The sequence below is a fragment of the Bos indicus genome, chromosome 18 (genome assembly GCF_029378745.1).
Source record: "Bos indicus isolate NIAB-ARS_2022 breed Sahiwal x Tharparkar chromosome 18, NIAB-ARS_B.indTharparkar_mat_pri_1.0, whole genome shotgun sequence".
In the NCBI taxonomy this organism is placed as follows: Eukaryota; Metazoa; Chordata; class Mammalia; order Artiodactyla; family Bovidae; genus Bos; species Bos indicus.
This window is the reverse complement of record NC_091777.1, coordinates 47,799,701-47,908,735: the sequence shown is the minus strand read 5'-3', so window position 1 is coordinate 47,908,735 and position 109,035 is coordinate 47,799,701. Positions and strand designations below refer to the sequence as shown.

The 109,035-nt window shown below is 41.5% G+C and overlaps 3 protein-coding genes and 2 non-coding genes across 17 annotated transcripts; 2 read left to right on the top strand and 3 right to left on the bottom strand.

The window, feature by feature from the left end:
• Positions 1-10,475: 10,475 nt before the first annotated feature.
• Positions 10,476-22,873, bottom strand: ZNF527 (zinc finger protein 527). 6 transcript variants are annotated; one of them, XM_070772044.1, is made up of 6 exons: positions 22,665-22,873; positions 20,701-20,821; positions 19,213-19,287; positions 17,267-17,393; positions 16,530-16,608; positions 10,476-12,663 (listed from the first exon to the last, which is right to left on the bottom strand). In XM_070772044.1, the coding sequence occupies exons 4-6, from the start codon at positions 17,303-17,305 to the stop codon at positions 11,090-11,092; spliced, it is 1,692 nt and encodes a 563-aa protein (XP_070628145.1). In that variant the 5' UTR covers positions 17,306-17,393; positions 19,213-19,287; positions 20,701-20,821; positions 22,665-22,873; the 3' UTR covers positions 10,476-11,089. The 6 variants fall into 6 exon arrangements, with proteins under 6 accessions (XP_070628145.1, XP_019834624.2, XP_070628143.1 ...); XM_019979065.2 differs by having other exon boundaries at positions 16,530-16,625; positions 17,277-17,393; XM_070772042.1 differs by having other exon boundaries at positions 17,277-17,393.
• A 1,045-nt stretch (positions 22,874-23,918) lies between these two features.
• On the bottom strand, positions 23,919-42,375 carry ZNF875 (zinc finger protein 875). The gene is given in 7 exon segments (XM_070772024.1): positions 23,919-29,633; positions 29,635-29,837; positions 29,840-31,237; positions 35,159-35,254; positions 35,736-35,862; positions 41,897-41,983; positions 42,159-42,375. Coding segments are annotated over 6 exon segments (1,959 nt in total). The 5' UTR covers positions 41,930-41,983; positions 42,159-42,375; the 3' UTR covers positions 23,919-29,531.
• Positions 42,376-52,374: 9,999 nt separating this feature from the next.
• LOC109572363 (zinc finger protein 383) lies at positions 52,375-95,803 on the bottom strand. Of its 8 annotated transcripts, XM_019979114.2 has the most exons (8): positions 72,393-72,570; positions 68,923-69,161; positions 68,596-68,654; positions 64,774-64,900; positions 63,214-63,309; positions 60,688-61,488; positions 52,764-52,896; positions 52,375-52,426 (listed from the first exon to the last, which is right to left on the bottom strand). In XM_019979114.2, the coding sequence occupies exons 2-7, from the start codon at positions 68,969-68,971 to the stop codon at positions 52,775-52,777; spliced, it is 1,254 nt and encodes a 417-aa protein (XP_019834673.2). In that variant the 5' UTR covers positions 68,972-69,161; positions 72,393-72,570; the 3' UTR covers positions 52,375-52,426; positions 52,764-52,774. The 8 variants fall into 8 exon arrangements, with proteins under 8 accessions (XP_019834673.2, XP_019834672.2, XP_019834674.2 ...); XM_019979113.2 differs by having other exon boundaries at positions 52,388-52,896; XM_019979115.2 differs by lacking the exons at positions 52,375-52,426; positions 52,764-52,896 and having other exon boundaries at positions 59,750-61,275; positions 72,393-72,571.
• Positions 70,953-71,025, top strand: TRNAE-UUC (transfer RNA glutamic acid (anticodon UUC)). The gene has a single exon. It is a non-coding gene; the product is annotated as a tRNA-Glu (tRNA).
• On the top strand, positions 76,316-76,387 carry TRNAE-UUC (transfer RNA glutamic acid (anticodon UUC)). The gene has a single exon. It is a non-coding gene; the product is annotated as a tRNA-Glu (tRNA).
• Positions 95,804-109,035: the final 13,232 nt, after the last annotated feature.

Genomic DNA, 109,035 nt, shown 5'->3' with positions numbered 1-109,035 from the left:
AGGGAAGTGCAAATTAAAACAAGATACCACTACACACCTATTCAGATCAGATCAGATCATTCAGTCATGTCCGACTCTCTGCAACCCCATGAATCGCAGCACGCCAGGCCTCCCTGTCCATCACCAACTCCTGGAGTTCACTGAGACTCACGTCCATTGAGCCGGTGATGCAATCCAGCCATCTCATCCTCTGTCGTCCCCTTCTCCTCTTGTCCCCAATCCCTCCCAGCATCAGAGTCTTTTCCAATGAGTCAACTCTTCGCATGAGGTGGCCAAAGTACTGGAGTTTCAGCTTTAGCATCATTCCTTCCAAAGAAATCCCAGGGATGATCTCCTTCAGAATGGACTGGTTGGATCTCCTTGCAGTCCAAGGGACTCTCAAGAGTCTTCTCCAACACCACAGTTCAAAAGCATCAATTCTTCAGCGCTCAGCCTTCTTCACAGTCCAACTCTCACATCCATACATGACCACAGGAAAAACCATAGCCTTGACTAGATGAACCTTTGTTGGCAAAGTAATGTCTCTGCTTTTGAATATGCTATCTAGGTTGGTCATAACTTTCCTTCCAAGGAGTAAGCGTCTTTTAATTTCATGGCTGCAGTCACCCTCTGCAGTGATTTTGGAGCCCAGAAAAATAAAGTCAGACACTGTTTCCACTGTTTCCCCATCTATTTCCCATGAAGTGATGGGACCGGATGCCATGATCTTTGTTTTCTGAATGTTGAGCTTTAAGCCAACTTTTTCACTCTCCACTTTCACTTTCATCAAGAGGCTTTTTAGTTCCTCTTCACTTTCTGCCATAAGGGTGGTGTCATCTGCATATCTGAGGTTATTGATATTTCTCCCGGCAATCTTGATTCCAGTTTGTGGTTCTTCCAGTCCAGCGTTTCTCATAATGTACTCTGCATATAAGTTAAACAAACAGGGTGACAATATACAGCCTTGACGTACTCCTTTTCCTATTTGGAACCAGTCTGTTGTTCCATGTCCAGTTCTAACTGTTGCTTCCTGACCTGCATACAAATTTCTCAAAAGGGAGATCAGGTGGTCTGGTATTCCCATCTCTTTCAGAATTTTTCACAGTTTATTGTGATCCACACAGTCAAAGGCTTTGGCATAGTCAAGAAAGCAGAAATAGATGTTTTTCTGGAACTCTCTTGCTTTTTCCATGATCCAGCGGATGTTGGCAATTTGATCTCTGGTGCCTCTGCCTTTTCTCAAACCAGCTTGCACATCAGGAAGTTCACGGTTCACATATTGCTGAAGCCTGGCTTGGAGAATTTTGAGCATTACTTTACTAGCGTGTGAGATGAGTGCAATTGTGCGGTAGTTTGAGCATTCTTTGGCATTGCCTTTCTTTGGGATTGGAATGAAAACTGACCTTTTCCAGTCCTGTGGCCACTGCTGAGTTTTCCAAATGTGCTGGCATATTGAGTGCAGCACTTTCACAGCATCATCTTTCAGGATTTGGAATAGCTCAACTGGAATTCTATCATCTCCACTAGCTTTGTTCGTAGTGATGCTTTCTAAGGCCCACTTGACTTCACATTCCAGGATGCCTGGCTCTAGGTCAGTGATCACACCATCGTGATTATCTGGGTCATGAAGATCTTTTTTGTATAGTTCTTCTGTGTATTCTTACCATCTCTTCTTAATATCTTCTGCTTCTGTTAGGTCCATACCATTTCTGTCCTTTATCGAGCCCATCTTTGCATGAAATGTTCCTTTGGGATCTCTGATTTTCTTCAAGAGATCTCTAGTCTTTCCCATTCTGTCGTTTTCCTCTATTTCTTTGCCTTGATTGCTGAAGAAGGCTTTCTTATCTCTTCTTGCTATTCTTTGGAACTCTGCATTCAGATGTTTATATCTTTCCTTTTCTCCTTTGCTTTTCGCTTCTCTTCTTTTCACAGCTATTTGTAAGGCCTCCCCAGACAGCCATTTTGCTTTTTTGCATTTCTTTTCCATGGGGATGGTCTTGATCCCTGTCTCCTGTACAAGTCACGAACCTCAGTCCATAGTTCATCAGGCACTCTATCTATCAGATCTGGGCCCTTAAATCTATTTCTCACTTCCAGTGTATAATCATAAGGGATTTGATTTAGGTCTAACCTGAATGGTCTAGTGGTTTTCCCTACTTTCTTCAATGTAAGTCTGAATTTGGCAATAAGGAGTTCATGGTCTGAGCCACAGTCAGCTCCTGGTCTTGTTTTTGCTGACTGTATAGAGCTTCTCCATCTTTGGCTGCAAAGAATATAATCAATCTGATTTCGGTGTTGACCATCTGGTGATGTCCATGTATAGAGTCTTCTCTTGTGTTGTTGGAAGAGGGTGTTTGTTATGACCAGTGCATTTTCTTGGCAAAACTCTTATTAGTCTTTGCCCTGCTTCATTGCATATTCCAAGGCCAAATGTGCCTGTTACTCCAGGTGTTTCTTGAGTTCCTACTTTTGCATTCCAGTCCCCTATAATGAAAAGGACATCTTTTTTGGGTGTTAGTTCTAAAAGGTCTTGTAGGTCTTCATAGAACCATTCAACTTCAGCTTCTTCAGCATTACTGGTTGGGGCACAGACTTGGATTACTGTGATATTGAATGGTTTGCCTTGGAAACGAACAGAGATCATTCTATCATTTTTGAGACTGCATCCAAGTACTGCATTTCAGACTGTTTTGTTGACCATGATGGCTACTCCATTTCTTCTGAGGGATTCCTGCCCGCAGTAGTAGATATAATGGTCATCTGAGTTAAACTCACCCGTTCCAGTCCATTTCAGTCCCTGATTCCTAGAATGTCGACGTTCACTCTTGCCATCTCTTGTTTGACCACTTCCAATTTGCCTTGATTCATGGACCTGACATTGCAGGTTCCTATGCAATATTGCTCTTTACAGCATCGGACCTTGCTTCTATCACCAGTCATATCCACAGCTGGGTATTCTTTTTGCTTTGGCTCCATCCCTTCATTCTTTCTGGAGTTATTTCTCCACTGATCTCCAGTAGCATATTGGGCACCTACTGACCTGGGGAGTTTCTCTTTCAGTATCCTATCATTTTGCCTTTTCATACTGTTCATGGGATTCTCAAGGCAAGAATACTGAAGTGGTTTGCCATTCCCTTCTCCAGTGGACCACACACCTATTAGCATAGCTAAAAATCTAGAACACTGACAAGGATAAGCAACACCATTCATTGCTGGTGGGAATGCAAAATGAAACAGGCTCTTCAAAAGCTAGTTCAACAATTTCTTACAAAACTAAACATACTCTGACCATTGATTCAGCAATCACTCCTTGGTATTTACCCAAATGAGCTGAAAACTATGTCCACACATGGATGTTAATAGCAGCTTTATTCACAACTGCCAAAATTTGGGAGCAACCAAGATGACCTTCATAAGGGAATAAACAAAACTGCGGTATATTCAGACAATGGAATACTATTCAGTGCTAAGAAGAAATGAGCTATTGTGCCATGAAAAAACAAGGAGGAAAATTTAAATGCAGGGAAGTGAAAGAAGCCAATCTAAAAAAGAAAAGCCATAAACTGTATGACTCCAATCATATGACATTCTGGAAAAGGAAAACTCTGAAGACACTAAAAAGATCAGCGGTTTCCAGGGATGAGGGATGGGGACGGGATGAATAGGTGGATCACAGAGAATTTTTAGGGTAGTGAAAATACTCTATGATTATACAACAATGGATAAATATATTGTACAACACAAAGAGTGAACCCTAATGTAAACTACTGACTTTGGGTGATTATAATGTGTCAATGTAAGTTTATCAATGGTGACAAATGTACCACTCTGGTGGGTAATGGTGGCAGTGGGGGAGGCTATGCATGTGTCGGGGGTAAGGGGTATATGACAAACCTCTGTACCTTCCTCTTAATTTGCCTGTAAACCTAAACCTTCTCTAAAAGTCTTTTAAAAAGAAAATTATCTACCTATGCCTTTAAAAAACGTTTTTATTATGAAAATTTTCAAATATACAAAGGAGAGCAATAAACAAGCACACACTCATCACCTATGTTTCATGATTGTTTACAGAGTGCCATATCTGATTTATGTATACTTTGCTAACTACTGTAAACTAGGTATGTGGACTTCCCTGGTGGTCCACTGGCTAAGACTCTGTGCTTCCAAAACAGCACCCCCACCCCCACCCCCACCGCATCCCTTGGGTCCTTGGTCAGGGAACTAGATCCCGTGTGCCACAACTAAGAGTTTGCATGCCAGCAGCTAAGACCAGGTGCAGCCAAATAAATACATAAAAATTAAAATTAGGAGAAAAAAAAAAGGAAAGGAATGAGCTCCGTTTAGAGAAGTGGGGAAGGTGAGAGGGAGAGGAGGAGGGGGTGAGACAGGAAGAAAGGGATCAGGCTCCAGAGGTGGGAGGGTCTTCCTAGGAGAGGAGGGCTCAGGTGATGCTCGTCCAAGGGGAACCAACAAGCCAAGGAGCTATCAGTTCACGTTAGTTTTGGTAGTGTATTGCATTATAAGGAGGCTCAGAGTTGAATGATCAACTTTGACAGGCTCATTTTCCCTGGTATCACTGTTTGTCTCAGGCCAAGCACAGCAGGAGAAAAAACTTGTCAGGGCTGCAGAACCAATGAGAATGTCTTCTTGGATGAGGTAGAGCTTATGTTCCAAATAGGAAGGAAACCCTGGAGGAAACACTATGCCAGGGCAACCTACGACCCAGTTATAGTCTTTCATGGGTGTTGGACGCCTGAGGGTGGTGGTGGAGGGAGACTTTCAGACCAGGTCTCACTAGTCTTTACCATAGATGCCACCCAAGGCAAGGCAATGGCTTCCTCTGGCCAATGCCCATTATACGCTCAACTTTTCTAGAACTAGGGGTATTCAGTATATATCTTGGGACCAGAATAAGCTAAATAACTGGATGGATGGGAAGGAAAGGATTTTTTTCCCCTTGATAACACAGAGGAGAAGGGGCTACCAAAAGAGACCAAGAAGAAGTGGTGCAGATCACGGTGCTTCCCAACCTTTACCAGGGCAAGAACAGAAAATGGTAATTATGGTACACTGGGCTTGTATAAGTTAGGGTGTAGATTAAGTTGATATAATAAAGACCCCAAGATATTATGATCTGAATATCATACATTTATTTCTCCCTCATATAAGAGTCTAGGGGTGAGCAGTCCAGGACTGGTGGGAAGATTCTGTCTTCCTGAACAAGTAGTTTTCATCTTTGGGGCAAAGGTGAATATTAAAATTCTAATTATCTCCCAGGTAATAGAGTAGAGGAAGGGCAGAGGAAACATAGAAATACTAATCATCCCTTTTGCTCGCATCTCATTGGTTGGGTAAAATGGACTTCATAAAAATAAAAACTTTTTAAAAACCCTTTTGTGTATCAAAGGCCATTATCAAGAAAGTGAGGGGCTTCGCTGGTGGTCCAGTGGTTAATACACCTTCCAATGCTGGGGGTGCAGGTTCCATGCTTGCTGGGGCAACTAAGATCCCATATGATGCGGGGCAATTAAGCCTGTGTGTCTCAACTAGAGAGTCCAGGCAATCCACATGAAACAATGAAGATACTGAATGTCTCAGCTAAGACCCAACTCAACCAAAATTTTTTTTAAAAGGCCTTCTTCAGTTGCACAGTATAAAATATCAACCTGGTCACCCAGCTCTTCATCTTTTTCTCCTTATAATTTACTCTCTTACATAGTATAAGACTTCCTTATTTTTTAAAATGTCTATCTTCTTCACTAGAAATTAGCTCCATGAAGGCAAGGATTTCTGTTTAATTCTGTTAAACACACAAAACTGTTATCTCTAAACCCTGGATTAGAACAAAGGCTGGCACACAGTAGGCACTTTATACAAAAAATTTAAATAACACACACACATAAACACAAATATAAACCTTCTGCTTAATCAAGAGTAAATAAAGAAAATCATATACATGACCAGCAAAAATTTCATCAACTGTAACAGAGCAGTAAGATATTTTCAGCACAATAACCAGATTAAAAAAGAAATCAAAAAGTTCATTGCCATTGATCACACTCAACCAAGTGGAAAAGGTTTAATCAGTGTGCCCTAAATGAATTAGTTCATGTCCTAAAGAGAATTAACAGCCAGACTCAAACTCTCATCTTGTTAGGATGGGAAATCGCTAGATGGTCCTAACATCTACAAACTACTAGTAAGGCATGAGTTTTTAATAATGCTATAAGATCAAGCCAATATATCACAATAAGACAATGGGTTGTATAGCTGCAGATGAACAAAATTTAGTACCTCATTATGAGGAAAAACATCAGAGTATAAAGTAAAAACACCTGTGCTACAGGCATGGGTGTAAAAGATTTTATCAACATTGCAAGTGAAGTTTAAACCGGACTTCCCTGGTGGTCCAGTGGCTAAGATGATACACTCGCAATGCAGGGCACCAGGTTTGATCCCTGGGCAGGGAACTAGATCCCACAAGCTGCAACTAAGGATTTGTATGCCACGACGAAAACTGAAGATTCTGCATGCTGCAACTAAGACCCAGCTCAGCCATAGAAATATTAAAAACAACAATAAGTGAAGTTTAAGTTTAAAAACAGAATAACTGGCTTGGATTGATATCAGCTTGGAGTAAGAAATTAGGTACCATACTTAGATCAAAAATCAGTGAATTCATCACTGGTCTGAGTAATTTGTTTTTCTTTAGGCCTAAGTAAGTTTAGAGTAACCCCAGGGAATTTTCTGGAATACGTTATAACTTAATCCTTAGAAAGTATTAAGTATTCCTACCGCAGCCATGAAATTAAAAGATGCTTACTCCTTGGAAGAAAAGTTATGACCAACCTAGATAGCATATTGAAAAGCAGAGACATTACTTTGCCAACAAAGGTCCGTCTAGTCAAGGCTATGGTTTTTCCTGTGGTCATTTATGGATGTGAGAGTTGGACTGTGAAGAAAGCTGAGCGCCGAAGAATAGATGCTTTTGAACTGTGGTGTTGGAGAAGACTCTTGAGAGTCCCTTGGACTGCAAGGAGATCCAACCAATCCATTCTGAAGGAGATCATCCCTGGGATTTCTTTGGAAGGGATGATGCTAAAGCTGAAACTCCAGTACTTTGGCCACCTCATGCGAAGAGTTGACTCATTGGAAAAGACTCTGATGCTGGGAGCAGTTGGGGGCAGGAGGAGAAGGGGACGACACAGGATGAGATGGCTGGGTGGTATCACTGACTCGATGGACGTGAGTCTCAGTGAACTCCGGGAGTTGGTGATGGACAGGGAGGCCTGGCGTGCTGCGATTCATAGGGTCGCAAAGAGTCGGACACGACTGAGCGACTGAACTGAACACCTCCAGAAAATGAGAATCAAGGAATGATGATGTGAATTTGGCTTACGATATTAATATATTTTAGATTAGATATAATGCAAGTTTGAGTGTTTTAAAACCATTACATTTGTTTGTGTTCAAGGTTTGAAGTATTCAACTATACTTAAATTTCTTAAGTAGTTCAGAGGGAATTTGTCTTGCTTAGACGGTAAAGAGTCTGCCTGCAATGTGGGAGACCTGAGTTCGATTCCTGGGTCAGGAAGATCCCCTGGAGAAGTAAATGGCAACCCACTCCAGTACTCTTGCCTGGAAAATCCCATGGATGGAGGAGCCTGGTGGGCTACAGTCCATAGGGTCGCAAAGAGTTGGACATTACTGAGTGACTTCACATTCACTTTAATAAAAATAATTTTCAAATTTTTATTAGATATAAATATTATCTTATATATAATTATATATATAATATATAATCTATTTCTGCTTTATTGACTATGCCAAAGCCTTTGACTGTGTGGATCACAAAAAACTGGAAAATTCTGAAAGAGATGGGAATACCAGACCACCTGACCTGCCTCTTGAGAAACCTGTATGCAGGTCAGGAAGCAACAGTTAGAACTGGACATGGAACAACAGAAAGTGAAAAGAAAGTGAAGTCTCAGTCATGTCTGACTCTTTGTGACCCCGTGGACTGTAGCCTACCAGTCTCCTCTGTCCATGGAATTTTCCAGGCAAGAGTACTGGAGTGGGTTGCCATTTCCTTCTCCAGAGGATCTTCCCAACCCAGGGATCAAACCTGGGTCTCCCACACTGCAGGCAGACGCTTTACCATCTGAGCCACTGGTTCCAAATAGGAAAAGGAGTATGTCAAGGCTATATATTGTCACCCAGCTTATGTAACTTACATGCAGAGTACATCATGAGAAATGCTGGGCTGGTGGAAGCACAAGCTGGAATCAAGATTGCTGGAAGAAATATCAATAACCTCAGATATGCAGATGACACCACCCTTATGGCAGAAAGTGAAGAGGAACTAAAGAGCCTCTTGATGAAAGTGAAAGAGGGGAGTGAAAAAGTTGGCTTAAAGCTCAACATTCAGAAAACTAAGATCATGGCATCCGGTCCCATCACTTCATGGCAAGTAGATGGGGAAACAGCGGAAACAGTGGCTGACTTTATTTTTCTGGGCTCCAAAATCACTGCAGATGGTGACTGCAGCCATGAAATTAAAAGATACTTACTCCTTGGAAGGAAAGTTATGACCAACCTAGATAGCATATTCAAAAGCAGAGACATTACTTTGCCAACAAAGGTCCATCTAGTCAAGGCTATGGTTTTTCCAGTAGTCATGTATGGATGTGAGAGTTGGACAGTGAAGAAAGCTGAGCACCAAAGAATTGATGCTTTTGAACTGTGGTGTTGGAGAAGACTCTTGCGAGTCCCTTGGACTGCAAGGAGATCCAACCAGTTCATCCTAAAGGAGATTAGTCCTGGGTGCTCATTGGAGGGACTGATGCTGAAGCTGAAACTCCAATACTTTGGCCACCTTATGCAGAGAGCTGACTCATTGGAAAAGACCCTGATGCTGGGAAAGTTTGAGAGCAGGAGAAGGGGACGACAGAGGATGAGATGGTTGGATGGCATCACCGACACAATGGACATGGGTTTGGGTGGACTCTGGGAGTTGGTGTGCTGCAGTTCATGGGGTCACAAAGAGTCGGACACAACTGAGCGACTGAACTGAACCGAACTGATCATATAATTTGACTATTAAATTGTAGCATTAATAGTTGTTTCATTCCATGCATATACATACACATGTGAATCTATCACTTTTTCATAATTCATTTTCCTGATCTACTTTTATAGATCTCCAGAAAATGCCCAAGATTCTAACTGGTTCTAACTGTTCAGAGTGGCAAGGTCTCCATATCAAAGTTTACCTTCATATATCCACTCAGATAAAACAGGAATATATTCCCCACACCTTTCTGTTCCTCATTACTCTGAATAGAAATGATTCACACTCTAAAAATTTTAGGCTCCAAATGCTTTAACCATTAGTTGAAAGTGGCTCATTCTTTCTGCCAGCAATGTCTTACCTAATATCTCCAGTTTCAAAGAAGTTACCCATAAGCTTCTTAAACCAAGTTTACAACCCACCCACTAAAGACTTCATTTACAATTCTATCATATTATATTCTATCATATAATGTTTAAATCCATGCTGAAAGTAGAAAACTAAATAATCCCTGTAAGATGAAGAGACATTCACTAAACTGAAAGATCCATTATTCTCTTAGCTGACCAATCTTTATTTTTATAAAGTATTTCATTTGAGTTCCTTGCTGGTGCAGTGGATAAAAATTCTCCTGCCTGAAAACAATGACAACAATGAATCCACCTGCCAATGCAGGGGACATGGGTTCCATCCCTGCCCCAGGAAGATTCCACACGCCTCAAAGCGATTAAGCCCCTGTGCCACAACTACTGAAGCCCACACACCTAGAGCCCGTGCTTGGCAATAAGTGAGGCCATTGCAATAAGCCCAAGCACCTCGACAAAGAGTAGCCACTTGCTGCAACTAGAGAAAGCCCTCACACAGCAATGAAGACCCAGTGTAGCCAAAAATAAATTAAAAAAAAATTTTTTTATTGTGACATGTGGGATCTTTCATTGTGGTGCACAGGCTCCAGAGGCATGGGTTTCATAGTCACAGCATGCAGGCTCTCCAGTTGAGGTATGCTGACTTAGCTGTCTCATGGCATGTGGGATCGTAGTTCCTCAACTAGGGATCAAACATGCATTCTCTGCATTAGAAAGTGGACTCTCAACCACTGGACAACCAGGGAAGCCCCCAATATTTCTTTAAAGGTCTATAGCCAGTCCCTGCCACAAAAGATTTTAATTCCCTAGGAGAAAGCCTGGTAATAAGTTTTATTATGTGAATTTTAAAAAACTCTTATTGTGAAACAAACAAATATTAGTTTTTTATCAACAAATAAAACATAACAATTCTTTCAGCTTTATGAAGAGTGTGTATTTAACTTTCATATACTTGTTATGAGGTTTCTCCTCAGGATAAATAATTATGCCATATAAAAGATTTAAGGCTTTTTCACATGTGTAGCAAACATGGGATATACACACCAGGACTCCAAATCAAATTAACTGAAGCAAAAAAAGAGAAAATTTATTAGATCACAAAAATGAAAATGTCAAAGATGGTGTAGGCTTCAGACATGACTGGATCCAGATCAAACAACATCCTCATATTTCTCTCTATTATCTCCAATTTCTTTGTATTGGATTTATCTTGGGAAGGCTTTATGTGGTAACAGAAAGGCTACTGGTGAGTTTTTATCAAATCCTTGACATCTGCAATTCCAGTGGGGGGCGGGGGGGGCGAGGAAAGAAAAGATCTTTTCTCATTAGCCATAACCGTACCTTCCTAGGGCTCTACTGGTCTAGACAGGGCCGTCTGAAAACCCCTCATTTCTAGTTAGGTTGAGGAAAATAATTGATCACTACTCTCCCTGATTAAATAATTGCATCAGAATGGTAGGTACTGAGGATGGGTTCAGTCTCAAATGCAGCATACGACAGATCCAAAAGTAATAGACGGCTACTACTCAGGTTATTTAAAATAAGGGATGCTTGTGAACTGGAGACTTTTCCATATTTACTACATTCATATTAGTAGAATTACTAACTGAAGAATTCATTGATATTTATTTAATAAGGACCAAGTGGTGACTACATGTTTTCTTATTACACATAATCAGAGAATTTTTCTATTATGAATTTTCTGATGTCGTCTAAGGGTTGAAGCACGGCTAAAATTGTTCCCACATTCATTACAGTTATAGGGTTTTTCTCCGGCATGAATTCTCTGGTGTAGCCTAAGGGACAAGACCTGATGGAAAGCCTTTCCACACTCATTACATTCGTAGGGTTTCTCTCCAGTATGAATTCTCTGATGTTGATTAAGGTATGAGCCACAACTGAAGGCCTTCCCACATTTGTTACATTCATAGGGTTTCTCTCCTGCATGACTTCTTTTATGATGAATTAGAACTAAAGCATCACTGAACGCTTTCCCACATTTATTGCATTCAAAAGGCCTCTCTCCAGTATGAATTCTATGATGTCGATTAAGTTGTGAGTCAGTCCTAAAAAACTTCCCACATTTGATGCACTCATAGGGCTTTTCACCGGTGTGAATTCTTTGATGTTGATTAAGGTGTGAGCGATAGCCAAAGGTCTTCCCACATTCGTTACATTTAAAGGGTTTCTCTCCTGTATGAATTCTCTGATGCAGAGTAAGGGCTATGCGTCTACTGAAGGCTTTTCCACATTGATTACATTCATAGGGTTTCTCTCCAGTGTGAATTCTCTGATGTTGATTAAGGTGTGCGCTCTGTCTGAAGGCTTTGTTACATTCCTTACATTCATATGGTTTCTCTCCTGTGTGAATTCTCTGATGTTCAACAAGGAAGGCATAACGGCTAAAGGCCTTCCCACATTCATTGCATGCAAAGGGTTTCTCTCCAGTGTGGATTCTCTGATGTTGAGCAAGGTGTGCACTCTGTCGGAAAGCTTTGTTACATTCCTTACATTCATATGGTTTCTCCCCAATATGAGTTCTCTGATGCTCACTGAGAAAAAAGTCATGGCTGAAGCCCTTGCCACAGTCATTGCATGCATATGGTTTCTCTCTATTATGAATTCTCTGAGGTTGACTAAAATACGAGTAACAGCTAAAGGCATTGCCATACTCATCATATCCATGGGGTGATTTTCCAAAATGAGTTGCTTGATGTTGAGTAAGTAATGAATGGAAACTTAAGAGGTTTGAAAAATCATTACTTTCATAAGATTTCTCCCCAGGAGAAATTTCTACATCTTTACTAAGGTATGTGCTCTGGTTGAATTCTTCACATTCATTACCTATCAAAGATTCCTTCTCGGCATGCAGTCTTTTATGTTCAATTAGAACTGAATTTGGGGGGAACATTTTGTTAAAAATACCAAATTTATGTACTTGCTCTACAGGAGGAACTCTCTGTTGTGTTAAAAGTACTGACTTCAAGAGAATGTTTCTCTCAGAATTATTATATTCACTGTCTTTCTTCACAGCAGAGATTTCCTTAAGAGTTGCCACTTGCCTGAAATGCCTCTCCTGATTTCCTTGATGCCGCTCAAATTCAGCCTCATATTTCCAGGCTTCTCTGAAACTGGAGAATTCAAGGCTATAACTTGTAAGTCTTTTTGTTATCACCCCCTGCGATATTTCCTCTTCATCAGTGTACCACTTTGGAGATAACGCCTTGATCTCATACCAAGACTCCCAGTCTGAAAAATATCAAGAAAGCAAATGTCTCCTTTTTACCTTTACAAGGAGAAAGAAAATCATTATAGAAGGAATTAAAGAATTTACTTGAGGGAAAGAGGGGAGAAAGTAGTGCTTCTGACTTTTTTTTTATCAATTTACATTCCTGTCAGCAACATGAAATACATGTCTTCAAACTGATTCACACTGGCTAACATCATTCTAAAAACCTTTGCCCCTACAAGTAAAGAGTACCTCATTATTATGTTACTTTGCAAGTCTCTGAAAATTGAGCATTTTCATATACATTTTTGTACCTCTTATATATTTTTGCATACATTTTAATTATACTGACATCTTCTTTTAAGTGGTTTATAGAAGTCATTATAAATAAGGTGGTATAGCTTTATAAGTATTTTTCTCCCTCAAATCATCACTTTTTATTGTCACATGTCATCTTCATTTATAATGCTTCTGATAAAGTTTGAACTCAAATCTCCCAGTCTTTTCATTATAGAGTCTGGCTTTGCAGTCATTTTAAGAAAGATTTTTCCAAAATCCAATATTATGCAAATATTATCCATAACTTTTACAAAAATCTTTTTGTACCACTAATGTGAAAGGCTATTTTTATCAAATACCAAATTCTCACATATACATGGGTGTATTTTTGAAATTTCTTTATTGTTCTACTGACCTATTTCACTGTTCTTGTATCAGACCAGTCTCACAGATAAAAGGCAAGATTCTTAAATATCAAAACTTAAATCAGGTAGTATATTAAATGAATAATACACCAAGTAACCAAGTAAGCAACTGAGAAATACATAAATTGCTCATCAGTAGGAATCCCTTTGGAGAAGGCAATGGCACCCCACTCCAGTACTCTTGCCTGGAAAATCCCATGGACAGAGGAGCCTGGTAGGCTGCAGTCCATGGGGTCGCTAAGAGTCGGACACGACTGAACGACTTCACTTTCACTTTTCACTTTCATGCATTGGAGAAGGAAATGGCAACCCACTCCAGTGTTCTTGCCTGGAGAATCCCAGGGACGGGGGAGCCTGGTGGGCTGCTGTCTATGGGGTTGCACAGAGTTGGACACGACTGAAGTGACTTAGCAGCAGCAGCAGCAGGAAACCCTTTACTATATTATTATATTATTCTCTATACTTTCATGTTTTTTAATTCATCAATAAAAATAAAAAAATATTTCCTGAAATAAAAACTCAAATCTCCATCCTGAAAGAGAACATATCTACTAGGAAAAAGTGACCCAAAATGGTCAAGACTGAAACATGCCCCACTAAAATGACTTTAAAATAAAAGAACCTTTTAAGAGATCAGAACAAAATATAAAGGTACTTACACAGAAGAGAAAATATCAAGATGGCATCAGGATTCTTTGTAACAACATTCAATACCAATACACTATAAGAAACTTAAGAAAAGAATGGCCAACTATGAACAAGGTAGAGCTTAGGGGACATCATTTGCATGAACACTTTTTGAGGAAATTGCTAAAGAACAGATTTCAGTCAATCAAGAGATGTCCAGAGAAACTTCAACAAAAGAAACTAGTGGAAAACACTAAATATATTTAGCTACAGAAATAAAACAAAAGAAAAAGTTAGGATAAATTTGACAAAAAAATAAGTGAAAGAAAGTCAAAGTGTTAGTTGCTCAGTCGTCTTTGACTCTTTGAGACCCCATGGACTGTAATCTGCCAGGCACCTCTGCCCATGGAATTCTCCAGGCAAGAATACTGGAGTGGTTTGCCATTTCCTTCTTCAGGGGTTCTTCCTGACCCAGGGATTGAACCTGGATCTTTTGCACTGCCAGCAGATTCTTTACCATCTGAGCCGCCAGACCATGTAAATATAATATGCCTGGACAATGTAAAAACCATACAACTAACAAAATTTGGGAAGAGAAGGTGAGGAATATAATAAGGCTACTTTTTGACGCATCTGTAAAGTGAAAGTCGTTCAGTCATGTTCAACTCTTTGCGACCCCATGGGCTATACAGTCCAGGGAATTCTCCAGGCCAGAATACTGGAGTGGGTAGCCTTTCCCTTCTCCAGGGCATCTTCCCAACCCAGGGATCAAGCCAGGGTCTCCCGCATTGCAGGCAGATTCTTTACCAGCTGAGCCACAAGGGAACCCCAAGAACACTAGAGTGGGTAGCCTATTCCCTTCTCCAGTGGATCTTCCCAACCCAGGAATTGAACCAGGGTCTCCTGCATTGCAGCCAGATTCTTTACCAATTGAGCCATCAAGGAAGCCTTTTAGGAAGGAAGGATAGCTTACCTTTTTCATCTGTAAAAGGCAAAAAAAAAAAAAAAATCAAAGGCTAATTTTTAAAGCTGATCAATCAAGTAATAGAAGGAATAAACACTGTTTAAAGAAACATGAAGGTCTCTTTCTGTTTTTCTTTAAACACTGTTGAAACACCAGATCAAAAGAAAAATCTAATTATTATAAAAACTACAGTATTACATGACCAAAAAAAGGCTAGGAAAACAGACAAGTGAAAGTCTTTTTTAAAAACTGTAAAAATCAGAAAATATACAACAATACACAGAATTAAACCTAAACATATAAAAAAATGTGGGTGGACTTTCACTTATTAAATTGAAATGAGATCCAGACTGATATACTGCCTGTAAACCCCACATTTAAATCAAAGTGATTTTACACAGTTGAAAATAAAAAGATGGGTAAAGGCCCTAAAGAAAGTATAAAAAAAGCAAGAAACAGATTCTCCCCTAGGGCCTTCAGAAGGAAAGCAGGCTTCTAATGTTTTTAGCCCTGCAAGATCCATTTTCAACTTCTGACCTCCAGAGACATAAGATAATAAATCTGTTTTTTTTTTCAGCCACCAAATTTATGGTAATTTGTTACAGCAGCCATAAGAAATACAGAAAGCAGACTGGTACAACTTTTTTGGGAAGGAATTTGGCAATTCCTAATACTACATATCCACTTACTTAGTGATCTTACATCTAGGAAATGACCCTGAAAATAACACTTCAACAACAGGAAAATATGTATGTACAAGGTTAGTTATTGCAGCATTGTTTGTAATTGTAAACTACTGCAAACATCCTAAATGTCCACATACTGAATAAATTACCATAATATCCACATGATGGGGTATTCTGCAGCCATTAGAAAAATGAAGAAGCTCTCTAGGAGCTAATATGGAGTGATTTCCTGTACAGCTGACCCATGAACAATGCAGGGGCTAGGGGCATAATTTTACAGTCAGCCCTCCAAATCTGCAGTTCGGCATCCATGGATTCAACCAATCTTAAATTGTATAGTATTTATTGAAAAAAATCTGCATGTAATTGGATACTTAGATGTGAATTCTTGTCTCTTCAACTAATGTGCATATATAACTTTGATAAAAACTCTATAAAGAAATCTTGAAGTGAAAAAAAAAAAGAAATTTAGAAATGAATATAATTCTGTCCATAAAGGGGAAAGAAGTGTAAAGGAAGAAGATTCAAGGTTTAGGTAGAGGTAGGGTGTCCCCAGTGGCGCAGTGGTAAAGAATCCACCTGAAATGCAAGAGACGTGGGTTTGATTCCTGGGCCGGGAAGATCCACTGGAGGAGGGCATGTCAACCCACTCCAGAAGTCTTGCTTGGAGAATCCCATGGACAGAGGAGCCTGGCAGGCTACAGTCCACAGGATCACAAAGAGCCGGACATGACTGAAGTGACTTAGCACACATGCGCACATCCTTGAGAGTATAATTTGATAGAAATAGGGCAGGAACAATCCCTTGATGCCCAGGGCAGCCACCTCAAGTTCAAGGCAGTCTTTTCATGACCACATTGGCTGCCACCTTACAACAGCCCTCCCTGCCCAGTCCTGTCACTCACCTGCATGTTGACCATCCGACATCTCTCTCTCCACCATCCAAGGTTCCTTCCCTTGTTCCAATAAGGAGATCATGTTGGGCTTAGAAATGGAGAGTCCTGTTATTGGGGAAGAAAAATGAGAACAAGCAAGAGACAGACAGACAGATAAACAAATCCACTTGCTATTGCTGTTCCAGTGACAGCAATCCCTTGGTCAATCCCTTGGTCACTAGGTAAGAAAGGATATTAGAGAAAGGGCCAGAGAATAAAAAGAAGCTTCTAAGGAGGATGAGAAAGACAAAGCTTCTGTCATAGCAGCAATTCTCAAAGTACTAGAGCAGAAAAGAACCATTGTCTTGGAACCAAACAGAAATGCAAATTCTCAGGCTGCCCCAACCCAGACCCTACCGAATCAGAAATCACAATGGTTCTCAAATATTAATGAGCATCAGAACCATTTGGAGGGCTCATTAAAACCAGACTATTGGGGCTATTCCCAGATACTGTAGGTCTATAATGGGACCTCATGATTTGCAATTTTAAAAATTCCCATGACATACTCATGCTGCTATCCCAAACCATCATTCAGTGGCAAAAGGAATACTACATTTATAACTCTGTGAAAATATTTTGAATAATTTCCTGGGAACAAGAAGTAGAAATCCAGCTAAGCATTTCAGATGCCCTAGATGTTCCCAATGGAGGAAACTAATATACTTCATAGGGAAGATTTGAATTATGGGGGTATACATCCTTACCAAGCCATACCAAGTTCCTGTAGTTCTCCAACATGACATCTCTGTACAAATCCTTCTGAGATGAGTCCAGCCATTCCCATTCCTCTTGGGAAAAATTCAGAGCTACATCCCTGAAGGTCACCAATCCCTGAAATTAAAAAAAAAATTCTTGAGAATTTCCAATGTTTCCAATGCAGGGGGTGTGAGTTTAATCTCTGGTCAAGGAACTAAGATCCCACATACTACATGTTATAGACAAAAAAAGAGAAAAAGAAAAAATTTTTTGTTTACCAAGTACTCCCAGACAGTCCAAGCATCTTCCTCCATCTCTATCAGAAGAATTTAACTCAGTTGATCATCTCCTCCTTGAAATGCCTTCTCCTCTTGACTCCCAGGACCCACACACTCTTTTGGATTTCCTTCTGCATCAGTCCTTCTCAGTCTCTTTTGCTGGTTCCTCCTCTTCCTGTCAGCCTTTTGTCAGCCTTTGAATGCCCTAAGCTCACTCCCTAGACCCCTTTCCTACCTATATTCACGACAACCTACCCTCAAGATAATCTTAACCTGTCCCATGGCTTTAACTACACTGCGTTCAGTCATTTCAGTCATGTCCAACTCTGTGACCCCATGGACTGTAGCCCACCAGGCTCCTCTGTTCATGGGATTTTCTCAGCAACAACACTGGAATTGGTTGCCATGCCCTCCTCCAAGGGATCTTCTCCATCCAGGGATTGAACCCAAGTCTCCTGTATCTCTGCATTGCAGGCAGATTCTTATACCACTGAGCCACTGGCAAAGCCCTTAAATACATTAACAACTCTCAAATTCACATCTCCAGTCCTAAACTCCAGATATATAACCAATACTCCACTTGGATATTCAACAGGTCTCTCTAATTTATCTGGAACTCAAATCTTGATTTTTATCTCATCCCAGCCCATCTTCCCATCTCAGTAAACAGCATGACCATATACACAATTGCCCAGGTCAAAATCTTTGTAGTTATTCATGATTTCTTTCTCTCTCTCACACTCCATAACCAAACCCTGATCAAATGCCATATTTCCTATCTCCAATAGATACCCAGAATCTCACAAGCTCCAATGCCACCACCGTAATCCAGGTAGCTATCACCTTCCACCTGGATTACGAAGCATCGCTTCCACTCTTACTTCCTTGCTTTTGATTTCCCTTCCTTTTAAAATATAAATCAGATCACATCACCAACACTCTAGTGGTTCTCCTTCACCCTTAGAACAAAAAATCAAAGCTCTGGTCATGACTTTCAAGGGCCTGTTTAATTTGGTCCCCAGCTATTCCCCTAATCTCACAGTGCATATTTTCCTCTGATGATACTAGCTTATTGCTATCCCTGAAATACATCAAACATGCTCCCACCACAGTAACTTTGCACTTGCTATTTCTTCCACCATTTTTTGTCTTTTTTTAATCGGAATTTAATTGCTTTACCACACTGTTTTAGTTTCTGCTGTACAACGAAGTGAATCAGCTATTTGTATACATATATCTCCTCCCTCTTGGATTTTCCTCCTGCCCCACCCCATCACACCTTCTACTTTTAAAGCTCTTTCCCAGATCTCAACAAAACTTCCTCCCTATGTTCACTGAGGTTTCTCTTTGCTTAAATGTCACTTCCAAAAACAAACAAACAAAAATTCCTCGACCTCCCTAGTTAAAAGGGCACTTGATAATCACACTCCATCCTTTCATTCTAATACAACAAATCACAATCCATCTAAAGATGAAACGTTCTGTTCCATTATACATTTCAGCACAACACTGAGTTTAAAAAAAAAAAAAGATACTAAATGTTTTGTAGAAGGATTATCTGAACAAACAGTGGAGAGGGAGAAGTGAAGAGAGTGCTCACCGGACCACCTGGGACTCTCCAAAGTCCTAAAAAATGACATGGAATTTCTGAAAACAAATTGAAAACATCAACTTACCTGGGACATGGCTTTACACAGTCCAACAGCCATTCTTCCTTCCTTCTTCAATTTTCTCTTTTGGAGAAAAAAGTCCTAAAAAGGGGGTGTTATATGAACAACAACAAAATGGAACAGCAGTCCTATGCTGCTGATCTGAGACTCACAGAGAGGTTTCCTGCCCCTTTATGGTCCCTAGTTTCCTTATATGAACCAGTCTGTGCATCACATTGGAGGGAACTCCTTATTTTACCTAAAGAGAATCTCCTTCCCAGTTACTATTTTTCTTTATCTTGATTTCTTTTTCTTCTTAGCATTTAACATCACTGGACATGTTACTTTCTTTTTTTTCTGTTGTCTTCCTAAGTAATAGTACAAGATTTAAGAGAGCCAGGATTTACTGGGTTCACTGTGTATCTCTGTGCTGTGCTTAACTGCTCAGTTGCTTAGTTGCTCAGTTCTTTGCAACCCCATGGACTGTAGCCTGCCAGGCACCTCTGTCCATGGGGATTCTCCAGGCAAGAATGCTGGGGTGGGTTGCCATGCCCTCCTCCAGGGGATCTTCCCAACCCAGAGATAGAACCCAGGTCTCCCGCATTGCAGGCAGATTCTTTACTGTCTGAGCCACCAGGGAAGTCCCTGTGTATCTCCAGGGCTATAATAATGCCAGAACCACTGCAAGTGCTCAAAACAGATTTGATAGACAAATAAATAAATCTCAATGTGGCTCCTGTAATATAAATAGCAATGTTACACATATTGTATATGTCATTATCTTAGTTAATCTTCACAAAACTGCAAAGGTAGGTATTATTATACCTATTTTATATCAAGTGAAACTGAGGTTCAGAAAGCTTAGACAGCTTACTCAAATTCGTAAGAGTCAAACTGCAGGGTGACTCAAAAACTGGTTCTCCAGACTTCCCTGATGGTCAAGTGGCTAAGACTCTGACTCCCAATGTAGGGGGCCTGGGTTCGATCTCTGTCTGGGAACTAGATCCCACATGCCACAACTACGACCTGGCCCAGCCAAATCAATAAACAAAATAAATATTAAGACTCTGAGAGTCCCTTGGATTGCAAGGAAATCAACCCTGAATACTCATTGAAAGGACTGATGCTGAAGCTGAAGCTCCAATACTTTGGCCACCTGATGTGAACAGCCAACTCACTGGAAAAGACACTGATGCTAGGAAAGATTGACAGCAGGAGAAAGGGGCAACAGAGGATGAGGTGGTGGGATGGCATCACCAAATCAATAGACATGAGTTTGAGCAAACTTCAGGAGTTAGTCAAAGACACAGGGAAGGCTGGTGTGCTGCAGCTCACGGGGTCGCAAGTAGTCAGACACTACTTAGTGACTGAACAATAGCAACAATAAATATTAGGGGAAAAAAAATGTTCTCTTTCAAGAGACCACAGTGTTTGCATGGGAAATAATCAACATAACCTGAGAAATCAGTGCTATATGTTTTATAGAGAAGCATTTTTGGAGGTGGAAGATGTTACCTTAATTTCTCCACAGAAATTCAGCCTGAGGTAAACATGCCAAATTTCAACACCAAACCAATAAGAAACTATACAGCCTGAAACAAGTTCCTTGTTTTCTCAGAGCCAACATTTCTTCACTCTGAAAACAAAGACAGTTGTGTTTGACTCAGCATTTAAGATATACAACCCACTAATTCTGGGCTACTCTGCACTAGTCAACTCAACCTCCAAGAAAATTATTTCCTTAGTGCAATGCAGCCTGAAATTGTCCACAAAGGCCTTTGCAACCTGAGAAGAAAATCAACGAAGTCTTTTCAGAATCGGGGAGCTCCAAGTAGCATCTGCATAAAATAAATATCTTTTAAATTTGTTTCAAATAGCTGTGCATCATGAATATTTTTCAAGTCTGAAAGAACCGTCAGTCTCTGAAAGAAGGTGATGGAAAAGATTTGGGCTTTATATAGTCCCCAGGCACACATTGACTCTCCAGTCCTTTCCTCACTGGCTAGGTGACCTTGGGCAAATCAATCCAACTGCCAGAACCTTTCCTCATTGTTAAAATGCCTGAGCCAACTCCTGGCACAGAGAAGTGCCACCCTTGTTGCCATTTAGATTTTACACACACGTTTGAAAAGGAAATGAGAACATCTTTCCTTATTAAAAAGTCAGAACCAAAAATCTTAGTTCACTTGCTGCTGCTGCTAAGTCACTTCAGTCGTGTCCGACTCTGTGCGACCCCATAGACGGCAGCCCACCAGGCCCCGCCGTCCCTGGGATTCTCCAGGCAAGAACACTGGAGTGGGTTGCCATTTCCTCCTCCAATGCATGAAAGTGAAAAGTGAAAGTGAAGTCGCTCAGTCGTGTCAGACTCTTAGCAACCCCATGGACTGCAGCCTACCAGGCTCCTCCGTCCATTGGATTTTCCTTAGTATGTAAGAAAAAGAGCCATGGATTAGCCTCTCTCAGCACTAAACATGGAAGAGTTTTGACACAGACAAACCTAAAATCTCAAAATCAATGGCCTAAGGACAGGAAAGCTGGGCTTTCCTCCAGAAAGGCAGCCAATGTGAGGATGGTCTCACTACAATGTCTTTGGACTGGGTTCTGTGACTCACAAGGGGACGGAAGGAAGAGATCCAAATTAATTTCCATGTCCAGAAGGTCCTGGGCCAAGACCACAGACAATCCTCTGCAACACCCTCAGAACCCAGGGCCCCCATTTTTCACTCTCACAATGTGGAAAAGATCAAGAGTTGAAAAATTAAAAGCAAAGGCTCTGGAGCTAAATAGCCTGGGCTAAAGTCCCAGTTCTGTCACTTAGTAACCGTGTGAAGGTGGGTGAGCAATTTTAATCTTTCTGTGTCTCATAATCACATACTAGGTCTGACCTACACATACAAATTCTCTCCCAATCATATGCATACAAACATGGCCACACAATTGCAAACATAATGTAGCATACACACACACTGGCATTAATGCAAAGAGAGATGATACACAATTACTCCAACAGAGAGACAGTCACACACAACCTCATACACAGTGACATACCACACAAGGTCACACATCCTGCCACAATTACTCATACAAAATTATGCCTGCAGACTGATGATCATGGGTACATAATCACAACTTTACACGCAGTTACATCCACAGGGACAAGCGGTCAAACAGTCACACACACACAATGTTACACCTGTAGTCTCTCACAAACCCATACACAAATAACACAATTACACCTGCGGAGACCGTCACACAGAAACAGACTCACTTTTATGGCAGAGACAGATGGTCAGAGTCGCGTTCAACCATACAGTGACACGTAAGTTCACACTGTCACACACACACACTGTCACACAGCCATACACGGTGACACACAGTCTCCCCAGAGGCGCCCGCCTGGTCCCCATCCCGATCCCTGCCGGGCCACCCCCAAGCCCGGCCCTGATCTCTGGCTCTCGCGCCAGCCAGGCCCAACTCACCTCCCGGTGTCCCTGGCTCTGGAAACCCGCCCAGCGACCCGAGACCCGCGACGTCGCCTCCCAGAATCCCCTGCGGGGCACAGCGGGATGCGGACTGACGCTCACCGGACCCCGGGTTCGGCTGGGGAAACATCTAGCTGCAAGGAACTAGACTAGCGACTCAGCTTTTCATTCCGACCCTGAGGACCACAAGTCCCAGACGCTTTGCGCCTCGGCCTCCTTGCTGAATGAACTACATTTCCCAGAGGGCCGCGAAGCACGCCCCAACAACACGGCTGCACGACAGGAGGCCACGGCCACAAGTCCGAGTACCCACAGAACTGTGTGATAACCTGGGATATCGTGAATGGGCATTTAAGTGACCCTGGGCAACTGTATGTGAGGCAATGCTGAAGCTGCGCGTGTCCGTGACTGTTACTGAGTGCTCAGGGGTGGCGATTTGGGTGTGACTGTCGCTGCACACTTTTGTGCTTGCGCACCACGGGGCGACGTGTTCTGTCAGTGTAGTCAGCTTGTGTATTTTAAATCATGCCCCGTGATTGTGGGTCATTGTGTGAGATTGTGGATCTGCCAAGAATGGGAAAGTGATTGTGGATGTGTAAGGGACTGTGGCTGACTTTGGGCATGACGTTTCTGTAACTGTGTTCTTAGCCCAGAGATCCGCGGAGGTTTTCTCATAATTGGCGGTGGAGCTTTGTTTCTGGGCTTTAGAGTTGAGTCTGTGGGAGAGTTGTCTGTGTGTCCTGTGTATGTGTGTCTGTCTGTCTGTCTCCAGGTCCAACTGTTCTGTCTTCCCTGCCCAACCTCTCACCCCAGCCAGGGCGGGGTCAGTATTATCCTTATTTTTATATTGTGTGTGTGTGTGTGTGAGTGTGTGTGTGTGTGTGTGTGTGTGTGTACGCGCGCCCGTACACGCGCACCCGTTCAGTCACTCAGTCGTGTCAGACTCTTTGCGACCACATGGACTGACTGTACCCCACCAGTCTCCTCTGTCCATGGCATTTTCCAGGCAAGAATACTGGATTGGGCTGCCATTTCCTACTCCAGGGAATCTCCCCAAGCCAGGGATGGAAGCTGAGACGCTGGCGTCTTCTGCATTGGCAGGCAAATTCTTTACCACTGTGCCACCTGGGAAGCCCATATCCCTTCTCTACTTGCCGCTAATGTGATGGCAGGCACAGAGAGTAATTATATTTCAGTTGTAAGAAGATGCTCACTTGTATCAAAGCCATTTATATTATTGTAGCCAGCATCTCTGAGGTTTTTTTTATTACTGTTCCTAACTTTTCACTTTACAACTTTAATCTGTTGTTGTTTTGGTGTTGTTCAGTCACTAAATCATGTCCAACTCTTTGTGACCTCATGGACTACAGCATGCCAGGCTTCCCTGTCCTTCACCATCTCCCACTATTTGCTCAAATTCATGTACATTAAGTTGGTGATGCTGTCTAACCATCTCATCCTCTGCTGCCCTCTTCTCCTTTTGCCTTCAGTCTTTCCCAGCATCAGGGTCTTTTCTAATGAGTTGGCTCTTTGCATCACATGGCTAAAGTAGTCGAGCTTCAGCTTCAGCATCAGTCCTTCCCATGAATATTCAGGGTTGATTTCCTTTAGGATTGAATAATTTGATCTCCTTGCAGTCCAAGAGATTCTCAAGAGTCTTCCTCAGCACAATTTGAAAGCATCAATTCTTTGGCACTCAGCCTTCTTTATAGTCCAACTCACATCCAAACATGACTACTGGAAAAACCACAGCTTTGATTATACAGACCTTTGTTGGCAAAGTGATGTCTCTGCTTTTTAATATGCTGTCTAGGTTTGTCAAAGCTCCAGTATCACTGTGGACAGTAACTGAAGCCATGAAATTAAAAGACTCTTGCTCTTTGGAAGGAAAGCTATGACAAACCTTGACAACTTTATTTAGGGCCCAGCTTTAAGAAAACTATCCACAGTCAAGAGGCCAAGAATGTGAACCTGTGAGTGATGTTAAAGAAAATAAGAACTGAGTGATACTTGAAGGGGCCTGTTTTTTTTTTTTTTTTTTTTAATTCAGGAACTATTGCCATAGGAGAAAAGACTTCAGTACAGAACTGGCTCAATTCCAAATACAGCAAGAGAGGATTTATAGACAAGGAGCAAGTTAGGGTTGGGGGGTGGTCAGTTTATGGAAAATTATAAAAAGGAGACATAAAGGGGTAGGAAGGAATTCTCTCTAGGCTGACTAATAGGATTCTTGCTGAGGGAAGGCCAGAGTGATGAGTGATCAGATATCAAGAACATGAGCTAAACTGACTTGACAGAATTCTTGCTAAAACTGGGTGATGCAAAGACAAACACTGAAGCCCAAAGGTTGAAGCCTAGTTGAGAAGAGGGTTCTGAGGAGTCTGATTAAAGTTTGGTCAAGGAGAGTCTTTGTCAGTGAAAGTTAAAAAAAAAAAACAAACAAACCTGGAAGGTGCACCCAAGTCAAGATCTTGGTATATGTGGAAGTAAAGAGAAGTTCTTGAAATAAAAACACATCTCTGGAGATCCTCTCCAATCCCCTCCCCAGAAAGAGTCCTCTAATAGCTGAAGCCCCAGTGAAAGAGTTCAAAGTGTTCGTCGCTCAGTTGTGTTTGACTCTTTGTGCCCCCATGGACTGTAGCCCATCAGGCTCCTCTGTCCATGGGATTCTCCAGGCAAGAATACTGCTTGGGTACTGGAGTGGATTGCCATGCCCTTCTCCACGGGATTTTCCCAACCCAGGGATCAAACCCGTGTCTCTTACATCTCCTACACTAGTAGGCAGGTTCTTTACCACTAGCACCGCCTGGGAAGTCCCTCAAACATATAATATGAATTAATAAATAAAAATAAAAACAGATCATTAATACAAGACAAAAGGAGAATAAAATAACTATATAGAAAATATAAAATTTTACAAGTCTGTGTTAATCTTGGCATATTATTAAAATAGATATATATACATTCACATTAAATACTTTAAGATTCAAGCTTAATCACATTCAAAACTACACTTTATGAACTAAAATGGAAGAAATCACAAAATACATTGATTACAATTCTATAAGATAAAAAGCTGAATACTAGGATATTGTAAAAATGAGTATGTCCATCTAGCCACTTGTAAGTACTCTGAAATAGTAATTCTTATATAAAAGAAAATAAAAAATGAAAACTATATGCCACTTAGAAATGAACTGACTTTCAGGACAGTAAAAAGGCAATAAATAAACCAGATTATGATTAAATAAGATTGAAAATGCAATACAATAAAAAAGAAAGCTTGAGATTAGTAAATATTAACAGAAATTAACAAATATAAAAAAGACACATTGAAGAAATCATTAAAAGCATAAAGCTGCTTCTTTGATTAAAAAAACAGAAAAAAATGATTGCCAAGAATAGTTAAACAGACATAGCCACAAGCCTAGCCATTAAGTAATCATATCATTTAGTTCTAGAAATGAATATGCCCCACATTTCAGTGTTCTGTCTAGACAGAGCAGCATATCTCAAATTGTAGGTTTACATCTGTCAGTGGATGGTAAGCATTTTTCTGCATTTGTTTCTCCTATGCCTATTTTAAATTATATAAAGCACAGATGTTAATAAAATGTTTGGTATTATAACACATAACTTTTTTCTGGTGTGTGTACAGTATTTTCAGTATGGGTTATAGACCACAAATATCTAGAAACAACACACTTAAAGGTGAAGAATAAAGTGTTTGACTTTCACTTGGGTTTGAACAGTTTCCATCATAAAAAAAAAGGGTGACTTTTTTTATGTGTTTGCAAATCTTTAATATTCAATTTAATAGAATATACTTGGTATTTTATATGTGTTCCTGCATTTAATGTGTTGACATAAATAAAATCTGGCCTCATGTAGATACATAGTAAGAAAATGGGAGTGTTTTAATACTCTTTTCAGGTAATTATCACAACATTGTCCTTTGATACTTCAACAAAAATCATGGAATCCTGCTTTTATCTTGTTAAAATCCAGGTCTATCTTATACTTTAATATACCCACAGATGATTTTGCAGCATTATGTACTAATTGTTTGCAAAATACTGGTTCAATGAATTAGGCAGATCTTCCATCATCATATTTCATTATATGGTATTATAAAATCATGCTCATTAATATCATCACCAATCTTATCACAAAGGGCTAAGTACTGGGAAACTGTCAAGTTCGTGGTGGCAGGTAACTTGTTTTTCAATATTCTGATCCTTTGTTTGAAAGTCAAATTAACAGAAATTACCATCAGTTTTCTTCGCTGGCAGTTTTTTTTAAAAATCACTTCATTTTTGACAAAATGTCTACCAAACATCCAAATCTGAGTCACCTTATCCAAAACTTGTCAGCTGATCTTTCAAATAAAATTGGTGTCCATAAAAAGGTGGCTGATTCAGCTCACAAATTAGACAATCATACGAGTGCATCTCCTTGAAACAGCTTCATACTTCACCTTGAAGGACTTTACATGTATTTCTCTTTTCATCACACAAAATATTTAAAAGATGTATACATACCAGTTTTAGTATCATGGCTGTGATATGATAGTATAATTTTATAAGATATTACCATTAGAGTAAACTGAGTAAAGAATACATGAGATTTCCCGATATAATTTCTTGCAACTGTGCGTTAGTTATCTCAAAATTTAAATTATCATTTTAAACTGCTGTACTCAAAGGTCAAGATTTAACAAAATTCTACTATTTTATGGAGAACATTCTTAAGTGGAACTTGCATTTTTTACCACCAATAGGGGGTGGTTAAAAAATACAATAATGCTAGTAGTACCGTTTGCTGCAGTCCATGGGCTCACAGTTTGACACAACTGAGTGACTGAACAACAGTTTGGTGTCACTGCTTTGATTCATGCTAAGAGCCCAGCAGTTTTACCCACGATTGCTGACTGATTTTGCACCATCAGTACAAATTTCAGCAAAAAGCAAGTAATGTCTTAGTGTTATAATGAAATGTGTTTTGACCATGCAGATCACTTGAAAGGGTCCCCCCCCTCCACCCCACCAAATCCTCTGATCACTTAGGGAACCAATGATCCATAATAAGAAGTCAAAATTGAATTAAATGAAACAGTTCCATTAACATTTACTGCTACTCCTTTTGAAATGGAACATTTCCATGATGACTAAAACAGACTTACAGATTTGAAGCAATATTCATTGTTTCATACTGTTTATCATCTTTTCTTCACAATTTTCTGCAATGTAGTCTCCTACTTACCAGAAGGTTGGCAGGATGGGTAGTGGTTGCTCTGGGGCAATTTTTCTGTCTGTTTTAAACATCTGTTTTAAATCACCTCAGGTTATGAAATATGGGGCAGTAGTAAATAGCTAGTCCAGACACAGATTGAAAAAAAAAAAATGCAAAAACAAGACTGAGGATTCCCATATCTGAATACCATGTGGTGTTTTATCTCCTAATCAGTTTCCAGATTTGCACAGATTTTAATGCTAGGCCCAGGCAGACACCTCAGGTTACCTGTCTTAACTCTTGTCTCTTACGAGAGGTTCTAAGCCTCTTAGAGGCTTAGATCTTATGAGAGGCCTTCTCTGAAGGCCTCGGAGAAGGCAATGGCACCCCACTCCAGTACTTTGCCTGGAAAATCCCATGGACAGAGGAGCCTGGTGTGCTGCAGTCCATGGGGTCGCAAAGAGTTGGACACAAGTGAATGACTTAACAACAACAAAACTGAAAGCCAAGCACTGAGTACTGCACTTGAAATCCTGCTTCACCATTTTCTAACTACCCATATACTTTGTTTTTCTACGGCTTTCAGATCTATTCTAAATACCTGTACACAAATCAAGAAAATAAGTTGTAATACAATTTCTATATTTTCCTATCCTTAGAAAACATAATTCACAATCATTTAGTCAAGTTTCATGAAAAAAAAAAAACTGGGCCTTGGGACAAGATTCTAAGTAAATTTGTGGGACACTGCCATTTCCAAAAAGAGACTATTCGCAACCAAAAAAGTAGTGTATTTTACAATGGTTGGAAAAATTTAAACCAAATAATTACTACTGGGATACTGTAACTCAAAAAGAATAGAAAATAATTGCATTTTACATTTCTGTATATGTGTGCATATTTTCTTTATAACACTACATAATACATTTCCAGTCTACATAGACTCAGTCAACAAAAGTATCTACAGTATGGATTCAACCTGGAAACCAGAGAGTCCCAGGAAGCAAGCAAAGATATTGTATTTCCAAAAATGGACAACTCTTCCCAAACTTAGAGCTAGGATACTTACAATCTTTCTTACCTGTCAGCCCTTTGTATAATAAAACCCTCTACCCATGCATTATCTCTTATCCCCATGAGCTGACTATATTCCAAACTTTAACTGAAGCTGACTCTGCTGGGTCATGCTCTGTGGAACCAGCATTAAATCAGCCATGGTTTCTGTCTCTTGTTCTCAGGTCAAACAGACATCAAGAGATGGGCTCTAAAACTGCTGTTACAACATCCAGGATACTGTGGAAGAAGTGTTCAAGTATACTTGGGAAGTATATTGGAATCATATTAATTCTCTAATTTCAACCTACTTAAGTACTCTCTTCATCAAGTTACCTGAGAGACCTTCCAAAATCTACCATCCCCAGTAGGGAAAACCAGAGCCCCTGGAAACAGGCCAGCAACAATTCTTCTTCAGGTGGAATGGAGATACTGACCCTTATCATTAGTCTCATGAACACTCCCATCACACATAGATGTCTCTGTTTTAGTGTTAGCCAATGGCTGACTTATTACTGAAGCTACAGCCCTGGATGGGACTTCCATTGTCTCGTGCAGTGTGACTACTGGCTAAAGGTTTCACTGCTTGTACACACAAAGTTTCTCTCCTGAATGTGTCCTCTGATGTCTGATGAGGTTTGATTTCCAACTAAAGCTTCGCCCACACTTACTAAAAATGTTAAGGCTTCTCTCCTGAATGTATCCTATGATGTCTAATGAGGTGTGACTGCCGGCTAAAGCCTTGCCCACACTTCTTGCACACGTGAGGTTTCCCCCCTGAGTGTGTCCTCTGATGTGTAATGAAAGTTAGCTTATCATAAAACTCTTGTCCATACTCCCTGCACACAAAGGGGCTATCCCCTGAGTGTGCCCTCTTGTGCCTAACAGGTTTGGCTTCTGGCTAAACCTTCTACCACACTCCCTACATATGAAAGGCTTTTCCCCTGAATGTGTTCTCTGGTGTGAGACAAGAGTAGACTTATCATTAAAGTCTCGCCTGCGCTCCCTGCATACAAATGGCTTCTCCTCTGAATGTGTCCTCTGGTGTGTGATGAGGGTTGACTTCAGAGTAAAGGCTCTCCCACATTCCCTGCATACAAATGTCTTCTCCCCTGTGTGTGACCTCTGGTGTTTGTTGAGGTTTGACTTCAGACTAAAGCGCTGCCCACACTCCAGGCACATGTAAGGTTTAACCCCTGAGTGTGTCCTCTGGTGTGTCTTGAGGTTTGATTTCCAGCTAAAATGATGCCCACATTCTGTGCACACATAAGGTTTCTCTCCTGTGTGTGTCCTTAAGTGTCAAATGAGGTGCGACTTCTGGCTAAAGCCTTGCTCACACTCCCTGCAAACATAAGGCTTCTCTGCTGAGTGTGTCCTCTTATGTCTGTTGAGGTGTGAAAGCTGGTGAAAGCCATGCCCACACTCCTTGCAAATGTAAGGCCTCTACCCAGAGTGCGCCCTCTGGTATGTGACAAGATTTGACTTCAGGCTAAAGCTCTGGCCACACTCCTTGCACACATAAGGCTTGAGCCCTGAGTGTGTCCTCTGATGCGTGAAGAGGTTTGATTTCCAAGTAAAGCCTCGTCCACACTCCTTGCACATATATGGTTTCTCCCCAGAGTGTATCCTCTGGTGTGTGATGTGGTTTGACTTGCAGGTAAAGCCTCGTCCACATTCTGTGCATACATAAGGCTTTGGCCTAGAATGTGTCCTTTGGTTTTTGACGAGGACTGACGTACTGCTGAAGTTTTGTCCCCGTTCAGTGTACATGTAAGCGGTCTCTCTTGTGTGTGTCTTCTGGAGGCTGAGCTGGTTTGACTCCTTGATAAAGCTTAGCCCAAACTTTCCATATTTGATTGCTCCAAATCTTGAGATTTCTAAACCACGTAATATTTTGTCTGTTTCCTCGAGGTCTGTCCTCTGGGCCAGGTTGGGCCCTATATCCACCACTGTGTTGTCTTCCTTGGATGTCACTGGCTGTTCTTCTGGGGGGCTGGAGATTGCCTTTGAAGTGCTGCTTTTGCTTATTCTCCTGAACAAAAGCTTGGAATCTTCTTCTCTCTCTTGAATTTCTGCTTGGCGGCTCGAGCAGATTTGATCAAAGAGTTGCTCCTGCTGCTGTCTGTGATCTTCTGAACAGTGTTTCCCTGAATGGAGGTGATTTCCTACACCTAAGCTTGAGAATAACTGAGGGAGATGACTGAACCACACATGCTGGATGAGGGCTTGCTGGCAAGAGAATGCCAAAGGACAGGTGAGACAAGGCTAAATTTCTAGCTTTGATCCTGCTAAACAAAGAATGTTTTTAGTCATAGATAGGGCTACCTTGGCCATTCTGCTTTGCCCACTGGTCATTCATAATATGTTTACATCATAAGCTGTCTCCCACTCAGCCATCCTTCCCAAGATCTATTTTGCATTTCACTTTATGCATCACATTTTTACAGTAAACTTGATCAGTGGACCAAATCCAGCCTGCAATCTGTTTTTTGTATGGCTACAATATAATATCTATTATATCCAGTTTTCAAAGAAACAGGAAAGAGTGACATAGTTAAGAAAAAAAATTGCAGCCAATAGAAAACTGATTTAGGGAGAAAAAAAGTCTTCAAAGCTGATATTATTAATATATTCAAAGAACTAAAGAAAACAATATGTGAAAAATTAAAGATGAGTATTATAACTTAAAATGGAGAATGTCAATAAAGAATAAGAACATTTTTTTTTTTTTTGGCTTCATCATGCAGCAGACGAGATCTTAGTTCCCAGATCAGAGATCAAACCCAATGCTCCTTGCACTGGAAACATGCAGTCTTAACCACTGGACCACCAGGGAAGTCCCAAGAATAGAAACTATTAATAAGAAACAAAAGGAAATTCTGAAATTAAAAAGTAAAATAATTAAAATTACAAAGTTACCAGAGAGATACAACAGCATATTTGGCTTTGAAACAGAACCAGTGAACCCGAAGATAAATCAATAGAAATCACCTAAAAACTGAAGAGAAGAGTTAAAGAAAGGCTGAAGAAAAACAAAGATTTCCAGAAACCTGTAAGACACCATCAAGCAAACCAAACCTATGTGTAATGGTAACTCAAGAGGGTGAAGACAGAGAGAAAAGAGCAGAAAAAATATCTGAAGAAATTATAGCTTAAAAAGTTCCAAATTGAATGAGAAACATTCATCTACATATCTAAGAAGCTCAACAAACCCCAAAATAAACATAAAGACAGCCCTAGCTAGATACATCAGAGCCAAAATGTTGGCCATCAGAGAAAACAAGACAAAAGGAAAACCTTGAAAGCAGCAAAAGAAAAATGACCCAACATGTACAAGAGGAAAAACAATATGACTAGTGTTAACTTCTCATCTTTGGTTACCTGATGTGAAGAGCTGACTCACTGGAAAAGACCCTGATGCTGGGAAAGATTGAGGGCAAAAGGAGAAGAGGGCAACAGAAGATGAGATGGTTGGATGGCATCACTGACTCCAAGGACATGAGTTTGAGCAAACTCAGGGAGATAGTGAAGGACAGAGAAGCCTGGCATACTACAGCCCATGGGGTCACTAAGAGTTGGACATGATTTAGAGAGTGAACAACAACAACTTCTCATCAGAGACAATGGAGACCAGAAGGCAGTGGAATAACATATTTAAGGTGCTGAAATAAAAAATGAAAGACTGCTATCAATGAAGAACTCTCACAAACCTATCCTTGAAAAATGAAACTGATATAAGGATTAACAAGTACTCAGAATATCTGCTGCCAGCAGACATGCCTTATAAGAAATACTTAATAAATCCTTCAGGCTGAAAAGAAATTGACACCAGATATACTGATACTAAGTCAAATCCACAAGAAGAAATGAGGACCACTGAAACCATTAAATATCTCTGGGTAAATATAAAAGACAATGCATATATATTATTCTCTTAATTTCTCTAAAACACATAAGACTATTATAAAGGCAATAAATATAATACTATATTGTGGGCTTTAGAATATATATATAAATATTTTATTGGAACTAAATTAGTATTAATTACAAGTAGATTAGGATAAACTAATGTGTATATTTTATTTCCTAGAGCAGCATTAAGAAAATAACTCCAGAATGGCATTGAAACATGTATATTATCATATGTGAAACAGATCGGCAGTCCAGGTTCGATGCATAGGACAGGGTACTCAGGGCTAGTGCAGTGGGATGACCCAGAGGGATGGGATGGGGAGGGAGGTGGGAGAGGGGTTCAGGATGGGGAACACATGTACACCCATGGCTGATTAATGTCAATGTATGGCAAAACCACTACAATATTGTAAAGTAATTAGCCTCCAATTAAAATGAATAAATTTATAAAAAAATAAAAAAGAAAATAACTCCAAAACAAATTTAAAATCAAGAGTAGAATTAAAATAGTACACTTAAATTTAAAAAAAAATCATATGCCATAAAAGGGGGTATAAAAATAGACCTGAGACATATTTTTTAAAATAGCAAAATGGCAGATTTAGCCATATTAATCATTATATTAAATATGAGCAAATTGAACACTCCAAAGGAAAGGCAGAGATTATCCCACTAGATTAAAAAAGCAACATCAAACAATGTGTTATTAACATGGGACACATTTTGGATCCAAAAAACACAAGTAGGTTAAAAGTATAGGATGAAAAAAGATATACCATGCAAACAATAATCACCAGAGAACTGGAATGGCTACTATATTAATAATAGACAAAGTAGGTTTCAAGACAAGGATTATTGCTAGAGAAAAAGATGGACACTTCATAAAGACAAAAGGGCAATAAATCAGAATGATTTAACAATTATAAAGGTATACACAATTTAAAAGAGCCCCAAAATACATGAAAGAAAAACTTACAGAACTAAAAAAAAGAATTCGATAATTCAACAATAATATTAGAAATTTCAGTATTCTATTCTCAACAATAGAAACAATTAGACAGGGAATTCCCTGGTGGTCCAGTGGTTAGACTCTGAGCTCTCAGTGCTAACTAAAATATCACAAGCCACGCAGTATGACCAAAAAATAAAATCAACTAAAAGTGGATCACACGCTTAAGTGTAAAAGCCAAGAGTATAAAACTTCTAGAAGAAACCAAAGGGAAAAAAAAAAATGTATGTGTCCCTGAGTTAAGCAAACTTCTTAGTTATACCACCAAAAGCACAATTAATTTAAAAAATAGTTAAACTGAACATCATCAAAATTTAAAACTGAACATCATCATCATGAAGCATCAAGTTATGCTTGAAAGGACACCATTAACAGAATGAAAGGACAAGCCACAGACTTAAATCGATAACTATACCATGGTTATATGAAAATATCACCATTCTTAGAAAATCTTTTAACACACATCCACATGTGAACCTGCATACCCAAATATATATACATGAAGATATATATAAATATATACACATACATATGGTGGGGGGAGAAGGGAGAGCATGCTCACAAGAGACACATATGCCAATGATAAAGCAAATTGGGTGAAATAGTAAGTGATTTTATGATGCCATTTTGTAGTAATATATATGCCGTGTGTCTGTAAAGGATAATATGTAATATGTGTGTGTGTAGAGGATATAAAGGTGTTTTTTGTACTATTTTTGCAGAATTTTTGTAATTTCCTGATACAAATGAATTTACTTACAAAACAGAAAGAGACTCACAGACTTAGAAAATGAACTTATGGTTGCTGGTGGGAAGGGACAGTGAGTGAGTATGGGATGGTTGTGTACACACTGTTCTACTCAAAATGGATAACCAACAAGGACAGCACATGAAACTCTACTCAATGTTATGTGGCAGCCTAGAAAAAAATAACATAAACTACAGGTGAATATTTAAACTACAAAATAAATAGAGAAGATGAAAAAAGTAAATAGGATGAAGCCCTTTTCTGAAAATGGCAGCAAACTGAATTGGTCACAAGTGTCCCCTGCAGAAAACAAGCTGAGTGAGAGGAAGGCAGGCCTTCTGGTGGAGCAAAGAGACAAAGAAGCCAGAGAAGTCCCCCTCCCTTACCTGAAGATGATATTCTGGAAGGGAGGTCATGCCAGGCAGCCTTACCAGGGCCAAGAGGCCTAGAAAAGCTCTACCTCTCAGTACCTAAAAGTACCTCCTCCTTCCCTACCTGCCATGCTGTGGACGGTCCCAACTACCCAGTCTCACTCACCTGGACACAGGCCCAGTGAACGCTGCCTCTCCTTTATCCAGGGCTCTTCCCCTTGTTCCAGCTGACAAATGAGTTCCAGTTTGGAAAACAGAATGTCTGCTCATAAGGAAAGAAAACAAAGAGACTTCTGGTTACACATTTAAGGGGGCCAGTCTAGAACCCAGCCGAAATGGCAGGGGGGTGGGGGAGAACCAAGAGGGTGGGACAAAGGGCCCATGAATAGTAAACTCTCTGCAGTCGAAGGGTTGAGTACTAAAAGGAAACTCCAATCAGAGAAAGAGCCTATCAATACTTACTAGATGAAAAATCTGCTAGGTTTGGGGCAAGATAAAATTTAAAAAAAGAAAAAAAGCCCCTGACTTGGGAAAGAGACCTGAAAATGCAGAGTGGCATACATAATATGAATAAATCTCTGTTTTCAACTCTACTGAATCCAGATATACCATGAGGACAAAGGTAAATTATTGTTTTTAAGCTCAACCCTAAGACAAAGCTGCATTGTGAGTAGCCTTTCTTCATGATTATAGAAAATATTCTGAAGGCCAGATTTTAAGTGCTAAGGGAAAGCCATTCTTACCTAGTGAGACCAAGTGGCTGTAAGTCTCCAGCATCACCTCCGTGTGCAGGGTCCTCTCAGCAGGGCTCAACAATTTCCACTCCTCCTGGGTGAAGCCAACAGCCACATCTTGTAATGTCACGAATGCCTTTTAATACAAAACACACCCCTGTTCATCCAGGAGTCCACCCAGTCCACACTGCAGGATGAGGGAACAAAAGGCATCTCTGAGGAGGTGGAAAGATTTTTAGACTTCATTACATGCTGCGCTAAGTTGCTTCGGTCATGTCCAACTCTTTGTGACCCTATGGACAGTAGCCCATCAGGCCCCTCTGTCCATGGGATTTTACTATGGATGATGAATAAAGGGTAACAGAATACACCAGTCCCAGATATGCCACTTTGGCATAAAACAATTATTTTGAGCTGAAGGCAATTAATAAGCAGACAGAAGAAAAGCTCTCTGACCTTTCCCATCTGCCTAAAAGCACAACATTAATTTGTAAAGGTGTCCCTTTTCCCAATTTTACCAAGGACAGAAATTAATCATCAGAGACAACTCTAGACCCTTATCGGCCCACAGACCCCACCAGAGGAATCTACATAGCAAACATTTACTAACTGGCCCTTTTCTTCCATTAGTTCCCCCATATATTTATTATACCTTCCCACAATTGCTGCTCTAGAAATTCAAAGTCCTTTTCCTTTGTCTTGTCACATCTCTAAAAAGTTATCGTTGTTTTGTTAAGATGCTATATAAGCTCAAGTCCTAACCACCGCTTCTGAGTTACCCATTACTGAGTACTCCCATGTGTATGCATGATGCACATATTAATAAATTCCTGATTGTTTTTCTCACAAAAATGTCTTTTGTCTAATTTATACCCAATGAAAAAAAGACTTTTTCTCCTCCCCTACATGTCCTTGGTGCCAAGAATTCAGAGACCATTATTCTCCCATCTCCGTCCAGCCAGCATCGTTGTGCACCTATCACTGTCGGCATGCTAGGCTTGCTGCTACAGGGGATAAAGGCAAAACAAAAGTTCTTTCACACTGGGAGTTTTGAATGTAGGCAGGAAGAGGAGGAGGACATCACACACAAAGAATTAAAGTAAAATTATAATCTCCTTGCTGACTTTGAAGAATGTGAGAGACTATTTGGTCTATGCATTAATGTTCTACAGGAAGCAGCTCAGCCTCCAGGGCAAGGGTGAATGACCCAGCGCTATGCATACTTCACGGCAGGGCTCAGTCCTTCCCCTCCCTCACTCTGCCACTCACTCTCCCCAAGCCTGAGGAATGGAAGTACTGGGTTGGCCAAAAAGTTTGTTGAAGTTTTTTTGTAACATCTTACGGGAAGTTACGGTTTTTCCAGTAGTCATGTATAGATGTGAGAGATGGACCATAAAGAAGGCTGAGCGCCAAAGAATTGATGCTTTTGAATTGTGGTGCTGGAGAAGACTTTTTGTTGTTGTTGTTGTTAAATTTTTTTTAATTTATTTATTTATAGCTGCACTGGGTCTTCGTTGCTGCACACAGGGTTTCTCTACTTGCAGCGAGTGGGGGCTATTCTTTGCAGTACACAGGTTTTTCATTGAGGTGGCTTCTCTTGCTGCAGAGCACGGGCTCTAGACACTCAGACTTCTGTAGCTGTGGTGCTCAGGCATGTGGAATCTTCCCAGACTAGGGATCAAACCTATGTCCCCTGCGTTGGCAGGCAGATTCTTAATCACTGGACCACCAGGGAGGTCCTGGAAAAGATTCTTAAGAGTCCCTTGGACAGCAAGCAGATCAAACCAGTCAATCCTAAAGGAAATCAACCCTGAATATGCATTGGAATAACTGATGCTGAAGCTGAAGCACCAATACTTTGGCCTCTGATCCAAAGAGCTGACTCATTGCAAAAGATCCTGATGCCGGGAAAGATTGAGGGCAGGAGGAAAAAGGGACGACAGAGGATGAGATGGTTGGATGGCATCATCAACACAATGGACATGAGTTTAAGCAAACTCTGGGAGATAGTGAAGGACAGAGAAGCCTGGTGTGCTGCATACAGTCCACGGGGTTGCAAAGAGTCAGACACAACTGAGTGGCTGAACAACTGATTGTAATATCCAGTGCCCCAAGCATGGTCCCACTGCAAATCAATAAAATCAGACTCTTTAGGGATACGACTTTTATACTTTTAAGAGCTCCTAAGATCAGTCATGGTTGTGAATCACCATGTCAGAGGAATCTCAAGAGAAAGAGGTCACTGTAGGATAGAGAGATCAGAGACAATTTCATGAGAGGGCAATAAGATCTTAAAGGACAGGCAGGATTTCCTGGATCAAGGAGACAGATTTAGAGAGCAACAGATTTAGTCTTCCCATTTCTCACTCACTTTCAGGCATAAAGTCATTAGGTGATAAAGGATAGATTCACCTGAATGACTTAAAAGTTATTTTTCTCTCTTTTTCCAGCCAAGCGCCTAAAAAGTGAATTTATCTAAATTAAAGATGTATATGAATATTCCACTTTGGTGTCAATAAAACATGCTTTCAGAATGAATAATTAGAACATGATGTCAGAAACAGAATACATTTGAAGTGACGACTGCCCTGAATATCTAAGACACTGTTGTGACACACCAAAGGAAGTCTTCTGAACAGAAAACTGATATAACTTTAATGTTCAAGGCGAATGAGGATTACAGATGCAATGAGTAACAAAGGAACATATGAACACGGGGAAACAAATCGGGACATTATGGTGAACACTCACATGAGAGAAGAAAAAGATCTATACTAGCAGGTCTATCCTGGGAATGTAACACTGCACAGTGTAACAAAAACCAAAAAAGTGCAACATGTAAAGCAAAATGTGATGGGAAAAGGGAATCTCAAACAAAGAAGAGATAAATGATAAGATCAAATGTTTTGGAACAGGCAGGGTTAGAAAGCTCCAACTGCCATGAGTGGTCACTGCTTTAAAACATTTATTTCTCTTCACCTTGTCATATTTTTGAGGGTAAATACCAATCTATAAAAGAATTTCATGCACAAAGTTGGTCACAGAAGTATTATCTGCAATAGTTAAACACTGGGAACAAGTTAAATGTTCCCCTCAATTGGGAAACAGTCAATAGGATCATTCATTCAAAGCACTATTACAGAAATCACTTTCAGTGGGATAAATTCTGGCTGTTCCTTCACCTATTAGAAAATGGGTCTGTGGTTTTCCCTGGTGGTCCAGTGGTTAAGGATCTGCCTCCCAATCCAAGGGACACAGGTTCGATTCCTGCTCCGGGAAGATCCCACATGCCGAGTGGCAACTAAGCCCATGCACCACAACTCCAAAGCCTATGCACCCTAGAGCCTGTGCTCTGCAACAAGAGAAGCCACTGTAATGAGAAGCCCATCTATCGCAAGAAAGAACAGCCCCGCTCACTGCAAGCAGAGAAAGTTCTCGCAGTAATGAAGAACCAGTGCAGCCAAAAATAAATAAACCTTGAAAAAAGAAAGAAAGAAAGAAAATGGGTCTGAGTAGATACACGATCAGTAGCTTTAAAACAATAGGATCTTGTCATTAAGATTTGTCAAAATGTATATATGAAGGGATGTGTGTGTGCATGTATGCTCGGTCACTCAGTCCCATCCAACTCTTTGCAATTCCATGGACTATATCTTGCCAGGCTCTCCTGTCCATGGAATTTTCCAGGCAAGAATACTGGAGTGAGCTGCCATTTCCTTCTCCAGGAGATCTTCCCAACCCAGGAAATAAATCCATGTCTCCTGTCTTCTGCGTTGGCAGGTGGATTCTTTTATCACTGTGCCACCTGGGAAGCCCCATGGGTGTGATGTGTAAAATTAAACCAAATCCCAACATAAAAAAACTAAAAATAAAATGAAAGACTCATAGGAGTGCATGCTGTATTTTATCCGTCACTGAATGTAGTCTATCTAGTTTCTGTAAACAGTATACATTCAGCAAATTTGTTCAACAGAATCAACTGAGAAAATGCTAAGAATTAGTAACATCATGTGCCTATCAATCCAACTCATTTGTTACAAAGGCTAATTTATCCTCTCAGGTGGTGATAATTAACATCCTACTGTGGATTTTCTTAAGTTGTTTTGTGGAATTCAGATGTCATGCGTGTTAGAATACCTGGAATTCCTCCCAACCCCCCTGAAATGTGGTTAATGATATGTCCCAAATAACATATGAAAAAAACAACAGAAACTCCCTTGTGACTTAGTTTCTTCAAATTAATTTATTTAAGGTCATGCACCAAACATATCATGTGTGCCAGGTACTCCTTTAGGAACACAGGTTTCATCCTAAACCACTTATCCATTCAAATGCTTGTCCACTTTGATCAAGTCTTCATAATGCCTTTTTTTTTTTTTTTTTTTTAAGTCTTAAGGGCAGGAAAAGGAAAAAGTCAGCTCATACAAATTTCTGGCTTTTTCCAGAAAAACCAGAATGCTTCCCTATTAACACTATGAGTGGTGAAGAAAGTACACATAAAAGATTCAATGTTACCTTTGGAAATGCCCCCAGATTTTTTATGCATTCTTGGTACTGACACTTTTCAAATGAATAAACTATTTTAAAAATGAGAAACACAGAACTCTCAAAGTTGTTCTGAGAATGCCCAGGAAATTGTAAATCTTTACTACGGAGACCAAGATTAAGAATAAATCAAGACAGTGAAGGCAGATCTGAAAAAACCAAGTTAGTGCATATCAAAAATGACAGTAAAGCAGTCTGGCAACTGTGTTGGTGCTCAATAAGTGTTAGTCACATTCAATTAAGTCTAAGTCATCACAGTCACTATTCTCTGGGGTTAGACAGTTTCCCCTTCAGTTCCTATATGCCTATATCTCTGATTTCCTACATCAAATTCCTTCTCAACATCCTTCAAAACCCATCTACTCAAAGTCTACACTCCTCAGCAGGGCACTCAACCTGGCCACCCAGACCCAAAGGTGGAAAATGAAAATCCTTCAGGGGCCAAGTAGGTAATGAATATGAGAGAGACAGGCAAATGTTTGCTGTCAATAGTTTCAACTTAAGTATGGAAGATACTAGGGAAAGTACAGACTCTGCAGGACCTGTTCAAATGATGCAGACACCATTCAGCTCAAATTCCCCTACACCAGAATACAGTGCAGTTTATTCTCAGAGAGGCAAGCAATCCAGAATTTTTGGTGAAATCTCCCTACTGCCAGATGCTGAAAATGCTCGCAAACGTTAAATTCAGGTCAGACCATAGCAAACTCCTCTCTGTTCCAAGTATGGGTGGCTAGTCTGTATTTTCATCAGTACATATTTTAAAATCAACCTAAAATACAATCTTCCCACACTGTGTTAAGGGCAGTGTGCTTAGTGGCCCAGCCTTAGACTAACCATGATGCCTGCCCTTCCCACTGGTATGTCTTCACCAACTCTTCAATTTAACAGATTCTCAGGGGTTGTTCAGACAGCCCTACTCCTAGAAGTCCTCCTTAGCCACTTCAGGCCACAGACTACTATGTTGTCCCTGCCTTTCATCCTTCGGTTCAGTTCAGTTCAGTCACTCAGTCGTGTCCGACTCTTTGCGACCCCATGAATCGCGGCACACAAGGCCTCCCTGTCCATCACCAACTCCCAGAGTTCACTCAAACTCATGTCCATCGAATCGGTGATGCCATCCAGCCATCTCATCCTCTGTCGTCCCCTTTTCCTCCTGCCCCCAATCCCTCCCAGCATCAGAGTCTTTTCCAATGAGTCAACTCTTCACATGAGGTGGCCAAAGTACTGGAGTTTCAGCTTTAGCATCATTCCTTCCAAAGAACACCCAGGGCTGATCTCCTTTAGAATGGACTGGTTGGATCTCCTTGCAGTCCAAGGGATTCTCAAGAGTCTTCTCCAACACCACAGTTCAAAAGCATCCTTATCACTGCACAATTAAGCCTGGACGTCCCTGTATTTGTATTTATGCCCCATGTGAGCTGTTCACAATTAACTTAATTAGAAAATGACTGAAGCATGCATGGGGCAGAAAATGTTGAGGGACTCCTCGTATTAATAAGCCACTCCTCCAGGACCAGGAAAGTGAGCTTTGCCCAACTACCAATAAAGCAGCCTCCAACGCAAGAAAATGGAATGTATTCATTCTCTCGGCAGCCAAGATGCAATTTTACACATATTCTCACCTCTTTTTTGGCTTTCAGGAGCTCCGTGGTCATTTTCCTGATCTCCTGAGTGCTCTCCCTAAGAAGGGCAAATCTCAGAAGGCAAATCTGAGGATGTGAAAAGAAATGAGAGCATGTCTAGTTGGAAAACCCTTCCCAGACAGTGAAACCCATGTCCCCCAGCAGCAGAGTAAGGGTTTGTCTCTATCCCCGTGAGTTGGAATGAAAGGAAAATGGATGGTCTTGAGGTGCCTACATGAGAGCTCCCGAGTTCAGACGCTACCTGTGCCCTCGTGAGTAAAACAGTGAGAAGCAGAGAAACGTCCTGAATGGACGAGGCCGTGACTGTACGGAACTCACGGAACTCGGAGTGCACGCTGCCAATCCTGAGGATGAAGCTCGGGAACCAAGAGCAGAAGTGTAGGAAATACCTGAATGGCAAGGTCCAGTCGCCACCAACAAACCTAATGGGCGGAATCCACCAACCGGAAATGTTCCTGCTACGTCAATTCCACACGCTAAGGGGCGAGCGGAAGGGACGGCGGAAGTGGCCGCTGAGGGTTCTCGGGAGTGTAGTCTTGGGATAGAGAAGAGGGAGGCGTAAGTTTCTCCCAAGTAAGGTGCCACGGCCGTTTGCACCTCTTCATACACAGCCAACGTTAGGAGCCCATTGTTAAGGTGCCCGGACTGCGGGGTTCACAAGTTCCTCCGCTGAGGGTCAATGAGATCTACACACGGGCTTGGACACGCCCGAGGATTCTAGCAAAGACGATCCTGCAGCCGGGTGGCCAGACTGTGCGCGCTTCAGCGGTGGGATCTAAGTTCCCCCACTCAAGCTTCTGCCGGTGTCCGCTTCCTGGAGCTGAAACCAGGGTAGTCACGGGCTGGGCCTGAGCCGAGTGGGTGTGGGAGCGGCTCGGAGTAAAGTACTTGGGGGATAGGGCTGCGGGGTGATACTCTATTGGGACTCTCAGATAGGAGCTACACCGGCTTTGCGGCCCCGGCGGTGGGAGGGTGCGCCGCTATAGACAGGGCTGTTTTTGGAGAGAGCAGGATTGGTTTGGGCCAGCTCACAGAATGGCAGTGGGAGTGGCTCTGGTCTAGTGTGCCCGAGATTTTGAGAAGTGAAGAGTCTGAATTTGGGCAAAGAGCTCGATCCAGAAATCCCTGGGACAGATACCTCCGAGCTGGTGGTGGTGGTAGTGATGGTGAGGGGGAGAGGGGTGAAGAGGAGGCATAGTTTGACAGTTTTGTTCATCATAGTTGGAGGGGAGGGGCGGGTGGATTTTCTTCATCATCATTTTTAAGATAACACAGTAAAATATTTGTCTTGTTTACTGACTGGTTTTGGTGCTTCCTTTAATTCTGTACTCAAAATTCCCACATTAAGGAAAGGCATAAATAGAGCTGACGCTCAGTGAACTTCATTAGCACCTACTGGCCTATAGTTTTGAGCAGAGGTGAGGGCTTGACTTCTGGGCATTAAGTAGCCAGTCCTTTAGGACACACTCCAGAACAGTGAGTCTTAGGAATTTAGGGTCACTCTGCTCTACCCTTCTTACCCTAAATTGTTTCTTTCCTGACTTCCTTAACATCCACAATTTCCTAATAACCATTCCACTCAAAGTACCACCCTAAAGGGACTTTCTAGACCATCATGGTGCAAATATTCAAAGATTACTCTTAAATCTTAACACTCTACTTCAGAATCTTCTTCAGTATCCCTTTGTCTGAAGAAGTAAAAAAACAAGGCTTGCATGTTAATATCAGCCTCCCCCAGTGCATAGGAATTCAGAATGGAGGATCAGCCCAGCACCCTATTCCAGTTCTTGACAGCCCTCCCCAAGGATTTCATGTCGATAAATGTAGAATGCTTGTAAAAGAACTCCAGGGGCCTCAAAGTTAGGCGTGGCACAGAGAGGAGCACAAATGAAATGGAGGGACTGAAAAATGTCAGAGAAGGGCTAGAAGGGGAAGGGGAGCTGTGGAGATGGGATCCTGAGATAATCCAGATCCTTATAAGGGCTTCCCTGGTGGCTCAGATGGTAAAGCATCTGCCCGCAATGCGGGAAACCTGGGTTCAATCCCTGGGTTGGGAAGACCCACTGGAGAAGGAAATGGCAACCCACGCCAGTATTCTTGCCTGGGAAATCCCATGGACAGAGGTGCCAGGCAGGCTACAGTCCATGAGTCTCAAGAGAATCAGACATGACTTAGTGACTAAACAATAACAACAAAATCTGCAAACGATGGGGTTTCCAGTTGGTAGAGATTCAGGAGAAGCACGTGTTCCGAGAACATGAAAGCTCTGCACCCCTTCCCCATACCTTGGCCTATGCATCTCTTCCATCTGGCTGTTACTGAGTTGTAATCTTTTATGATAAACTGGTTCTCTAGTAAGTAAAATGACATTCTCTTTGCCATTCCAACAAATTAAACAAGGAGGGGGCCTTCGGGGCCTCCAATCTATAGCCTGTTGGTTAGAAGCCCAGGTGAAAACCTGGACTTATGACTGGTATCTTGGGTGGAGGGAGTGGGGAACAGTCTTGTAGGACTGAGCCCATAACCTGTGGAATCTGATGCTATCTCTGGGTAGACAGTGTCAGAATTGAGTTGACTTGTAGGATATTTATCTGGTGTCTCAGAATGGCTTGGATATGTGGAGGGAAAAAAATCCCCACACATTGGAATTGGGGGTACAAAACCCTTTAACTCTGGACCTGAGTTTACTTAATAAATCTCAGAGCTTTGAGATTTAATCTCTATGCTTTGAGGAATTCTATTTCCCACAGTCCTCTCTGGGTTCTGAGGCTCAGACATATGAAAATCCCTTTAAATTATAAACAATGGGAAAAAATTCTAGTTATGCCTATTTAGGGAACATAACAGGTTAAAATTAACATCAGATAAAAGTCAGTTAAAAAGGGAAAAAGTGAAAAAATATTCTTTGAAACGAAAAGCTATACAAACTACCCTGTTACTGATGAGTCAAATGAGAAACTGACCTGCAATCTACAAAATCATTGGAAGAAACAATAGTGAAATACTTCAGATTGAAACCTGTGGAATGAGGTTACCTCAGTGCCAATTAAAAAAGGCAAAAACTTAAGTTCTACTTTCAGTAAGGTCAAAAGTTTGGATAAAAATGATCACAAAAGGGAAGAACAAAACTCCAGAACTGGGGAGGAAGGGCTAGTCTAAATCACTGATGAAGGACTTCCCTGGTTGTCCCCTGGCTAAGAATCCACCTTGTAATGCCAGTTTGATCCCTGGTCAGGGAACTAAGATCGCACATGGCATGGAGCAACTAAGCCAGAGTGCTGAAACTATTGAGCCCGAGTGGAACAACCAGAGTCCTAGCACTGCAATGAAAGATCCATCATGCCGCAACTAAGATCTGATGCAGCCAAATAAATAAATACTAAAAAAAATCACTGATGAGTCAAATTATTACAAATTTAATTTCCAATGAATGATGATGACTGAAACAGTGGTTAGAGGTAAACTTTTTAGCCCGAAAGTAATCTATGACTTAGAAATTAAGGCAGAAAACCAAGACGCTAGCGGTCAACTTTCAGATCAGAAAACCAACAAAATAGGATATGAGAGAGGGAAGAAGCAAATAGATGAGGGCAGGGGGAGGTGCTTATGGGGATGCAGAAGACAGGAAGAATGTGGAGTTCGTGCACAAAATCACTTTAAAGAAATAGTCCTTGGAGAGGTGGATACACGAAGATCATGCTAGTTGTGGAAGGAAGACAACATATACCCCTGGAGGGTATATTCAGGAGTTAACATTGGATGAAAAACCAGAGTCAAGTGTGGAGCCTTTCCCATCCTATACATAGACAGAAGGCAGTATGGATAACATTAGCAAGTGAGGGCACATATGAAGATTCAATAAACACAGGAAACAGCTCCGCAAGAGGAGATGAAGAAAATGAGCAGCATCCTCTCCTCAGAAAAACAGTGCTTAAATCCACACATGTGGGAACTCAAGTCCAGAGGCAAGAATAGGAATCAGACAGCCGCCCACACCTCTGTTGTATCACCTGCAGCCACAGGGTGGCAGGCAACACCCTCCGTTCCATCAGGTACCACACAGACTGGATGTCTCAACCCAAATATAGCTAGGTCTGGAGAAGCACTTATCCCGTGGGGTAACATCAGGAGGTGACACACATGTATCTGGGTGTGCATTTGAATGAGGGATAAAATTCTCATGCCCAGAGCTCCTCTGTCCCTCACTGGTATTGCAATCTGTGGCCTCTTGTCTTTTGGGGCGAGAGAAGGGGGAAGGGAGAAGGTAATCCACATTCTAGCAATTACATGGAGAAAGAGACACTTTGGAACTTTTGCCTTGATTTCTTTTATGCATTTACTTATTTTTGGCTGCGCTGTGTCTTCCTTGTGGTGCTTGGCTTCTCCTTGTGGTGGCTTCTCTTGTTATGCAGTATTAGCTCTAGGCAAGAGGGCTCAGTAGTTGTGGCTCATGAGCTTTGCTGCTCCAAGGAATGTGGAATCTTCCCAGATTGGGGATAGAACCAGTGTCCCCTGCATTGGCAGGCAGATTCTTAACTACCTCTTTTGCCTTGATTTCGGAGGGTCTTTTCTCTTTCCCTTCTCTGTTATATTTACTTTCCTACTATCCAGTTTTGCTGCTCCAAACTTGGTTCAAGTCACTTCCCAGGGCTTTCTCAGGGTGAATGTTGAAAGCTTAGACTTACCTCTTTAACCTCTAGAAAGATGCATCCAAAATTCCGACCCAAAAGAATAAAAAACCAAGATTTGCTTGAAAAGGTTCAGCCTTGGCCTTCTGAGGGGAAAATTTAAGTAACAACTGTCCAGTCTCTGCCCTCTGTTCAACAGCAACTCATGAGCCTCCTTCAGGAGCAAAAGGCAAATTCTTACCAGGCCTACCTTCCTCCATGAAATATAGCACAGCACAGATACACAGAGAACAATAACCCAATATAATTTAATACAAATTCAGGAAGAGATGTCCACCATGAAATGTTTAAGCAATTAAGTTACTGTTGGTGGGCGGAGGTGGGTAGGAGACTCTACGGATCAACTTGGAAGTAGGTCTTGAGAAACTCCACTGGTAGAAGTCAGGGGTGGGCATCAGGCTTGGAAGAGACACATAAGCCAAAACTGAATCTGTGCAAACACACACAATTAAGATCACACCAGGGACTTTCCTGGTGGTCCAGTGGTTAAGAATCAGCTTTGCAATGCAGGGGACATGGGTTCAATCTCAGGTCAGGGAACTAAGATCCCACAGGCCGTGGAGCAACTAAGCCCGGAGCCCGTGTGCCACTACTGGAGAGTCTGTGCACTTCAGTGAAAGATCCCTCATGACGCAATGAAGATCGTGCATGCCACAGCTAGGATCCGACACAGTCAAATAAATAAATAGTAAAAAAAAAAAAAAAAAACTATTACACCAGGTTGAGTGAAGTGGTTTAGGAATGACAGAAAGCAGGGGAAAAAAACTGAAAATGTGAAGAAGCTTTTCTGTAAACTGTATGGAGAATAAAATGCCAGCCACATCTCCAGGAAGTGTTCATAACAGCATTCTTCAATGAACAGGATAAAGGTTGGAGCAGTAAAGGAACAGATGAAGGCCAGGCACTTCTCCTGGGTCGTTACTGTAAACCTGGCAGTCAGCAACCTCTGGATGCTACCGTTTCTCCCACGATGAATTAAAGCCACAGAGAGGTTCATTGATAGGTTCAAGGTCAGACAGGTAATAAAGACTGGATTTGGGATTTAAATGAGGCCATTGGCCTCCCAGGCCTGTGCCTAATGCTCAATAAGTGAAAATCAACATCATTTGGTGATAAGTGCAAAGAAAGTATTTCTCCACATCTCTCAAGTTATTCTTTTTGGTTGATGGTTGCTCTGTGAGCTAGACATGACAGAAGAAAAATAAGAAAGTGAAAACTCAAGAAACTAAATGTACTTTTAAAGTGGTGAATGGTCAAAGAAGAAACCATGTAACATAATATGAGGATGAAAATGCCATTTGACAAAACAAGAAAAATGAGTCCAAAGACTAGCTTAGAAGGAAGCTTGCCTTCAAATGTATCCAAGACAGAAGAACAGGGCTGGAAAAGAACCTCCTAATCTCTATTGAGGTGTGAAAAAAAAGAAGGAAATTAGACCAAAAAAAAAAAAAAAAAGATCACAGACCAATTTCTAAACACTGCTGGGTCCAAGGCAAATGAGTCCTGGGGACTTCCCTGGTGGTCCACTGGCTAAGACTCTGCACTCCCAATGGAGGGGACCAGGGTTCCATCCCTGGTTATATATCCCACATGCCACAACTAAGACCCAGCGTAGTCAAATAAATTTTTTTTTTTAAAGTCCTGCCCTGACCAACAAACCAGGGAAGAAACTGTGCACCCCAGGGAAGAAGTCTGAGCCCCTTCTATGTCTGAGCACTCCTTTTGACATCTGAGAAAGTCCTTGAATCCTTCTCAGAATAATGTTATAAAATGCATGACATGAAATTCGTAGGATTTCAAGCAACTACATAGAAATGCATCTATCACAATTTTTGGGGGGGATATATTAAAAGACTTATAACTTTAGCAGTGTTTCTTTTTAATGGCTGCACATTTCTTGACACTCCTTCCATTAAGAGATAGGGTCCACAACCTGTCTCTTTGATCCTGGGTGGATTTGTTGTTTGAAACTAACAGAGTACAGCAGTGATTCTATGTAACTTACAAGGCTTTCATAAAAGACCATGCAGCTTCCACCCTGATCAATCACTGCAACACTCACCTTTGAAACCCTATGCCATGTAATAAGTCTGACTACCCTGAGACTGCCAGGCTCTGGGGATGCCAAGGCCATAGGGAAAAGTCACACATAGGCACTCCAGTGGGACAGTCCCAGCTGAGCCCAGGCTTCCAAACACTCCAGCCCAGGCACCAGATATGAGGGAATGAATATCCAGATTGTTCCAGCTGCTAGCTGTTGAGTCTTCCTTGCTGAGAGGGCCACAAAAATTGTGGAACTGAGAAAAGTTGGCCACGCTTGTGTCTTGTCTTAATTCTTTATCCCTACAAAACCCATGAGCAAAATATTTTGCTTGTGGCACAAATTTGGGTGAAATTTCTTATGCAACATAGTCCCTGGACCAGCCACTTTAACATTTTAACACATGAGCAACAACACTGAGTGAAAAAGCTGACTTAAAACTCAACATTCAAAAAGCTAAGATCATGGCATCTGGTCCCATTACTTCACGGCAAATAGAAGGGGGAAAAGTGGAAACAGTGACAGATTTTCTTGGGCTCCAAAATCACTGCAGATGGTAACTGCAGCCATGAAATTAAGAGATGCTTGTTCCTTGAAAGGAAAGCTATGACAAACCTAGATAATGTATTAAAAAGCAGGGACATCACTTTGCCAACATCCATATAATCAAAGCTATGGTTTTTCCAGTAGTCATGTATGGATGTGAGAATTAGACCATAAAGAAGGCTGAGCACGAAAGAACTGATGCTTTTGAACTGTGGTGTTGGAGAAGACTCTTGAGAGTCCCTTGGACTGCAAGGAGATCCAACCAGTCAATCCTAAAGGAAATCAGTCCTGAATATTCATTGTAAGGACTGATGCTGAAGCTGAATGACTGAGCAACTAAACTGAACTGATGCTGAATCTAAAGCTCCAATGCTCTGGCCACCTGATGTGAAGAGCCAACTCATTGGAAAAGACCCTGATGCTGGGCAAGATTGAAGGCAAAAGGAGAAGGGAGCGATAGAGGGTGGTGGTTGGATGGCATCACCAACTCAATGGACATGAATTTGAGCAAACTCAGGGAGATAGTGGAGGGCAGGAAGACTGGCATGTTGCAGTCCATGGGGTCACAAAGAGTTGGACACAACTTAGCAACTGAACAACACTGAGTGGCAGGCTGTCATAGGGAACCATCATTGGGAAGCAGGGACAACCATCAAGCCTATGTGCAGATGTTGTACCATGACATGAAAACTGCTATTGATTCCACTGCTAACAAAGCCCCATACCCAGATGGCCTACATTCAGGATGGAAAGGACACTCCATTTCAGTTGTTGTTCAGTCGCTCAGTTGTGTCTGACTCTTTGCAACCCTATGGACTGCAGCATGCCAGGCTTCCCACCATCACCATCTCCTGGAGTTTGCTGAAACTCATGTCCATTTTCTCGATGATGCCATCCAACCATTTTATCCTCTGTCATCCCCTTCTCCGGTTGCCTTCAATCTTTCCCAGCATCAGGGTCTTTTCAAATGAGTTAGGTCTTCACATCAGGTGGCCAAAGTATTCAAGCTTCAGCTTCAGCATCAGTCTTTGCAATGAATACTCAAGATTGATTTCCTTTAGGATTGACTGGTTTGATCTCCTTACAGTCCAAGGGACTCTCAAGAGTCTTCTCCAACACCACAGTTCAAAAGCATCAATTCTTCTGCACTCAATCTTCTTTATGGTCCAACTCTCAGGTCCATACATGACTGCTCGAAAAACCATAGCTTTGGCTAGATGGACCTTTGTTAGCTAAGTAAAGTCTCTGCTTCTTAATACTCTGTCTAGGTTCGTCATAGATGAACATTAAGATGGGGTTTTCTCATGGTCCTCTAAAACTTGGTTCATGGAACTTGGGATAAGTAGGAATCCAGAGTTGGCTCATGGAACTGGGAATAAGGACTCCTGAGTTAGAGGGAGCCAAAGGCATCGAAAGGCTGGTCATAAAGGAGCTGAGGTCACTAACTCAAGTTTGGACAAGAGAAGAGAGAAAAAGAACAATAACTCAGCAAGGAGGTCAGAAGGCTGTCCAATTACGATTTCCAGAGATCCAGGAAAGGGACACCCATTTGAGTAATGGATTCAGTATGTGGAGAAATACCAGGGAGAGACAGTGGTTTAGTGCTAGATATTTCTACAACTCTCACATAACTAACAAAAACTCCATTTAATTTTAGGTACAGTGTCAGGAACCGAGGGATGCTGAGAATTAAGGACAAGGCCTGTAAAGAGGGTAAGGGCTACTTTATAAAGCCCCCCCCCAGAGGGATGGTATGGGGAGGGAGGAGGGAGGAGGGTTCGGGATGGGGAACACATGTATACCTGTGGCGGATTCATTTTGATATTTGGCAAAACTAATACAATTATGTAAAGTTTAAAAATAAAATAAAATTAGAGAAAAAAAAATAATAAAATAAAAAAAAAATTAAAAAAAAAAAAAAATATAAAGCCCCCAAATCTTTATACTTTATGAAGATAGGGACTTAAAACTCACATGAGGTCGCTCATCCAAGTGTATGAAATAAATCCCATGAAAATAAGGGATCTATCAAGTAATGTCTTAAAAGAGCTTTATTACCATTATTAAAAGAATCAAAACCAGGGATGCATTTTTTATTGCAGTATAGTTGATTTATAATGTTGTGTTGATTTCTGTTCTACAGCAAAGTGATTATGTTGTGTATATATATATACACACACACATACACACCAGCTTTCCTGGTGGCTCTGACAGTAAAAGAATCCTGCCTGCAATTTAGGAGACCTGAGTTCGATCCCTGGGTTAGGAAGATCCCCTGGAGAAGGGAATGGCTACCCACTCCAGTATTCTTGCCTAGAGAACACCATGGACTGAGGAGCCTGGCAGGCTACAGTGCAGGGGGTCACAAAGAGTCAGAAACGACTGAGCAACTAACACTAACACTGCAGAAAAACAAAAGGGTGCTTTACCCAAATGGGCTGCAAACTTCCTGTTTTTACTTTTAATACCAAGCCGCTGCAAGTTGGAAGCTAGGAGACCACGTGGACCTGTCCAAAGGGTTTGGGCACCCACCAAGTAAGTTTAGTTTGAAGCACGAGGGACCTAAACATATATATATATATATATATATATATATATATATATATACATATACACACATTCTTTATATTCTTCTCTACTATGGTTTATCTCAGGATATTGAATACAGTTCCCTGTGCTATACAGTAGGACCTTGTTTTTTACAGGATTACATTTTTTAAACAACAAAAAAAATCCTCAAATGTCCTTATCTGACTGTACCTTTCACAAAAGCCATTCTCTATACATCTGCCAAAAAAATAAAATTTTAAAGAAATTGGGTATCATTACTAATAATAAGATACCAAAATCAGAAATGTATTATCCTTTAAAAGAAAAAACATTCAAAGTAACTTGCTGTGACTTTCACAGCAACTTCTCAAAGTAAGCAAGGTTTTATGAAACCTAAGAACTTGTTAGGACAACCAAAACTAAAAATTTGTCTTATCAACAACAACATCATTCCAAATGATTATTAATTATTAGAAGATATCCCACTAAATAATATAACTAGCAAGAATAGGATTGTTTAAAGGTTGAGGAGCTACATACACAGAGTACTAACACACTCTTAATTAGGCATTTATTTTATTTAATAAACCTGAACCCGTCGGCTAACCCTCCCACTCCCCCACCCCACCCAAACCCCTGCCACCACCATCACCCCCTCCCAGGGCGTTCTGCCAGAGAAGACACCTGCGGAAAAACAAAAGCGTACTTTACTCAAGTGAGCTGAAAAACCTCCCGATTTTACTTTTAATCCCGAGTCCCGGCGAGTTGGAAGCGAGGAAACCACGTGGATCTGTCCAAAGGGCTTGGGCGCCCACCAAGTACAGTTTGAAACGGGAAGGGCTTGGAGATAGCTCGGAATTTACCACTACGTGGTAAATAGTGTTCCCAGCCAGAGTCCCCAGTTCCCCCGCGAGAGCCGACTTCCCAGAAGGACCCTGAGGACGCTCCCCCTGCCCGCCAAGCCTCCTTCCTCCCACGTTCCGTAGCCTCTAGCCAGGATTACCCACCGCTTCCAACTCACATTTAGCGCAGTCAGCCAGGATTGGCCCTGCTCTCGTCTGGCACCTTGTGAGGGAGGGCTTCAGGGAACGGTAGCCAATGGGAAACACGATCAACTGTTATTGCTCGGACACGGTTTCCAGGCAACACAAAGGCTGCAAGAAAGCAGATACCTTCAAGTATAGACATCGCTCTTAGTCAACCCAAGTGCAAGGGAGGGGAGGTTTCGCTGACACTGTTCGACTCCTTGCCACTCCATGGACGGCAGGCAGCCTTGCAGTACTCCTTTCCCAATTGTGAATCAGCCTGTTGTTCCATGCCCAGTTCTAACGGTTGCTTCTTGACCAGCTTACAGGTTTCTCAGGAGACAGATAAGGTGGTCTGGTATACCCATCTCTTTAAGAATTTTCCAGTTTGTTGTAATCCACACAGTCAAAGGCTTTAGCATAGTCAATGAAGCAGAAGTAGATGTTTTTCTGGAATTCCCTTGCTTTCTCTACGATCCAATGAATGTTGGCAATTTGGTCTCTGGGTCCTCTGCCTTTTTTAAACCCAGCTTGTACATCTGGAAGTTCTCAGTTCATGTACTGCTGAAGCCTAGCTTGGAGGACTTTGAGCATTACCTTGCTAGCATGTGAAATGAGCACACTTCTACCGTAGTTCGAACATTCTTTGGCATTGCCCTACTTTGGGACTGGAATGAAAACTGACCTTTTCCAGTCCTGTGGCCACTGCTGTTTTCCAAATTTGCTGACATGTTGAGTACAGAACTTTAACGGCAACAGCTTTTAGGATTTTAAATAGTTCAGCTGGAATTCCATCTAGCTTTGTTCATAGTAATACTTCCTAAGGCACACTTGACTTCACACTCCAGGATGTCTGGCTTAGGTGAGTGACCACACCATCATGGTGACCTGGGTCATTAAGACCATTTTTGTATAGTTCTTCTGTGTATCCCTGACACCTCTTCTTAATGTTTTCTGTTTCTGTTAGGTCCATACTGTTTCTGTCCTTTATTGTGCCCATCCTTGCATGAAATGTTCTCTTGGTATCTCCAATTTTCTTAAACAGACCTCTAGTCTTTCTCATTCTATTGTTTCCCTCTATTTCTTCGCATTGTTCACATAAGAAGGCTTTCTTATCTTTCCTCACTATTCTCTGGAACTCTACATTCAGTTGGATATGTCTTTCCCTTTCTCCTTTGCCTTTCACTTCTCTTCTTTTCTCAGCTATTTGAAAGGCCTCCTTAGACAGCCACTCTGCCTTCTTGCATTTCTTTTTTCTTTGGGACGGTATGTGCCTATAAACGTTAACAAAATCTGTGGATCTCTGCACCAGAATTCTTGTGCTGGGCACCCAAGTCTGATTTGACAGTCAACCCTTCACGCTGTTGGTTGCTCCTTCTCTGAAATTTACATTTGACGCTGGAGACCCTCCAGCATTTTCCAAGTGCTAAGACCCTGTTAACAATGAGACTCGATTTTGCATACAGCCGGTCTCATCAATGGGCTAATAAATCAGAAGTAATAAAATGAAGGAAAGGACAGTGGAGATATTAATGCAAGAGATCAAACAGATGCTTTCAGTGAAGGGCCCCTTTGCAAAACCGAACCCAGGGGCAGGTTGCACATTTTCAACCAGCAATTACTACAGAGTGGGCTGGCAGCAGACACTGCATTTAATTCAAGTGACAGCCATTTCAATGTTCCACAGTTCACCTCAGGTCTGAGCACAACGCTGCATTTTAGGCAACAACAACCGACAGGTTTCATTTCAGTAAACTCCTCTTTGTGTGGGTATTTAAAATTTTTCATTTCAAAGTGGACGTTGGCCTTCCTGCATTTTTTTTTTTGGCCTCCCCAGAGACCCATCGGGCCCCTTGATTTAATCCCTACCCACTGAGTCTAGAACCCCATTCTTCCACTAGGAGACTGTTCCCCAAATAATATTATTATAGTATAGTATTATGCAGAAAATAGGGGTAAAAACCTTGCCGTTCTTCAGTACAGAACCCCACACCAGAAGATGGGGAAAACAGGATTTTAACTAGAATATGCTTTTGTTCTATTTTAATCCATACATTTTTATCTCCTTTACAATTGTTGTGTAGAGTTTCAAAATCAATCAATAAACTTCCTTAGGTTTATCCTTATATACATCTTCCCTGGTGGCTCAGATGGTAAAGAATCCTCCTGCAATGCAGGAGACCCTGGTTCGATCTCTGGGTCAGGAAGATACCCTGGAAAAGGAAATGGCAACCCACTCCAGTATTCTTGCCTAGAGAATCCCATGGACAGAGGAGCCTGGCGGGCTACAGTCTACAGGGTCGAAAAGAGTCAAGACACCACCAAGTGACTAACACTTTCCCTTTGACTTCACAGTGCCCCTTCCACATATGTAAGATGAAATGCAGGCCACATCCCTCCTAGTGACAAGGACTGTGAGACCCACATTCCAGTTTATCCACCTCAGTGCCTTCCAAGGTGCTAAAACCAAACTGCTCACCCCAGAAAACAGATGCCTCAAGAAGTAACAGTGGCCCAGCAATTCCTCTTTTAGGTATATACTCAGGAGAAATAAAAACATATCCACAATTCATGTGCAAGATTTTGTGGGCATATGTTTTGTCTGGTCTGCAGCAGGGCCCAAGGGGAGGCCTGGTGGGAGGTACCAATGGACAGTAAATGACTGGGTAGGGCAGGGCCTCTCAACAACAAATGAAGGCAGGGCCTCTCAACAACAAATGAGCCAATTGGAAGCCTGGAGGCTAGACCTCTGCTGTGAGTGACCCGCGCTAGCGGTAAAGAATCCACCTGCCAATGCAGGAGAGGGGGGTTTGATTCTTGAGGGTTTGATCCTTGAGTTGGGAAGATTCCCCTGGAGAAGGAAATGGCAACCTACTCCAGTATTCTTGCATGAAGAATCCCATGGTCAGTAGAGCCTGGTGATCTACAGTCCGTAGCATCACAAAGAATCGGACATGACTGAAGTGACTGAGCACAGGTAGAGGTGTAACTATTTTTTTCCCACATGGATAAACAATTGTCCAAACACCATTTACTAGAGTCACCTTTTCCCTTTCCCATGTTTGTTAATGTTCCAATACCACTGTGAAGTTCTGCAGACAATCTGACTTCTGGTAGGGCAAGTCCTTCCATTATATAATTATCTTCCAAAATTTTTCTGGCTCTGCAAGCCCATTTTGTCTTCCAAATGAGTATCGGAATGAGCTAGTCAAATTCCACTGAAGTAATGATGCTGGGATTCTGATTGAAATGGCCTAGAATTTATAGATTATTTTAGAAAGAACAGACACTTTTAACATTAAATTCACCTATCAGGAACTATGGTATTTGTTTCCTTTCATTCAGACCTTTTATGTCTTTCAGTAAAATCTTAAACTTTTATTCAAATAGATCTTCCATAATTTTTTTTTAAGACCTATTCTGAGGCTGTATTTTAAGACCTAATCTCAGACCTATTCTAAGTTTTTACTTAGCTTTATAATGACTTATACTGTGATTATTTATTACATTTTCTAAGTAATTGTTACTTGTGTGTACATTTTTTAGTGTTGGTCTTATTTTTGTTTTTTTTAATGAAGCATATTTGATTTTCCCATGGACAGAGGAGCCTGATGGGCTACAGTCCATGGGGTTGCAAAAGAGTCGGACAAGACTGAGCAACTGAGCCTGCACACATAGTTGATTTACAATGTCATATTTCAAGTGTACAGCACAGTGACTCAGTTATAAATATATATTTGCATTATATGTATTCTTTCTCAGATTCTTTTCCCTTATAGGTGATTACAAAAGAGTATATTCTCTGTTATACAGTAGGTCCTTCTTGGCTATCTATTTTATAAATAATAGTGTGTATATGCTAATACAACAGACTGGTTCCAAATCAGGAAAGGAGTACATCATGGCTGTATATTGTCACCCTGCTTATTTAACTTATATGCAGAGTACATCATGTGAAATGTCAGGCTGGATGAAGCACAAGCTGGAATCAAGACTGCTGGAAGAAAGATCAATAACCTCAGATATGCAGATGACACCACACAGCAGAAAGCAAAGAAGAACTAAGCAGCCCCTTGATGAAAGTGAAAGAGAGTGAAAAAGTAGGCTTAAAACTCAACATTCAGAAAACTAAGATCATGGCATCTGGTTCTATCACTTCATGGCAAATAGATGGGGAAACAATGGGAACAGTGACAGACTTTATTTTGGGGGGCTCCAAAATCACTGCAGATGGTGACTGCAGCCATGAAATTAAAAGACACTTGCTCCTTGGAAGAAAAGCTATAACCAATCTAGATGGCATATTAAAAAGCAGAGACATTACTTTACCAATAAAGGTCTGTCTAGTTAAAGCTATGGTTTTTCCAGTAGTCATGTATGGACGTGAGACTTGGACTATAAAGAAAGATGAGCCCCGAAGAATTGATGCTTTTGAACTGTGGTGTTGGAGAAGGCTCTTGAGAGTCCCTTGGACTGCAAGGAGATCCAACCAGCCCATCCTAAAGGAAATCAATCCTGAATATTCATTGGAAGGACAGATGCTGAAGCTGAAACTCCAATACTTTGGCCACCTGATGAGAACTGACTCATTGGAAAAGACCCTGATGCTGGGCAAGATTGAAGGCAGGAGAAGGGGATGACAGAGAATGAGATGGTTGGATGGCATTACTGATGCAATGAACATGAGTTTGAGTAGGCTGTCTCTGGGAGTTGGTGATAGACAAGGAAGCCTGGCATGCTGAAGTCCATGGGGTCACAAAGAGTTGGACATGACTAACCAACTGAACTGAAATGTTAATAATCTTACTTAATAGTATACAACATTTATAGAATAGGTAGTTTAATTTTATGTACATAAATTATATATACTGTTTTATACCTAGTTTGATTAGTTAACATTATCTCTTGGGAATTTTCCCATCTTGATACACAAAAATATTACAGATATTTCTGGTTTTGTTTTAAGCCTCATACTGTTTCATAGTAAAAATGAGCCATTATCTATCCACTCCTGTACTGGTGGATATTTAAATTATTTTCAATGCTTTGTTTTCATTGCAACGCTGTACTGAGCATTTAAAAAATGTTTACCTTTGTTCATTTATGTGATGTGTGACTAAGTTCTAGGTTGGAAATACTCACCAAAGAGCCTGTGAGTTTCAACTTTTAATGGGCACTGAGACTGTCTGTAAACATCCTATCCCAGAAGCCACCGATGAAGGTGTCTATTTCTACCACAGCTGCCAACACATGACACTCAGGACTGTTTGTGGCCCCTTGGACCATTTGTCTGCAATGCAAAAAACAGACTATGTTTTCCTCCCCTTCTTGTTGGCTGTTCTTTTCTTCTAGAACTTCTGTGAGATGAGAATACAGTAGATCTTCGGATTCCTCCGTGACCTTCAGCTGTTGTTTCATACTTGCCATTTCCACTGTATCCAGCAAATTCCTCAGATCTATCTTCTTGTTCAACAAGTTCAACTTAAACTGTTCACTGTTCCATCCAGCCCACTTACTATACTGTTTTTATTTCAGTGATATCATTTTTTATTTCCAAGTTATTTTGCTGACTGCTTTTAAAGAAGTAATAACCTCTCACATCTCTGTGTAATTAGGCTCATTCTAATAGTCTGCCCTATTTGCTTTACTACCTCTACCCCTTGGTTCTATAAGTAACCAATTTAAAAAAATTTTTATAGAACCTTTATTTATTTTTTGGCTGTGCTGGGTCTTTGATGCTGCATGCAGGCTGTCTCTAGTTGCAGCAACCAGGACCTACCCCCTGGTTGTGGGGTACGGGCTTCTCATTGTGGTAGCTTCTCTTGTTGCAGAGCACAGGCTCTAGCGTGAGGGCTCTATAGCTGTGGCACAGTCTTAGTTGTCCCACAGCCTGTGGAATCTTCCCAGACCAGGAAGTGAACCCATGTCCCCTGCATTGGCAGGTGGATTCTTAACCACTGGTCCATCAGGGAAGTCCAGTATTCAAGCTTTTACTACAAGGTACCCTGGATGTTGCAAAAATAGTACAGAGAGTTTCTGTGTGTTGGCATCTTTCCCTAAATGTTAGCATCAGAAATAACCATAGTACAATTATCAAAAACAAAAAATGAACATTATACAACACGAAGTGGTTTTCTCCTAAAGATACTGCATGCCACAACTAAAGATCCCACATGCTACAAGGAAGACTGAAGATCCTGAGTACCACAACTGAGACCCAGTGCAGTCAAGTAAAACAAAAAAAAAGAATAGATCTTAAAATATTGTATATTCATACAATGAAATATTGTTTTGCCATAAAAAGGAATGAAGGAGTAATATATGTTGCAATATAAATGAACCTTGAAAACATTATTCTAATAAAATGAAAGAAGCCAAGACATAAAAGGGCACATATTGTCTGATTCCTTTTATATGAAATGCCCAAAACAGGCAAATCTATAGAAACAGAAAGTAGATTAGTGGTTGCCAGATGCGGGGGGAAGGGGAGCATGAAGAATGACTGCTTAATAGTAACCGGGTTTCTTTTTGGCCTGATGAAAATATTCTGGAATCAGATAGTGGTGATGGTTATACAACCCTGTGAATGTATTAAAAATTATTGAATAATATACTTTGAAATGGTTAAAATGGTGACTTTTTTCTTGTTTGAATTTTACCTTAATTTAAAAAAAGTTTTACATAGAGTGAGTCTTTGGAAAAAAATTTAAACAAGTATTTATTTTTTGAAGATATAAAGATGACAAAATATCCTGGAATAGGATTTGCTTGTAAACTACTTCAGGGTGGAAGAGAGGAAACAAAATTCATCAGGACTTGATTACTGAAGCTAGATGATGGGGACATGAGTATTTGTTACTGTTCTACTTCTGTATTTGTTTGAAATTTTCTAAGCCCAGTCTTTTAAAAGTTTTAAAATACCCATCAATTCTATTCCTAAGTATATACCCAGGAGGAATTAAAGTTTATGTCCACACAATGATATGTACCCAAATGCTCACAGCAGCTTTATTCATAACAGTCAAAACCTGGAAAACCTAGAAATAGTCCAAATGTAAATGTCCATCAACAGGTGAATAGACAAACCATGGTTCATTCATATAATGGAATACTACTCGGTAATAATATAGATGAACTTCTAAATACATGCAACAACAGGGATGCAAACACTGAGTGAATCAAGTCCTATATGAAAGATTACATATTGTGTACTTCCAATTATATGATATTCTAGAACTTGCAAAATCAATCTATAGTTTTAGAAGTCAGGATAGTGATTCCCTTTGTGGGGCAGTGAGTGGAAAGGAACACACAGAGATCTTCTGGGAGGGCTGGAGGTGTTCTTTCAATATTTCTCCATCTATCTAAGTGCTGTTGATGTGTCCTCTTTTATATATGAGAGCATGCTCAGTCACTCAGTCGTGTCCAACTTTAGCGAGTCATAGCCCGCCAGGCTCCTCTGTCCATAGGATTGTCTAGGCAAGAATACTAGAGTGGGTTGCCATTGCCTACTCCAGGGGATCTTCCCAACCCAGGGAACGAACCCGAGTCTTCCGTGTCTCCTGCACTGGCAGGCAGATTCTTTACCACTGAGCCACCTGGGAAGCCCCTTCTTTTCAGTATAAATACTAACAAATGCCATACATCATTAAGCCTGCTCCATGCTGTGCACCTCAGCACTTACGCCCTGGCATTGGCCCTGCCCATGGAAGACACCTGCGTGTGCAGAGCCCAATCCTGGAAGCCTCTCCCGTCAGTGCACCTTCTGATGCATCTGCAGGTGGACTCTCTGACTGAAGCCCTTCCCACATATAGCACACGGGTAGGGCTTCTCCCCTGTGTGCACCCTCTGGTGCCTCTTGAGGGCTGAGTGATGCCTGAAGTCCCTGCCACAAGCCGCACATCTGTAGGGCCGCTCACCCGTGTGGACTCTCCGGTGGATACCCAGGTCCTTGCTCCAGCTGAAGCACTTCCCACAGGCCTCGCACCGGAACGGCCTCTCTCCCGTGTGAACACGCTGGTGCAGGTAGAGGTTGGCTCTCTGGCTGAAGCCCCGGCCGCAGGTGTCGCACAGATAGGCCTTGTCTCCTGCATGGCCCTGCTGGTGTCGAGCCAGCGCAGAGCGCGAGGTGAACCGCCTGTCACATACCTCACAAGCGTGGGGCTTCCTTCCTGTGTGGACACTCTGGTGGATCTGCAGGGCTGCCCTGCGGCTGAAGTCCTTTCCACACTCGTGGCAGCTGAAGGGTTTCTCACCTGTGTGGATGCGCTGGTGGATGGAGAGGTTGGAGCTGCGGCTGAAGTCCTTTCCGCATACACTGCATCTATAGGGCTTCTCACCTGTGTGCACTCGCCGATGGATGGACAAATTGGAGCTCCGGCTGAAGTCCTTCCCACATTCCTCACACGTATGAGGTTTCTTTCCCATGTGCTCCTTCTTGTGCCTTCTCAGAGCAGATCCTGAGTGGAAGACTCCAGAATACTCCATACATCGGTAGGGCTCATCTCCTGGGAGCAGCACAGGAAGGTTAAGGTCTGCTGTCCTTTCACTGAAGGCTTTTCCACACATGGCATATGGAGAAGGCTTCTCTCCAATATGGGTTTGCTGGTGAATTAGGTTTCTGAGCTGGCTGAAGTCTTGGCCATGCTGGGGACAGTTATAGAGTTTTTCTCCTGGAGATACTGGCCAAGACAGGATCCCATCATTCTCATCCCTGACTCCTGGGACAAAGGAAATTAGATGATGAAAGTGAGCATGGGGGGGCTTCCCTGGTGGTCCAGTGGTTAAGAATTCACCCTGCAGTGTAGGGAACATGGGTTTGATCCCTGGTCTGGGAAGATCCCACGTGCTGCAGAGCAACTACGCCCTTGCACCACAACTACTGAGCCCATACTCTAGAGCTGGCAAGCTGCAACTACTGACCTGCATGCCTAGAGCCTGGGCTCTGCAACAAGAGAAGCAACTGCAGTGAGAAGCTTGTACACCACTACTGCAGAGTAGCCCTCACCTGCCACAACTAGAGAAAGCCGGTGTATAGCAACAAAGATCCCACACAGCCAATAAATAGATAACAAATAAAATATATATATTAAGGAAAAAAAAAAGAAAGTGAGCGGTGGTTTTGTCTAAGGCTGCACGGTGCTCCTGAACACTCTCAGACAGTAGTGGTCAGGCAGAGAAACTTCACTGAATAAAGAAGTGCTGCTGCTGATCTCTGTCTTTCTTACTTTACACCTTCCATTTCTGCTTCAAAGGTATGGGGAAGATCATTGAGAACCTTTTCCTTAGTAGTTGCTCTTCAGTCACTAAGTTGGGTCCAGCTCTTTGTGACCCCATGACTGGCAATATGCCAGGCTTCCCTGGCCTTCACCATCTCCCACAGTTTGCTCAAACTCATGTACATTGAGCCATCCAACCATTTCATCCTCTATCACCCCCTTCTCCTCTTGCCCTCAATCTTCTCCAGCCTCAGGGTCTTTTCTAATGAGTCAGCTCTTCACATCAGGTGGCCAAAGTATTGGAGCTTCAGCTTCACCATCAACCTTCCCATGAATATTCAGGGTTGATTTCCTTTAGAACTGATTGATCTCCTTGCTGTCCAAGGGACTTTCAAGAGTCTTCTCCAGCACAATTCGAAAGCATCAATTCTTCAGCACTCAGCCTTCTTAATGGTCCAACTCTCACATCTACATATGATTACTGGAAAAACCATAGCTTTGACTATAGGCACCTTTGTCAGCAAAGTGATATCTTTGCTTTTTAATACACTGTCTAGGTTTGTCAGAGCTTTTCCTTAGTTAAAGAAATTAAATGTTACTAGAAACACCAAGTCAAATTCCATGAGCTACAAAGGGGTTAATGCTGTCAAAGCATAGTTATCAAAAAGTTAAAAATAGAACTTTCATACAAATATGGAGTGAACATCTGTCAAAAGTATTTTTTGTTAATATATTTATTTATTTGCAACAGGCCTTAGTTATGGCATGTGAACTCCTAGTTGCGGCATGTGGGATCCAGTTCCCCAACCAGGGACTAGACCTGGCCCCCACCCCTGCACTGAGAGCACAAAGTCTTAGCCACTGGACCACCAGGGAAGTCTCTGTCAAAAGTTATAATGAGGAACCAACAAGATGGTAAGTTTGGTTCCAAAGGCATTTTGGAGTTTAGGCATTTAATGCTTAAAGTATATATATTTTTTAATAAATAAATATATATATATTTATGTATTTATTTATTTTTACCTCCACTTTATTTATTATTACCACTTTAATAAATAAATAAATTTATTTATTTATTTTTACCTCCAATCAAGTAAATATTTAATATTTTCAATTAAATTATTGGCATAAAAAGTCAAATAATACATGTTTTTAAAGTTGCTACCCACCCCTTCGTGGATTCATAGGATTATTAATGGCATTTTCTCCTGGCTGACTGGTACTCACCTGAATAAGAGCTTCTTGGTATTGTTTCTTCCATCCACACATCATCTTCTTGTTCAAAATGGAAAATCATTTCTGGTTCAGACAGCAGATGCCCTGCTTGAGAGAAAAGACATGTTGATTAGGGCAATGTGGTATGGACAAGGACCCTCCCACAAGTCAAATCTTATCTTCTGGTATTCGTAAAAGGTGAATACAACATTGGGAAAGGTGAATAAAACTGTTAGGCATCAAAACTACATTTTATATTTATGTATATTATATATATATATATATATATATATATACACATGTATACATATATATATATACACACACATATACATATATATATATATACACACACACACACACACACACAGGCATGCAAACTCAGTGGCTCAGACATGGCCAACTCTTTGTGACCTCATGGACTGTATCCCACTAGGCTCCTCTCTCCACTGAATTTTCCCAGGGAGAATATTAGAGCTGGGTGCCATGCCCTTCTCCGGGGTTCTTCCTGACCCAGGGATCGAACCTGAGTCTCTTGTGGCTCCTGCACTGGCTGGCAGATTCTTTATCACTGAGCCACCTGGAAATCCCATATGTATATATACATACACACACACACATATATAAATATATATACACAAAAACCAGAGAAGGCAATGGCACCCCACTCCAGTACTCTTGCCTGGAAAATCCCATGGATGGAGGAGCCTGGAAGGCTGCAGTCCATGGGGTCGCTGAGGGTCGGACACAACTGAGCGACATCACTTTCACTTTTCACTTTCATGCATTGGAGAAGGAAATGGCAACCCACTCCAGTGTTCTTGCCTGGAGAATCCCAGGGACAGGGGAGCCTGGTGGGCTGCCGTCTATGGGGTCACACAGAGTCGGACATGACTGAAGTGACTTAGCAGCAGCATACACAGAAACACACAAATAAACAAATAAATATATATTTTGCTTCTCAAAATAAAAAAATTGTTCTAGGAGTTCCAGGGAACTTCAGCGAAAAGGCCTATTTGCAATTTGTGTGTGTGCTAACTTGCTTCAGTTGTGTCCAACTCTTTGCAACCCTATGGAACCATAGCCCGTCAAGCTCCTCTGTCCATGGGATTATGCCCTCCTCCAGGAGATCTTCCCGACCCAGCAATCGAAACTGCATCTCTTACATCTCCTGCATTGGCAGGTAGGTTCTTTACCACTAGCGCCATGTGGGAAGCCCTATTTGCAATATACAACAGTAATAATTCTCAAGGGGTTGAACAGGCAGTAATGATTCTGTGCCCAAATTCAATATCCAGGTATCAAACCCAGGTCTCCTGCACTGCAGGCAGATTCTTTACCATCTCAGCCACCAGGGAAGTGCTGTCTTATCTCTTTAGTCTCCTTTAATTTGGATAGGAACTGGCATCTCTCACCTTCATCCCAGGTATCTTTATGCTTTCTCAAATCTGATACCCACCACCATAAGGGATCAGGAATATGTGGACCACTAAATGCAAATCCCCTCAGAATTTATTCCATACAACTGAACCAGCAGGAGATCAGGTGGGTTCTAGAAGATGTGATTCTCACCCAAGGAGATGAGATTCCCAAAGTTCTCCAACATCACTTCTCGGTACAGGTGCCTCTGAGAAGGGTCCAGATGCTGCCACTCCTCCTCGGTAAAGTCGACAGCCACATCCTTGAATGTCACTAGCTCCTAAAAGAACAAACATGGTTATCCTCAGGTTTACCTATTCTCACAGAGGAATGCAGCTGATGAGCACCAATGAATTCTGACATCTATATGTGGTCCTGGCAGTCTCCAGGGTCCTGAATCAGGCTCACTTAGGTACACAACTATGCATCTGTTTGTATTATGTAGAATAGGGGGCCCCAACCTCTAGGATCTAATGCCTGATTATCTGAGGTGGAGCTGATGTAGTAATTATAGAAATAAAGTACAATAAATGTAATGTTGCTTGAACCATCTTAAAATCATCCCCCACCCCTACACTGCACCGGTCCATGGAAAAACTGTCTTCCATGAAACAGGTCTCTGGTGCCAAAAAGATTGGGGACTGCTTATATAGAACACGGAAAAGATACAAGAGGCAGATTTAACAAAAAGAAAAAACAAAACTCTTCAGCCCTTAAAGTTTCTCTGGTAAAAGAGTCAATTTCAACCAGAGCACATGAAAGGCTATATAATTCCAGAGGTGCTATCCACACAACAAATCTCAGTTTTGAGATTTACTCAGGGAAGGGTCTGGAGAAAGAATCTAGGGTAGACTGGGGCCATGAGGGCAGGTACCCTGGAGAAAGCCAGGTACTAGCCTTGTGGGATGGTTAAAATGTGAACAGAGGAAAGTAGGGAGTTCCAGCTGGCAAGAAAAAGGAGTGGACAGTCGTGTGGGAAGGAGCAAGTCAGAGATCTAAAATAAGGACTCTGGTTAATGAGACATGTTATCTAGGAAACCTCCCTCTGATGATTATATACTAACAACGTTTATTTTGGACTCCGAATCCCCACTCACACATCCACAGTAGAAAGATATACAAACTCTTGGTACAGTCGCATGAAGGATTAATATTCAGTAGCAGTTCCCAAAGTGTGGTTCAGGGACCCATGAGGATCGCCGAGCTCTTGTCAGTGGTGTCTGTACAGTTAATATTATTTTCAATAATAATTCTAAGATATTATTAGGCTTATCCACTATCATTCTCTTACAGTTAAAGAGACGAAGTTTTCAGAGGCTACATGATGTGCAATCTTGCAACAAAGAAACTGAGGAAGCAGATACAAGATTACAGCTGTTTTCTATTAAGGCAGACATTAAAGATGTTAGCAAAAATACAAAACATTTCCATTCTTTCAATTTTTTTTGGTCTGGAAAATAAGGTTTTTAAAAAAAATGTGATATTAACTATAATGGATTAATTTTTGAATGGATTAATAAATACTTTAAAGTTTTGTTAGTTTGAACTTCTGATCTGATAATATTGATAACCCACATAACAAAAGCCACTTTCAAAACTGTAAAGGAGTCCTGATACCAAAAAGCTTTGGAAATTACTGCTCTACAAGAAACGAAAATAAACTATATATGCATGAAATAACACAGATCAATCTCACAACAAACATTGAGAAAAGACAGGCACAGAAGAGTACTGTATGTATCCAGCTTCTATTTTAAAAGTTCAAAATCATACTAATCTACAGTATGAAAAGTCAGAATAGTGGCTATCATTATGGGGAAACACGGGTTCTTTCCTAGGGAGGGGTTTGTTCAGAGCATAAAGAGAAGACACAGAATGGCTATGAGGGGAAATCAAGGATGGTGCAAGGATCAGACAACAGAAGAGTGTCACACCGCAGCAGCCTGGTCTCTGGTCCATTTTTGGCCTAAATGTTAAGCCTGCCAAATAAAGAATAAGGAAAAGAGGATTTGCAAAGGGCTATTAACTCATGAGGTGGGGATGATGGGAGCACACAGGGGCAAGCATAGTGTCAAGCCAGACTACACAGTCCTTCGCGCAAAGCTAAAGCACTAAAAAACAGGTGATTCTGGGTAAAAAACCCAGAAATCCTTCTTTGAACTGCCTTCTTCTTCTCTGAAATAGTTATCTCCTGTATTCCATACAGATTTTTTTTTTTTTTTTGAGAGGTGAGTTGTTTGTTGTTTCTGTTCACAAATTATTTCTCATTTAGGTTAAATACCCAGTGAACCAACATGAACCCTAAGTATACCAGCTGATGAGTTTTGACAAAAGAATACCCCTGTGTAACTCACATACCAATCATGACATAGATCATTTCCATCACTCCAGAAAGTTCCCTTGTGTTGTTTCCTCCTAGTTGATTCCCTGTCCTGACTCCTTGCTCTCAACAACCAATGATCTGCTGTCACTGTAGATTAATCTAGCCTGTTCTAGAATTTCGTATAAATGGAACTGATACCGACCAGGATTCTTGGCCTTTCCCAATCAACAGAAAATGACAAGAGGTTAGATAAGAAGTTCAAGCAAGGCCTTATTGGGTTTCCTGCAGCAGCAGAGAATAAAAGCAAGTAAAGCCTTCCCTTGCTCGCTCACTGCCTCCCTCCCCAGAGCTGGTTCCTTATACAGGATGAGAGTAGGGGTGTGTCCAGTGGTTGGGCAGGAGGAATGGCTTAGGTGTTCTGTCTACCCCTTTGTTGATGCTGTGTGCAAGGGGCATGTGTAAGACCTGCTTTTGCTCCCAACACCTTGGTTTTGCTCCGAGCTCTTCAGAGGTGGCAGTTGGGGTTTTTTGCCCTTTATGTATCTTTTGTCCAGAATTTGCCCCAACTGTGTATGCACAGTTATTGCAGTTATTTTAGTCTCTTATATTTTTTTTGGATTTTGTTGCTCAAGGAGACATTGTCCAGGTGTAAGCCCTGCATCACTGGAGCAAAGGGCCCCAGGTCCCACCCTGTCTGAGAAGTACACAGCACATATCTGCCTTATCTTTTACCTTATATTTTATCTGGCATATCTTTCATATCTGGCTTATCTTTCTCAGCCTAATGCTTTTGATATTTATTCAAGTTGTTACATGAATCAGCAGTTTGTTCTTTTTTTTTTTTTTTCAACTGAGTAGTTCTTAATTATATGGAGTAAGACATTTTGTTTATCTACTTATCAGTTGATGGTCATTTCTGGTTTGGGGCTATTATAAACAAAGTTGCTAATAGTCACATACAGTTTTTTTTTTAATATAATTTTATTTATTTTTTTATTTATTTATTTTTTTATTTTATTTTATTTTTATTTTTTATTTTTATTTTATTTATTTATTTTATTTATTTATTTTGTGTCTTCGTTGCTGCACGTAGGCTCTTGTCTAGTTGCAGTGCGCAGACTGCTCACTGTAGAGGCTTCTCTTGTTGCAGAGCACAGGCTCTAGGGCTCATGGGCTTTAGTAGGTGCAATAGTTGCAGTTCCCAGGCTCTACAGCACAAGCTCAATAGTTGTGGTGCACAGCCTCGGTTGCTCCGCGGCACGTAGGATCTTCCCAGACGAGGGGTCGAAGCTGTGTCTCCTGCATTGGCAGGCGGATTCTTTACCACTGTGCCACCCGGGAAGCCCCTAGTCACATACAGATTTTTGTGTGGACATATATTTTCATTTCCTCTGGGTAAATACCATGGGATTTCTGGGTCAATGGTAAGTGTGTGCTTAATTATATAAGAAACTCTAAAACTGTTTTTCAAAGTATATTATACTATTTTACACTCCTACCAGCAATGCTCAGACATTTGGAGAAACTGGAGTAACATAAGTCTAGCCCAGAGCCAGCACAATATACGTGTTGTATTGCTTTCCTCTCCCAACACCCTCAAAATGAGGTATGTGGGTGATATTTTCAGGGAGAGAAGGCAGACTCTAATTTACCTGTAATCTGGGCATTTCCTCCTCTTCCTGAAGAAGGACAGAGTCTTCAGAAGGCAGTGCTGGGTAAAAAGAAAGAAGCTGTGAAAAATGAACTTGGCTCACTGAAATAGACCAGTATCTTAGTTACCAAGAAGGGAGAAGGGGGCATGTTACATTCAGTTGGTGACATTGGTTCTCGTTTACCATTACCTGACACACCTTCCCCTAGAAAGATTTTTCCTCTTTATACTTTCACAGATAGCCTTTCGACCCCGATACTTTGTCCCCAGCCCCCCCAAACACTCACTGAATACCTACTATGTGCTTCAGCAGTGATTTAACTCTCACCTTTTTCCTTAGCCTCTGAGGTCATTCCAGCTTCAATGTGGCCCCACATCCTGCCCGCCCTGTTAGGAAGGGAATCCCCGTAGCCCAGTGGCTCTGCTGGGGGAATCTCTCTTCAGCCTCTCCAAGCTCCACCTGGAACATCCAGAGGGAGTTTCAGGAGGTGTTGTCTCCACGAAAGACGGAACTCCTGCATGTGGGGGGCCTCCTGCGGCCTTCATGCTCAGGTAGCTGTTTTGTTCCTGTAGGCAGGAGAGGAGATGTCCCAGCAGCCCAGACTTCAGGTTAGGGCCTGGACTCTCTATTTAAGTGAGGACGCTGTTAATGAACTGAAGTATAGTTAAGGTGATAAACATTTACTAAGCATCCACTGTGTACAAGGCATGCCCCTACTTCCCAGGGGTACCCGGCTCTGACTTTTTCAAGACTGTAGGTTCACAGGTTGATCCAGTCACATGGCAGCAAATGCTGCCACCTCCGTGAAGATTTCCTGAAAACTTCCCACTGTGGGATGCATGCGTGCATGCTCAGTCATTCAGTCATGTCCAACTCTTTGTGACACTATGGACTGTAGCCCACCAGACTCTTCTGTCCATGGAATTCTCCAGGCAATAATACTGGAGTGGGTGGCCATTTTCTCCCTCAGGGGATCTTTCTGACCCAAGGATCAAACCAGTGTCTCCTGCATCTCTTGCATTGGCAGGCGGGTTCTTTACCGCTACACCACCTGGGAAGCCCCACTTTGGGATGTTAGTTGCTCAGTTGTGTCTGACTTCTCAAAACCCCATGGACTGTAGTCCGCCAGGCTCCTCTGTCCATGGGATTTCCCAGATAAAAGTACTGGAGTGGGTTGCCCTTTCCTTCTCAGAGGATCTTCCTGACCCAGGGTTTCCTGCATTGCAGGCAGATTCTTTACCATGTGAGCCACCCGAGAAGCCCTTTGGGATACAGATCTATAATTCTCAAAAGGCAAACTTGTGAAATTCTGGAATTTCTCTTTTTCTTTTTTTTTGCTATCAGATCAATAAATGTTTCAAAATCCGAAAAGCTTCTCGTTAGAGAGGCTGTGGGAAAATGATCAGTCTTTTATGCTTTTAGAATGTAAGTAGGTACAGTCTTCTGGAGGACAGCAATTTGATAGTGTCCATCAAATGGAAGGGGCAGGTAGGGTCAGGAAGCATGGTTATGAAAGTGAACAAGGAAACTTTAGGAGGTGATAAGATATATTGGTCATCTTGACTGAGATGATGGGTTTCATGAGTATATTGAAATGTCAAAATATATAAAATTGAACACTTTAAATACATGTAGTTTATCATGTGTCTGCACTCAGAAGGGCTTTGCAGAGACACAGCCAGGCCAGTGACTTACATGTCATGTGTGATACCCAACTCCCAACTGGGATACCTCCACCTTTTACACCTGGAACTGTAATTTCCACTGAGACAAGAAAGGACTTACAACTCCCCTTCGGTCCTCACTGGTCAAGAGTGTGGAGAATTCTCTTCTGCAGATAACTGGGGAGGTGATTGAGGGCTTCCCCAATGACTCAGTGGGTAAAGAATCTGCCTGCAATGCAGGAGATACAGGAGATGCAGGTTTGATCCTTGGGTTGAGATGATCTGCTGGAGGAGAGCATGACCAGAGCATTTCCAGTAGTTTTGCCTGAAGAATCCTCTGGACTGAGGAGCCTGGTGGGCTACAGTCCATAGGTCCACAAAGAGTCGGACACGACTGATTGACTAAGCACGCATACACATGGCAGTGACCATAGGTGTGACCTTCCTGGCTTCGCTACCCCAGAGGCAAGTACCCAGGGGAAGGTCATTCAACTCCAAAGCATCAGGGAGCTTAGCGAAGCTGCTGACCACTTTGAGCTCAGGAGTTTCTCAGATGCAAAGTGGCAGCAAGCCTTTGGCAATCCATAGAGGGCCTGGCTGGAGAAGAGCCCATCCTGGTGTCCAAGACAATCTGCCCATCCCTCTAATAACACATCCCTAGGCTCACTTATAGAAAAAGCCCACTGAGGGACTTCCCTGGTGGTCCAGTGGCTAAGACTCTGTGCTTTCAACGCAGGGGGCTCAGGTTCGATCCCTGGTCAGGGAACTAGATCCCATATGCCTCAACAAGAGCTCTGATGACGCAACTAAAGATCTCGCATGACACAAGGAAGATCTAAGATCATGTGTGTAGCAACTAAGACCCAACACAGCCAAATTAAAATAATTTTTTTTTAAAGAAGTGTTAAAAAAATAAAAGCCCACTGAGTCAGAGATGAAGGTGGTTTCACAGGAGCACCTACAACAAAAGTGAGGATACGAGATTTTGGCCCCGCCTCCTCAAAGTCCAAGTTATCTCCAAAATAAGAGACACCAGAATATATTGTCACCATAAACACCAAACCTCACGACGTCCCTGTTGGCTTAGATAGTAAGAATCTGCCAGGAATGCAGGAGACCCAGGTTCGATCCCTGGGTCAGGAAGATCCCCTGGAGAATGGAATGGCTATCCAGTCCAGTATTCTTACCTGGAGAATTCCATGGACAGAGGAACCTAGTGGACTACAGTCCATGGGGTGGCACAAGTCGAACACGACGAGCGACTAACACTTTCTTGACCCCTACTACATCTCAAACCAAGGGGCACTTCCTAACTCCTCTCTACAGCTCCACACATCTAGCTGCCCTCATAAACACCTAAGAATTTACAGCCCCATAAGCTGCCCCTCTGGACTAAGAATGCTGCCTGCCATATAAGTAAACAAAGGATGTTGTGGCCAGCTAGTCAGCAGCCACTGCAGCCAGCCCCGACTGTGCACCCTGACCGGTATCAAGCCGGAGACAGGCATATTTACCCTAGATAGTTAAGGTGCGTATCAAAGGAATGACTTCAGGAAGCCCAGACTCCTGCACTTCCTCATACAAAGAAAATCGCTTAGTTCATTAACTTTAGCTGTCCGTTTTTTTCTAATTAACAGTAATCGTTTCTTGTTCTAACTACCTGGGCTTTCTCACAAAACCCCTATAATCCTGGCTCCTCCTTAGCTCTTCAGAGCAGTCCCTGAGAGCCATGTGAGAAAGGCCACCAGATAAAACATAAACTTTTAGGTTGTGCGTATTTTTTCCCAGTCAACACTCCCAAAGCCCTGGACCCTGTTTCACTGTCCCTTCCCCATCAACCTGGGGTTGCAAAGCCCCAGCTGCCTCGCCAACCAAAATGCCCGGCATAGGCTGTCTCCCAAATACAAGGAACCCTGCCCTCCAGTCCCTCAACCCATGGATGCCTGCAGGCCACCAATCTCGGGACCATTGTCGTAGAGATTCACCCCTATTTCAATAAAACCAAGATGCTCCCTGCGTCCCCCATCAGACCCCGCGACTCCCGGACCTTCGGTTTTCGCCTTCCCCTTTCGCACGATCCGGGGACCTTCGGCTATTCTCGCTGCCTTCAGCCAGTAAAACTGGGGGACTCACCTCTCTAGGCCTGGAGATCTTGGGCATGGAGGCCGCCACAGGGCCTTCACCAGCCTTCGTTCCACGCAATGAGCCCGATACACCCGCACCGCCGACCCAGAAGGCCCAGCCGAAGGGGTCTGGGCGCAAGCGGGCGCGGAGGCCTGGCGGCTGGACCACATCTCCCAGAAGCCCCTGCGCAGGCAGGGAAGCTCTCCAAGCCCCGCCCCAAGGCGCGATCCGGTTGTGGCGAGGCCAGAGCAGGTGAGCTCCGGGTCTCACGTGGAAACAGCTAGCTTGCGAGGGCTGGGCGTACAACACAAAACCAGACAAGCGCCTCGTCCTATTGTCTACAACCAGAAATAACAAAACACCTGTAATTTCTCGATTCAGGCATAACTGTGTTTAAGCTTACATGCGTGCAGTGCTGTGTCACTTCAGTCGTGCAGGACTCTTTGCGACCCTATGGACTGTGTAGCTTGCCAGGTTCCTCTGTCCACGGAATTCTCCAGGCGAGAATACTGGAGTGGGTTGCCATGCCCTCCTCCAGGGGATCTTCCCGATCCAGAAATCGAACCCACCTCTCTTGCCTCTCCTGCGTTGGCAGGAGTGTTCTTTACCACTAGGACCAGCCAGGAGGCTCTTAAGCTTATATCCTTTCATATAAATATTTGTCCTCTTTGTTGTCGCTAAGTCCCAACTGACTCTCTGAGACCGCATGAACTGCAGCATGCCAGGCTTCCCTGTCCTTCACTATTTGTCTTCTTAACCTGCTTTTAAAATCATATATATTGAACATTGTGTTCTTCCACAATGTTTTGTAAATTCTACAGGCCATCTATGTAATTAATGTATTTTTGTAAATTCTACAGGCCATCTATGTAATTAATGTATTATCTCATTTTTGTTAGGTTGCTTCAAATTACTAGTATTGCAGCCACCACTGCTTATGTTTGTCATTGACTCAAAAGCAGGGAACTGGCAGGGAACAGGCAAAGCTTTATACTGAAAAAAAAAAAGGGAAGGCTTCAGGTGTATTTTGATCGGAGGTCATTGTCCAAGAGAAGCTAGAGGTGAGCCAACTACAAAAAGTGCAACTTTTGTGGTTGGTTTGGAGGTGGTGATTTGGTTTTCTCCGGTTGGTTCTGAGTTGGGAGCAGAGGCGAAAGATAGGGAAGCTAGCAGTTATTGACCAAGTCCTGAGAGTTCTGCACTGGTTGCTGCCAAGTTTGTAGTTTGGTTTTCTGGTTTCTGCAGATTTTGTGGGTCAGAGTTCTATTATAATATACAATCTGGCATTGTCTGTTTGTATATCTGTTCTTTCAACTTTAGTGGTTTCAAACAACAGCAATCATTTATTATCTTTCATGGTTTTTCTGGGTCAGGAATTCAGAAACAGCCTAGCTGGACAGTTCTGGCTCAGACTTTTCTTGATGGCTAAACCTGGAACAGTGTGAAATTCCAGGAGCAACTGGAAGCTGGCTGGACATCTATTTCGTGTAATCTCAAGGGTTTGTCCGTCTGGTTTTTCTGTGTGGGCTAGTTTGAGCTTCTTAACAGCATGGTGTTAGTGTCAGTCGGTCAGTCGTGCCCGACTCTTTGTGACCCTGTGGACTGCAGTCCACCAGGCTCCTCTGTCCATGAGATTTTCCAGGCAAGGATACTAGAGTGGGTTGCCATTTCCTTCTCCAAGGGATCTTCCCAATCCAGGGATCGAACCCGGGTCTTCTACATTGCAGGCAGATTCTTTACCGACTGAGCTACACAGACATCTTAAACTGTAGCTCAAAATCCTGAGAAAGATTCAGATGGAAGATGAATCACCTCTTATGGCTAGTCTCAGAATCACAGAGCATCATTTCCCCTGTACTTACAGTTTTAAAAGCCCATCCAGATTCAAAGGGAAAGAACATGCACTCCACTTCCTGATGGGAAAATAACAAGGTTCTGGAAGACCATGTGGAAACAAAAATATAGTTATGGCAATTTTTGGAAAATATAATTTGCCATGAACTGCAAACAGATCAAAGCAGAGAAAGCAGTTTTAATTTCACTCTGCTATGAAGACTGGATATTTATATTGTTGTTCAGTCTCTAAGGCCTGACTCTTTGCGACCCCCATGGACTACAGCACGCCAGGCTTCCGTGTCCTTCACTATCTCCCAGAATTTGCTCAGACTCATGTCCATTGTGTTGATGATGCCATCCAACCATCTCATCCTCTGTTGCCTCCTTCTCCTCCTGCCCTCAATCTTTCCCAGCATCAGCGTCTTTTCCAATGAGTTGGCTCTTCTCATCAGGTGGCCAAAGTATTGGCTCTTCAACATCAGCATCAGTCCTTCCAATGAATATTCAGAGTTGATTTCCTTTAGGATTGACTGGTTTAATCTCCTTGCTGTCCAAGGGATTCTCAAGAGTCTTCTCTAGCACCATAATTGGAAAGCATCAATTCTTCGGTGCCCAGCCTTCTTTATGTCCAACTCTCACATCTGTACATGACTACTGGAAAAACCATAGCTTTGACTATTCAGACCTTTGTCGGCAAAGTGATGTCTCACCTTTTTAATATGCTATCTAGGTTTATCAATGGAGCAGGAAATGGCAACCCACACTAGTATTCTTGCCTGGGGAATTCCATGGACAGAGGAGCCTGGCAGGCTACAGTTCATGGGGTCGCAGACTCAGACACGACTGAGCAACTAACACAAAACACAGGTTTATCATAGCTTTTCTTCCAAAGAGCAAGCTTCTTTTAATTTCATGGCTGCAGTCACTGTCCAGTGATTTTGGAGCCCAAGAAAATAAAATCTGCCACTGTTTCCATTTTGTCCCCATCCATTTGCCATGAAGTGATAGGACCAGATGCCATGATTTTAGTTTTTTGAACATTGAGTTTTAAGCCATATTTTTCACTCTCCTCTTACACCTTCATCAAGAAGATATTTATATTAGTGAGCTGAAATTATCTGTATTAAGTAGGAGTGATCAAAAAAATCATGATCTTTAATTAAAGTTTAAGAGGATCAGAGAAGACCTAGCTCCACTGAGCATGTTTAAGGTGATAATGAGAGTGAATTTCCTGGTGGTCCAGTGGTTAGGATGCCACACTCACTGTCAAGAGCTCAGGTTCAGTCCTTCGTAGGGGAACTAATATCCTGCAAGCTGTGTGGTATGGCCAAAACAAACAAACAAAAAATGACAATGTAAGACAAAAATGAAGCTGTCTTCCTTTACCCTCCTTGAGTATTAGGTTCAAAGTGATAATAATTGATCAAGATTATTCTGCACAATTAGAGTATTAGGGCTAACTGAGACTAACTCAGACTGAGAATTTGTCTCAGTGAAAAGAGCAGGACTAACTTAGAGACTTTCTACAGGATCCAATATTACAGACATGGAAAACTCCTAACCCCAAATACTTTAACTACCTACAATAATCTCCTAAAGTTAACTTCTTACTCATGTATTTTAGTTAAGTAAACATTTTCCAGATGTGTTCATTTCTCACAAACATTAATGACAAGTAGGAGGGAAAAGGTTTCATGGTCAAATTACTTTGTGACATGCTAGAATATACAGGATGAGCTCTGGGGTCTGTTGTGGTGAATTTCTGTACTTTTTATTCTACTCCACTGACCTATTTGTCTATCCTTAGACAAATACCACAGTCTTCATTGGTTTATCATAGCTCTATAGCAAGTCTTGAAATCAGAAGTTCTCCAATTTGTTCTTTTTCAATACTGATTTTGGTTGTTCTAGATCTTTGGATTTCTCTATAAATTTTAGAATGCTTTTATCAACTTAAAATTTAAAAAAACATTCTGGTACTTTGGCTAGGAGAGTATTGAATCTATAGGTAAATTTGGGGAAATTTTAGTAAAGACATTGAATTTTCCAATCCATAGCCATGGTATTGCCATCTGTTTAGATCTTTTCTAGGGAATTCTCTGGCGGTCCAGTGGTTAGGACTTTGCACTTTCATTGCCAGGGCCCAGGTTCAATCCCTGGTTGGGGAACTGGGATCTCACAAGTTATGCAGCAGGGCCAAAAAAAAAACCACATATCTTGACTAATTTCCCTTGGCAATGTTTTGCAGTTTTCCATATAAAGATCTTTCATATCTTTTACTAAACTTATTCCTAAGTATGATTTTATCTTGCCCTGGTTTTCTTACTATCATGGGAATGAACACCTTTCATACCATACATTCAAACTGCAGTGAGAGTTGAAATTCTGTGATTGTTTTAACAGCCTCTTTCCCACCTCCCACTACATCCTCGTACTAAATGCATGTCAATGACTGGATTCATTAGCTGTTTTAAAGACTCTTCAAACGAGAAGTAGACAGGGTATAAATGAATGAACACAGTGATATTCCAGCAGGTCAGATAACTCTTGTTTATTTATAAAATATATCCCATTCTGTCAAGTACTGATAAGAAAGGTGCAACTAGAAGACATTGAGGATTGATAATATATTTTCACTTATAATATTTTAGTTATTTAAATTCTAGAAATTCCATGTGAATTGTCTTCTGTTGTATTCCAAGAACCCCTTGCTATCCAAGTCTATTTGGTTTCCAAGTTCAAATACTAAGGAACACTGTATTAACTAAATTGATTTGATTTCCAAATTTCAAAAAGTGAGTAACAAATTTAAATAAAGATTTTTTAGAAATGTTTTGTTCCAAAATTCAGATTGTGACAAGTATTTATTTCCTTTCAATAGATTACTAGATTTAGCTTGCTAATTTTTAACATTGCATATTTTCATAACTGATTCTGGGCATATTATTTTTTTGTGTCCTTCCAGCAAGTTTTATCATTAGGGTTATGACAGATTCATAAAATCAGATAACTTGCCACCTCAGTCTGTGTCCTGGAAGAGTTCCTAACACATTTCATAGTTTCATCTATAAATATATATATATATGTTTTTAGTGTAGCTGACATTTATTTGTTTAATTTTTTACTTCACCTCATGGTTCGCAGGATCTTAGTTCCCTCATCAGGGATCAAAACTGGACTCCCAGCAATGGGAGCATGGAGTCCTAACCACTGGATTGCCATGGAATTCCCCTGACATTTATGTTTTTGGTTTAAAAAATGTTCCTTCTGGAGAGAATCTATTAAAGATTTTATACTTCTCTAGTCAATTCTGATATCAAGTCAATCCAATTTCTTTCTAAAAATCATACACTTTGTCCAGATTTTTGGATATATTCTAAAAAACATCTATAGTACTTTTAAGTTTGAGATAAAAATCATACACTGTATGTATTTACCCTTTTAAAGTATAGAGTGGTTTTTAGTATATACACTGCCAATCCCAGAATATTTTAATCACCCAAAAAGATAATGTCCTTTTATATTTAAATAGGTAGTAAGTATGAAAATATTAGTCACTCAGTTGTGTCCAACTCTTTTGCGAACCCATGGACTGTAGCCTGCCACGCTCCTCTGTCCATGGGATTCTTCAGGCAAGAATACTGGAGTGAGTTGCCATTCCCTTCTCCAGGGGATCTTCCCAACCCAGGGATCGAACCTGGGTCTCCCGCAATGTAGACAGATTCTTTACTGAAAGTCATTTCAGTTTCTCATTCATGGTACTGTTCAGCTGTCATCTGTACTCCCCAACCTGAATCAGTGGTTTGTCTACTTTCAATCAGATATATTTTCTATTTTAAATTGTTTACTTTTGTCATTTATTTCTGCATTTGAGAACTAACAATGACTTTCTCTGTCCATATTTTAGATATATTTTTGCTTGTTTTAGCTCTTTGGGTTCTGTATTCATTTTAATGATCTTTCTAGTACTTTAATGTATGCATGCATACTGAGTATTAAAACTTCCAATACAATTTTGCCTGCCACTCACAGGTTTTTCAATTGTGTTCTCATACTCAATCACATTTAAATAATGCATTCTAAGGATTTAGTTCCTTAAGCCACGTTAATCAAGAGGAGTACTAAATTAATATTCAGATATTTGTTGGCTATTGTTTTGTTACTGTCGTTCATTCTGGTCAAATAATGTGCCCTGTATATTTTCTACTTTTGAGGAATAATTAGGAAAAATATTCTTATCTCTTCCTACTTATTTGACAGTTATGCTTTCACCAACCCATCATTATATCCATAGGATTTCAAATGGGTATTAATCTTTGTGCAGCATAAAAATGAAGTCTGAATGTAGACTACCCACAAAAACTTTTTTTCCCTTTTAAAATCTCAAGCCAAATAATGGGGATAGGAAAAACCTTCCTATGTTCATTACACTCATTTCTCTCTCTCTTTTTAAAAAATAGAAGTGAGAAAGTGAAGTCTCTCAGTCGTGTCCTACTCTTTGCAACCCCATGGACTGTAGCCTACCAGGCTCCTCCCTCCAAAAATATCTGTTTATTTATTTGGCTGCACCAGGTCTTCATTGCAGCCTGTGAAATCTTTAGTTGCAGCGTGGGAACTCTTAGATGCAGCATGTGGGATCTAGTTCCCCAACCAGGGATCAAACCCAGGCCTCCTTCATCGGGAGCACGGAGTCTTATCTACTAGACAATCAGGGAAGTCTCTCATTTGTCTTTTTTCATTATGAATTTTTTGACTTAGATAAAGGTAAGCAACATGGTTAAAATCCTTTCCACAAATAATTGTTGCTTAAGTCACTCAGTTTTGTCCAACTCTTTGTGACCCCATGGACTGTAGCCTGCCAGGCTCCTCTGAGATTCCAAAGAATCCATGGGATTCTCCAGGCAAGAATACTGGAGTAGGTTGCCATTTCCTTCTCCAGGGGATCTTCCTGACCCATGGATTGAACCCGAGTCTCCTGCATTGGCAGGGGGATTCTTTACCCTGAGCCACCAGGAAAGCCCTCCACAAATAATAATGGCAATTATGAAAATGAGCGTATCAATGATAATAATGAACAACTTTTACTAGATATTTGCCACATGATAGGAAAAGTTCTGAATATTTATTAATTCATTGAATCATACAACAAACCAACACATACACCATGATTATATTTACTAATACATAAAAAAGAAAATGTCACTAACATATATAAGTAAAAAGTTAAAAAAAATCTGGAAAGATAAATAATATTGATAATGGTGGTTAATTACCTTTCTCATATGAGATTGGGGTTAGGCTTGGTGAAAGGAATAAGACAGTTTACAAGGACAAAATATAGATAATTTCACCAACTAAAGCAGATGTTTTAAAAGGAAAAGGCCAAAACATCCAAAGATAAACTTTGGGTCATATTAATCAAGGAAGATTTTATAACCAAAAATAATTAGATGCAACCATAACATGAATAATAAGGTCATTTAAAATGTCATTAAATATATCAATAAAAATAATAAAAATCTCTATATACTGAAATACCAATCATATTTTTGACTATATTATAAAATCAGGTAAAGGTACAACATGTGTACCATGACTACATTTTCTTTAAAAACAAAGTCTGGTAGGATTTACTCTACCAATTGAAAGTCATTATCTATAGATGGCATGATTACAATTAATCCTGGCTTTTTTAGTTTCTAGTTTTCTGATATTCTGTTCTCTAGTAAGAAAATATAAATGTGTGAAATGAAACAAAAGGACTAAAACTTACTTCAAAAACAAGATCATAATTAATTCTACAAAGAATTAAAAAATACAAAGTCACACAGTTTAAACAGTGTGATACTGGTGTAAGCACAAACATATAGATCAGAGAAGAATAGCCTTGAGACTCAAGCAAATATAAACAAGAATATAATATATCACCAACAAGGTAGAACAAAACAGTAGGAAAGGATAAAACTGTTGATGTGACATTAGTACAAGATGGGGTGGGGGAGTAGAGGGGTGGAGACAAACAAATATCAATTTAGAATCCAAATTCCTTAGAGTAAAATATATTTGGATTAAATATATTTTAAGAAATATATTTTTAAAATATATATATATATTTATAAAATAAACAAAAAATAGTGAGAGAGGCTAACTATCAAACCTGAATTTTTTGTTTGTTTAAAAGATCAGGAAGGTGAAAAGAGCTTTAACTTTTATTATTCATCAGTATGAACTCCCTGATGACGAATGAGATCTGAGCCACTACTAAATGCCTTTCCACATTCCTTACAGTTATAGGGCTTTTCACCAGTATGAATTCTGAGATGTCGAGTAAGGTTTGAGCATTTATTAAAGGCCTTTCCACATTCATTACATTCATATGGTTTTTCATCTGTATGAATTCTTTGATGTTGAAAAAGCTGTGAGTTCTGAGTAAAGGCCTTCCCACATTCAAGACATTCAAAAGGTTTCTCACCAGCATGAATTCTCTGATGTTGACGAAGTTGTGAGCTCTGAGTAAAAGCCTTCCCACATTCCTTACAATCATAGGGTTTCTCTCCCGTGTGAATTCTCTGATGATTAGTAAGTGCGGAGCCACTACTAAAGGCCTTGCCACATTCTTTGCACTCATACGGTTTCTCACCTGTATGAATTCTCTGATGCTGTACAAGCTTTGAGCTCTGAGTGAAAGCTTTGCCACATTCCTTGCATTCATAGGGTTTCTCACCTGTATGAATTCTCACATGTTGAAAAAGTTGTGAGCTCTTAGTAAAGGCTTTTCCACATACTTTACATTCGTACGGTTTTTCACCAGTGTGAATTCTCTGATGGTCAATAAGATTTGAGCAATAACTAAAGGCCTTCCCACATTCCTTACATTCATAGGGTTTCTTACCCGTATGAATTCTCTGATGCTGAGAAAGGTATGAGCTACAGCTGAAGGCCTTTCCACATTCTTTACATTCAAAGGGTTTTTCACCTGTATGAATTTTCAGATGTCGAGTAACATGTGAGCCACAGCTAAAGAATTTCCCACACTCTTTACATTCATAAGATTTTTCGCCAATATGAATTCTCTGATGTTGAAGAAATTGTGAATTCTGACTAAAGACCTTTCCACATTTCTTACACTCATACGGTTTCTCTTCATTGTTAATTTGATGTAAAGTAAAGAATGTCTGTTGAACAAATGTGGGCATGTACTCATGAGTGAGTATTTCTTGGCTGAAATGCCCATTTTGATATCCCAGTTGTTTTTCAAAGTGACTTCTATATTCCAAAACATCTCTGAAACTGGAGTATTCAAAGCCATGTTTTCTAAGTCCCATCATTTCCCTCTGGCATGATTCTATTTCGTAAACTTCCTTCTTTAGCGATAATAACTTGGTTTCACACATTGATTCCAGAGCTGAAAGAAAATAAAAGGTAAATATTCTTCTCCCACCTCATCTGTGAAAAGGTAAATTTCTATAAAAGAAATGGAAAAATTAAAGTAAAAACAATATGTGGTAGTAAATGACATAGAATTTTCAAGTGTATCTGTAGAATCTGAAAACTGGACAAGAAATACCCCAAAATTAATGAGATGTAAAGTGGGAAGCAGCAGGCAGAATCTATGGAAATAGAAAACCACAGTGATTCTCAAATATTGATGTGGACCAGAGTCATTTGGAAAAGTTGGTAAATATACAATGCTTAGGCATAAAAGATGACTAGTTGTATACACATCTATATGAGCTTATATGTATATGTAAGAAACAAAGTATATCATCGTACAATATGTATTATACAAAGTGGCTAATTTTTTTTTTTTTTACCTCCGTTAAAGGTCTCCTAAGAGGAATAAAAGCATACAGGGAAAGATTCTTGGGCTCTCTGATATAATAAAGTATAAATTTGATTTTTGTCCCTAGTTCCTAACAAAGAGCTTCAAAAACCCTTTGAATTTACTGAGTGATAGCAGTGTTTTCACTGTGCTAATGAGGTGACTCATGGTGGGTCCCCAGATTTAGGATGGGGACTGTTCACTAGAAAGACCCAACATATGATGAGAGGGCTGGGATTTTCAGCTACTTAACCCCTGGGAAAGAGAGGGAGGCCAGAGATTGAGTGGCTGATGGCCTAATCAATTATGCCAATTAATTATGCTTAACTATAATTATGTAATTAAGCTCCAGTAAAAACTCAACACCAAAGTTCAGTGGAGTTTTTTGGTTGGTGCTTCACCAGGAGGCTGACACACTTTGACTTCACAGGGAGAGGGTGTGGAACCTCTGCATCCAAAGCCTACCAACTCATCTGATATCCTTTACAGTAAAACTCCAGTTGTAAGTATAGTGCTTCCCTGAGTCTTCTGAATTGTTTTAGCAAATTATTGAGCCTGCAAGGGGGCATGGAAATACCTGAATTTATAGTCAGTTGATCAGAAGTGTGGGTGGGACTTACAGCTGGGGTCAGGAGTGAAAGCAATCTTGGCTGTTAACCTGTGGGGTTTATGCTGACTCTGGGTTGTTGGGAGTCAGAAGTAAACTGCAGTTCACTCAGCTGGGTATAAAGAAGAATAGGGTCCATAATAAAGGACATATTGGATGTGAGGACATATTGAAAGTGATCAGAGAGTTAGCTACATGGGAGACTAGCCTGAGATAAGTCTAAAGTGAATGCATGCTCAGTCACTCAGATGTGTTCAACTCTTTTTGATCCCATGGACTGTGGCCCACCAGGCTCCTCTGTCCGTGGGATTTCCCAGGCAGGAATGCTGGAGTGGGTTGCCATTCCCTCATCCAGGGGATATTCACGACCCAGAGATCTAACCTGTGTCTCCTGCATCACTGGCATTGGCAGGTGGATTCTTTACCACTGTGGACCGGGGAAGCCCAAAGTCTAAGGTAGTGAACTAATTTGATGTGAGTAGTAGATAGGGAAGACTCAGAATATGTTGTGCTGGAGATTCAGTGAAAATACTATTTGTCTTCAAAGTTTGTGATGCTGATCCTGGGACAAGAGAGAGATTTGCTCATGTACTAATACCACCACAGAGACTGGGAAGGCCACTGAAGTTTAAGGCATACAGAGAGAAAAAAGACACAGTGCAACAGCATAAGAAACAATACACAAAATGAAGAGACAACCTACAGAATGGGAGAAAATATTTGCAAGTGATGCGACTGAAAAGGGCTTAATTTCCAAAATATACAGATAGTTCATATAGCTCAATATCAAACAAACAACCAAACAAACAAAAAAACCAATCAAACAATGGGCAGAAGATCTAAATAGATATTTCTCCAAAGAAGACATTCAGATGGCCAATAGATATATGAAAAGTGCTCAACCTAATCACCAGGGAAATGCAAATCAAAACCACAGTAAGATACCACCTCACACCTGTCAGAATGGCCATCATCCAAAATTTACAAATAATAAATGCTAGAGAGGGTGTAGGAAAAAGAAAACCCTTATACACTATTGGTGGGAACAAAAATTGGTACTGTCACTATGGAGAATAGTATGGTGGTTCCTTAAAGAACTAAAAATAGAGTTATTAATACCATAGATCCAACAATCTCATTCCTAAGCATATATTCAGAAAAGATGAAAACTATAATTCAAAAAGATACATACATCTCAATGTTCACAGCAGTACTATTTACAACAGCCAAGACATGGAAGCAACCTAAACGGCCATAAACAGATGAATGGATAAAGGTGATATATACACATACACACTCACACACACTGGAATATTACTCAACCATAAAAAGAATGAAGTGATGCCATCTGCAACAACATGGACAGACTAGAGATTATCATACTAAGTAAATCACACAGAGAAAGACAAATACTGTATGATATCACTTGTATGTGGAATCTAAAAAAAAAAATTATACAAATGAACTTATTTACAAAACAGAAACTTACAGATCTAGAAAACAAACTTATGGTTACCAAAGGGGAAAAAGTCAGAGAGATAAATCAGGATTTTGGGAATAGCAGATTCACACTATTATATGTAAAATAAACGACAAGTTCCCACCATATAGCACAGGGAACTATATTTAATATCTTACAATAAACCATAATGAAAATGAATCTGATAAAAATATGTGTATATATACATATATATGTATAACTGAATCACTTTGCTCTACACCAGAAACTAACACAACATTGTAAATCATCTATCAGTTCAGTTCAGTGCAGTCGCTCAGTCATGTCTGACTCTTTGCAACCCCGTGAATCGCAGCACACCAGGCCTCCCTGTCCACCACCAACTCCTCGAGTTTACCCAAACTCATGTCCATTGAGTTGGTGATGCCATCCAGTCATCTCATCCTATGTCATCCCCTTCTCCTCCTGCCCCCAATCCCTCCCAGTATTGGGATCTTTTCCAATGAGTCAACTCTTTGCATGAGGTGGCCAAAGCACTGGAGTTTCAGCTTCAGCATCAGTCCTTCCAATGAACACCCAGGACTGATCTCTTTTAGGATGGACTGGTTGGATCTCCTTGCAGTCCAAGGGACTCTCAAGAGTCTTCTCCAGCACCACAGTTCAAAAGCATCAATTCTTCGGCACTCAGCCTTCTTCACAGTCCAACTCTCACATCCATACATGACCACTGGAAAAACCATAGCCTTGACTAGACGGACCTTTGTTGGCAAAGTAATGTCTCTGCTTTTGTATATGCTATCTAGGTTGGTCATAACTTTCCTTCCAAGGAGTAAGTGTCTTTTAATTTCATGGCTGCAATCACCATCTGCAGTGATTTTGGAGCCCCCAAAAATAAAGTCTGACACTGTTTCCACTGTTTCCCCATCTATTTCCCATGAAGTGATGGGACCAGATGCCATGATCTCAGTTTTCTGAATGTTGAGCTTTCAGCCAATTTTTTCCACTCTACTCTTTCACTTTCATCAAGAGGCTTTTTAGTTTCTCTTCACTTTCTGCCATAAGGGTGGTGTCATCTGCATATCTGAGGTTATTGATATTTCTCCTGGCAATCTTGATTCCAGCTTCTGCTTCTTCCAGTCCAGCATTTCTCATGATGTGCTCTGCATATAAGTTAAATAAGCAGGGTGACAATATACAGCCTTGACGTACTCCATTTCCTATTTGGAACCAGTCTGTTGTTCCATGTCCAGTTCTAACTGCTGCTTCCTGACCTGCATATAGGTTTCTCAAGAGGCAGGTCAGGTGGTCTGGTATTCCCATCTCTTTCAGAATTTTCCACAGCTTATTGTGATTCACACAGTCAAAGGCTTTGGCATAGTCAGTAAAGCAGAAATAGATGTTTTTCTGGAATTCTCTTGCTTTTTTGATGATCCAGCGGATGTACTTCAATTTTTTAAAAATTCTCAGGAGTTTCACATGAGGATTGTAAATAATAATAAGATAGAGTGCAAGATACTGCCATGGAAGGATGACAGGAGTCAGAAGCAGACTAATGAGAACTGAGTCCCAAAACTGACAGTTACTCACAACAGGTTCCAAGGCAATTATTTAACCTTTTTAGTCCCCAGTTCTTCTTCTATAAAAGGGAGCTAATCCTTAATTTGTAATTACTAGGAGGATGGGGAAAAGTAGAGTAAATGTTGTTGAGTAAAGTGTTCAGTATATGACAGCTAATGGATATTTTAGGCAAATTAAACAGTTTGAAGACATCAAAATGGAGCCTATTAGAATATCTCAAGCCAGAAACAGGGAATTCATTTCAGTATATTCTTTTCCTCCTACCTTCATAGGATCTTTCAGCAATTTCATCCAGTTAACCTCCTCAGAATTTTTTTATCTCCACTGCCAATGCCCTCTTTCAAACCAGAATCATCTCTAACCCAGACCACTCAAGTAGACTCCTAACCCAGATCCCCAACAAGTTCTCATACTCTCTAACCTATTCAAGGGCCAAAATGACATTTGGCCCAGGCTTCCACTGCTCAAAGTCCATCAAAGACTGAATAATGTAGTTCCTACTTGTCTCTCCAATCTCAAGTCACGCTCTGCTTTTGCTTGCTCCTGGGGTTGACAACACTGACTTCTTTTAGTTCTTCAAACACACCAACCCTTCCCCTCTTAGAAGGGCCTGCACAGGGGTTCTTCCCTTTGCCTGGAGTTTTCTTCTCTATGAACATATCTAAGACTGGACGTCCCTAGTGGTCTAGTGGTTAAGAATCTGTCTGCCAATGCAGGGAACATGGGTTCCATCCCTGGTCTGGAAAGATCCCAAAAGCCAAGGAGCAACTAAGCCTGTGTGCCAGAACTACCGAAGCTGGTGCGCCCTAAAACTTGTGCTCTATAACAAGAGAAACCACCGCAAAGAGAAACCTGCTCACCACAGAGAGCAGCCCCCACTCACCACAACTAAAGAAAGGAGCACAGCCATAAATAAGTAAGTAAAATTAAGTAGTAAGTCCTAGCAGTGAGCCTGTAATTCTGAAATAGTGATGACTACAAATGATATTTCAGCATGTCTACAATAACAGTAAAATGATATGAAAATATCTGTGATTTCTATTCATGTCAAAGTCACAGGAACTACTAATACTATCATGGTTTGCTGCATACATCATAATAGGAAGACATGCTAAATTTCAATTACAGATTACTAGATATAAAGATGCATTTTTTTGTTTTGTTTTCATCCAAGTTCATGAGTTTCCTCAATTCTATCCAAAGGAATCCAAAATTAGCAAGCTTTGAGTTAGAGGAATCCTTTAAAAACATGAAGTCACTCCCCTGTTCAAATTACCTCACTCAGAATGGAATGGCTTTACATCCCAGAGGAGCCTGGCAGGCAGTCCAGAGGATTGCAAAGAGTCAGACATGCCTGAGTGACTGAGTACAAAATAGAATTCAAAGCCCATACCAAGGCCTATAAGACCTCAAGTTATCTGCAGATACACCCTTCCTCCCACTAGCACGGAGCACACAAACACACATGCATCCTGCTACTTTGCCAATTTCCTTTCACATAATTCCCTCTTGGCTCATTCTGTTCCAATCACAAAGACAGGAGCCAAAAAGCTCCTAACTCAGGAACTTCGTTCTTCCTGATCCTTTTGCCTGAATCTCTTCTACCAGACATCTACATTATTTGTTCCCTCACTTCCTTCCTCATCAGAAGGACCTTTCAGGACTTCCCTGGTGGTCCAGTGGCTAAGACTCTATGCTCCCAATGCAGGGGGCCCAATCAGGGAACTAGATCCCACATGCTGCAACTAAGAATTTCCACACCACAACCAGAAGATGCCACAACAAAGATCGAAGAACCCATGGACTGCAACTAAGACCCAGCACAGCCAAATAAATACATGAAAGTAAGAAAGAGATTTATTAAAGAAAAATAATAATAATTCTAAAAAGGCCTTCTCTACCTTCCTTCATAGCATTTATTGTCATCTGCCATATATACACACACACACACACACACACATATATATATATATACTTTTTATCTCTCATCCCCTAGAATATAAGCTCCAGGAGAGCAGAATTTTAAATGCTTTGTTCAATATTATAATCGCAGCATCTGAACCAAAGCTTAGTACATAGTACTGTTCCATAAGTATTCTTTTGGTTCTCCTACTTTATACCGAATCTCTTCTTCTCTGCCCCGTTCATTCCCAATTTAGGCAAAGACCTTTTTGTTTTTCCCAACATTGTCTCTTTAGACAGTGACTGCAATCACTTGTGAGGCTCTAACTGCTATTTCAGTATAGATTAAATCCATTTCTGAATATTTATCCTGTGACTTTCTGCTGAGCTCCCCACCATCTGATTCTTTTACCAGGCACTACTTCGTGAAAGTTATTTATGGATATATTTTAACACTACTTTTTAAAAAATTTTATGTTTTTTTTTTTGAAGTAGAGTTGATTTACAAAGTTGTGATGATCTCTGCTATACAGCCAAGTGACTCAATTATACACATAAATTGTTTCTTTTCCACTAGATTTCCCATAGATTTTTTTTCCCACTATGGTTTATCACAGGATAAGGACTATATTCCTTGTGCTATACAGTAGGACCTTGTTGTTTATCTATCCTATATGTAATATTAACGGTTTACAGCTGGTAATCCCAAACTCCCAGTCCTTCCCTCCCCCACCTTCCTACCTCTTAGCAACCACGAGTCTGTTTTCTATGTCTTGTGAGTCCGTTTCTGTTTTGTAGAGAGGTTCATTTGTTTAGCACTACTTTTTGACTCTAAGTTTTTAACAGTTGACACAATTAGAAAATGCATCATATGGCAGACTCCTTTGCACACATTAGGAAATAAAAAATATTAGATAAAGGAAAAATGCACAACAAACAAAAAAAATCAGTCATTGGCGGGCAGCTATAATGAAGACTAGGACTTGAAGCTGGGGCAGGTACGTGCAGACATGCACAAACGTGCACACACACACAGGTATACTATTTGGGAGTGGTAACAGGAAACATTTAGTTGGAACCAGAGATCAAATTGCCAACATCTGCTGGATCATGGAAAAAGCAAGAGAGTTCCACAAAAACATCTATTTCTGCTTTACTGACTATGCCAAAGCCTTTGACTGTGTGGATCACAATGAACTGTGGAAAATTCTGAAAGAAACGGGAATACCAGACCACCTGACCTGCCTCTTGAGAAATCTGTATGCAGGTCAGGAAGCAACAGTTAGAACTGGACATGGAACAACAGACTGGTTCCAAATAGGAAAAGGAGTACGTCAAGGCTGTATATTATCACCCTGCTTATTTAACTTATATGCAGAGTACATCATGAGAAATGCTGGACTGGAAGAAACACAAGCTGGAATCAAGATTGCCGGGAGAAATATCAATAACCTCAGATATGCAGATGATACCACCTTTATGGCAGAAAGTGAAGAGGAACTAAAAAGCCTCTTGATGAAAGTGAAAGTGGAGAGTGAAAAAGTTGGCTTAAAGCTCAACATTCAGAAAACTAAGATCATGGCATCTGGTCCCATCACTTCATGGGAAATAGATGGGGAAACAGTGGAAACAGTGTCAGACTTTATTTTTCTGGGCTCCAAAATCACTGCAGATGGTGACTGCAGCCATGAAATTAAAAGACGCTTACTCCTTGGAAGGAAAGTTATGACCAACCTAGATAGCATATTCAAAAACAGAGACATTACTTTGCCAACAAAGGTCCGTCTAGTCAAGGCTATGGTTTTTCCAGTGGTCATGTATGGATGTGAGAGTTGGACTGTGAAGAAGGCTGAGTGCCGAAGAATTGATGCTTTTGAACTGTGGTGCTGGAGAAGACTCTTGAGAGTCCCTTGGACTGCAAGGAGATCTAACCAGTCCATTCTGAAGGAGATCAGCCCTGGGATTTCTTTGGAGGGAATGATGATGAAGCTGAAACTCCAGTACTTTGGCCACCTCATGTGAAGAGCTGACTCACTGGAAAAGACTGATGCTGGGAGGGATTGGGGGCAGGAGGAGAAGGGGATGACAGAGGATGAGATGGCTGGATGGCATCACTGACTTGATGGACGTAAGTCTGAGTGAACTCCGAGAGTTGGTGATGGACAGGGAGGCCTGGCGTGCTGCGATTCATGGGGTCTCGAAGAATGGGACACAACTGAGTGACTGAACTGAACTGAAGAAGAAGAAAACCTAGCAAGGAACTGAATCTAAAATATAGGTAGGAGGACTTCCCTGATGGTCCAGCAGTTAAGAATCCACCTGCCAAAACAGGGGACATGGGTTCAATCATGGGTCCAGGAAGATCCTACATGTTGAGGGACAACTAAGCCCGTGCCGTGCTCCATAACCATCGAGCCTGTGCTCCAGAGCCCAGGAATTGCAACTACTGAGCCCATGAGCTGCAACTACTGCGGCCCACGCACCTCGAGTCCATGCTCCCAACAAGAGAACCCACGCAATGGGAATCCTGTGCACTACAATGAAGAGAAAGCCTGCACACAGCAGTGAATACCCAGCACAGCCAAAATAATAAGTAAATTAATTAAAATTAAAAAAATACAGGTAGGGACTTCCCTGGAGGTCCAGTGGTTAAGAAAACATGCTTCCATGGCAAGGGGCATGGGATCAAACCCTGGTCAGGGATTAAGATTCCTCATGCCATGTGGCATGGCCCAAAAATAGGAAACAAAAAAAGTACAGGTAAAAGAGTTTTCTTTGCAGGGGATATGAAGGGCACTTTCTACTTGAAATTAAGAAGGGTATTGGAGAAAGAGTAGCAGAAACAGCAGTAAGTGAGGAAAGGAATGGAACAGGTCATTCGTAAACTCATGCTCAAAGGAGTTAGTTTTTCCCACAGGCCTACTGTTTTGATGGGAGCTTCCAAGACCACATCTCAAGGGTGCTGTTTCTTCATGAATCAACTGGGTTATTACCTACAGTTCCCTGCCTTGGTCCAGTCATTTCTCACTTACCTGAGCACAGGCCTCTTGTCAGCTCTCTGCCAATCATCCATGGCTCTTTCCCTTGTTCCAATAAGGAAATAACTTGAGGCTTGGGAATGTAAAGTCCTGCTCACAAGAAAAGATATGGAACATGGTTAGGCTGTGGGTAAATCAGACCCGAATGTAATACCAGTCCCTTGATGATCAAGGAAGAGATGCTACTGTGGGAACAGTCAAACAAAGAAGAGGCTCAGCCATAGCCAACTAGGAGCTGCTCATTTCCCACTCTTCCTTTCCATTTCAGTTCAAACCATTTATTTGAGAACAGGGAGCAGAAATTCAGCTGGTAACTTGAAAAGTAGCTGAGAAAGTCACTGCAGAAGAAAGAGACATTCCAGGGGAGAACTCAAAATACCAGTATAGATGTCCTTACCCATTGACACCAGATTGCTATAGTTTTCCAACATCACATCTCTGTACAAGTCCCTCTGAGCAGGGTTCAGGAATTCCCACTCCTCTTGAGAGAAGTCTATAGACACATCACTGAACACCACTGATCCCTGAAACAATAAACACATGTATTATTTGTGCAACAAAAAGAAATATTTCACAAATGTTAGTAACCAAAGAGTTGATGAGATATTTTACTTTAAACACAGTATGCTACCTAATCTATGGAAAATGAATGACAGAATTTAAATATCATTTTGCAACCTCTAATGAATTAATGAATCTAGACAATAATCCTCATTGGTAGCTAACATTACAAAAGGAAAGAGAACCAGAAATAATACACCTCCTAATGGAATCACACATCACCACCTAGGAAATATTTCTGACCAAAAAACCCCAACTGAATCTGATCAAGACCTACATACTAATTCCCTGGAAACACTTACATGATACCCCAGAGAAAAAATCAGCAAAATCCAAATAGCAGACAAATGAATCTTTTTTTTTTTTTTTTTTCTTTTCTAACAACAACAAAAATTGCAAAGAAAGGAAAGAGATGGAAGGGCTACCTACAAAGTAAGAAATTGGGCTCAAATATCCTTAAAATTGTGTTTGTTTTTCTTAGAAAGAACTGAATGTCAGGAAGGTAAGAAGGAGCCTCAGCTAACTTACCTGGGCCATGGCTTTCAGTATTACAGGGTGATCAGTCCTCCTTGGGGCTGTTCTCCTGAAAAAGGATAGTGTTCTGAGAAGGCAGGCCTGGGAAATCAAACAAATATCTAGAGACAATTCTGGCCTTACAGCTTTTGGACCCTCCAGGCAAAATTACTTCCATTTCCCTTGGTCTCAGGAAATAACTCTAGTTAGTGAGTGGGAGTCTGGAATAAATCCCCCTCATTCCTCAACTCCAGAAATCCCAGGCTTTTGCTGTAGCAAGATGGATCCCAGCTAGTTGATCCAAAGGAATAAAAAGTCATAATTCCTCTCCTTCATATTGTTACCACTTTGTTCTGTTACAGAAATAATTAGCATATTCTTTTAGGAAACGGAGAGTCCAAGTCCAAGTCCTAAGGCTCTTTTATTCGGGGGTCTGGTTTTCCATTGGTATGCCATTTCTATAGACACCGGGCACAAAGTTCAGAGTCCATTGGGAGGGTGACCATGCGTGTAGCCTAATGTTCGCAGCCTGGCCTAAGATGGAGTCCAGCTCTGTTTCCTCCTTCAGTATAAGCAACCCAGGTTCCTGCCTCAGCCAAGTGATCCAGGTAAGACCTTGCCCCATCTCAGTCCTGCTGTTGCTCTGAACCCAAGACAGAGCTGCTATGACCTGCTCTGAGTGGACCCCTCCTCTGTAGCCCTCAGGTCCCTAAGCCAGCTTTACCTAAATGGTGCCTGTGGCCAGGCTGTGGCCAGGAACACAGTTTATTCTAATTAGGACTAAGTGTGAAGTGAAAGTGTTAGTTGCTCAGTTGCTCCGACTCTTTGTGACCCCATGGACTGTAGCCCACCAGGTTCCTCTGTCCATGAGATATTTTTCCGGCAAGAATACTGGAAGGGGTTGCCATTCCCTTCTCCAGGGGATCTTCCCAACCCAGGGATCGAACTTAGGTTTCCTGCATTGCAGGCGAATTCTTTACCATCTCAATCACTAGGGAAGCCCAATTAGGGCTAAAGACTTCCGTAAGCAATTCTCATTTGCCAAGCCTGAGAAGGTCAACTTCCCCCAACACACAACCACGCTCACATTCACAATGAGGCACTCCTTCCCTTATGCACTAGCTCTTGTTTTTTTCTAAAAAACAGCCACCAGGGACTTCCCTGGTGGTCCAGGGGCTAAGACTCAGTGCTCCCAGTGCAGGAGCGTTTGATCCCACATGCTGCAACTAAAGATCAAAGATTCCAAGTGCTGCAACTAAGACCCAGTACAGCCAAATAAATATTTTAAAAAACAAAAACCCCTGCTTATGTGTATTAGCCACACAGAAGTTAAAATGTCAACTCTTCTAGTTCTCAGGTAAGAGCTTTCTTACTCACACATATTTATATCAAAAAAAATTTTCTTTTTTCTACAATTGTAATGCTTTCATTACATTTAAGCCTTTAATCAATTATTATTTTTATTTTGGTATTATTTGGTAAAAGACAATGGCATGAGATTATCAATTATAATTTTACTTCAGTAAAAGATATGAGTTAATAATCCTACTTCATTTTCCTCCAGAGAGGGCTACCCAAATGTAACAAAATCATATATGAATAATATAGTATTCCATGGGACTTAACATGCACCATTATTTTATTGCTACTAAGAAAGGAGGAACTATTTAAGACATAACCTTATTTCATGTATGTAAAATGGGGGGTGGGGTGGAAATGAGCCTTAGAACAGATGACTATGGAATATATTTTCCATACTGATTTAAATGTTACTCTTGGAACGTCCCTGGTGGTCCAGTGGCTAACTTTGAGCTCCCAATGCAAGGGGCCAGGGTTTGATCTCTGGTCAGGGAACTGGATCCCACTTGCCACAACTAAAAGATCCTGCACGTTGCAATGAAGATCCGAGATTCCAAGAGCAACAACTAAGACCCTGCACAGCCAAATAAATAAATATTAAAAAATAAATGCTACCCTTATCATAGAGGATACATTTGGATTTGTGATTCTACTTTCATTCAGTGATCTGTTTATTATTTTGCCAGTATCACATTCTCTATTTATTATAATTTACAAATATATTTTAATGTCTAAATAAAAGACTCCTCCACCACACACCTATGAGAATGGCCAAAATCCAGGACACTGACAACCAATTCTGGCCAGGGTGTGAAACAACAGGAACTGTCATCCATTGCTGGTGGGAATGCAAAATGGAATGGCCACTCTGGAAGACAGTTTGGCAGCTTCTTACAAAATCAAACATATTCTTACCATACGATCCAGCAAGCACCTTGCTATTTATCCCAAAGAACTGAAAAAGTATGTCACACAAAAACTTGTGCACAGATGTTTATAGCAGCTTTATTCATAATTGCAAAAACTTGAGAAAAACAAGATGTCCCTCAGTAGGTGAATGGTTAAATAAACTGTGGTACATCTAGACAATGTCGTTTTATTCAGCCAAAAAAAAAAAGAAAGAAAGAAAGTGGCCTATGGAATCATGAAAAGACATATACTAAGTGAAAGAAGTCAATATGAAAAGCTCCATCTGCCAACTATATGACACTCTGGAAAAGGCAAAACTATGGAGACTGTAAAAAGATCAATGGTAGCCAGAGGTTAGGAAGAAGGAAGCAAAGAGGGATGAATAGGTAAGGCACAGAAGATATTTAGGGCAGTGAAACTACTATGTAACACACCATAATGTATGTTACACTTTTAAAACCACATGTTATATCATTATACCTGATGAGTCATCAAAAATTAAAACACCAACTGACCAAGTATTAGAATACAGGATGACTATGCTTATAAACTGCTAGTAAGAATTTAACAGATACAACCATATCGGTCCAGCATTATCTAGGAAATTTGAAAATACAGACATATCTTCTGGCCTAGCAACTCTATTGGTATGTTTATACTCTATGAAAGCATGCACATGTGCACCAGGGTACTTATAAAACAAAAAGGAAACCCCAGCGCACCTTGTATTGGGCTTGGTCAACAGCCATTCCTTTCTCCTCAGGGGACCTCTCTGAGAAAGACAGAGCTGGAGGAAGGAGAAAGGAATTATGAAATGCCAGGTCTTTCTGTGGCTCAGACTGATTAGATAAGAGGTTATTCTGGACCCACACCTACTACCCATGGGAAGGAGGGATGGAGAGAGGTCAGAGGAGTGGAGGCTGTCCTGAGCATTCCTGGTTGCAGAAGGCGAAAAGTCTGCTGCTCAAGACCAAAATCTGTCCTGATCTCACACATCAACCACTGGGACACACACACTGTCAGCTTGGCACAATTACAGACACTCTCCAACCGCACACACAGTGCCACAAAAACTTATGCGATCACACTCACATATCCTTACACAGTCATAGACATCCAGTACACTTAGTACTGCTAACGTTCATAAAACCACCATCAGAGGCAGCCCTCAGATAACACAGTCATAGCAGCACAACCACACTCTACACTCCCCACCCCAACACACACGGCACAAACTTGTATGGGTAACCACAATCACTTGTCCCACTACGGGGTCGGAGCCGCACACTGTTACAATTACACACCACAGAGAGGATATCCACAGTCACACCTGCACACAGAGTTTCGCGCGCATGGTCAGTCACAATGACATACGCACACACAACGCCGCACGATCACATAAAGTCACAATTACACACATGGATTCCCACACTTCCCCCTCCCCCGGTCCTAACAAATCATACAGGCCCAAGACTTCGGACCCGCCTGGACTGTCCTTTCAGACCATCAGAGATGCACATCCGGCACCTAGACGAGCCCCCGGGACCTAGGCTGCTCACCTGGCACTTCCCCTTCCCCGGAGGCCGAGGGTCCCGCAGGCGAGTGAAGGGTCGGCCCTATACGCGCCAGGATCTCTGGGAAATGTAGTCCGAAGCCAGATCCGCTAGGACAAGATGGCTTCTCGCTCTCGGATTTTCTGCACCGCCTGGGGCCAAGTTACACCTCTTCTCCCCTCTCGGAATTGCTGCCAAGAATCTTGAGATACAGATACAGTCCCCACATCCCAGAGACAAGCTTCCTCCAAGGGCCAGGCCAATCCCATGGAGTCATATGTCCCCTGAGAAATAGAAAAATGTCGCTAGATTCGCGCCTAAAGTAGGTTAGAGAAGCAAGAACTTCTGGGAAATGTAGTCTAGAACCAGAATGGGTGAGGCGCCCGCCTAAGTAGAAGATTGTCTTGGTTGTTGTTTTTTTTTTTTTTTTTTCACAGAGTTTGCTGCGGTGGAGGACAGAGTGGCGCCCAAGACTCTTCTAGGAGTTGTAGCTTACTCTGAGAATATTCCAGATCGACTAAAGCACCATTTTTGCCTTCCTCCGTAGATTAACGTGGTGTGTGATCTGTGCTAGTCTGGGAGCTGAAACCTAGGAGTCTCAGATAAGAACACTCAGCAGGAAAGTGAAGGAGAGCAATCAGCGACTCCGGAATGCTGCGGATGGGGACGGATTATCAGGCGCTTGCAGCAGTTTGTTTGTTGTGCATGGTAATGTTGACTTTGATAATGGCCCCAGTGAGTAAAGCCGCAGGTGAAATTGGAGTTACCTCACTTTCTTCATCTGGAAAACAGTGACCATTTAGGGTGCATGTTCTCGTACTATCAGTTTTGACTTTTGGAGAAGCAAAAAGCAAACCAATGTGTCTGATACATAGTTTCAGACTTGTCTTTTATAAATCATAGCTCTGTGTCTTGTATGGCCGTGGATCCCATACCCTTCCATGCCTTAGGATTTTTCATGGGTACAGCTTGTCTCCCAAGAAAGCACAGAAGGCTGCAAAAAAAGTTTATTTGGAGGTTTTAGGAACTGCAATTTGGGAGACTAATTTGGGTAAAACCAAAAGAGTGTTCCAGAAGAGAAAGAGTCAGGGACTTCCAAAGGTAAACCCCACGAAGTTAATAACATTGTTTGGAAGGAATTATGATTGACTTTTGAAGGAGGAAACAGAACAGGCTCCATCTTGAAAGCAGGACTCCATCTTGGGCCAGACTATGAACTTTGAGCTATATGCCCAGTATCTATGGAAACGACATACCAACTGGAAAACCAGGCCCCCTGGATGGAAGAGCCCCAGGGCTCGTACCTAGACTCTGTTGCCTAAAAGAATACCCTAATTATCTGTATAACTGAATAGAATCATAAATTCTATTATGCTTATTGGGGTATGACCATGGGCCTATTGATAATTGTCCACTGTTAACTACCTAGGCTTAAGGCATATGAATCATGGGTTAACTTTGATTGGATCTTTATCTTCCTTTGTTCAGACTAGTTTGAGGCAATTGGGCGGGAGGTGGGTTTGGGCAGTATGCTTAGGTATATAAGGTTTTCCGAAAAACTGATCAGGGTCCTTGGCTAAGAGGAGACTCTGCCTTGGGCCCACAGGTGTAATAAACTGTACTCCACTATCTGCATTGTCCTTCTGAGAGAGTTTGTTTCCCAGAACGCGTGGCTACAACATTTGGTGCGTGGGCCGAGAAACTCCTCACTTTGAGGAGACAAGTCCCATTTTGGGACTACTCTGAGGCCTTAAGGCTCGAATCTTCTAGAGGGGGGAAGGTGCCTCGCCCTTCTGGAAGGATTCTGCTTCTCAATGCCCGGACCTTTCACGTTAGCAGGTAGTGGACGGCAGCAGGGGAACTGAGCACTCAGGTGAGGAGGAACCCATCTGGTAAAGTGTAAGAGGGGGCCTGATCACCCCCCTGGGAGGAACTAGAAGGGGCACAGACCCACAGGAGCCTGGAATAGGCAGGTGGCAATGATTGCTTGGTACACAGGTTGACGAGTGTGTTAGGGCTTAGGAAGGAAATTTGTGAAATTCATTTAGGTGGTGGTGTCCACGCCGTCTTGGGGAAAATTATTACCAAGCAATTGCCAGGGGATTTTTAGGAGAAAAAACTTGGTTTTTGTGTGCTCGTATTCTGCCCTCCCCAAAGAGGTGTCCCATCTGCTATGAAATTCTTGACCCCCTCGGAATTGTCAGGCTAGAAGGAGGGGGATACATAAATGAGTACAAATTGGCTTTTCCTTAGACGGCCTGAGATGTGGGATATTTAACCCATCTGTATTTTCATCTGCATCTGATCAAGCCCACCAAAGCTGAATGAACTTTAAAGTTAAGGGAGAAATTGTCTTGGATTACGTGGTATTCTGGTTTGGCTGTGCTGACCAGCAGGTGAAGACACGCCGATCCCCCTTCTCCCTCTGAGATCTGGCAGGTAAGGCTCTTCTCACCCCAGTTAGGAAGGAGGCAGAATGGCAATTTAAGAGTCATTGAGTGGAAATATCAGAAGTACATAGGGTACTGAGAACTTCGTGGACAGAACGAAAAGGAAAAGTAGAAGAAGGTCTGAGAAGGTAAGCAAGATGGAGGGGAAGTGAAACTAAGGCAACTGTATTGGAGTGCGTGATTAAAAATTTAAAGAAGGGATTTGGAGGAGACTATGGGGTGAAGATGAAGCCTAACCGCCTCCACATACTCTGTGAGGTTGAATGGCCCCCTATGGGAATAGGATGGCCGCCAGAGAACACCATGAACTTACAAATAGTGGAAGCAGTCTATATAGTAGTCACAGGAGAGCCAGGACACCTGGATCAACATCCATATATTGACTCATGGCTAGGGTTAACTCAACACCCTCCTACTTGGACAAGCTTCTGTATCCAGAAGGGAAAGGGAAAAATATTAATGGCACAAAAGTTGACTGATGATAAAAAAGGAAATTCTACAGGATTTGGACGGGGATGACCTGACCCCTCCCCCATACTGGATAATGACGCGCCTGCCTCTCAGTGCTCCACCAGGACCAGAGGCCGCCTTACTGCCCAATCTAGGGCCAGGTGAAGTTCCTGCAGCAGCCACTCCTCTTCCACCAGCTTTCCCAGAGTTCATAGAGCTGCCATTTAGGTAGGCTCCAATCCCAGCAATGGAGACCTCTAGTCAATGCCCCCAGAATTCCACCTCATCTGGACCTCCTAGATTGTATCCACCTCTCCCGGTGAGTACTGATGGGAAGGGGGAAGAAAACAGCAATTAGAGGCTGCGCTCTGCCAAGGAACAGGGGAAAGAACCCCACTACAGATGTCCCTCAGAGAGCTACAATAGCCTCCAGTTCAGGACGCATGGGGCAATACCATCGGCCCCCTGTAGCCTATTATCACCAGCCATTTTCCTCTACGGATATATTAAACTGGCAGAGACATGCTCCACAAGCCATGATTAGGCTAATGGAAACTATTTTTCGAACCCACCGCCCTACATAGGATGACATAATCCAACTACTAGTCTCCCTTTTCAGCACTGAGGAAAGACACAGGATCCTAACTGAGGCCAGGAAATGGTTAAGAGAAATGGCACCTGAGGGTACTGCAAACCCGCAGCAGTGGGCAGAACTAGCCACCCCTGATGAGAGGCTCAATTGGACTGTTAACACAGAGGAAGGGAGGGGCCACCTGGAGGGATATCGGGTGACTATTTTACAAGGTCTCAATAGGGGGGCCCAAAAAGCTAACCGTCTGAAGTGATTCAAAGGGAAAGCGAATCACCATCTGAGTTCTGCGAAATACTGTGCGAGGCCTATAGACTTTATACACCAATAGACCCAGCCAGAGGCTGCTGGGTCTCAGATGGTGATAAATGCAGCCTCTGTGTCTCTAGCCTACCCTGAAAATGACAGATAGGGGGACACCAAGTGACTCATGAATTTTTATACATCCCTGAATGCCCAGTACCTTTGTTAGGAAGAGACTTGCTGTCTAAATTGGGGACACCAGTGACCTTTCCCCCAACGAAAGACCCACTGTTCGAGTGGGCTCAACCACCTATTTACTCTTCCTCTCAGTAATCCCTCAAGATGAATGGAGGTTGCACAATCTTCCAGCAAGGAAACGGGACGGGGCTAAACAGTCAAGAGAGAGAGTTAACTCAACAATTCCCTGAGGTCTGGGCGGAAGACAATCCCCCTGGGCTTGCAAAACAAGTCCCACTGGTAATAGCACTCAAACCCGGTACAATTACGTCAGCACTGTCTTGGGCCTGCCAGACCTTGCTAAGCCATTTACTCTTTATGTGACTGAAAAGGACAAGGTGGCTATGGGAGTGTTGTCCCAGATTACAGGGACATGGGACAGACCAGTGACTTATCTCTAATCAGGTGGACAGTGTTGCCACTGGCTGGCTGGGATGCTTATGAGCAGTTGCCGCAGTTGCCTTACTGGTCCGGGAGGCAACCAAGCTGACTTTGGGCCAAGATTTGTTCGTAAAAGTCTCGCATGAGGTCAACACTCTCTTGCGAGGAGACCCCCAATAAATGGCTGTCAACATCCCAGATTACTCAATACCAGGGACTGTTATGTGAAAACCCCCATGTTACTACTGAGCCTTGTCAGGCCCTGAATCTGGCCACTCTCTTTCTTGTGGGAGAAGGTGGGCCCTCAGATATATGCCAGCAGACCTGACTTGAGAGACCAGCCAATCCCGGACCCAGATTTGGTCCTGTACACCAATGGCCCCAGCCTGGTGAAACAAGGACAATGACTGTCGGGATATGCAGTAGTCATGGAAGAAACCATCGTTGAGGCTAACTGTCTGCCATTACACTGGTCCGCTCAACAGGCTGAACTATATGCTCTAATCCAGGCCCTCCAGCTCTCAAAAGGTAAGAAGACAAACATTTACACAGACTCCAGGTATGCTTTTGCCACACTACAGGGCTCTATATAAGGAGAGAGGCCTTTGACAGCTAGTGAAAAAGATACTAAAAATAAGGAAGAAATTAAGACCCTATTAGATGCTGCCTGGGAACCAGAAAGGGTTGCAGTCATACACTGCTGAGGACGTCAAAAAGAGGATACCCCCCGGGCTCAGGGAATAGACTGGCAGATAAGACCGCTAAACAAGCAGCCGAGGGCTTGGGGATGACAAGTGAAACCCCTATTAAAACTCTCATATTGGCGGAGCTACCTGAGCTAACGCTAGACTCTCCAAAATACAGTGAAGCCCAAAACCAACTAGCCAGAGCAGAAGGGGCCATCAAGACTGAGAAGGGATGGTGGGAATTGCCAAGTGGCAAATTATTGGTACCGAGGAGCTGGCACCCACTCTGGTAAGCCAAACACACCTAGCGACCCACCTAGGCCACAATAAACTGGAAGAGCTAATTTGAAAATATTTCTTGGCTCCCCGCCTCTCTTCCCTATGCAGGACAAAATCTCAGAACTGCATTGCCTGCTCACAGGTCAATGCTGACTCTCAGCACAGATAGAAACCTCCATGGATTCAGCTAAAAGGCACGCTGCCCTTTGAACACCTCGAAGTGGACTTCACTGAAATGAAACCTCACCGACAGTACCATTACCTGCTGGTCATGGTATGTATGTTCTCGGAATGGGTAGCAGCTTTTCCTACCTGGACTGAAAGAGCATCAAAAGTAGCCTGGTGCCTGATTAGGGAGAAGTTCCCAGATTTGGATTTCCTACCAGCATTGGATCGGACAATGGCCGGGCTTTTGTAGCTGATTTAGTATAACAAGTAAGCAAAACTTTAAACATCAAGTGGAAATTACATACAGCATATAGGCCCCAGAGTTCTGGGATGGTGGAAGGAACCAACCGGACACTTAAAGAGACACTCTCCAAGTGGATCTTAGAGACTGACTGCTCCTGGGTGGACTTGTTTCCGACGGTTCTGCTCAGACTCAGGATGACCCCAGAGTCCCATGGCTCTTCTCCGTACAAAATTGTGTATGGGAGGCCCCCTCCCATAATAAAACAGGTGTCCACAAATTTGCCTCAGGTAAGGGGAGATGAGATTTCACCACAGATGGAACAACTGGGTAAGGTAATAAATCAGGTAACTAAGTTTGTACAAGAAAGGGTGCCATTCCCCCATGGGGAACAGATTCACGAATTTGTGCCTGGGGATCAGGTGTGGTCAAGGACTGGAAACACGACTCCTTGGCCCCACATTGGAAGGGTCCATATGCTGCTGCTGCTAAGTCACTTCAGTCGTGTCTGACTCTGTGTGACCCCATGGATGGCAGCCCACCAGGCTCCCCCGTCCCTGGGATTCTCCAGGCAAGAACACTGGAGTGGGTTGCCATTTCCTTCTCCAATGCATGAAAGTGAAAAGTGAAAGTGATGTCGTTCAGTCATGTCTGACTCTTAGCGACCCCATGGACTGCAGCCTACCAGGTCCCTCCATCCATGGGGTCGCGAAGAGTCAGACACGACTGGGCGACTTGACTTTCATGCATTGGAGAAGGAAATGGCAACCCACTCCAGTGTTCTTGCCTGGAGAATCCCAGGAATGGCAGAGCCTGGTGGGCTGCCATCTATGTGGTTGCACGGAGTCGGGGGACCACAGACGCACGACTGAAGCGACTTAGCAGCAGCAGGAGCAGCAGGTGTTTATCTTGAAGGATAAACTTAAGAGAGGGAACTGCCATGAAGAGAGTAGAGGTCAAGGAGAATAACATACGGAACTCATGCACCAAGATCAGGAGTCATGTTTAAAGAAAAATTTATCCATAAAATAGATATGTCTCAGTTATTGATCCATAAGCTAGAAGAAGACTCCAGCATCAGAGAAAAACTTCAGTTGCTTAAGGGAGAGAAATAGGCTAGTGTCAAGTTTCTACTCAATAAAATTTAGCACCAAAAGTCAGTGGAACAAAGCCAAGAGGATAATCAAGAAAATGAATGTCAAATATTTTTGTTAACAATCAAGTTGAAATTCAGGTATAGGTATAATTTAGGATCACCCTAAAATGAAGATGTGAACTAGGGTGACTTGAGAAGCAAGGGCAGTACTATAAAGGATAGGCTTGTTTCTTCTAACAGAATGAACAGGATGGTGATTAAAATGTAAAAATAGCTGAAACTAGAGCAAATGAAAAAAGACACTAAAGTTTTAGCTGAGCCTGGAATAAGTGGAAGAAGATAGAGAAAGGAGAGTAGAATGAGTAGGACTTGATGAAGCAGAATTTGCAGGAGACATTCTTAGGACAAGAAAGCAGGGTATGGATACACCAGTTACAGAGATGAGGGAAGAAAAGAACTGGGTAACAAAGAAACATGTGCAATAAAATGGCTTGTTAGGAAGATTGTGAACTTCCCTTGTGCCTCAGATGGTAAAGAACCTGCCTGCCAACGCAGGAGACACAAGGACACAGGGTTCAATCCCCATGTCGAGAAGAAGTAGAAAATGGCAATCTCCTGAAGTAGGAAATGGCAACCCATTTCGGTATTCTTGCCTAGAAAATCCCATCGACAGAGAAGCCTGGTAGGCTACAGTCCATGGGGTCACAAAGAGTTGAACATGACTGAGCGACTAAAACTTTCAGGAAGATTGTAGGCTTCAGATTATGACAATTCTGAGATTCAAATCCCAGTTCTGAAAATTACTATTTGCAACCTTGAGTAAAGGACTTGTGCTGCATGCACAACGTCATCAAAAATCTTGATAAACGTATCTTCTTCTCAGGAATATCATATGGATCAGGGAAAATGTGTAGATTCACTTATACAAAATAAATGCTCAAAAGCTATTGAAAACATCTCGACTATATCTTTAAGACCAGTATTACCCTGATGCCAAATTTAGATAAAGATATTAGGAGAGAAAAGAACCAGAGGCAAATATTGTTTTTGAAGATAGACACAAAAATTACTAGCAAATGGAATCCAAAAACATATAAGAAAGATGATCACTCACCTAGAGCCAGAAATCCTGGAATGTGAAGTCAAGTGGGCCTTAGGAAGCATCACTACGAACAAAGCTAGTGGAGGTGATGGAATTCCAGTGGAGCTATTTCAAATCCTGAAAGATGATGCTATGAAATTGCTGCTCTCAATATGCCAGCAAATATGGAAAACTCAGCAGTGGCTACAGGACTGGAAAAGGTCCGTTTTCATTCCAATCCCAAAGAAAGGCAATGCCAAAGAATGCTCAAACTATTGCACAATTGCACTCATCTCACACGCTAGTAAAGTAATGCTTAAAATTCTCCAAGCCAGGCTTCAGCAATACATGAACCGTGAACTTCCAGATGTTCAAGCTGGTTTTAGAAAAGGCAGGGGAACCAGAGATCAAATTGCCAACATCTGCTGAGTCATCAAAAAAGCGAGAGAGTTCCAGAAAAACATCTATTTCTACTTTATTGACTATGCCAAAGCCTTTGACTGTGTGGATCACAATAGGCTGTAGAAAATTCTGAAAGAGATGGGAATACCAGACTACCTGACCTGCCTTTTGAGAAACCTGTATGCAGGTCAGGAAGCAACAGTTAGAACTGGACATGGAACAACAGACTGGTTCCAAATAGGAAAAGGAGTACGTCAAGGTTGTATATTGTCACCCGCTTATTTAACTTCTATGCAGAGTACATCATGAGAAACGCTGGGCTGGAGGAAGCACAAGCTGGAATCAAGATTGCTGGGAGAAATATCAATAACCTCAGATATGCAGATGACATCACTCTTATGGCAGAAAGTGAAGAAGAAGTAAAAAGCCTGTTGATGAAAGTGAAAGAGGAGAGTGAAAAAGTTGGCTTAAAGCTCAACATTCAGAAAACTAAGATCATGGCATCTGGTCCCATCACTTTATGGCAGATAGATGGGGAAACAGTGGAAACAGTGGAAACAGTGGCTGACTTTATTTTTGGGGGCTCCAAAATCACTGTAGATGGCAATTGCAGCCATGAAATTTAAAGACGTTTACTCCTTGGAAGGAAAGTTATGATCAACTTAGATAGCGTATTAAAAAGTACAGACATTACATTGTCAACAAAGGTCCATCTAGTCAAGGCTATGGTTTTTCCAGTAGTCATGTATGGATGTGAGAGTTGGACTATAAAGAAAGCTGAGCGCCACAGAATTGATGCTTTTGAACTGTGGTGTTGGAGAACTCTTGAGAGTCCCTTGGACTGCAAGGAAATCCAACCAGTCCATCCTAAAGGAGATAAGTCCTGGGTGTTCATTGGAAGGACTGATGTTGAGGCTGAAATTCCAATACTTTGGCCACCTGATGTGAAGAGCTGACTCATTGGAAAAGACCCTGATGCTGGGAAAGATTGAGGATAGGAGGAGAAGGGGATGACAGAGGATGAGATGGTTGGATGGCGTCATTGACTTGATGGACATAGGTTTGGGTGGACTCTGGGAGTTGGTGATGGACAGGGAGGCCTGGCGTGCTGCTGTTCATGGGGTCACAAAGAGTCGGACATGACTAAGCAACTGAACTGAACTGAATATGATACAAATAACCAAATTTATTCTAGGAATACAAGCGTGGTCCACCATATGTAAACCAATCAAAATAATTCATTCTATTAGCAGAATGAAAACAAAAGCCACATGATCATCTCAATAGATCCAAAAAAGCATTTGATAAAACCCAGTAACAATTCATGGTTTAAAAAACAAAACAAACATTCAAACCAGGAATAGAAGAGAACTCCTTCAACCTGATAATGACACCTGTGTACTTCAAAGGACACCAAGAAAGTGAAAAGACAACCCAATTTCAAATCATATATCTGATAAGGAATTTGTATTCATGATATATGGAGAATGGTTACAACTCTAGAAAAGGATAAATAACTCAAATTTTCAAATGGCCAAAATATTCGAATAGACATATCTTCAAAGAAAACAAATGTGCAAATAACCAATCAGCACGCTAAAAAATATTCAACACCATTAGGTGTTATTTGTATTAGGAAAATGCAAATCAAAACCAAAATGAGATAGTATTTCACCCACACTAGGATGACTAGTGGCTCAGACGGTAAACAATCCACCTACAATGTAGGAGACCAGGGTTCGATCCCTGGATTGGGAAGGTCTCCTAGAGAGGGAAATGGCAACACACTCCAGTATTCTTGCCTGAAAAAAATCCCATGGACAGAGGAGCCTGGCAGACAGACTAGAGTCCGAAGGGTTGCAAAGAGTTGGACATAACTGAGTGACTAAGCACACATGCATGAGGATGTCTAAAAATAAAAAGTTTGTAAAACTTAAAGATTTATCAGCATCAAACTTAATATTTGGAAGACTTTTTTATGCCGGTCATCATTTTTTTTTTTTTAACATTTCCATCATCCTGAATGTTTACACAATGTCCGAAGAGCAAATGAACTCACAATGTCATTTTTTTAGGACACATGGAAAGGACAAACTGTTTTCAACAGCTTTCCCCCACATTGTGGGCCTAACGATTAGGACAGCTCTTAGCCACCTTGAACTTCTTGAAACTCACTAGTGATGCTTGATAATTCTCGGCATTCCTTTTTTTTATTTTTGCCTCCTGTTATACCAAGGGGTGAGGGAGTGAGACTTTGGGCTATCAGGTGGTCATCTGGGGAGCAATAGAGGTAGTCTTGTGCAAAAGATGCTCTGCCAGACCTCAGAATTTATGGGTTTGGAATCTAGCCTTAGAGAAAAGAAACGTTGAAAAATAAATAAAAGCCCAGAGAACACTGGTCAACTGACAAGACTAGAAGGAAAGATAACTGAGAACGAGCAATGACTGCAGCCGTAGCTGTGTTGAAGGCAACCCAGGGACCATTAGATTTTTTTTAGCTCCTTCAGAAGTGAAGAAACTGACAACAGTACATAATTTCGGAACATTTTGGAACCTGATCTTGGTTTTTCAGTTGTTTATAGACAAGAAGAACCCCAAGACCTAAAAAGAGACCAGTAAGTAATAGAGGGCTCTGAAGAAACAGAAGTTCATACTCTGGTGAGACAGCCTTGTATCCTACCAGAGCAGAATAACAGAAAGCAAAGGACATTTACAACTCACACTAAGAGCAAATGCAAATTACAGTGTCTTTTCTCTGAGCCATCACCCCCTTCTCCTTTTACATACAACTTCGTTTTTATATTAATTTTTTGTATAGTTTAATATGTACATGTGTCCGTATATAATCTGGCCAAACAAAACATGTGTTATTTTAACTTTTTATCTTAAACACTTCTAGACAAACACAAAAGTAGACTGAATAGTACGAACACCCCCTTCTTACCCACCCAACCCATGTACCTTTCAGCTCTAACAGTTATCAACCATTTGCCAATCTTATTTCATCTAGTCCTCTCTGAATTTTTTTCTGTAGTATTTTATTATTTAAAAAATTATTTATTTTTGGCTGCTCTGGGTTTTTGTTGCTGCACATGGGCTTTCTCTAGTTGAGGAGAGTGGGGGCTGTTCTCTTATTGTGGTGCACAGACTTCTCATTGGTGTGACTTCTCTTGTCATGGAGCATGGGCTCAGTTGCCCCGCAGCATGTGGAATCTTCCCTGACCAGGAATGGAATGCATGTTTCCTGCACTGGCAGCCAGATTCTTAACCACTGGACCACCAGGGAGATCCCTGACTTACTTTGTTTAAAATGACTTATTCTTCGTAGTCATAAAGGTTTATAATTTAAAACTGTTTTTAAATCTTTTTGCTACTTTTTATCTTGAAAAATTCAAACAGAAAACTTGAAAGAAACATCTTCTGACATATATCTACTTCTTAAATGCAACAATTATTGACATTTGGTATAATTATTAGCTTGTGTGTATATTTGTGTGTGTAAATATCTGTGCACAAAATACCAAACAAGAAGTCATTTCCCATTATCTTTTTTTTTTTTTTTTTTTGGCCACACTGCGGAGCATGCTGAACTTCCCCAACCAGAGATTGAACCCAAGCCCTCTATAGTAGAAGCATGGAATTTTAACCACTGGACTGCCAGGGAAGTCCTCTCATTATTTTAACTGGATAAAATTTAAATGTTAAAAATAGCCCCAAGTCCCCAAGCAATTTTCTAAAATACAAGTAAAACAGAATAAATACAATGCTTATAAGTAACAAACTGTCACATTAGGATTTAAAGTGTTTAACATCTTACTTCATAGCAATTAATATGGCTATGCGTCTGTTTTGTTGACCCTTGGCACACTTTTTATGGGTTTTCCAGGTGCCACAGTGGTAAAGAATCCGCTTGCCAGATGGATGGAGGAGACGCAAGAGACTCGGGTTCGATCCCTATGTCCAGAAGATCCTCTGGAGAAGGAAATCACAACCTACTCCAGGATTCTTGCCTGGAAAATCCCATGGACCGAGGAGCCTGGTGGGTTACGGTCATGGGGTCGTGAAGAATCAGACACAACTTATCGACTAAGTAACAACAAAAAACACTTTTTTTTAAAATTTTTTTTAATTTTTATTTTTTTAAGAAACACTTTTTATACTATCTATACCTTATTCTGATGGAGTACCATTTGTATTTACAGTGTACATAGGGGCTTTCCCCATACATCATTTTGTTACTTTTCCCTCCTTATTATTAATTATTGGCTGGAAGATGTTGTATTGGGGATTAAATATATTCTATGAAGTTTTGGTATAAAAAAATAAAAATCAAGAGGAATTCTAATCCTAGAAAACTTTTAACTGGCAGGTTTTCTGTAAGGTGTGCTGACTGACTTGAATAGTTTTAAACATCATTCTTCACCCCTAAATATTTCATTATGTTTTTGCTAAGCATAAGAACATTCTATCTAACCACAAGAATATTACCATGCCACACCTAAGAAAAAGCAGAATAGTTTTGAAGTATCATATAATATTCAATTCATGTTAATAATTTTTTCCATTTGTGCCCCCAAATTACTTTCAGAGTTTTTTTTTATTTTTTGTATGATTATTTTTAAAATTTATTTATTTATATTTTTGGCTGCACTGAGTCTTTGTTGCTGCATGTGGGCTTTCTCTAGTTACAGTGAGCTGGGGCTTTGGGGCTGTTCTCTATTCTCTAAGCTATTCTTATTGTGTCTTATTGTGATGGCTTCTCTTGTTGCAAAACTCGGGCCCTAGTGTGCCTGGGTTTCAGGAGTTGTGGTGCAGGACTTGGCTGCCCCAAGGCATGATCCCAGACCAGGGATCAAACCCATGTCCCCTGCATTGGCAAGTGGATTCCTAACTACTGGACCACCAGGGAAGTCCTCAGTTTTTTTAAAAAAGCGTCTTTTTTTTTTTTTTTTTTTAAAGCCAGGACAGGGAACCCGAAGTCAGTCAAGATACATGCATTGCATTTAGTTGTTCTTTTACTTTATCCCTCTTGATCTAGAACCATTTTTTTTCTGATACAAAATTTTAAGAGTCTGTTCCATTGGTCTTACAGAATATTCCACATGCTGAATTTTTCTGATTCTTTAAACTTAAAGTATTTCTTAATTTGTTCCTTTGTGACCTATATTACCTGGAAGTTAGCTCTAATACCTTGTTTAGATTCAGGTTGAGC

Bases quoted from the DNA above. Each gene is read 5' to 3' on its own strand.
- ZNF527 (XM_019979063.2), bottom strand. From the start codon at position 19,245: ATGGCTGTTGGACTGTGTAAAGCCATGTCCCAG. The intron at 17,394-19,212 runs GTAAGTTGATGT...TTTTAATTTCAG, and splicing joins TGTGTAAAGCCATGTCCCAG to GGATTGGTGACCTTCAGGGA. The intron at 12,664-16,529 runs GTGAGTGACAGG...GATATTTTTCAG, and splicing joins GTCGGATGGTCAACATGCAG to ACTGGGAGTCTTGGTATGAG.
- LOC109572363 (XM_070772101.1), bottom strand. The intron at 90,716-91,022 runs GTAAGGACATCT...TCTTGTGAGCAG, and splicing joins TAGCAATCTGGTGTCAATGG to GACTTTACATTCCCAAGCCT. The intron at 81,625-90,619 runs GTAAGTGAGAAA...ATTTTCTTTCAG, and splicing joins GACAAGAGGCCTGTGCTCAG to CTCTGGAATCAATGTGTGAA.